Source organism: Numida meleagris, chromosome Z (assembly GCF_002078875.1).
Source record: "Numida meleagris isolate 19003 breed g44 Domestic line chromosome Z, NumMel1.0, whole genome shotgun sequence".
Taxonomy (NCBI): Eukaryota; Metazoa; Chordata; class Aves; order Galliformes; family Numididae; genus Numida; species Numida meleagris.
This window is the reverse complement of record NC_034438.1, coordinates 41,721,494-41,826,120: the sequence shown is the minus strand read 5'-3', so window position 1 is coordinate 41,826,120 and position 104,627 is coordinate 41,721,494. Positions and strand designations below refer to the sequence as shown.

General features: G+C 40.6%; 1 long non-coding RNA gene across 1 annotated transcript; it reads left to right on the top strand.

Moving 5' to 3' along the window:
- LOC110390103 lies at positions 15,612-75,582 on the top strand. Its single transcript, XR_002433545.1, has 3 exons — positions 15,612-15,671; positions 18,582-18,688; positions 75,102-75,582. It is a non-coding gene; the product is annotated as an uncharacterized LOC110390103 (long non-coding RNA).

Here is a 104,627-nt window from a genome sequence, read left to right as displayed (position 1 = left end):
GGCTTCTCTGCCGCTTTAGCCGCCGGACCGCCCGGGGGCTGGCTCTTGTTGCCGGCGATTTTTTTTTTCTTTCCTTCCTCTTTTCTCGTTTTTTTTCTTTTGGGCCTGTCCCCCCTTGTCACGGACGCAGACCCTTAGACAATACCGTGACAAATATAATCAATAACAACCAATCCATCAAATGAGGCAGAGTTCCGTAGCAATTATGTGTGTTTTGGAAGCAAAATAGTTTTGGAGGAATTTCTTGCCTCAGATGTAATTGGAAAAGATGGAAAAATACATCTCAGTTCAGGATTCACAGATTAATCAGAACACAGAACCTCATATTTTCACTTGATCATTCATGTAAGAATGAAGTTGTAGCCTCCAACGTAAGAAAAGATCAATAACTCACACAATATTCTTGACAAAATAGATTATTTTGATGTAGACATTATGTGGACCCAGGTTGCAGCACACTGCTCTGGGTATGTTCATGTATGAGTTGCTGTAGGAACAGAAGCATATCTGTTTTCCCTGGAGCACACTACAGACCATAAAAGAGACAGTGGCTTCCCTTATAGACTCTGGATAAAATGACATGAGAACAGAAGTAGAAACCATGGTTCTGATAGACACATCATTCAACTCAGGGCTCATTTAGTTACCATACTTCTCAGCAGAGCCTCCTCCTGTGCACGTATGTCTTAAAAGCCCCATTGGACCTTCTGTAAATAAAAGAGTATGGTACTCTCCACTTCCAGTTCTTTCTAATTCAGACATTTGCCTTTCTTGATCATTGTAAAGAACTGCTCATGGAGAGTGCAGCTAATGGCTGCAGTAACAGAAATAATTTATCTTGTTCAACATTTATGAAAAGAGCTGACTAGCCCTGCCCCGATAAAACAGGTATCTACTTTCATCCTTTATGTAGGATGAGGACGGGAAAAGGATGGAGCTGAACAATCTTTCAATTTTATTATTTATCTTATTTTATTTTTCCAGGATGAGACAGTGGTTTTTGCTTGCCTCCAGACCTAAAACTCCATAAAAACCTTTTAGCCTGCAGGAGGAGGCATGCTGGTAATAGACCCCTGCTGTCTGTTCACAGGGCTGTTGGGACAGAGCTCCTCTCTTTGCAGTTCCTTTATCAGAAAAGTTCTTTCAGTTTTTAAATCAGAGTACTGAGGAGTCAGGAGGAACTGTCACAGTGAACAGATCAGTTCAGGGCTCAGCATCTTCAACACATCACACACCTCCTGTCTCCTTTTAGCTAGACTACATTTTTTACATTGTGTTTTCTTCTACAATCTCTGCAGTCCATACTGAGAGACAAGAGTTTTACTTCCAGATGAGCTACAGTATGTTATGTTATATCCTTCTCTCCCAGCAGGAGAGAACTTCACTTGCAGAGGAAACTGCATATCAAGGCTGCTGAAGTTGCCTTTGATTAGTACCTTTGCCTTTCATTGGTGAGTCATTCTGTTCTTTCCTCCTGTGAAAGCTAATCTTAGTTGTTGTTTGGTGGCAAATACTTTACAACTGCAGAGTTATTCACTAGCAATGAACTCAATGCATTTCTATTTACAGCAATCTTCCCACGTTCTGTTGTCTTGTGATAGATCTGATCTTCACAGAATCACAGGGGATGTCACTGTACCCTTCTGTGCTGAAAAAGGCTTGAGAAAAAAACTGCAGTACAAGAAGCGGAGAAGTGGGAAAGGGCAATGGAAAAGTCCTCCATAGAAATGCTCAGAGGTATGTATTTGTTTCTGAGGAGATGGAAAGAAAGCCTAAGCACCAAGAAGCTGTAGAACTATCCTCTAGTAATCCAAGCTCAAGAAGTCCTATGTCCGTGGTTAACACCTCTTAACACACAGCATAATATCCCCCTGATGAAGAAGGGGAATCTATGTAAGAAAGGCAATCATTTGAAAGAAATGCTGTTGTAGTCAGTAATTAAATTGTATGACTGCATAAATACAGATAACTCTATATCACAAAAGTTTTGCATCCTGTTGGGAAAATTAGCAGTGAGTGAGGAGCGCTTCTGCCCCTGCAATGGGAAATGAAGCTGATTTCAATACGTGGAATGGAAAATAAGATAGGGTCATAAAACACAATTGGCTGCTGACGTTCTCAATTACAGTAGGATATATCAACTTCATTTAAAGTTTTGTTCAAATCCTTGTTTGTGTCTGGGCTTTGTTAGATGCTACTTTGTTCTATGTTTGAGTTATTTATATATTCTTCCAGCTTCCGTGAAGGAACACAGCAATACTATCTGAAGAACTAATAGCAGGAGAAGAACTTCCCAGTGTAAATTACCACATGGCATCAGCCTCCAGGCTAACAAAGGTTAGTAAGTGCTAGTTTGAGGAATATGACTCTCCTCCTGCCTATGGGACTATCATGAGCTCTAGCTGGTTTGAATTTCAAGAAACTGTACTCCAGCTGTTAACTCCAGATGAAATTGTGCAACATGAAGAGGGTGGCAGTTTCCCTAAATGCTAGGACTTCCTGTTCCCACCTGTTGTTTCCAAGTCAACTGTATGGTTGCACCATCAAATTTGTTACTCAGTTCAGGGTAACAGTCTATTAAGGAAGTTATTTGGCATATTCTGTCACTGTTAGCTATTGACACAAGATGCAATCCTGCAGTTGCTTTACCTTTTTATAGACAAATGGTAGCTATGCAGAAAGGCAACAGCAGTAATTACTTGGAAACATGTTAGGAAATAATGGAACATTTATAGCAGCTTATACTCAGCTTGGTGAGCAAGAAAGAAGCAGGAGAACTGTCCCCATGGATTACCTTGTTCTGCAATGACTATCATAATATATATATTCTTAGAGGGAATGTTTTAATGGTTGGCACATGGATAAATATTGCCTACTGTGGCTTCTTTTTTTTTTTTTCTCTCTTCACCTTTCCATCCAGTATCATTTACTCCTCATCAGAACTACTTTGCTCTGATGAGTTCCAGACATATTTCAGGTGCATAATGGAAATCAGGTGGGAGGTGGAAACCTAAAACCTTTTGAATATCAGGCCTAATAGTTACATGTATATCCTCAATAGTTACATGAATATATATATCCTCAATTCTAGGTCTTTCCCGAAAACAGAATCAAGAGAAAATAAAGTTTGAAATGCAGATTTTTTCCTTTTTTCTTTCCCCTTCCCTTTCCCCTTCCCCTTCCCCTTCCCCTTCCCCTTCCCCTTCCCCTCCTCCCCCCCCCTTTTTTTTTAATGTTACAGTCGTTTATGCAGCAGTGCACACATACAGTACCTGTAGCTTCTGGATGGCCAGACGCGAATCCTAATTCTATAGCTGCCAGTTCTATAGCTGCCCAGCACATAATGAGTCAAGACAAAGCACTGATGCTCTCAAAAGCAAATTGTTAACAAGACTCTATTAGTGTCCAGATGCAGAAAGAACAGATGACATCATGTTTGCAATAGTTTTATGCTATCAGGCAGAATTTGGAAGGAAACTACAACTTCTGTCATCCAAAACAATTTGCAGTATGTTTTGCCAGGACAGATTGTTCCGATTTTGTTTGTTGACTGAAGGATTAAAAAACACAACCAATGTGAAGCTGGTTTTCATTAGGCTTACTTTGGAAGGTACAGAACAAGCTATTACTTTATGCATCTTCATCAAAGTACTTTCACACTCCCCACTAGCCTATGCTCCCTTTCCCAGGACATTTCACTTCCGCTGCATTCTGCCCTTCACAAACTCCTTTTCTTTTCTGGCATTTTGTCTCTTTAATAGATGTTGCAAGTCATGCTGGTTTGCAATGGCTATGTGATGTATGCAAGAGAGGAAAAGTAGGATCAGAGCCCTGTGCTTATGTTTGCTTGTAGCCGAGGGAAAGATCTGAACTCAAATTTGCAGGGAGGAAAAGATCTTATATTTTTCATTGGTACAATTTCCAATATGTTTCAGCAATTGTCATGGCCTAAAGCCCACAGCTTAAAAGCTGGTATTGAATCTGTACTTCCTTTGATAAGAAAAAATCCCCACTGTGCTTGTACAGGTCTGAAAGAATGTAAAGCATAACACTGAATTCAGTTCTTTTATGTAGGCAGGCAAAAATAAACTGCTCACTAACTGTTTCCTAAGATCTTCTGACATTTTGAGGCACGCCTTTTATGAAATACCATTCCATGTTTCTGAAAAACTCTGCATGGGTTGTTGTTTGGTAGCTCAGGGCACAGATGAAGGTGGATCAGGACTTCCTTTTTGCACATTCTTACACATGTGATCTTCAGGTCGGATGTTAGGAAACATTTATTTTTTGAAAGAGTGGTGGGATATTTGGAATAGGCTGCCCACGGAGATGGTGGAGTCACCATCCCTGGGTGTTCAAGAAATGTGTAGATGTGGCACTTGGGGACATGGTTAGTGGACATGGGGAGGATGGTTTGATGGTTGGGCTAGATGATCTTAGAGGTCTTTTCCAGCCATTATCATTCTAAGATTCTATGATTCTGTCATTCTAGAGTTAAACCTGGCTGGCAGAGCTGCAATGCTTGTTAAAAAAGACTCCATACCATGTGCGAAGAATTTGCCCATGTGTTTCCTTGACATTTGCAAACAGGCACTCTTGAGTCTCCCTGGAGGGAAGGAATAGGAGGGACTGCCTCCAACAGAAATGGCTGCCTTGTGCGTCCAGATGAACGCGTGGTAGGAGGCAGTTGCTACCCCGGCATTCTCCAGAAGCAACACACAGCAACGTAACTAACACTCCTTTTCTTAAAGGTCCTGACACCGAAAAAAAGAGAAAACCTTTCATGAGTCCAAACATGACAGTTAATTTACATCTAACCATCTCAACATGTCTCAGAAAGTGTTTCCTTTCTTAGCAAATGATCACAGTCGTGCAAGGCAATATGGATCCCACTGTCAGCTTACCAGGATAAAAAAGGCTAGGTAGATAGCAAAACACATGGACAAGTTGAGCAAGACAAGTCGCACAAATCCTTGAATGAAGATTTATCTTGGAAATTCAGAGCAGTTATGTTCTTCTGTGGACCCTTGTACAGGATTGTGTAAGGGTGCATATTAATCATACTACACTGTTCTCAAAGTATAAGAAACTCATCAAAAATAAATTAAGTCAAAAACATTTCCTATAGTACTGTTGATACAAAAGTTAGAAAACTGTGGTTGGACTAGCATGAAGTGGAAACTTCTGTGTGATTATTTTGTACTGTAATTTCAGGCTGAATATTTTCAAAATCTAAAGAAAGACTTGGAGTATGACAAGAACAATGCTCACAACAGAAGGATTGAATTCAGACAGGACTTAAGCTTATATGCTGAAAATAAATGGATACAATAGTCTGCTTACTGTCATTGTAGAATGATTATTTGGTAGATGAATGCAATTTGATAGTTATTATACTATATTACAAGTTGCTTTGTGCTTACCTGGGCTCTTCCTAAAAATACTGTATGCTATTTACAAATATCTATATACATACAAATACTACATTTTTCTGCATTGCTTCAATGTGTTGCGTTGTACTACATGAACTATTAATCTGAATGTAACAGGTAACCAAGCAGAAGTCAGAGCAACTGAATGGGAAGGATAAGTAAGGACAAAAGGAGGCTGATCTTTACCAAGTACTGAATTTTAGGTGTATAATTGCTAAGCTTGACAAAAAGAGCATTTCATTAATAAGCCTTGCATAAAGCAGGAAAACTTCAATATAAGCTTAGATTTATTTCTTATTGTCTGAATTCATAAAATCCTTTCTGTAGTTAGATCCTGGGATTTTGTGTGGAACACAGTTTACTGGAGATGGAAGATACGCTCATATGAAAGCCATATTCTGACCTCCATGGGTTACAAAGTGAGATGGATGCTCTAGAGTAGGGGTCTGCAACAATCCTCACCCCTTGCTCTGAAGTATTGCTCTTGAGTACATCTGAATACCTATTTCTGACTGTGCTGTATTTTCCACTCACTCTGCCTCCTTCTGTCTGTTCCCAGTAAGTAGTTCTTGCTGCTTCCTTCCAGTATGATGGATGGTTCCTTGGTCTCTATCAGTGTTGTGGATGCAGTCTGTTGGTTAGAGGGAAGAAAATGATGTTCAATCATTGTTCATCAACTCTCAACATGTCTCTTTTGGGTCCAAAGACTTAAGAATTTTTTTGAAAGCATGCTGACTACAAAGATAGCAGGCAGCTTTTGTTTCTCTTCATGTTTGGGCCCTGCTCCTGTAAATGGAGGTTATCCGATCCCCTGTGATTCAGTTTGTCTATTATTATAAGGTATTGGCTGTGCAATTTTACCTGTGCATAGCCACTCCATTGAAGATGGTAGGAAAATCAGTTTCTATCATAGAAGATGCTTTGAATTCCATTAGTATTTATTGACATTCATTCCTTCATGTCTCTTCACAAGTCCTTGCTTTTGAGTGTGAATATTGAATTAATTGTGCCAAACTTGTTCCTAAAATTAAAGAGACTGAGACCAAGCTAATTTAGATTTAAACTATTGATTTCTTCTGAGTTATCGATTAATCCTTTTTCAAAAGGATAATTGAGTAAGAATGAGTTTTACAGCCAATCACTTCTTCTGTTTTCTATGCTATGCACTTGACATTGACTGTCTATGTTCCAATAAAATGAAGAAAATGCTTTGATTCTGGCATTTCAGTTGCCACACTAGGATACTGTATCTGAGCTGGCATTTAGGAATACTTATTTATTTGTATCATTTGACAAGATTACTAGTCTCTAAATTGTCTACTGGGAAGCACCGGTTACAGTTTTTCAAAAAATTGTTAGCTGAGACATTTTACATAGGTTCGAATAATATCCACTGAGATCTTTATAGCATATTTTGATAGTAAAAAGTGAAATATTTGAGAGAAAATGCAGTTTACCTATGCAAGTAAGATAACTTTGCATGAAAAATGAGGCTGGTAGAATTTCTTAACACTAAAAAATAAGTATTTTTAATCTGTAAGTGAATATGGTGCAGTTGCTTTTGTGAGGAAGAATATTTTCCCTCAGTAGAAATGATGGTGAATTTCCTACATAATTTTCTTCAAAAATGTAATAGTGCATTAGGGCTCATTTAGAGCTTTGTTTTTCCTTATTATCACCAAACTTAGTTTTAAAGATATTTTAATTTCTTTCTCCTGAAAACAATATCCTGTACAATAATCAAAGTCATCAGCTTATTTTAAGATACATACATAATTAATGCAGGGAGAGACATTTTTCATACTCTTCCAGATGATTAAAAGCCAAGCTGTTCTCTGTGCAAGCTAACAGAGAGAAGCATGTCAGCAGCTGTGACAGGCACCACTGGTGCAGCAGCACATTTTGGCACTTCCACATGCTGTTGCATGCAGCAGAACCCATGCTCCAGACACTTTCTACCTTCTCTTCCAAGAATCCTTCCTGTACTCAGCCACCCTTCTGTAGCCTGCAGATCTACCAGAGGGTACAGAGTAATGGTGGCTGTTGAAACCACCATACTGTGAACAGTATTTATGACCAAAAACAAGTCAGAAAAAATACTTTCTTATCATTTTGCTTGATTTCAATTTATAATAAGAATTTCAGTCTCATCATCCAAGGTATCAGAAGTATTATCTCCAGGGTGCTGTTACTTATACAGAGCAAAAAAAGACCAAAAAATTTTAGGTGAGCAGGTTATGATTTACACAGAGGGCGGTGAGGCACTGGCACAGTTTGCCCAGAGAAAGTTGTGTATGCCCCTTCCCTGGAGGCGTTCAAGGCCAGGCTGGATGGGGCCCCAGGAAGCCTGGTCTGATGGGTGGCAACCCTGCCTAAGGTGGGGGTTTGGAACTGGATGGAAAAAGAAAAATGTTGTTTTGCAGTCAACCTGCTCAACTTTGCATGCTGATACCAAAAGAGAAGAGGATCTTGTTTTTCCTTCCATGCTTCAGAAACAGCCTGCAGTTCCTTCCCACTTGTTTCTACAAATGCAAGGGTATTAGGTGTCTGACTGGATAAATTACTTCTGCCTACCCACCCAAACTCATTTCACAACCTTCTCAGTCTTTCCCTTCCATTCAAAAAAGCATTAATGGCTCGGTAATGAGCATTTTCATTGATGTACACAATTAAATAAAAGGTATTGTGCTACAAATTAATTCTGTTATGTGGTGCCAGCTCGATAGAGGATCCAGGAAGTAATCCCATATGAATTGAAGTTTGGGAACCCTGCCTCTAAAATCTTGTCTGATTCCCATTGCTGTAACTTCAATTTGCTAGCAGCTTGCATTCTGGGCGTCGTAAGGACTTATTTCAAAGTCACACCTCATTAAGATGTGGGAATAGAAGACTATAGTCACTTTATTAATATTTCCAGAGGTTGCTGACTTCTGAAAACTAACAAAGAAGAACAACCTCATCTTAAAAACTCAAAGGGAGTGAAACCTCAGGCCTCCCTGCCTGTCCTCTGGAAGACAGAAAACCCAAAATTACAGGCTGCTTCAAACCCAGAGCTCAATCTAGCACAACTGTTTGTCTGTGCACGTACTGGGGAGCTGTGACCTGAACCATGGCAGGAGCAATGCAGAGGCATCTGAGTGGGTGCCCATGACCCTAGCCAACAGACTCACTCCTCAATCTTGGTGCAAGTGCTTGGCCATGTGGATGTCCTTGCTTGGATCTCTTTCCTGCAGAGGTTGCTGCATACTAGCATGGGTCACCACGGGCAGCCATATGAACCATACTGTGCTTTCTGGTTGAGCCTGGAAGATGTTTGACCAAGAAGCTGACAACAGGAGGTGAACTGCTGTTGAGCACCAGGTGGCACCACCAACAGTGCTGGTTCTCCTGTCCTATTGACAGCAGGCCATATGGAAATATGTCACTTTTCTGGCTAGGAGACACAGAAACTAGAGAAGAAACCAGGCTGCCAGAGGCTTGCATCAGACAGCATCCCAAGAGCTGCAGCAACCCTCTGACCACTCAGTGTGGCCTGTCCGGAGGTGTGGAAGTCTTGAAATTGCTTGCTATGAGGGCGGAACAAAAACAATGGCAGCAGTAACTGTGGCCTTGCCTTATCACCACTCGACATCACATTCTTGCCCAGATTTAACATGTCCACTTTCCGAGTGGCCACTTACCTCAGACACAGATCTGCCTGTCTCTTAGGTATGTTATTTGGCCTGACTGCTTTTTAAAATTACACATGGAATTGCATGCTTCTGGATGTTCCCCTTATGTTTCCGAGTCATATTCTGCAAGAGGTCTTCATCTGCATCTAATCATAACCACAAGCTCTACTCAAGTTAAAATCATTTGTTTACTTGATACATGCGAGATCTAAAGAGTTCACTGGATTAGAGATTTCTCTCTTAAAGATTTACCACTCTCATACTTCCCTCCAGGATTATATTAATTGCTAAAAATCTAAGAGGAAAAAAAAATGTTCTGTGTCCTTTGCCTTAAGGAGATAGTATCACAATAGCTATTCTTTGTACAGTCTCCTCAATACAAATGCAGATCTGCTCTGGCAAAAAAACCCTACTGGACAGAAAGATAGAAAGATAGAGATGAAAGCCATATATATAATTTTCTTTCATCACAAGCACTTGTCTTTTATCTGGTACAAATTACTTTTTCTACTGAACATGTAGTTTGAGTGTGAACTCATATCCATACAGATTAAACAAGACAACTTTACCTTCTACATGTACTGTCACTGTTCTATTTTTACATTTTGTATATAATTCCTCATCAAGTACCAATGTTTTTACAGGGCTTCCTGCTGTGTTGATCATCATCCCTCCTGATGATTTGGGTCATTGGCTATGATAATGGGAAAAAGATTAGACAAAACCTCATGGGAGCAAAATCATCTCAAGAGCTATTTCTGGACTAATAAGCAAGCCGTATAATGGGCCCAAATGTTTGTTAAAAAAAAGGACACATAGTTTATCATCCTTAACTACATAAACTGTATCTCAGACTAAGATTTTGGCCTCAGACTTCTTACCTTTACTTCTAATCTTTTACTCTGATCTATAAAGAGTGATTCTAATACCACAATTATCTATTTCTCCACTTTTTGTATTTCCTGCTCTGTATGCTGTACTTCTGAAGCTGAGCACATGATATATGTCATCAACATTTCCAGGACCTTGCTATTTTCAGTTTAAAAAACTGGTTCCCTGAATCCCACACTGTTAATGTAAAGCAGTCAATCAAGAGACTCTCTAAGAAGCAAGTTGGAGTTTTAGAAAGTAGGCATTCTTTAATAACAGTGCTGGATACATGGGCGATACTCTCCTCCTGTCATGCATACCTTGCACAAGAAGGTCTTCAGTTTATACACTCAGAGATCTTCCCGGAGGTACATACATATTCCATACAAAGAGTCGTGGAACCTTCCTTATCTATTCAAATACAAAGTCTGACAGAATCTCCCTTATCTATCCAGTACAAAGTCTAGCAGAACCTCCCTTATCTATTCAAAACTAAGACACAGATCCTTCCGATTATCTAAACAAACAACAAGGTTGACCATTAAGGGACTTAACAAGCTGTAACTTGTATCAACACAAATCCCAGCTGATTTCTAGAAAGTAGGAAATAGGTAGAGCCTTGACTGCTTTGACTAGAGCACTTGTGGTGCCTTCAGGGTCACATCCTCTTCCTACTTTGGCCGCTGCCAAATGCAGTAACATCACAAAATCAAATGTAGATCATTCTGAAAGTAATACCTCCTCATTATTTCCATGGAAACTACAACAAAGAGAACAATAACACTATTTGTGAGAGCAAATTCTTAGCTATAAAACACTGTTTTTCAACAGAGTCATCACCATTAGCCGATTCATGTGGATAAGCTGATGGAGACTCTCTTCATTTCGTGGTATGACAGCTGTGCATATCTATCTGGAGCATGGTTTGTCTTTCATGTCACTGTCACTACTGTGAAATGCACCACCCACTGCCTCACTGTGCACACATCCACTGTTCAGTCTTCAAAAATGTTCAGCAAATGTCAATAAATGTCAATGGGTGCAAGTTTCAATGGTTTACAGGCAGGTTTGGCCTGGTTCCATGACTAATGGGGCGGGGGAGACCCACGACCCATGCCCCAGGAAAGGGAAAGGGGAAAAGAAGAAAGGGTAGGGAGATGGGCTTAAAAACAAAACAGTGGCAACAACCTGAGGAGGAAAGTTAATTTACTAAATAAGATATAGGAATGCAAGGTAACACAACATAATACAGTATAATTGGAATTGAGGCTAATAAATAAAAAAAAATGAGAGAGTGTCCAAAACCTGAACTCTAATGCTGAAGGTGATACAGCTAGGGAGCACACACGCTGTCAGGACAAGCAGGAAAGGAAAAAAGGGGACATCTCATGACCTGCAAACAGTTCTGTCTTTCCCTCTGAATGGAAAACAGAAATGCAAAGTCCTCTGGGACATGTACTTGTTCTTCTCTTCTGAGAACCAGGTACCCGGAACTATCAACAATCCATGGAACTGGAGCATCAACTCTTTAACTCCCAGTGCTCTACATAATGTTATGATGTGGAATACCGATAACAAAAATACATAAAACTATGACAGCAATGTTTTTCCCCATCGAGGACTTCACTTCCGCCCCTTTGCTTCATATGCAATTCCATGTTAGATTCTATTCTGTCAGACTGCCCCTCTGCTGCCATCTGTCACATGGCAACAAAACATAATGGAATATTGGTGGGAAGGTTCAACCTCTGCTGCCATACCACCAACATCTGCCTCTGTTGTCGTGGGTCAGCATAATAAAATAAGAGGGATTACTTTCAGAGCAGCCCTCACAGACTCATAGAATGGCTTGGATTGAAAGGCACCTTAAAGATCATCTGCCACAGGCAGGGTTGCCAGCCACCAGACAAAGAACTGGATCAGGTTGCCCAGGGCCCCATCCATGGTCTTGAAAACCAGTCAATAGACAGACCCTCAGCATGGTAGCCTGACTATCCTGGGTAACCAAGGACTGCAACACACTAAGCCTCGAAGCCCTGAAAGGCTGACCAGGAGCTATGCTCACACTGGTCCCACTAGAAAGTGCAGGTTGATGTGTAGTTCTTCATTTCATGCACATGATGTGTCTCAGAACAGAAGATGTGTTTATCAGAAGAGCTTAGGTTAAACAGAGAAAGCTGGGGAGCAACTAGTAAAAGAGCAGTACTTCAAACACTCATCAACTTCAAACATTCATCAACCTAGCAAAGAGAGAAAACAGATCATCAGAAGACCAAAATTAGGGAATACCTTGTTTTTACCACATGCATCCTTCTTAAGTCACTGATGCAGGTTTGCTGTTATATTCTTTACCAACACTGAACATGATCTTGAGGTCTCTTAGGATCTTACTGGGTCCATGTAGCATAATCCTTGCAATGGGACTTTAGAACTTGCTGCACTGTGGTGAATGATAGCTCTTTTAAATACAATGGAATATACCAGGTGCTATGGTATGTTATTGAAATCTTCCCAGAAGTTTCTACTATGTTGGTCAGAGTGACATAACACAAACTGTTATTTATACTTTTAAGCCTTTCTTTCAACAGTTGCTTAATAATCTCCTACCTTCAGTATAGGAATTTGTTTTGCAGGTGATGGCTATGTAGGAGAACAGCTATTTTACTCTGAAAGGAAAATCTGAGAACCTGCTGTTTTCTGACAGCTTGGTCAAAAATGTAAAGGAAGCAGGGAGAACGGTACCACTGAAGGAAGCACACTGACAATGGTGAAAAGCCATTTCTGTTAGTTCGTGGGAGGAGACCTTTTCCTTTTTTCAAATATGTGCTTATGCTTGAGATCAAAACAACTGATGTACATTCTTGAATTACATTGGCACATGCTATATCCTTCATTCAGTATCAAGAGCACCAAAAAAAATTCTTGCAATGGTTCAGATTGGCTGGGATCTTCTATTTGATCAGTAATACAGATTAAAACCATGGAAGGACAGTCAGATGCTAAATAGTTCCTTAAGAAAAAAAGCACACCAATGTTGAGAATGTTAAGAAAAATATTGCTAGACGCTCCTCCCAGCACAGCTTTCAGAGAAAAACATACATGATGGGTTGTGAATTCATGAATGTTTCCTTGTTTTTATGAATTCTGCTGATTCAGGAAAATACATTTAAAAAGTCAGTCCAGCGTAGTCACATATTTCACAATGAGCTGGTGGGGAAGAAGACTAGCATGGATGAACAGGGAGCTTTTCCTGAGGCTCTGGGAAAAAAAAAGAATCTTTCTCCCATGGAAGGAGGGACAGGAAACTCGAGGAGAGTACAAAGAAATTATTAGGATGTGCAGGGAGAAAATTAGAAAGGCAAAAGCCCATCTTGAATTCAATTTGTCTGCTGGACTAAAAGAGAACAAAAAACATCTTTACAAATGTATTAAGAGTAAGAGGAGGGCTAAGGAGAATCTTCATCCTTTACTGGATGCAGCAGGGAACGTGACAACTGAGGACGAGGAAAAGGCTGAGGTTCCCAATGCCTTCTTTACGTCCACCTTTAAAAGTCAGACCAGTTATCCTTGGGGTACCCTACCCCCTGATCTGGAAGTCTTGGATGGGGAGCAGAATAAATCCCCCGTGATTCAGTTGGAAGCAGTTAGAGACCTACTACTCCACCTGGACTGCCACAAGTCCACAGGGCCAGATGGGATCCACCCGAGGGTGCTAAGGGATCTGGCAGAGGTGATAGTCAAGCTGTTTTCCATCATCGATCAGGATTCCTGGTCAGCTGGAGAGGTCCCAGAGGACTGGAAGCTTGCCAGTGTGACTTCCATCTACAAGAAGGGTCATAAAGAGGATCCAGGGAACTACAGGCCTGTCAGCCTAACTTCGGTGCCAGGGAAGGTTATGGAGCAGATCATCTCGAGGGAGATCATACGGCATGTGTGGGATCAGGTCCAGCCAGCATGGGTTCATGAAAGGCAGGTCCTGCTTAACCAATCTGATCTCCTTCTGTGATCTAGTGACCGGCCTATTGGATGAGGGAAAGGCTGTTGATGTGGTCTACCTAGACTTCAGCAAAGCCTTCGACACTGCCTCCCAGAGTATTCTGGAGAAGCTGGTGTCCTGAGGCTTGGACAGATACACTCTTTGCTGGGTAAACTGGCAACTGGCTGGAGGGCCAGGCCTGAGAATGGTGGTGAATGGAGTCACTTCCAACTGGTGACCGGTATCGGGGCCTGTTCTATTCAATATCATTACTGATGACCTGGATGAGGGCATTGAGTTCACCCTCGATAAATTTGCAGGTGACACCAAGTTGGCAGGAAGTGTTGATCTGCCTGGAGATAGGAGGGCCCTACAGAGGGATCTGGACAGGCTGGATCTCTGGGCTGAAGCCAGTGGGATGAGGTTCAACAAGACCAAGTGCCAGGTCCTGCACTTTGGCCACAACAACTCCAGGCAACGCTACAAGCTTGGGGCAGAGTGGCTGGAAGACTGTGGAGGGGAAACAGATCTGGGGGTATTGGTCGATGCTTGGCTGAACACGAGCCAGCAGTGTGCCCAAGTGGCCAAGAAGGCCAATGGCATCCTGGCTTGTAACAGAAACAGCGTTGCCAGCAGGAGCAGGGAAGTGATCATTCTTCTGTACTCAGCCCTGATGAGGCCACACCTTGAGTGCCGTATTCTGTTTTGGGCCCTTCACTATGAGAAATACATTGAGGCCCTGAAGCGTGTTCAGAGAAGGGCAACAAAGCTGGTGAGGGGTCTGGAGCACAGGTCTTACGAGGAGCGGCTGAGGGAGCTGGGGTGGTTCAGTCTGCAGAAGAGGAAGCCCATGGGAGGCCTTACTGCTGTCTACAATTACCTGACGGGAGGTTGTGGTGAAGTGGGAGTTGGCCTCTTCTCCCATGTAACTAGCGATAGGACTAGAGGGAATGGCCTCAAGTTGCACCACAGGAGATTCAGGTTGGATGTTAGGAAAAACTTCTCCGAGAGAGTGGTCAGGTGCTGGAATGGACTGCCCATGCAGGTGGTGGAGTCACCGATCCTTGAGGTGTTCAAGAAACATTCAGATGTTGTACCAAGGGACATGGCTTAGTGGGAAATATTGGTGACAGGTGTATGGTTGGACTGGATAATCTTAGAAGTCTTTTCCAACCTTGGTGATTCTATGATTCTATGATTCCTAACCCAATGGAGGGTTTAAGAGTTTGGTCATAGGATTGTAAGACATTTTTAAAGTTGAATATCTGAGGACTATTTGTAAGCATCTGCTAAAAGGTGAGGAAACAACATCCATTGTTAAGAGAGTTAGAATTCATTAGGTGGGAACGCACATCCCTTTCTGAAAGCTTATATATGTCTACAGTATTTTGGTCTAACACATCAAAATTTGCAGGATTGCCTTGAGATTTTTCAACGGAGAAAGTTATCAGCTTTTCCTCTTTAAAGACTGTTATGGTTTTGTGATTTTTGTTGTCGGTATTCCACATCATTACATCATGTAAGGTACAGGCAGTTGAAGAGTTAATTCCCTGGCTACTGCAAACTGCCTTTTTTGGTGTGGCCCTCTGAGGGGGAGGGGAGGAGGTGCACGCCCCAGGGGTCTTTGCGTTGGAGGTGAGGCGGTGAAGCCGCCTGGGAGACGTGGGGTCTGTTCCTTCCTGCCCGGCAGAGAAAGCACGTGGTCCTCCTGCAGTTTACTGCGTAAGATTTTCAGCCTGTAAACTTTCTATTATAATTCTACTAGCCTCATTTTGATATATTTAGTAAAATTAGTTGTTCCTCCTCAGATTGGTGCCGCTGTTTTTGTGTTAGATTCGCCTACGAGTCCCCTGCTTTTCCCCTCTTGCCTTTGTTTTCCCCAGGGTGCGGTCCGCGGCTTCTCTGCCGCTTTAGCCGCCGGACCGCCCGGGGCCGGCCCCTACCCGCCAGCAATTTTTTTTTCTTCCTCCTTGCTCGTTTTTTTTTAATTTCGGGCCTGTCCCCCTAGTCACGGACGCATACCCTTAGATGATACTGTGACAAAGACAAATAGATCCTACCCTGGGGAAATATTTTGAAAAGCTCTTTTTAGCCAATTTTATGACATTCTGTCTGACTATAAAGATTACTTGGAAGGACTAGTAGGTGTTTCATTCTCTTAGGCTTAATTTTTAGATTACACTTTCAAAAAAATAAGGAACATAAAGATTTTTTAAAAAAGAACTATATATTTTATTCAGTATATGTACACTACATCCACTGCATATGCAGTATTCACAGAGCAAAGGACATGAGTCCAACAGGTTACCCTGTGTTAGTACAGAGAACAAGGCAGGGGCATGAGATCCAGAGCAAAGTTCTGGCCTACACCAGCTAGACCTCTCCAAAGCAGTAACCTGGGATACCTTGAAATGACCAGAGGACGTAAGCTGTTCTCAGTGGGCCATGCAAACAAAGATAAACTACTCCAGAGGATAAGAAGATTTAGCTATAAGGATTGGAGCCAAGCTTTGCCTGTTGTCTGCAAGGCCAGAGAGCTGTACCTGGCTATAGTGTAGAAGTAAACAAGGCTTGGTTTGACAAAGTAAAACACAACTCAGCTACCATGTTGTAAGCTGCTCTCCCTCCCAGTGTTTTGCCTCTTCTAATGCTCCTGGCCAGCTCCAATTAAAACCTTCTGCCACTCCTCTAACAGGATCCCTGCAGCAGCCTTTATTCACAGCCTGTTCCACAGCTGACAAGAACTATTCTATGTGTTACAGGGTGGTTTGTTTTTAATATTCCAGGCTGGCTAGCCAACAGCCTTGGGTAAACTTACTGCAAACTTCCTGAAACATAATATAAAGGCATTTTTGTTTATCGTATTCACTTCACATGACAGAGCACAGAGAAGTTTAAAAGAAGAGCTGTATGTGCTGACGATCAGAGTTACAACTGAACGGGAACAGCCTTTCAGACTAGCAACTGACATTTTTCCCCTTATAGAATCACTGTTTTTAACTGTTATTTTTTGGAGAGGACAGAGCTCCTTTTTCAGTTTGAAAAATACGGTTTAAAATGCTTGTCAGCTCAGAAAAATAATGAAATGCACACAAGAATGCTATAGAAATAGAAACACTGCAACTCCTATCTTGCCTTTCATTATCTAGACTTAAAGCAAGTTAGCAGCAGTCCTGCATATGTATTTGTTGCTTTACATGCAAAATTTCTGAAGTTTTTGTCATTTAATGTGTGCAACATTTGTAAGAGTACCTCCAGCCATGACAAATTGGATATACAACTCTAAATCTGCAAATTGGAGACAACACTATCTGCCACAAATTAAAATGTCCTCCTCAGATTCTCTGCACTCTTGAATAAAAATTAACACTAGTAATAACTTGCCTCTGAAGCCTCCTGTATGGGTTAGTCAAATAATATTTGTATAACATTTGCAAAGTGTAGCATGCTATTATATGGGCCAAAGCTTCTAACTGTTGTTTCATTGTATACTGAGGACTCCTTAAGTGGCCAAAAAACAGTGTGGGAGTGAAAAAGAACAAATGAAATGTCATGACAACATACTATTGCCATTAGTAATGGTGGCTGATGCTATGTGAATAGTTTTTAAACCTCAAGATTACTGGAAGGGTCCATTTCTATTACATTGGTCTTTTCATTGGGCCTGCACCCCTCAATAAGTGCCTATTTTTAGTAACCATTGTTGTTTTCTCTGGCTTCATGTTGTAGACTTTCTGTATGTGCTTCATTGTATTGTGTGCTAATTATGCTGCTACAGTTATAAAGTGGGTTGTATAAAATGCTTTAGCCAAACTGTAGAACATACCATATAGCTTTTTCACCAACAAATTGCAATTCCTCCTCACAAGGCTTTAAGGAATCTTTAATGTAACTTGAATATCAAAGGTCAAAATCTTGCTTAATGAATTGTGACAAAAAAAAATGGCAATTCTGGCAAGTAAAATTCAGGTTATGGAATTAGTTATCTGCCTCCAGACATAGCTACACAAACATGAGAGTTCTTAGTTTCAAAGTATGGATTTGTTGATAGATCTCTCAGACTACAGTCTTCCCCTGGGCAGAGGTCAGCCGTGCCTTAGTGCATTTGATTTGTCTGAGTAAGAATAATGAGACTTCTGTTTTCTAGGTTGTCCTCTTTAACATGAGTTGGCCATTAATAAGTATTACTATATACAGGATCTCCCATAGTGATCAGAGTGATCACTGAGTTGAGTCATTGCCTCTCTAGCTGGCAGGGTCATATGGTACAAAGGTCATTATTAAAGTATATGATAAGATATGATAAAATATGTGACATTACATATACACATTTTTTCTTATTAAGGTCTCATATCTTTATGATAAAGTGATGAGTACTTTTTTATTTTGCTGTTTCCTTTCTGATAAGTTTTTGTTCATATCGAACCAGAAAAATCTGTTTTCAGATTTCACGATGTTTTCTAGATGGACTTAAGTGAAACTAGAAATTCCAGTTACTGTTTGATCTAGATATATAGCATAGATATCTACATGTCACAGCTACTTTCCATGAATACTTGCATATTTTGCTCCTAATGATCTCTGTAAGTAGATTTCTTGATGTGTGGATTACTGGAAATTTATACTTTCCAGCACTGGCAGAGAAAAAACTGCATCCTTGTTCAGTGCCTTCTGGAACAACCTTGAGAAACGAATCCTGGGTAAATGTCACCTAGCATTACTGAAATTATTTCACTAAGGTATGTGTTTATTGATGATTTATGTTGACAAATGAAATTTCTCTAGCATTTTTCAATTGCACGTGGGCAGTGTGGCTTTGAGGGCTTTGTAATGCAGCTGTCTACATATCTAGTGTAAGGCAAAGATGATTTTCTTCATGGGGAATATTACACAGAAATATTCTGTGAAAGCTATTTTGAAGAGTACAAGACAACGTCAGAGTACTGGTGTTGAGAAATCTAGATCTGTTCCTTAAGTACTGTTTTCCCTTCAAAACTGAACAAACTTCTCAGTTAAATGGTCTTTTTTAAATTGTATTTTAAAGTAATTTGTGGAAATACAAGGAGATCTTCCTCATTAACTTAAAAGGTGTTGCAGGCTGATATGTGCCTCTGTTGTCTACGACAACATAATAAGGCTAAGGCTTCCCTTCCGTCCGCACCTCAGCGTGCGGGGCATACGGGACGCACACACAGTGTGTAACACCGAAATGCCAATTTAATGCTGCGCAACAAGGCTATTTATACCCGTACACGTGACCGCCCCGGATACTCGTGACCCTAGACCCCTCCCCGGGTGCACGCAGGCACTGCCCATTTCATCCCACAAGCCTCCAGTTCAGTCTTCTGTTGAACTGTTTCTTCTCTTCTGTATTAAAGCACCCTGACAGGTACCACATGCTTCTACAGAAAATATACACAAGGCTCTCCCAAAATAAAATATACAGGCAGTCTGGGTTTTAGTCATGTTACAGGACTGAGAAAGATCCTACAATAAACATACTTCTACCAGTAAGATAAACAATCCTACTTGTTGGATTCAGTTAGCATCCATGAAATCAACAGTGCATTGTGCAGATATCTGATGTTTTCAGTATCAGTTTCCAAGAAGGAAATTATGGTTTCAGTTTCCTTGGTTCTTCCCAACTGTTAGCATTTCATTTTTAGGAGGAACTATATGTGAAGGGAGGTGAATACTGCTGTGCTGAGAGTTGTTACAGTGGTATGGGAACTGTTTGGGATTCATTAAGTATCCATTCAGCTGTACTCAGTTTACACTAGATGTGAACATGAGATTATGTCCTCTGGTAGAAAAACTGGCTTAGATTTTTGCGTACCTTGACAGTGAATTCTATGTTTTGAATATTACCTCAGTATGCATACCTACATTGTATTCTAGCTTCTGTTGTCACTTCAAAGAATAATATGTAATCACTGGCTGCTGATTTTTTTGCAGTTAGCTCACTTTGCACCAAATGAGGAAACACGTGTTGACCTCAGACATTTCTAACCAAGAATCACAATTCTACTGCATCAGACACAATTTATACCTAAGCCATCCCACTACCATGAGCTAAATTTTTGTTATGCTTTTAGCTTCTTGTCAAACAGATATGACTATTTGGACTGTCTACTGAGCTTCAGAGGAATCTATTAGGAAAAAGGAACAATAATATTCAGTACCATCTACATTTGATTATACAGATTTCTGAACCAGATAATGTTCTATATTCACTACTAAAACAAATAATTAGGTATGCATTGTAAAATGTAGTTATTAATTTGCAGATAAGAGTAGGAAGAACAGTTAAAAACACTAAGCAAGGGAAGTAGGAAGAAAGAGAATATAACTCAAGCTAATATTTTCCATAGAAACTGGAAGGTTCGGAAAGTCAGCTTTGGTAAAGATATGAAAAAGAGGTTCTTATGGTTAAAAGCCAGAACAGCTTTTTTGTTTGCTTATTTTTGGGTCAATGAATAATATGAATAAAGAAGATTATTCTTACAAGTATACAGATGGGAATGTAAAACAACCAATATTTTCAACATCTAACACAAAAATTGAATTAATTTAAGGGAAATAAGATGTTAGTTTAATATCTAATACTCTAATGACAGAAATTTGCAGATGCACAGATTCACAGGATGTGAGGGATTGGAAGGGGCCTCGAAAGATCACCTAGTCCAATCCCCCTGCTGGAGCAGGAACACATGAATTAGGTCACACAGGAATGCATCCAGATGGGTTTTGAATGTCCCCAGAGAAAGAGACCCCACAACCTCTCTGGGCAGCCTGTTCCAGTGTTCTGTTACCCTCACTGTGAATAAGATTTTCCTTGTATTTATGTGGAACCTCCTATGTTCCAGCTTGCACCCGTTGCCCCTTGTCCTACCACTGGATGTCACTGAGAAGAGCCTGGCTCCCTCCTCCTGACACACATCCCTACATATTCATAAACATTAATGAAGTCACCCCTCAGTGTCCTCTTCTCCAAGCTAAGGAGACCCAGCTTCCTCAGCCTTTCCTCATATGGGAGATGCTCCACGCCCTTAATCATCTTTGTGGCTCTGTGCTGGACTCTCTCAAGCAGTTCCCTGTCCTGCTTGAACTGAGGGGCCCAGAACTGGACACAGTACTCTAGATGCGGTCTCACCAAGGCAGAGTAGAGGGGGAGGAGAACCTCTCTCGACCTACTAAGCACACCCCTTCTAATACACCCCAGGATGCCACTGGTCTCCTTGGCCACAAGGGCACAGTGCTGGCTCATGGTCATCCTGCTGTCCACCAGGCCCCCTGTGTCCCTTTCCCCTATGCTGCTCTCCAACAGGTCAGTTCCCAACCTGTACTGGTAGCTGGGGTTGTTCTTGCCCAGACACAAGACTCTATACTCCCCCAGTTTCTCCCCACCCAACTCTCCAGCCTGTCTAGGTTTCACTGGATGGCAGCACAGCTTTCTGGCGTTGTCAACCACTCCTCCTCGTTTTGTGTCATCAGCAAACTTGTTGACAGTGCAGTCTATTCCCTCATCCAAGTCGCTGATGAATATATTGAATAGTTACCTGTGAAAATTATCTGTGAAAACCTTCAATCCAGCCTATTAAGAACTTTAGACTTGTAACACAGTCTCCCACTGAGAGGGCTGCTGCAAAAAACGAATCCCCTATTTTTTTTTGTCTGTATACAACAACTCCGTAGAAGACATAGCTGAAACAGTGTCTCAGTACTTTTCTGCCTTGGATTTTCAGGAAATGAACTATTATGTCTATCTTTTCCCTTCATTAAGCATCTAGAACAGGTAAGGAAGAAATTACTCAAAAATCACAGATTATGTTTAAAGAATTTTAAGCTATTTACTTGAAGGCATGAGTTTCAAATAATGATAAAACAGGCTGGAAGCGCAATGCAAAGTATTGTTTTCTCTGAATTTCGAACATGGAGATGAATTTCAGATTTGCATTTCACATGAAATTTTCTGCCTCAGCCTGAGTTTGCCCATTCTTGGTTTGTGTTGCTTGATTCCTGCCCAGTGATGGGCTGCACTGCCACCCACTGGCTCCTTCACTCCTCATATAGACAGTGTAGAGAAAGAACAAAATAATTTTCGTGTGTATCATAAAACGTTTATTTTAAATAGGCCTATCTGAAGTACCTTTTCAGCAAGTGAGGCATCATTTCAAAATGGTATATGTATTTTCCAAAATGGAGTATTCCATCTAAACAAATCCTTGCTCAAGGAGTGGGACAGCATACTCAGTGTACCTGTATCACATCTGTCCTGGATACTCATGGGCTGCTGAACTTTTCACACATTTGGACTCAAATTTAAGAGTCATGTGTATCTTCCACTGACATAATAAGGGAGCTAGAATGACTAGAGTGTCTGAAAGTTAAGACTGTTATTTAGGTGTTTAACTCTGGATTGACTTTGTAGACATCTAGAGTGAGGCTGTGTATGTTAAAATAAAAAAGGAAGATGAAGTGAGGCCTCAGATTCTTCTTACTTGCCTGTCTAAGTTAATATCAACCGAGAAAAGTAATTTCCACAGACTGGAAATGTTTCTCTCGCCTTTGCAGTCTCTGTGTTAATGTCTTATTGCCGTGTTTTGCATGTTCTAGGTGAAGTTCTGCACTTCCAACTCTACAGAAGTTATTTTAAAATAAATAATTAAATTTGAATTCTACTACAGAAATAGAACAATTATGCACTTAAAATGTCTTGGAAAGTTTCTGTAATTTTATGTAAAAACATATTTTTTCTAGGGATCCTTTTCCACATCGTCAAAAGCAATCAACAGATTCACAGTATTTATTTCAAGCTGAGAAAGAACCTGATTATCACTGATTTTGTTTTAAGGCACAAATATTTTACTTCATGATTCCATGCTCACGTGAAAGCATTGCTTTTCTATGATGGATATATAATGTTCTGCTATGAACAATAGCACCACACATCCAAATAATTCATGAAAAACAGAAAAATAACTCATCCTCCCTTACCATTTAAGCAGGAGTGCTCATTCATGAATTCATGTTCTGATCATTATAAGAACAATGCTTATAAACTGCATGAAAAGTTATTGCTGTTCTTGTTTTGTTAGCTGACCTGTTTTTTGAAGAGACTCTTCTAAGGCCTTTAAGCCTTTGACACAACATCCTCATGGAGAAACTGGCTGCCCGTGGTTTGGATGGGCATACGCTCTGCTGGATGAAACACTGGCTGGATGGCTGGGCCCAAAGCGTTGTGGTCAGTGGAGTTAAATCCAGCTGGCAGCTAGTCACAGGTGGTGACATTATTGCTCTCTTCAAATACCTGAAAGATTATTTCGGTGAGAGTGAGGTTGGTCTCTTCTCACTGATGACAGGCAACAGGACAAGGGGAAATGGCCTCAAGTTGCACCACAGGAGATTTAGGTTAGACATCAGAAAAAACTTCTTTACAGAAAGTGTTGTTATGCACTGGAACAGGCTTCCCAGGGAGGAGGTTGAGTCACCATCCCTGAATGTGTTTAAAAACCATCTGGATGTGGTGCTCAGGGACATGATTTAGCAGTGGGTTGTTAGAATTAGGGTAGTGTTGTCAGGTTGAGGTTGGTCTCGATGATCTTGAAGGTCTTTTACAACCTGAGCAATTCTATGATTCTACTATTTCTAAGGCATATCGCCCTACGTGTGTATCATACACTTTTCTGCTTTCATTAATGAAGTGTAATGAGTCTGAGCATTCAGTCACCAGTGAATTGACAGTCTGATGCATCCCAATTTTTAGATCGCATAGTAATTACAGTTTCCATAGCTACCAAACTGACCCTTATTTTGTGTGGTTTAAATTCTCCCGGGCTACCAGGTAATTCTGTAGTTCCCTTTTAGAATAATGAAGAACATTTTTCTTTCAATGATGGCCATATTAGTATTTCTTCCATTCATTGTATTCCTCAAAAACAATTACATTAAATCAGTTTCCACAAAGGAGGTGGAAAGAGAGGAAAACACAATAACACTATGAACAGATTATTTATTAAGATGCAAAAAGGAAGTTGAAAAAAAATCAAGTCATGTTCTCAGCTAACATTGGCAGGGATGAGATCCCAGATGTAGCTTCAGTTGCCACCAGATGAGAGACCCACATGACTGGGGTATCTTTTCACGTTATCATAGAATCATAGAATCACAGAATCTTTAGAGTTAGAAGGGACCTTTAAAGGCCATCTAGTACAACTCCCCTGCAATGAACAGGGGCATCCACAGCTTGATCGGGTTGCCCAGGGCTTGATTCAGCCTCACCTTGAAAGTCTCCAGGGAGAGGGCATCAACCACATCTCTGGGCAACTGGTGCCGGTATCACCCACACTGTAAAAGGCATTTTCATTATCACCTGAAGTACCCAGCCAAATGTCAGAACATACAACTGGGAACTGCTGTATCACAGGAGAGGAAGAGGAGAACTACACTGCTTTTTGTTATGCAGCGTTGCTGAGTTAGAGTGCAGAGCAATTCAGATATTAAATTATCTTTGTATTTGTGTTATTACTGAGTATGGAGACCTTTGCAGCTAATGTCTACCAAAGCACAATACATAATAGGGCACAACAGGATTTAAGTATGATGTCAAAGGCAGATTTCTGCTAATAAATTTGAGGTAATGGTAAGACATTCAAATACTGAAAAGCTTAGAATTTTTATCACATCAAACCCAGAGCAAGGTAGAAAATATTCTATCATGACCTTATTGGAAGAATCTGCAGTGATTTTTTTGTGGTGCTTATCTTTGCTGACATCTACTACCAAGCAGCATCCTTATCTGCTCATTTGCATTCAGCTCATTGCCTTTCTTTGCTAGAATTAGAAGTTATGCAAATCAAGGTAGAGAAGATACTAAATTTCAGTAGATCTTAATTAAGTCACCTCGTGTCTACTTCGTGGAAATTTTGCCATCAGTGCAGAAGGAACAAAAGCAGACTTGCAGTTTTGGTGCTGATCATCTGCACTGAACTGCTAGTACTGAGTAACCTTACTCAGTAATAATATGATGATCTTTTTGAATAAAATATTAATCAGAATAAGATATTTTATTATGTTTCATTTTACACTCCTAATTTACTGTATACTGTCCTATGTAATATTTTTGTTTGAGACAATATTCTAGTTGCATCAGTAATGGGAGAAGCCTCACCTCGCAAGGGGTTCCTTATTCTTGTTTTGCTCCTGCCAGATCAGGAACTGGGGATGGATGCCCCTTCTGTGGGAAGTTACCCACAAAAATGTTTTCTTCAAGTCTGTAGTAGAAGTGTCTGTCCTTCTGGCTATTGTCAACAGTGACGTATGTCAGATAATAATCATAGACATGCTTACAACAGAAGTTAAAAATTCATAGTTTTAATTCAGCACAAGGAACAATTAAGGGACTTTACACAGCGACAGGGACAAAACTGAAACAATAGGACCACCATCCATGTCAACACGCAGAAGAGATTTTTTCTTACAAATACGCATTAGAGGATCATTTGGCAGTCTGCGTATGCATGGCAAAAAAAAAGAGGTGAAAAAGCCAGAAGACAGATGAAAAACAGTCTGTTCCAAGAAGAGTAAAAGAGTGTGTTCTCCAGGGAAAAAAAAATCTTGTGGCTATAGTGAAATGAACCACCTAATGATATTTGCTTCTTCCGTGTTTGAAGGAATCAGGACTTTTTCTGTAGATTTTTTGTAAATAAGCAGAGGTAAATGAAAGAAAACCCAAATGTTCACCATTACCTGATCTCCAAAGTTTCTCTGGAGAGGAGAAAAGGAATTAATTTTTAGCATTTCTGTGCTCTCCAGACTGAAACCGCTCATACTTTCTGTCATCTGCATGTGGACAGTCAAATTAGCTTTATATTTTATATTACCAGCACATTATGGAAGGAGCCATCAAACATATTTTATAACAGCACCATGCTTGCCCATATCACCCTGTCAGTAATTACAGTTCTGGGTTATTTTTTGTGGATTGTCAGGTGAAAATGAAAGTAATTAGTGGTATTATGGTAGCTGAGATAACATATTTTGAATGAAGCTCTAGAGTGCAGTAGTTTAATTGGTATTTGTTAAAAATAACTGTTAAAGTTATATGTTGATCTGTTAGCACAATGTTTAATTTATTTTTCTCCTCAGCAAGGTTGCCTGGAAAATGGGAAAACAGTTTGAGAAATCCCCTTGTGAATGTGCAGTATCACTTGGGAGTTCAAGATGGCTGCCTTATGACTGCTAGTTTTCTTCAAAGATTTAGAATTAATTAGAGGTAGGACTTCAACATATAGCAGTCTGTCTCTTGTGCAATTATAGTATACACTAATATCTTTCCTGGTGCAAGGAACATCCACTTTGGAGGCAGTCTCCTGAGCAGTATGCAAACTTAGGACGGAGGGCTGACTAGCTGCATGGTGAGAAAAGAAAACAGTAATTTTTAAACCTCAGCCATAAAACTACAGCATGAAGTGCAAGAACAGCATGGAAGTATCTGTACTCACTATGTCTCTCCCTGGCACAAATAGAAGTCTCCTGGCCAGAGTAGCTCATTCAGGTGATGCTATTGAAGAGATATCCACTGAGATATGCTGTCAGCTCATTTACCATTAGATGGTATGCACAGCTGAGAAGGGCAAAGAGGCAATGAAAGACAGCTAGAAAAAAGACTGGGTTGACTGGTCAAAGGGAGAAATGCAAGATTTTTCAGAAATATATTTCAGTTAATATATTTCAGTTCCATGTTGTGAGTTTCTAGTCTTCCTGTTTTCTCTGCTGGTGAAAAATGACCTTTTGGGAACTCTTACAATATATGAGCATCAGCTCATGAGCAAACAGGTTTTTAAGATGAACAAATAGGTTGCAGGATTTATTTTTTCTTTTCTTATTGGATTATACAGAAGATTAAAAACGCAATACACTCTTAATCATCTGAAAAGCTATCTTCACCTTGGTTATTCCCTTGAAGTTCCTGAGACATGTCTGAGTTCAAAAGGACTGCTGAGTAGGCTCCAGCATTAAAGAAATGATCTCTGCCAGATGCATCTTGCAACAGATTTTTGCAGAATGGTGTGTGACACTGCTCCTTGGCCTCTCGAGTTCTACTCATTTATTTTTCACATTTATCAGCGTCTTGTCTTTGTACAGACTAGATAAGCACAAAAACTGCTGAACTATGAGTAACCTAGAAGAGCAATAAGCAGAGATGGCTGGAAAAGGCATCAGTGGAATCCGTTGCACTGTTGTGCAGTCAGGACTTCAGGAAAATGAAGGTAGAACAAGAAAGAGGAGGAGGAGATGATGTCTTATGGAAGAGCAGGATGAATAGTTTATACTATTATTATACTAGTTTATACTACAATAATTAATGTAATGGGCTTCACAATTCTCATTCTTCACCAATTATCTGTAAATAGGCTCATGATTTTATCATCATTTTTTCTGTAGGAAAAAAAACAACAACAAACAAGTTGATTTCTGCCTGTAATGTTGCTTGTTATCAGTGGGAACCGAGTGAGTGTTCACTATGAAGACTCATGGGTTTCACCGGTTGCTTTTGGCTGCATAGATACATCTCTTCTCTACCACCTGACCTGAAGAATGACATTCTTCCAAGCTTTGTCCTCAGATAACTAAATTTACTCTTGCATCCCTGTTGACTCATTGGTAGGAAACAATATTCTGCAGTTATATGCTCAAATCAAATCAGTGTGGCTCGGGTTCTGTACTGGAAATACAAGCAAATCCCCAGAGGATCGGATATTCCACACACATCAATTTTCTTTTCTGTAAGGTTACTTATACATGGAAGAAACAATAATAAAATGCCTGTATCAGTTCCTGTTCTTTGTTAGATTTGAATATGAGAAGTATAGTTCACCTGTAGCCAAATGAGGTTTTACTTTGTAAATTTAATAGCAAAATTGGACACAAAGCAGGAAGGCCAAAAGATGATGTCAAGCAACCTTTTCTGTTTGAATGTAGTGCCCTTCAGCTAGAACTAAAATGCGGATAATATAAAATGCAATTCTGAGAACCTCACAGGAATGCTGTTCAAGAGCAAATATAAATTACAATGAATGTATGCATCCATGGAGATTAACTCAAAGAGAATACAGGGATGGTTGCCTTTGGTATGGATGAAAGCTGCAGCACTCACTGTGTTATATACAGAGCAAGTAAACCACATTACAAGCAAAAGCTTCTATGAGCAAGACATGAAGAATGATGGCAATAACAAGCAAAAAATTGTTCTCAGGAGAGTTCTGAAAGAGCCACTCCACAGGTGAACACTCACTGTGGAGGAGGGGTATTTCCAGTGCAGCTTGTTTCTATGGCATCAGTTCCGCATGCATAAAGCATTGATTTGACCACAGTATAGATGTAGGCCTTGGATTTCAGGGACCTTTCAGCATAGTCTCTGACTGTACACACTGCTGTAGCACTGTTTTCAAAAGCAGGTCCTTTATGGAGTAAGGTCAGCAGCTCCAAAGAAGACACAAGCATCTAGATCTTGATGAATGTGGCCTCTCCACTCCTGATACAGATTTTCACGTTAATAAGTTTCTGTGCACATAAGGGACAGCTCAAGCATAGGCAGGACAAGAAATGATCATTAAGAAGTGGTTATCAAGTCAACAAAATACATTAATTAGAATGCTTTTGTTGGGCAAAATAACCTTAACTGTATCTAATTACCAATTTATCAAATCAAGGACCACTTAGTCTTTTTTATCATCATAGAATATCCCAACTTGGAAGAGACTCGTGAAAATAAAGTTCAAACTCCTGCCTCAACACAGGACCACCCAAAATCCAAACTCAGTGTCTGAGAGCTGTGTCCGAAGGATCCTTGAACTGTGGCAGCTTGGGTCATGCCCACTGCCCTGGGCAGCCTGTTCCATGCCCACTGCCCACTGGTGAAGAAGCTGCCCCTCACCCCCACCTGCCCCTCCCCTGACACAGCTCCATGCCACTCCCTCGGGCCCTGTCACTGTCACTGGAGAGCAGAGCTCAGTGCTGCCCCGCTGCTCCCTGAGAGGAGCTGCAGCCGCCATGAGGCCTCCCCTCAGCCTGCCCTCCTCTGGGCTGTACAGACCCAGGGACCTCAGACGCTCCTCACACACCTTGCCCTCAGACCCTTCACCATCTTGATAGCCCCTCTGTAATAATTTCAGCATCCTCTTGCATTGTGGTGCCTGTATTCAGTCATTTTTAAGCAAATATTCTTGTACCTAAAAAGGAGGAAAAAACAAATCATTTTTAAAAGCTTAGTAGTTGTAAACGGTGTTAAAGATATAAATGGAAGTGCAAGGGCTTTTTGAAAACCCATATGTTTATAACTGATCGTGGTTTAGTAAGAGATTGGGCTGGATGACCTTGGGTCCCTTCAAATCTGAACTACCCAATGATCCTGTGAACATGTGCTTGAGATGAATATGGATACTCTAGATACATTGCTTGAGGAAACATCTGTAAAACCTAATTTAGGAGAAATTCATTGTTTGCTTCTTTTTCTTGCATAGCTACATTTTTATTTATCTTTTTTCTAATATCAGGCAACCACAGTTATGTCATTTGGTAAGCTAAATCACCTGCCAAACTTTGCTTTATGGCCAGATTGTTGTTTTCACACAGAAGATAAAAGCTGTACCCCATCTGACCCACACCCTCTAACCCCTTCAAAACAAACAAACAAACAAAAAACCTGCACAAAGCCACAGCAATATAGAATTGCTCTACATAGAATTTGTTTTTTTAATAACAGGCTTGACTTGGCCTCTTGCTGCTCTCTGAATGGCATAAATGGCTCTCTGCTCCCTGCTGTTCTTTGAATGATGGCTGTGCCCCACACCTCATGCCCCTCTCTGAATGGTTTGCACACTTATGTTACATGCCATTCTCAGAAAAATGGCCACACCTGTGGCCCACACCACTGTCTATTCGATGACCATACATGTGCCCCATGAGCTGAAGAATGGTAGCTGTGTCTGTGCCTCCCATAGCTGAGTGAACAATGGCCATGTGTGTGCCGAATGTTCTCTGAGTGATGGTCATGTCTATGCGCCTTGTTGCTCTCTGACTGGCTGGCATCCCTGGTTTCTCTAGACATTCAGCATGCTTGGACCTCTTGGCATTTATTGGAAGACCTGCCTCAATGGACTTCTCATCATTCTCTAGACAATGGCCATGATTTGGTCTCTTGCCATTCTCTGGGCACTGGACACAAATTTGTTACTTGCTGTTCTCTGAACAGTGAACATGACTGGTCCCTATACCATTTTCAGAACATTTGTCATGGCTGTTCAGATTGATATTCTCTGGAGGATCCACCTCCATGGACTTCTCCTTGTCATTCTCCAGGTAATGGACATGATTTGGTTCTGTGCTGTTCTTTGAAGGGTGGGCAGACCTGGTCTTTACAACCTTCTTGGGAAGCTGGTCATGCAAGTGGTCCTTGGTATTCTCTACAGGATCCACCTGCATGAGCTCTTCCTCATCACTCTGTAGAGAATGGGAATCACTTAGGATATGTCCTACTGGAGAGGATCTATGCAGAGAAGGACCTGGATATTCTGGTGGACAACAGGTTGATCATGAGCCAGCAGTGTGACCCTGTGGCCAAAAAGGCCAATGGTATCCTGAGGTGCATTGAAAAGACTGGGGCTGCCAGGTTGAGGGAGGTGATCATGCTCCTCTACTCTAACCTGGTGAGGCCACTGTGCCCGATTCTGGGCTCTCCAGTACAAAAAAGACAGGGATCTCCTGGAAGGGGTCCAGTGGAGGGCCACACAGATGACAAAGGACCTGGAGCATCTCCCTTTTGAGGAAAGGCTGAGTAAACTGAGTCAGCCTGGGGAAAAGAAGACTAAGGGGGAATCTGATAAACGTTTATAAATATCTAAATGGAGGTTGGAGGCAAATGAATGAGGCCAGGCTCCTCTTTGTGGTGTGTAGTGATAGGACAAGGAGCAATGGCCTAAAACTTGAACATAGGAAGTTCCGTACAAACATGTGGAAGAACTTCTTTAAGGTAAGGGTGACAGAACACTGGAACAGGTTGCCCAGAGAGGTTGTGGAGTCTCCTTCTATGGAGATATTCAACATCTGTCTGGATGCCTACCTGTATGACCTCCTGTAGGGTACCTGCTTTAGCAGGCGGGTTGGGCTAGACGATCTCTTGAGGTCTCCTTCTACCCCTGCCATTCTGTGATTCTGTGATTCTGTGACTTGGTCCCATGCCGTTCCCTTGATAGTGGGATGTCTCTGTGCCCTGTCAGTCTCTGGACAATGAGCTCACTTCGACACCACATATATACCTTACCAGCAGACATGCTTGGGTCTTTTATTATTCAGTGGAGGATCCACCTCTGTGGGCTCCTCACTGTGCTATAGCTCACAGGCATGATTTGGCCCTGTGCCCCTCTTGGGACAGTGAGCGATCCTCAGCTCCATGATGCTCTCTGGCTGATGCCCATACCTGGGCCTCCTACTGCTGTCTTCTGTATCTTTGCGCATGAGATGCCTGCCATTGGTTGCATGAGAGCTGGACATAGATCTAATGTGATTTTGGCTCTTGCTGCACCTGTTCCATTTTCTTTCCATGAGAGGTGATGTCCTCTGAGCTCCTGGAACCTTCTCTTACCCCACACCCAGGTGGGTAGACGTCCACCTTCCTGCTTTGGCTCCTCTCTCATTCACACGAGTGGCATCAGAAGGCGTAAGTTAGGCCAAGTGGTGAGCCAGCTGCAGGTGGTCCTTCTTTTTTAGGGCCCAGAGAAAAACATTGGGCAGTGGTGACCACTGTGATAGCCGTGTGAGAGCAGCTGATGTGTGTGGCCTTGTATTGCAAAACTGAACACAGGGCTCGAAATCAGACTGCAACAGTGAAGAGCAGAGTGGGACAATCTCTTCCCATGATTGGTTAGCAGTGCTGAGCCTGCTGCCCCCTGGGGTATGAGGCTGGCCCTTTTGGCTGCCAGGGCACACTGCTGACTCAGATTCAACTTGCCATCAGCCAGAGCCCTCAGACTGTGGGATCGGACCTAGATGATATTTAAGATCTCTTCAAACCCAAGCAATTCTATGATTATACGATCCCTTTTGTTTGGGCTGCTCTCCAGCCTTTCATCCCTCAGTCTGTACATACATCCAGGGTTGGTCCATCCTAGGTGAAGAATCTGGCACTTTCTCTTACTAAACTTTATGTGATTGGTGATTGCCCAGCCTCTTGTCCATCAAGACCTCTCTGCAAGGCCTCTCCGCTCCTGAGGGACTCAACAGTTCCCCCTAATTTACTATAAGCTGCAAATTTAATATGCATTCAAGTCCCGCATCCAGATAATTTATAAAGACATTGAAGAGAATTGGCTGTAAAATGGAGCTCTGGGGAGCCCCAGTGGTGACTAGCTAACAGCGGAAAGTACCTTTAACAGCCCTTTAAGCCTGAACTATCAACCAACTTTTCATCCGTCATATCATTTACTTGCCTGAGTGTATGCTGGACATTTTGTCCAGATGGAGACTGAGAATCAGTATTAAAAGCTTTGCTGAAACAAAATGCAATAGAAATTCTAGCACTTCAATGAGGATTGGGTAGAGGATGAACTACGGCTAGAACCCCGCATAATACGTCCAAATCATCTGAGCCCCACCTCACTCCTAATCACTTAGTGCCTCTTCAGACCTCTCCATGATTTGCTGCATTGGTAAAGGATGGAGTGAGGGCATGCAGTGCTTTTGTTTTCTGGCATCTCCATTAACCTCATCGAAGGGCTTTACTTGGAAATCAGACTGCTAACATAATCCATTCTCTTACTTCAAGACAGACAGGCAAAGAGGTGACAAAGTAAAATGGAGTGTTTCTTCTGCAGTGCCTCATCTTTGTCATCAACAAGAAGATGGCCACCCATGAAAGGGGCCATTCAGAGGGGCACTCTAACTGTTCAAGCAGGTGGCTTTATTCAGAGGGATCTTTAATTAGTAGTTGTAAAGAAATTGTGGTGTGGAAACAGATGTAAAATACATTCAAGATTATGATACTGAAAGCTAGAGAAGAACAATAGAGCAAGATGAAGGAAGAAGGAGATGAGTACTACTTTACAGGTGAGTTTTCAAGACAACTTGACTGAGCCTTTCACTGAAACTGGTTTTTGTTGCAGCCAGCTTAAGCTTTCTGGCCCAGACATTACAAGTCATACACTAACAGTAAATTGTTCTCTGTGCTGCTTTGTGTTTGCAAGTATTAAGTAGCAAAACAGTTATTTTTCTAATAGTTAAGAACTGATGAACTTTTATAGCAAAGTTACAATCAAAATTCATCATTTGTTAAAATTGTAACTCAGATGATCATCTTGTTGTGAATTTTCACTGGGCTGGTATTTGCTTTGCTACATGGCTTCTGCATACATGTCATAGCGACTATAATGAATCTAAAATATCCTGGAAAGGAATATCTGACGTGGAAAGAAGATGTGTTTCAGTGACATATTAGCCTTCCTCCCTTAGGTACCTAAGAACTATTGGCCACTGCATTTAGAGTAATCATACTTGATCAGGTTAATAAGCAATCATTTGCCTGTGTGACGAAGCCCCAGTAAAAAATCAGTTTACCTCAGGGGTGCAGAAGATATTTTCTTCCTCGCTGTGCTTCACTGACCTGGCCAAACTTAATGCAACATATTGCTCCAATGCAACAAAGCTGCAGAAACATGAACTAATTGATTTTGAGCTATGAGAAGACCCTGACATATAGCTTTTTCTTCTTGTTTTCACCCTTAGAAAAACAGAAGAGAGGGCAGGGAACAGTTAACCATAAAATAACCTGCAGGATCATGTAGACATAGAAGTTCGGAAAGGCGTACCTGTGCTCTACCCCTTGTCCCGTGTTGTTAAGAACATGAGAATAGCATGGGGCATACCAAAGGTGATGGCAGCATTTGTGGGGGACATGCTGTCCTTTTCAGTGGGGCTAGCAACCTGCTTTGAACACCTCACTGCTGTCATCAGACTGGCCATGAAAGCACTGTTTGCTTCCAAACCACTTGACAGTGACACCCTCTGCCTCTCTGCTCAGCCCCAGGAACTCTCTGAGAACCGTGGTGAAGTGGCAAGTAAATGTTGCTGGCGAAGAAGATGGGCTGAGAAGGGTGAGATGAAAATCAGATTAGATTCAGTGTCCTTAAATGTTAGTGACATTCTTGATCTCATGTTGTTGCTCTTTTATTATCTAATATGAACTACTTGTAAGCATGAAGAGCTGTTGGTAACTGTGACACAAACAAAGACATTAACTGCTTTTGCGCAATAATGCAAGAAAAGTCCACGTTCTACTCCAGTGTAGAGCATGCTCCCTTCAGGTTTTCCCTTTACACAGTGCTGAGAGATAAACGTCAGCCTTATATTTGCATTTGGGAACATAGTAAATAGGTGTGGGGGGGAGCAGTGTAACCAACTTGGCTAATGAGAGGTGTCTAATACTTCCATAAATATCCTTGATCAAAGCAGAGCACATTGTCTGATGAAAAAGACAGACCTCATCTTTCAGACAGATCGTGTCAGGAGAGATCATTATGGGGTGCTAGGATTTGTTAAACTTTATTTTTGTGTCAGCAGAGAAGAGACAAGCTGGAATGAAAGAAGTGACCTCTTTCCTCTGGACTGAAACCAGAATCAAACATGGTGTTGGTCTTGTTTTTTGTTTATTTGTTTTTATTTTTTATTTGCTTCTTTGGGTTTTAACTTATGGGCAGAAACTAATATGCCAAATGTGATCAAATTATATGATGGCATTCCCTTGCTGTTATTTTTTGCCTGGGATCTTGGGACCTAGAAGGTAATCATCAAATGCTAATGATAGAATCAGTGGTATACTCTGCACGTGACAAGCAGACAGATAATTGAGGCACAGAAGAATCCTTATTTTGGACCTCATCTATCAAGTCAAAAAACGTTATGACCTGTAACTGATCACAACACAAGTGATAAGGTCTATTGGCAAATGCACAGCCTTAAAATTCTTGTTGCTATCCCCTTTTTGAGGGGAAACGCCCTGTGGGGTTCACAGAAGCTGCAGCATGCCAGCACACAACCATGCACTTATTTCCTCGGGCCTCATTACCCTAAGGTGCTGAAGCAAGAGACAGGGAAGTAGGAAAATCTTATATTACATGGAGCTCCAACAGATGGAATTACTGGATGACATCCTGTCCTGGTTTCAGCAACAAAACTCAAAATTGAGTCTAGCCACCTGGTCTGGGTGTGGGCGGATAGCCAGTCTGCAGGGAAAGTTCTGCGGCTGCTCCTTTCCTGCAGTTTCATCTCGAGGTCTCATCCCTGATTTCTTACCTGAACAGGGAGGATGGTTCTTCTAGAGCTATTTTTTTTCTTCATTTTTTTTCTTTCTTTTTTTCTTTTTTTTCCAATCTAGGGAATCCAAGTATTTAAATTTTCTAATCTCCTCCAGAGCTTTGAACTGCCTCTCCTTCCTCTCAGGGGTTCTGCTTCTACCAGTATGAAATGACAAGTGTAAAAGTGTAAATTTAAAACTTCATTTGGAAAGTCAAATTCCCATTTTGGTGCAGTGTAAAGGATCTGTTCTGAGTTCATCACATATAACCTCATGATGCTAAAGGAAATTATGTGTGTGAAACACATAGGGAGCGTGCCACATGTGAACTGAGCAAGCAAAATTATAGTCTCAGTTACATTACTGTAAAGGTAAGGTAGTTCATTACTTCTAGTGGTGTTAGGTATATACTACTGATACACTCAGCCTAATTTAATAATATAAATTATATTATTACATAAATTATATAAATGTAAAATAATATTATATCTTTACATCTCTGTCTTAAATATGGTGGGTCTGAAAGTTGGAACTACCTTCCCGGTTTACAGAGCGATCACTCTTAATCCACACAGTGGTGCTGTTGGTATATTCTGGACATGATGCAGCCAAATACAGATGTTTCTTTAATTTGTTTAAATTAGCTAAACTTTTGCCCAGGTGTCTTTCTAACTAAGGACAGAATTTAAACAAAATACATTTCTTTTTCAGGCACTCAATTTCTCCAAACAATAAGACTTCTGTTTTCATCACAATTTCATATTTCTGGATTAGTTCTCTGGGTTTTCAGCTGTGCTAATTCTGGTGTTGTCGTTATTGCTTGTAAGTGAATGCTGGTGTTCCTCAGCTGGGTGCTGAACTAGAGAGAGAGGTGGGAGTGACCTCAGGGTTTCAGATGGCATCTGAGGACTGCAAAATAGAAGGGCTTCTTTTAATGTGAGGCTTTGTTAGATGGCACTTTTTTTCCTTCATGTTCCAGGGGCAGATGAATATCATAAGGAGGCCTATTTTGGGACAGTGATCTCCCACCCACTCCAACCTGTGTGTATTCTGCATGCAAAGGAGCCTAGTGCAGAACCTAGGGCAGCATCTCTTGCTCACCAAGGGATGTGTGGTTGTTACTGATGGCCTCTACTTTGTGGCTGAGCACAGACACCAGAGGGGATATCGGTCAAACTTCTCTGTTTTGTGCCACCATGTGTTCTTGTCCATATTATGCCATGACAGTTCAGCCCTAAGAAGAGTGTAGTTTTATTCCCATGTCCATAAGCTCCTGATCTTCTGAGATGATTGCCAATGGCTCCCATCTATAGCATTCTATACCAGCCTAAATAATTTTATTTTTTTCCTTTAGAATTTACTACTGTCTAGGTTATTGCAGAGAATTAAGCTACCTTTATCTGAATCATTTCACTAGCTACCATTTACAAGGGTGAAGTTATTGACAGCTTCTGAGATAAATCAGCCTCAGCAGGTCTTTCTACCCTTTCCTGAATGCTCTTTTCTGACAACTTGACTTCTTGGCTGTCATTACAAAAGTAAAGAAGTTACTGCTACTTCACAGAAGATCTTCTTCTTGTTTTTTTCTTGAGCCTTGGTGGGGAACGTAGCTTCAATGTCTTTTAAATAACAGGAAATTTTTTTTCTAACTTATAAAATTTCTGTCTGTTTGGTTTTGAGATCTGAATTCATGTGGCGAGTCTGATGGAAACCATTCTGGCCTGATATCTAACCAGCGGCCTCCTATCTATTTTAAAATAATCACTAAATATTTGTTCAAATATACTCTGAAGGATGCATTGAGTATTTTATCACAAAAACTGATAGTGGTTCTGTGATGGAGAAAAAATGTGCTTAAAATGGCTTTAAAATTTTTACTGGATGAGATGAAAAACCTAAATCTGCTGAGAATGGAGATAGTTTATCCTTGCTTGAGAATTAAAGAGCAAATTCTTCATGGAGAATTTATGTCACTTTACAACAGAAATGTCTTTTATCATCTTTTTGTGAAAGACTATTATGTATTAAAACTAAACAGAGTATATTGCAAAACACTGATTGAAACAAAGCATGTTGCCAGTGGAACACTTGGTTAGTGTGTGAGCCTGGTGGTCTCTTACCTATGCATTCAGCATAGACAAAACTTAATTTTGTAAAGACTGATTCTGTCATTCTTTCTTTGCTTTAATGCGATTTAATGTATACTCTGCTGTCCAATTTTGGACTGTTTAACTACATATTTTATAAGACGTGTCACAAATTTCATTAAAATACACATTACACAAAACTTTTCAATGGTAAATTGTAACAAAGCTTTATTTTTAACAGTTGTTTCTTCAAATACATAATACTTCCAAGGTGCTTGTCACTGTTCTCTGTGAGATGCTGTTTTCTGATGCCAAGAAGTTCTGTTTTCAGGAGAGAAACTTTCCACACTCTGTATCTGCCTCAGGCTGATGTATATCTTAAGTTTAAGCTCAAATAGTTCTGCCATTTCTGGGAATAAACATGAGAGAATTAACAGATTTTTTTCTTTTTTCTGCTGAGAAGATCTATGTCCTATGTAGAAATGTTTTTGACGTGGCAGGAAGATTGCTCTTTTTTCCAGAGTTGGTACATTTTCTAGCCTACACAAACGTACCTCTATCTGTCCAGATTTGTGCTCAGCTAAGGCTTATTTCAGAACATGGAGCTAAATTTAGTCTGGAGATCTCACTGGCAGTGACTGTGCTACATGTTTTCTCACTTCTTTGCACTTGCCTTGTACGTAAGTACCAGGACCTGTATGCCAGGATGGTAGAGCATCCTTTCTTCCAGGATGAATGTGTTTCAGTACATGTTAACTGTGTATGTTGTTGGCCTCTTCCAGTTTAGATACTAGAAAAGGAGGTAGATTAGTGCAAGAAAGCCTTTGACAATATTGGAGAAAGGGAGAGCATCGGTGCAATGCAGCATAATAAGGCTTGTTAAAGGACCATTTCATCAGGTAGAAAAATTATTCCCTGACAGAACTTGAGTTGATAAGAACATTATTGTTTGAATGTATGTAAGTTTAGAAAATGGCTAGTGCAATAAAGTGTGAGTCTGTTTCAGTTCAAGTGACAGCAGGATTTGACACTGGGTGAGTCCTGGAAGGTTGCGGCTCTATTCTTTGCAGAGTCAACACCAACGTGTCCCCTGCATAGGCCAAGTACACTCCAACTATTTTTACTTTCTTTCTTTCCTTTCAAAATGGAATTTGGCGTGGCCATGTCTCTGGTCCTCTGAAGCTCTGACTCGTGCTGGTGTGAGGCCCAAAGACTGCAGGTGTGGGGTGCTTTACGGAACTCTGCAGGGTTGAGCAGTGGCAACAGTTCTCTGCAAGCAGCTTCTGTGTTTCTTGATGTTGTGATCACTTCTTGAAAAGGCAGAATATCTATGAGTGCATTCCCGATTGACTGTTAACGAAGACATATAGAAAGGGAAATATTTTCTGGCTTTTAAAAGGTTCTCACTTTTCTTTCCTAAATGCTAGCCAGAACTGAGAATATCTCTGGGAACATTGATCTATTCAGCAGTTAAGATTTGTTGTTAGTTAATGGCTTAATTTGTATGCCCATCAGTATTCTTTTTATCACTGAAGTACGCAGTTCCAGAATCACAGCATCACAGAAAGGCTCATGGTTTATCACCTCCCTTCTAGAGAAAAGAGCCCCCTTACTCTTCCTATTTGTGTTTCTTTTTCATCTCTCTTAGGTTCCTCTGAGAAGGTAATAATGCAGAATCTTAGGTGACGTTTGTTTGAAAACGGAGTCCTTTTGGAAACATTCCTTTTTCTTGCATAGGATGAGACAGATACTAGGGGAATGGCTGGAGATTAATCCATTTTGCTTAGTTGTTTATCAGAAATTATTAATTCTTTTTTGGATGACATTTTGTAAGTATTAATATTTTTTTGGAAATTTGGTGAGCTTCCTTGAGGAGAAAGGAGAATACTCAGTACATTTTGCTTTGGCATTTGCAAGAGAATATGACTAGTAATACATCAGACTAGAGTCACCCATCTATTTTTATTCATAGATTCATACTGCATTTCTGTGTGGTAGCCTGGACCTTTTGTACTCTAGATTCATATGGTATTGTTGTAAAGGGAGGCAATGCCACTGCACTTCCCTTTTTCAGCTGTCGTTTGGGACAGAGTAAGTAACTGTGGGGGTACATTAAGGAAACATTGATACATTGTGATTCAGATCCTGATTTACTGAAGCCAGAGATCTTTTATTTTAGTTTAGGTAGGAATGTTTCTGAAAATATATGAAAAGGAATTGAGGCAGGATTTCTTTTCTGAAGAATGCATGAAGATGCGGTTGTCTTAGGAGGGGGTAAGCTTCCTGAGAAACTACAGTATTTTAGGACTGTGCTTGTGTTGGCCAGCTGGGGCAAGGAAACAGCTTGATGCCAAAAAGGGAAAAAGGAAGGAGTATTCAAGAGGGCTCAGCTGAAGGATGTGGTATGGCAGAAGGATAAAGAACGTCATATAGCAGAGATGCAATCAAGAACAGAGCTTTTTATGTGACAAATTAATACAATCTTACGCTCACTGGGATCCCACCTTTTCCTTTCTAGTTTCCAGGACGGTGTGTGGGCTCTTTCAATGCTCATAGTTCATTAATGACCCTGAAGGGGCTAACATTAATGCCTGTTTGTGCTTATTTCCTGTCACTGTTTACTCTCCCAGATGGTACAAATACAATGTGCCCAACATGTTAGGCATTTATCAGTAATACACTTTTCCAGACAAATGCCATTCATGTTAAATTTGGCATCTATTTCATAGCCTTAAGCATTGTCCTTTAACACAAAAGCAAACTGAAGACAAACTTAGAAAGAAAGAAATGGCCTGTTTGTTTGTTGTTTGCCTCACGGTTGTCTTTGTTTGTTTTGTTTTGTTTTGTTTTGTTTTTGTACCAAAGGAATGGAAGTGAGGAAAAGAATCTAAAATTGAAATAAGTACCTTGAACTGAGACAAGTGGATCCAGTGTGGCAGGATAGGAGGTACTCGAGATCTTGAACCTATTATTTCATGAACAGAAGATGTGCATCTGTTCTGATGACTGAAAGCCACAGGTTTTGGAAGTCTTTGCAGCAGAGAAGAATGTTGCTTGCGGTTCTTGAAATAAGTTTTGCTTTTGCCTTGGGAAGATATTTAAAGAAGTAACCAGAAGGTTAATAGAAAATGTTCCTGTGGTATGAGAAGTCAGGCAGTACTGGCAAAAATGGTTTTTTTTGCTTCAACTTCCAGCTCCCCTGGAACATGTTTTTTTTCTAGGACTGTAATGTACCATGCCCAACCCCAGTTCTAGGGAAATACTTTATATTGAAAGTCATAAGAAAAAAACACCATATTAATGCCAGCTATTTTGGCTTTGTCAGAGATAAAAAATTACTGGCACACACATTTGTGAATTTCAATCACAAGAAGCAAAAGTCTAAAATATGAATAGGAGAATACCTCTGCAAACTCACAGACCAGTTGTTCACTGAAATCATTACCCTATAAATTACTACATTCTGCATAGGAAAGGTCAAACAAAGTGCTCATGCCAACAGTAGGACTACAGATGAATTCTTCCCAGTCTGATGATGTTATTTAGTTGCTGAATCCCTGACAGCTGTGCATTGATGACAGAGATAATGGTAAAGCATTTATCTTCTGATTCCACACAGGCAAGTATCAAAAAACGATTATTTTACTTTTTTTTACTTTTATTTTAAGACCTCACAGAGTTGTGAATGTAGTCAGATACTACTGAAGTCCTTAACATGGCACATGTATCTCTGCTGCACGTTTGCATGTGCATAAACATTAAGTCCATTCAGAATGTGGAGAGGTTTTTAGTCTAATTGATAAGACCTTTAAGACCTTTTGAGATGCTGATTATGAATACTGCTTCTTCACTCTCAGAAGCTTGTAAATCTGTGTGAATATGATTTTATTTATCCTCTCAGGATGACAGATAATTCACCAATAATTCCATTAAACCTGGACAGGGGATTCTTGAAAGAAAAAAAAAATTATTTGGGAAGGGAGATAGATAAAAGGTAAAGCAAAAGCTCCATCTGGAGAAAAGCTATTGAATAGTGGGCAACTGAAGGATCATTGGAAGGCCATATTTCAAATAGGTAATAGGTCCATTGTATATTCAGATCACTACACTAATAACCCTAGAGTGCAGGGGAGGATCACTCATGGAGCGCAACCAAGCAACTGTTGCCTTTGCTCTTTTGGTGATTTTGATTTGTCATCTCTTTGAACTAAAATTTAGGCTTTCGTGGAAGTAAGATATGGCTAAATCATGTCACAGAATAAATGTACTTTTGGTTAAAGATTTTTCTACAATTCTTACAGACTTTTACGATTCCAAAACCTTTATCAGTTTGCATGAAGAACAATGTCCTTATTTTGGTTATATACAGGGCCAAACTCACTCATTGTAACACTTGAGTGGTCATGTGCAATCTGGCCTCACAGAAACCAGGCAGTTAAAGAACTGCTTAAGGAGATGAAAGGAGAATGACATAGAGTGACAGAAAGACTCAGGGTGTAGTTCAAATGTCTCTAGCTTCAGTGGTGACAATTATGTTCTGAGACTTCTTTTGTCCCCTGCAGTTTGATGGCCTCTCATTGAAGTTGGTACAATAAAGAGATTATTTCTAAATTCAGATAATTTTTGTGATCCATTTTACAGTGTGCTGCTACAGTGACCTTTGAATACCATTGCCCAACAAAATGAGTAGCAAAGTGCAGGGATGAGATAGAAATACACATAGGATGTGCCTTGGATTTGGGGAATGCCAAGCAGCTGACTCAAGAGTTGACTTTTTGAATCCAGACAGCCAGTAAAGACTGGTTTATTTCAGAAATTATATTCTGTTTCACTCTAATTTCTTACTGATTAGGGGAGTTTAATTTACAGTATCAGAAGAGGTAACTGTTTCTGGATCTGTGGTGAGGAGTGAGACAGGTTTCTGAGGTCCAGGATCAGATTTGAAGGAGTCACAGTTTCTCCCTCTCTGTGAGGAAGCTAAGCTTTCCAGCATTGCCTGAGGAGGCTGTGTAGAACAGAGAACCCTTCTTCAGCAAAAATGTTTGACAACTGTTAGAACGCTTCTAAACCTCTGGAAGCATTGTTCAGCACGGGACTTAAAAACTGGAATCCTCCAGCAATCACTGGACCTCAGATTTGCTCAGCATCTGAAGAATATTTTTTTCCAGTACCCCTGCAAAATCAAGCTGAGTGCTGTGGAGTCAGTTGTGTTTTTCCATTTCCTTCATCACTGTCAGTCATAAGAATGAAGTAATTGGGAATTAGATGACAATTTAAGTGCTGATAAAAATTGAGACAGAATGGAATGTGTCTGATTCATTTCACAGCTGCAAAGAGATGGCAATTATGACGGGATTAAGCTTGTGTGTTCGTATGGGTGTATGTATGTTTATTCACAACACATCAGGGCTAAGATGCTACTTGTAAACTTCAGGCAGAAGTAAATGTCAGAGTTAGTTTTCTCTTTTCTGCTTAGATTAGCATTTAGAAGTGTTTGTACAAATCACCTTAACAGGTCTGCTTAATCTGTCCTCTATCTCAAACAAATCTCTTACCTTGTTTTGACAAAGTAAAGCAAATCTCATAAGAGCACAAAGCCTGAGCAGCAAAAAGATGAGAGCAGGTCTGTTACTCATTCACTTGAAGAGTATCTGTAGAAAACTATGGAAGCAGTGTGGGATTCCAAATCTTCCCCTCAAAGCTGACTAAGGAGAAATGCTTGTGTCATTAGTGATCTCTCAGACATGCCATTGCCTTTGTCAGCTCGAGGCAGTCTGCATGACAGTCAGTATTAGGAAGAGAACTAAGAGCACTATCTATAATCTTGAGCAGATGGAACATCCTAAAAGATTCTTTACTTCCAGTCCAGGCAGTATTTAGAATTGTTCATGAGCTCAGTGCAAGGAACGTTTGTCAGTATGGAATTAGGATTTTCCAGATGTCAAACCCCATTTGCACAAGTCTGAATCTTTTTTTATTTTTAATCTGTGCTACTCCCTTTTCACTCTGTATGAAACATTTTTTCATCAGCAGTGAAGGAGATCACTTTTAATATGATGTTATTTTTAGTTTTAATTATGTCTTTTTACTTTTGTTTATGTGGATAATATGTTCAGCATGATCCTGTGCCACAGATTATCATCAAACCAGACTTCCCTCTGAAGAGTCTTTGGCTTGGCTGTAAAAGTACAAAGAGGACTCACTGAAGACAAGGCTAGAAAGGAAACAGAAGTTCCAAAATTTTCAGTATAGGGAGACATAAAGTTTCTGGAGTAGGTTTGTCTTATTACTGATGAAATTAAACAAGAACTGCAGTTCTGTCTGACTCTGAAAGAACTTGTATTATTGTTCTAGAGCAAGAGGCTCTCCAGAGCCAGACTGTCAACTACAGGCCCTTTTGTGATCACATACACTGTTGTTATCAAATTGCATTGCCCCAGTAACAGCACAGACAGACTCAAAGTTGTGTCAATTATACAAAATTCAGACATGTCTGGGAACATTCCCAGCTACAGAATGCTGTGGTAATAAAGTGTTAAGGGCCCTCCTTGCCAGAGATTTGGCCCCTTCTGACCGGCATTCTGCCCAGTGTGTTCCAAGGCATAATTTGGCAGCTTGAAAGCTGCAGGGACCATTTCCAACAGACTATTCGTATGCATTTGATTATCACAGATGTGGATTGTTTCACTCCTGTTCAGTGTCTGTGAATGCCACGGGGCATGATTTTTGGTTAAATTATCACAGTCAGGGTCAGCACATCAGTGCCAGTGCACTCTACTAGCAGTGCTGACTTCGGTGTCTGAAAGATGAGGATCTATAAAGAGGAAGAGATGAAATTCCCACTCATACCTAAAGAGGTTATTAGCTCTTGATGACTGTTATTTATAATTATGGCAGACAACTTTGTTTACCATGAGTCTAAAAAAGTCCCTGATGCTCCTTTTTCACTTGTTCAAATGCATAAACCAGAGGAAGACTGCAAAGGAAGAAAAGAACTGATTTTGCCTGAGCTGGCAGCATTTTCCTCTAGGCCTTGCTGCTCACAGAGCATTTTCAGGTACAAACAGTCCATATGGATGCAAGTTCCATTCTGAAACTTGGCTGTATATTCAGGTCCTCAGACATGGTCTTTAAGCATCTATTTTAAAAAATCTTGTCTTTACTAGGTATGGTTTATTTAAAGTAAAAATTCTTCTCTAAGATGTTTCTCAGAGCTCTGAGACAGCTGTCCTTTTTCTGCTCTCCCACTGGAATTTATTTGTGAATACAGCCTCGAGAAAGTTGGCAATAGGGCTGTTCATGTAAATGAGCTGAAGTCTAATAGATTCCTTACAAAGTCTTGCTAGGCATAGAAAGGTGGTTATCTTCATAGGCATGTTGATATACTGAAAGTCTTACAGTAGAGAAAACTGCCTTCATTATCCATCTTTTTCTTCCCTAAAATCTTCAAGACTTCATGCTAATCTCCTTCACCTCTTGTCAGTGAAGATGGCACATTTCAAGATCTTTCTGCCCTTGTTGGTGAAATCTCTGGTGGGTTTTTTTTTTTTGTTTTTTGTTTTTTTTTAACTGATTTCTGGGCTGGACAGAGAGATAGGCACAGACTTAATGCATGCATCTCTCTTTCAGCTTTCTCTGTAAAATCTCTGTGCACGGAGGTAACAAAAGTGCCCCCCTCACAGTGTTTTCTCTCAAAAAACTTCTCACTTACATAGGATTCTCCACCAGCAGTAGGAATGAATCTGAAGTATTTTAGGGATGACTGAGGCTGGAAAAAACATCAATAAAAAAAGCCTTGTAAAGGAAATCACCACCTAATCTGCATAACAGATACTGTCTCTTTATACCAGTTACAGTTTTCTCAGTGTCAAAACTTCATGAAGATTTCAGATTAAAAACAAAAAACCAACAAACAAACAACAACAACAACAAAACAAAACAAAAAAAACCAGAGCATTTTCATGAAGGCAATTTCACTGTTTCAAAAAACACATTAAATAATGATTCTTTTTATAATAAATGTGTGCAAAAGGCTGTCTGGCAAAAAGGCCAAATAGCGAAAAGAATTTTTTTTTTGTATGTAGAATGAAGGTAGTAAAGGCTGATTTACTTAGCAGGAATGTTGATGGCATATGACATTGGTGTGCCTTTCACTGTTCTTGTGGGTAATTCTCCTGGTATTTTGTAAATAAAGTTTTGTTGCTGGCATGTCATTTTTTTTACTTTCTTCCTTGAAAAATAATCTAAGACATAAGGAAACTGTAATATGAATTATTTTTCAGTTTTGCACAATGGAATTGAATGATTTTTATTATGTTATTAGTCTACTTTCTTTTCTATTAAAAGTCAATGTTAAACAGCTGTTTGACTTGCGTGAGTGGTGCTCCTACTTTTCTACAAGATACTTAACCTGTACTTTTCTGTACCCTAGGAAACAAATGCATTTCATGAAATCTGTAGGAACAGACCTATACTGTTTTGATGTAAGATGATTTATGACAGTTATAGGTTTGCTTTTGTCTATAGTGGGAAGGGGCTTTTATTATGGTGTCTGTTGTCATGGCTTGTTTTTAGATTTTCAGGGATGCTGTACTCATTATTTTTTCATGGTGGATCCAGTACTATTTTGAAGCATTTCTTCATGCAGTCCTTTGGATGTTTTGTCTTCTCTGTAATTTCATTTCTCATTCCATCCTGATTCCCTACTTCACTGTTTTTTTGGCTGTGTTATGACTTGAACAGTTTTTTTTCTCTCCTTTTTTAGCTTTCTCTGACTTTCTTCAGAATTCCAACTTCTCATTTGGTATGTTTTAATAGTTCTCTGTTACATTCCCTCTGTGTGCTGCTTTCTGCTTTTGTTGGTTTTGTTTGCATGTGAAAACTTCAGAAAATATTAAAGCTGTTAGCCTTCTTTTGTTCATTTTGCAGATATTTGGTAGTGACTCTAAAAGTTATTTTGGAGTAATTTGTGCCCTGTACGTTCAGCCATTTTTAATGTTTCTCATTTCCCTTTTGATGGAGCATCTTTCACTATTATACTACTCTATATACACTGGCCATTTATATTTGTTCACTATTTTTGTTTGAAGTTCAGTGACTTATCCTGCAAGACATGCTTAGAAGCATTTAATCTCTTATCACAAAAGATATCTGTAATTATTTCATATTTGTAATTGGAAATGTCAGTACTTATTTTTTGTACGTTGCAGCAGACTGTAAGCTAACAACAGATAAATGTCTCAAGCTTCATAGGACAAAGTCTTCTCTTGTGTTTCTTCTGGACTGATAATCCATCATGGGTAATATTTAGTTTCCCATCTGTAAAGATATAAGTGGCTCCACTGTCTGAAATGCAGACTTGGGAGTACTATGTTTCTGATGAAAGAGGTTTTGGACCCAATTTGACCTGTTTGGACCATTTAATGGTGATGGGGGCATGTTAATTGCAAAAATACATACAGTAAGTTCTGTGAGTAGTCTTTTCCTTTCCACATGACCTACTTATCTACAAATAAGAAGATTAAATAAATTATAGGGAAGTGAATCTCCAAGATCTGTAGGATTAGAAGGAGACCGGCCATTGACTTCAAAGTGAACAGAGTGCTTTTGAAAATCTTGCCTTTGACATTTTTTTTGCAAAGTTTATGTAGCTGGACAACAGTCAACATGTTACAAGTCTCTTACAATAGACATTCACCCAAGTTCTGCCTTTGTGAGGGGAGTTTCATAGATTTCAATTTGTTTTAGCAGCAAAGAAATTAGGTTCCATTCTGTGAACTAAGGGCAACAGGATTTGCAAAAGCTTATGAAATATATGTCATTTTCCAGAAGATGCTTTAGAAAGCTACATGGAAAAGCATGATAAATTATTAAGAAAAATGATGGCACAGATATTTCTGCTTGTTGTGTCTTAATTCAGAAACTCAAAATATTTGAGACACTACAGCTCCAGTGACTAGTGTTTGTGTAAATCTTTGTACTGTTTCATGGCTGACGACTCTGCTTGGCTTGTGTTTTTGCTTAATTTTTAACCTTTGCACATCACTGGCAAAGAGATTGATTATTCTGCATTTATCATTCTCTGACAGTGAAATTCATTTGAAAATGACACAGTAAATGCTTGATCCTTACAGAAGAACACCCAAGAGACTGCTGGAGCCATGTAGATGCATCAACTCCTGTGTTGTAGAGCTGCATCTTGACATGGACTCCAAACCTGCTGCATACAAGATGACTGTCCTGGCTCCACAAAGAAGGCCCTTCCTCATTCTTGCTCTGGACCTTTTTACTCCATGCATGTTGTGCATCTTTAGAGCTTTCTCTAGGAGACTGGTGTTCAGCAGCAGCAGTCTTTCTCATGACCTTTGCAGCACAGGAGACAGCCATAAAGCTGCATGAAGGTAGTGCTGTCAAAGAGGCCTACAGAAAAGATGAGGAGGGACTTTTTATCAGTGAGTGTAGTGATAAGACAATGTAATGGTTTTAAACTAAAAGAGGGTAAGTTTAGATTAGATGTAAGGAAGAAAAGACTCACCATTAAGCTGATGAGACACTGGAAGAGGTTGCCTGGAGAAGCTGTGGATGATTCCTCCCTGGAAATGTTCAAGCTCAGCTTGGATGGGTCTTTGGGCAACCTGATCTTGTGGGAAATGTTCCTGCCCATGGTAGGGTACTGGAACTAGACAGCCATTAAGGTCCACTCCTACCCAAACAATTTTGTGATTTTTTTTAGCAAGGCATTAAAAATGCAGAGCTGTGATGATTCTGATCAAGGCTGAGGAGAAGCTGCAGGAGGTTGCTGTGGTTTAGTGCAGTATCCAGGATGGTTGAGTTTGCACTCAGTCCCCTTCAGACTGCCACAGGCTGGAAAAAAGCAAGGTAGCTTATAGCTGTCTTTGTCCAAGGTCTCTCTGCCTCAAGCTTTGGCTCAGAAAAGTTCACCCTGCCAGCAGCAGCAGGAGCAAGTGATCTGCAGATCTGCTTCCTTCCCTGGAGAACGCTGACAGGGAGAACTTTCTGCCTGTTTTCTCTGTCCCAAAGAAACTGTCTATATGATAGTGAAATACTACTTTCTGGACTAGAAGGAGAGACCCCCATGATGACAAGAAAAATCTTCCTCTTTACTCCTGTGAGGCTTGAGAAGCACCTACCACTTGGACCACGCACTAGAAGGAGGGATTTGCATTCAGTCCACTTGGTCTGGTCTGGTCAGCTTTCTATATGTGAGATTTGGGTGTTGGTGAAGGACTCTGCTTCCGACACCACAGCCCCATGTGTGCAAGGGTCTAGAAACCTCTTGTATTTTTTGCAGCAAAGCTTCTGGAGAGACCTGAGGAAGGGAGAGCTTTGCTGAACAAATGGGAAGCTTCAGATTTTGGGAGAAAGATGAGAAACTCTGCCCTCACAGTTGCAGTATTTCTTCTGTTTGGCTCTGTTACCTGAGGGACATGCCCAATACTTCTTTCTCCCCCTGCAGTATTTGCAGGTTACACCATTATTCTCCAGAAGGCTAGAGTCAATAGACTTTATTATCATGTGATGTTTACATATTCTTCTTATCACCTTGCACAATACTTCACTTCCTTATCTTTGATGTGCTTAGTACATGAAAGTATCTGAACTCCCTTTTGCTTCCCCCTCATGCCTTCCCTTGTAGCTGCACTGTAATTTCTGCATTTTCTTTCCATGAGTAACTCTTTTTATTTGATTGTTTCTCTTTCAGTCACTACAGGTTTCATTTGCCTGGAAAATAGTTTCTTAAATCTCAGTTTTCTCTACATATAATGTGGGTCTTGGCTTATGCATAAATCATTCTGAAAGTAATGTCTCCTATTTATTTCCATAGAAACTTCAACAGATACGAAGAGCACAATAACACTATTTCATATAGTAAATTCTCAGGTGCAAAACACTATTTTTCAACACATTCACCACCATTAGCTGTTAATTTTCACCAGCAATGAATAAGAGCCTGCGTGCTGTGCTTATAAACATCTGCACCTGAGATGTTTATGCATGATGTATATGCAGCAGAGATGACCCACTGTTGCTGTTGCCACTGCTGAAGGTCACTACCCACCCCTCACTGTGCTCACATCCACAGTTTGGTCTCCATATTCAGCAAACATCAATGAATGTCAATGAGTGCAACTTTTTCCACATGGAAGAATTCAGTGACACACCTTTGCTTCTTAAACACTTCCATGTCAGATGCCATTTTGTCAGACTGCCCCTCTGCTGCCATCTGCCACATGGCAAAAACATGTAATATTGGTAGGAAGATTCAGCCTCTACTGCCATACCACCAGCATTCGCCTCTGACATTGTGGGCCAACAACATAATAAAACAGGAAGTTTTCAGAGCAGTCCTCGTATATCTATATTCAGTTTAAGGCCTTGTTGAAGAGTTGCAACTAACTCTTTTTTACATCTGGACTAGCTATTCATAGGGCTATATGACAGGGAAATTGGAGGTGAACAAAGGGTTGTAGTCCCCTATCTGTTCTTTCTGACAGCTTCTGTCTGTTTCTAACCACATATTCCTACTTAACCAATTTTAAATGTCTCTTTCAAGGGATAAATATATAACACAAACTAATGACTTTTTTGTTTTTTTTTTTTCAGAAAGGGGGTTTTTTTGTGTGTGTGTTGCGGGTGTCAGTGTGTTTGTTTTTGTGATTTTTTTTTAATTATTAATTTTTCCCGATAAGGAGCTCAACTTTTCCTTTTTTTCTTTACTTTTTTTTTTTTTTTTTTTGCATTCTCCAAAACAAGACTTCTACTGTTGCACTTAAACAATTTAAACATTTTTGTAGGTGGCTTCATGTCCCATTGTCTTTGTTATCTCTTGGCCAAGGCAATCACTGTTAGTTTTTTTACTCCTTCCTTACATGTCAGTCCTTTTATGGCAGGTCCTTGTTGTGATCTTTTATGACTTCCTTGTAACTTGTGAATTATTTCTAGTATATGGAAGGACTGTTGTACTGGAGATACAAACCATCTTTTCACCTTGTGTAAGTAGTATAATTAGACAAGAAGTCCAGAGTCAATTTGAAGGTTCTGCAGATAGGGCTGAATGTTTTCAATATCTGAAAATTAGGTGCCAGAGTCTATGTTCATCATATGTCAAAATTTCCACAAATTCATTTGGATTCTTATGTCAATAAAGAAGGCTCAATTTGCCTTTATGTTGAGTTTTGCATATATTGAAGGGCCAGAAAAGACTGTTCTGATTCTTCTCAAAATCCCTCCATTATTAAATCCCAAGGACTGCAGTTATTGATTGAAGTGTTGAATTGGAAACCACATTCACTTGATTAGCCATCATGAGCTAAAATCTTAGCAGCTGTCAGATCTCAATTGTCAGATGGTCTCTGCCTTATTTTCATTCTAGATGGATAAGGCTATGTCTGGCTGTCTTGCATTTAACATTGTCTTCTCCATGTTCCTTCCCAATTGATCCAAATTCAACAGCAGCCTGATCTCTGTCTTTATTTTATGTCAGACCCTATTTTGTTTCAATGCCATTTTTTACTGGTAGTCTTCTTTTCATTTTTTCTGTTTTTTTTTGCACAAACTATTAACATAGTTTGAAAAATACTAGATGAGGATAATTCCTCACTTTTAATTACTCTCGCACTTTACTACATGCTTCCTAATTGGACTGTTCCTTGGTAAGTGTTAATATAACTTTGAAATCAGCTTTGATGCCAGCAATGTAGTAGGTTCCCTGTTGCTGCCAGGCACTGGTGCCTTCCTTTTTTTCATGTCTGGATACTGGTAATCACCAACCTGGTGAAAAGTAGGCATCACTGCTCCACCCACTCTCCCAGCACTCGCTTACATTTGTCTGACCGCCCAAACCATCCACTTGTTAGTTCTCTCTTGCAGCAAGTTTTTGGGTTTTTTTGGTCAGATCTCAATAGATGAGCATGAAAACTTCATCCAAACCTTTTGTACAGTTTTACAATGTAAACTTTCCACTTCTGATTTTATTGTTTTTAAAAAAGTCTTGTTCTGTGTAGCTATGCAACCTCCTCTTGATTTTTATTTATTTATTTATTTATTTGTGTGTGTATATATGAAATAAGTAACATTTCCTTGTGATCTGCCAGAAATTAGTCTCTGGCTTTTTCTCAACGATAAGATGGAACTATATGCATATTTTGGCTTTTGTATTTTATTAGCAACATCTGAATTTTTGTCTGGGTCTGCAATGCCTCTGCTACGAGTATTTCTTTAATTCCTAGCACTCCTAAAAAGCTCCATTTTTATGCTCTTTTTTCATGTTAAGGAATTTTCTATAACCTGGCTTCTAGTTTAGTTTCCTACCTATGAACTTCCCTCTTATTTCCAGTAGAATTATTGCACTGTATTTTAAACATAGGAAGGAATAATGTCTTTTAGGTAAAAATTATTTAATGCTCTTTTTTCTTAACCTTCTAACCAGAAGGTTATTTTATCTTCAACCTCCTCTGTTCACTAGCAACAATTCTGACAAAGTGTGTTTAGGTAGAGTGAGATTATTAGTCTCTGGCATCACATCTTCATTTTTCCTTCCCTCTCATCCTCTCTTTCTTTGTTCTCTTCTTCCCTTCTTTGTTTCCCTCTTTCCTTCCCTAGCTAGATCCCAGTGTTGTGCTGTTCCTGGTACAACTGGACCTCAGATAACAAATAGAACACTAAGTGGGATCGATCCTGTTTTTCTGCTTTTCTTTTTGTTTCACTTCCTTATTTGAGGTTTATCATTTCCTCTAACTTGTTTTCAGCATGACCATCAGCAAGGATACAGATGCAGCTGGAGGCAAGAGTTATGACACAGGGATTATGCTTTAGGGGCTGCAATGTACTGATAAAATTCATCAGGTGAAATGCACAGGGATTTGTAGTCTGAATAAATTTTGAAAGAAGGTCTGTTTGGTTACAGTTGAGTTAGGAAGGTGGTGATTCTCCACTCCCCCACAGGCAGAGATTTCAACAATTAAAGAAAAAAGGGGGAAATACTTGTAAGCAATACTAAAACTTAAAAGCGGGTAAGGAAGGTAGACTTAGCAGTCAGGCTTTCATTCTGATGCTTCAGATATGTGGCTTGAAAACAGCAGAACTCTTGTGACCTGCATCGAATGCAAGATGCACATGATCCTACACTGAGCTCTGGCATCAGAGGTCTTGGCTTTTGGAGGTTCATAGCAATGTCCCATAAAATCTGCTGGATAAATGACACTGTGGTGAGCCATGACTAGGACATGCAGGAGAAAGTGCATCAGTCCTACTCTACACAAGAAGATCTCAGGGTAGTATTTAGATTCTTTGGAATCATGATGGCATAAGGCCCACATCACCATGACAGTGACAGTAGCTCTCCAACTGCAAATCCCTCCTCACTGAGGATTTCAGTTAGAGGATCTTCAAACAAATATTTTAGCAGCATTGTACAAATACAAAACAGCTCTTTTGCCATCTGCAAAGACATTGTCTGGTTTTATTTTTGGTACCTGTGGTTAGGTAGTGTAGGAAATTTTTTACTACTTACATGAATCCTAATACATGGAAATATTTTCATTGCTATATTCATTTGGAAACTGTAACAGTGGCCAGGAAAACCACAAGAATTCTGTAAACTAAAGTAGTGTTCCTATGATTGTTTCTAACATGCCTAAAGTGTTTTGGATCCCTTTTACTAAAGGACTTCATGGGGTTTTCTCATTTGCTTGTTTGTATGTGTTTTTAATAGGAGACTGTGAGGTGTATTTTGTATAACCAATGCCAATAGCAAACTTCTCTGTTTGACAGAAAAGTTCTTGTTCTTTCAAAAGTGTGATTTTTAAAAGATTTGATTCAGTTCAGTGCTTAATTTGAACAGTTGGTCTTTTCTTATTTTTGTCTTCTGAAGTTTTCTTATGTAAGTAAGTGACAATAAATCACAACATCTGCTGATTGCAAAGAGAAGTTCTTTGCTGTATTTACACACCTAATCCCAGACTTCCTTTTGCAAAGAGGACTTGACTGTTCTCTTGGCTGATACCTGCAAGATATCCTAAAGAGAAACAGGTGTTATTACACTAGAGAGTGAGAAATCTCAGTTTGACGGCAGATAATGGTACAGCGATACAGGCAGGAGAACTGCACAACAAGCTTCTAGGTAACACAGTAGTCAGTGCATTCTTCATTGATGATGTAATACTGCTGAAGTTGAAAACCCATAATTACGTTTTCTTGTGAGAGAAGTCCTGTGCATGCATACAGCTGTGGAATGAAACTGTGTTTCTGGTCTCCCGCAGTAACTGGCATCAAATGATGGTGTGCAAACAAGGAACACAGCTGTGCTTATGAGATGAATTGTATGGTTGTTTCAAGTGAAAATCACAGGTGGCTGTGAAGAAACCAGGAAGAAAATGGAAAAACAAGCAGGCACACAAATATCAAAACAGATTTAAGTGCTCTCAAGCCTGGTTTGTTGTGTTTGTGGTTATTTGACACTGATGTAAAAGACCATACACAGTCAGACCAGAAAGAAATACGGACTTGGGCAATTTCCTTGGGCAAGTCAGTTCATTTTCAGAAGTCAGTCATTGGATCCTCTGAAGGCTTCATACATTATGTATGAATCAATGCACAGTGGTTTCCAAATGTTGTAGATGACACTTGAGGGGCAGAGTTAACATGCATTTCTATTGGGAAATAGAAAATACAGCTATTTAAATCAGCCATAAACTATGTTGTGGCTGGCTTCAGTTTTGTGGGAGTATAATTCTTGGCATTTTGCTCTTCATTTCAGTTCTTAAGACAGCTCCCCATCAAGTGAAGATTTAATCTATTCCTCCGTAGTCAGTAGAAGAATCACAGATCTCACCAGATTAGGATGTCAACTAAACACTTGCTGAGGAGATAATTTGACCCATCCCTGTTTGAAACAAACGTGATTTAATCCATTTTTCAAAAGTGGCTTTTATTTGCACATGCAAAAGATTGTAATTTTGAGCCCTTCTTACCAGTTATAGGCCAAAGGTGTAAAAAAAACCTGAGTCACTGATTCTGATTTTACCTCTCCATTTATAAGAGAAAGACTGAGGATATACTAGCATATGGAGACTGATTATTTGCCCTAGTTTTAGCTCTACAGGCTACCAAAAAGTAAAATAAAACTCCTGCTTTGAGGCATGTAAAATAAAACTTTTCTAGTGCTATGTACACAGAGTAAAGAAATGTTTCAGGAGAAAGGCAACACTTTAGTATTTGACATCTGTAAATGAACAGTGTTGTAATTTTGACTATGAAAGACTAAGATTTTCATTCAGATGTGATGATTGTTATTCTTTGAGTGTTTTACTAACCCTACACCAAGTATGATGCTCCATGATAGTCAGCCAATGAGTCAGGTTTTAAGTGAGGTGAAAGAAAGGCATTGTAAATACCTGAGTTTTTAAGCAAGCTGCATGTACTACATGCATATTACATACAATAATAGCTATTTCTGGGGTCGAAAGTGAGCGTCTTGTGCTGTGATTGGAAAACGCAGAGTGTTGGAGGACGTAAAGACAAAACTAGTACCTCTTAGCATTTCTGCTTATGTCACAGGCTGAGAGGAGGGCTGATTGGGTGGACTGCCCAACCAAAAGGAGAGTTTCCTCTGTTCCTGGAAATTTCTCTGCCCTACATCCACAATACCTGTATTCTGGGCATGTGGGGCTATAAGGATGAGATTCCAGCCTCCAGAGGAAATTACCAAGGACTAGGCAGACCTGTAGCTGGTTTGCATCCATAGACTATGTCAGCATCCACAGGCTGTCACTTTGGGATTGGAAGTATGTAGACTAACCAGAGATCTCAGAAGGTGCAGAAACACATTCTTGCGAGTCCACATTGCTATTAGGTACAAAACTGAGTTTGGAGTATCTAAACAAGCTGCTTTCACCCCTGTAGCTCTCTGAGGTGCTGAGAATTAACTGCCTGGAGTTCAGCATTCTCAGGATAGCTTTACTGAAAAGAGCATGCCTAGTACTAGACCAGGGTCACTAGGCTCTCTCAGGCACCCTGCTCACTTGTGAGAAGGGAGGCACAGACATCTCCACTAGATGTGAAGGAAGGATTTGGGACATCAACTTGGAATGCAGTGCTGTTGTTCAGAAGAAGGCTAATCTCTTCCTTGTTTGAAGCCAGCCAACTTGCTCTATTCAAATAAAATGTTACTGTATTTTTTAATGAAAAAATCTTTGCTGACCAAAGAGGTTTCCCTATATTCTTCTAGCTCCAGTAACCCTGCAGAGTGCAAAGTCCTGGAGCTTTTAATAATAATATGGAGCTGCAGCTTTGCTTTGCAAATGAACGGGATTGTAAGAGTGTCTGCCGAAACTATTCATGCCAAAACAAACACGAGGAAAGATTTCTTTTCCGTGTACCAAAGTCTCACTTAAGCATTTGCCAGAGAACATATTTTACTTTTCCTGTCTTCTCTTCTGCCTGTGCCAGACAAATTAAGATGCTGCAGATAGGTAACTGTCAACCAGCAGTTTGGTATGGGGCAGCTACCTGACAAGCTGTGGGCTCCAGTCATTTATGCAGTTTTCTCTATACGTAGAGAAAACTCTTTAGTTTCAGCACTTTTAAAAGAGCTCAGGGCTGGGGTCTGCATTTTTCTGCAGTAAGCTCAAGAAGTTGGATTCCCCTTGGACTTGCAAACCTTGGCCACATTCATATTTTACATGAGCCACTCTGCACAGCTGATTCTTCTGGTGTTTATTTTTCTTGATTTGAAATAATTCTTATTTCCCTCTGAGGGAACCTTTCCTGTTAATGACCACTAGCTATAACATGCAGGCCATTATCCTCAGCTCTTCTCCCATGGTTCTGTGTCACCTCACCCATCACGCCTAGACATGAAGTCAGAGGTTGCCACGAAATGGGTAAAAAATCATTCTTTTAAAGAATTGAATTGTTTTGCTTAAAAAGTTTGTCCTGAGGTTAGCCGTTCAGGCCTCAGTGGCTCAAGTGGTCTTCTGTAGCAATGGAGACCCAAAATTTCACAGTGGTGAGGTCATAGCCTTGGGCATACTGACAACAAAAGTAAATACAACCATACTGAAAATGATTAGGAGGTACTCAGTGCAGGTCTGCCATTGTGTTTATTCTTATCTCTTTGGTATCTGTATATCAATGTGTGTAGTGAGAAATGTCTCTGCAGGTGAGATGAGAAACACGTACCCTGACATCTACCTCGGAGCTGCATATATTCCCCTTACAATGCTGCACTGTGAGGCTGGATCCTCGACCAGGAGGAATTTGAGGGGAGACTGTTCTTCCCCTCTGCCCCAAGACTGAAGCAGTTATAGAATTACAGATGCATGAGACATACTTTTCCCATAACGGAAGCAGGCTCAGGCAATTCTGGGGATTCACACGTTGTTAGAAATGGCAACAAGCAATACCCAGGATATCATGGGAAACTCAGACTTGGGAAATTTTCATTTCAGTGTTGCAGATCAAAGCATTTCAATTACTTTTGACTCAAGCTGACTTTTTTGGTGGTTTGGCTAGGCTAGCTGGCCATCTTAAGTTCTGATTTACCACCAGCCACAGTAAGTGTAAAATACCGCAAGAGTGCATCATATTTAACTATTTGATTTATCAGTCATTCCCAGAAAACGGTGTCATTCATGCAGCTGTCCTTCATATCTATAGGCCCTGTTCTGTATTTTCCCCAGATCCTTTACCTTTTCAGGAATAGGAAATTCCCTGAGTTACTTTTCAATCATAAATATTATAAAACTTCAGAATGCTTTACTGAGTTGTAAACTTGAAGTATCGTTTTCACTTGACTATAAAATTTGAAGCTAAATTTTATATTTGAGCTCCTCGGTAACTAACAAATGGCTTTCAGGAATATCTCCCAGTCTCTCTAGGAGATGAAGTTAAAATAAAATATTTTGCATCCAGATTCTTCTAGATACCAACCATCATCCTCTGTCCAAGTAACCGTTGCTTTTAAGATAACTGTCTCTTCTCCTAGATTAGACTCACCAATAATGATCTTGGTAAATTCTATATTTATGATTTGAAAATATGCACATGAATATTCTTCGACATAAGGGACTCCTGTGTCCTTTCAAGCTTTTGTTAAGAATTCAGAATTGCCATATGCTGCCTTAATGGAAAAGGACACTTCTGCTGCCTGCTAGAGTAAGAGAATTCCAATCAAGATCTGATGTTACTTAATCTGACTCTGAAGATGAATCCCCCTCATTCTCACTTCCGCTCTCTCTTTTCTCTTCATATGGTTTATTCACTGTTATTCCTTCTCCATTTTCTTATCATGGTGATAGATGAGTGCTTCTTGAGCACTGCTAACCTGCTGGTCTCTAGCACAGGTCCTTATTAGCTTTTAATATTATCTGTTTTCATCTAAATGTTGGCAGACAACCTGAGTCAAACTGAACAATGAAATGTGAGCTTTCTATGTCCCGAAGTCCTCTCACATCACGAGATGCTTTCTTTTATCTTAAGTTATGCTGCTCTCCCTGATGGCTCTGTGCTTGATTTATGAAAATCCACACAATTCAAAGGTGTTACTGAGGAAACACCCTGTCATAAACTAGGGACAATGCAAAGAACACTGGGAAGTTAAGCATGTAGTAACAGGTGAAATATGCTGAACGCTCAGCAGACAGTGACCAACTTCTGGTTCCACTGAAGTTTCTGTTACATTGACTAAAATCACAATTTGATACAAACAACCTTTCAGTTTTCAAGGGAAGTTCAGGCACTCTTAAGATGAAATGCAAGAAACAGGGAGATGAGAGGTACTACTAATAGTTATACAAGCTAGCAAGTTAAAGGAATTTTTTAATCTGTATTTTTGTTTGTAATTTTTATTTTAATAAGCATCTTCCTTCATACTGATGGAATGGCCTGGAGAAGCTGGAGACTATCTGTTATGTTTCCTGTGGACGAACAGTTGCAGAAGCATCTTTAAGAGAAAGAATATTCCTTCAGGATATGAGGAGGAATTGACAATACAAGTTACCTCTTTGATTACGTTTTTAATATGGCTTCTTCTTAAAAGAGAAATTTGAAGAACTTTATTATTGGAAATCTCATGACTGTGCGACGAGAGTACTAGAATATTGTCGAGGTACTTTGACATCTTATCATCCCAGTAAATGATCCAAGTGTTGAAATTCAGTGTGGAGTGATGGATTTTGCAAAACTCTGCCATGGGTATCAACTCTTCTGGCGAGCATAGCATTATCTGATGATGTGTCACTTGGAGGGGAATAGGAGACGAGAAAAGAGAATGTGGGCTTTGTACAAGCTATGGTATTTGAACTGAAGCTGCATTTCAGTAAAAGTTTGTAAGTTTACAAATATACAATTGAGACTCTTATTGATATCCAAATCTATTTTATTGCCTTATAATTTTATGGTAAAAAGCATTCCTGTTGGTTTTGGACTTTCAATATAATTATTGTAGTCACAGAGAGAACCAAATATTGTTTATCTATTTGTGAAACGAATTATGCCCATCTGCAGACTTATCTGTGTAATTTGCATTGGATTTGCAGTTTACAAGAACACACACATTGGTTTAAGGACTCCCTGCTCTCTAAGTTAGAAGATGAAGCAGCGAAATTGCCATGCATGTGTCTGTGATTTTAGTGCAAAAGTTGCAGCTCATTGTGTCTCCCAAACTCAGAAATAACTTGTCAGAACAGAGCTGTTCATTTGAATCTGCCCTCTGTGCCTCTAATGAACGAAACGTGGCTGTCAGAATTAAAGGGATAGAGTTACGGCAACAAACTTGGAGTACTGTTGAGTGTGATTCAGTAAGATTATGGAGTTCTTCTCATTTATCACTTGTGGTTCATTTTTCAACAACTACAGTAGTCAGTTTTTGGTTACAGTGATTGCCCACCCAGAGCAGAAGGCCTTTGAAGTATACCCTTTGATATTTTTAACTGGTTTCTGTGTGTTTGCATGCTGGACTTACATATATTTTCCTGACTGTAAAATATAGATCCACTTCATCAGCACAGCCACAGTTGCATCTGGACAACTCCATTACTTCTGTTCACATTTGCTTTTGCCTCAGCCTCATCCAACTGAAAAATCTACCCTTTGCTTCCAGTGATGCTGGTTGGAAACCTAGCCAGGTCTCTGCATAAGGCCCAGCAAAACTTGAAGCTGATCCTGATAAAATTCTGAGTTACCAATTCATACCTGATGAAAACAACAGTTCTGCCCTGATTAATATTTATGTGTGCTGATGGTGAAATTTGAGAAGATAAATGGAACTGGTTTGAGTTGAACATGAAAGGGGAGGTCTCATCTCCTGGACCTCCTGGACTTCTGCAGGGATTCCTTTGCCTTAGAAAAGCCAGTGCAGGGAGCTGAAACATCTGATAAAAGACATCTTCCTTGGGGATCTGGCTTGCTATGAAGGGCTACATAGGATGGATGCAATGGTTCTTATGAAAGAGTGAAAAGCGAAGGCATGAACATCTGTTTACATATATGTAGGAAATAGAGAAAGCATGGGTGTTTGCAGCCTTGTCATAAGCATTGCCATGTCCTAAGGCTCAGCTGATGCTCACTTGCACCTTTTCATTGACATCAACCATTAACGCCAATTGTGGTTCTGGATCAGATCCTTTTGCGTGGATTTTTCATGGTCCCACCACCAGTACACAACTTCTCCATAAAAGCTGACAGTGACACAAGCACATGTTGTACTGGGTAGACGGGCAGTCAGATTTTAGAGAGGTGAAGTTTCTCAGACACCATATAGGAGTTTTTGGTGTTTTGCCTTCTGCTCTTGTTTAGATTACACTTGCTGTCAATGAAAGTGCTGACAGTACTCCACGAGGGCTTGTTTCCAGTTGTGCCTGTGCTGATGGAAGAGTTCAAAGCAGGTCAGCTCAGTTTTATCTTGTCCTTCAACAGTGTTTGTAATGAGGCAGAGAGGAATGCTCTGGAAATCCAAGGAGTAGAGGTTTTTTTCTCTGTTCTTTGGTGCTTGGTTGGCAATGGTACAGGAAAATAAAAAACTGTATAAACAGAAAGCACTTTTAAGGTGGTTATACCACAATTTAATGCCATGTCCATCTGCTTATGCTACAGATTGGCAGGAGGCACCTATGTCATTAATCAGAAACTTGCAGGAGCAAGCATGGAGGTGAGCATTTGTAACATGCTTCATTTTCTATGAATACAAATGGTAAGCAAACAAAACAATCACCAACAGGATTAAAGACCCTCTGGTAGTAATATCTGGACTGTTTTGAAATGCCTGTGGAATCAGGCATATAAAAAACATGTAAAGGTTGTCTTCTCTTTAGGACTGCTTCTCCCTTTCAGAAATACTTTGCTGGGGACAGTCAACCAGTCCTACCCTAGTTTTATGTACTGTCTCTCTGACTGCTTTTTTTAATGTAGGTGCTAATTTTAATGTAGGTGCTAATGCCTACTTTATTTGTCGTTACATTTATTTTTTAACTAATTTCTAAGGAATCTGTACATTTCTATAGAGGAATGGATTAGATCTTACAGCAAAAGTATATGGTATTTGTTCTTCATGGGTTGTAGATATCATGTTCTGCTTCATGGATATGGGTGACATCACCATTTGCACATGTTCTTTGCCACTTTTTTGTGTACTTAATTATTCTTCCCCCCCTTTGTGAATTCACAGAGAAAAAAAATCTGTTTTGTGGTTTGTAGTGAAAAAGAAAAATGGTGTACAATTCCCACAATTCTGGTTTGCTATAGACTAGAAGTATTTTTTATGGATCCTGTAATGGATCTTATTTTACACTGTTTTTTTTTCTTTTCTATGTACAGATATAGTGTGAGTACCACTGAAACAAATTTCAAAGAAAACCAGCTCTGCTGTGGTTAATTTTCCTCTCCACCATCATCTCACTGTGACTTTGGATAAAAGCACTTGTTTGTTGATTTAAAGAAAACTGCTGCGGAATTCATTACATTGGCTCCCCATGAAATACAAAGTCATATTCCATGTCTCAGTGTTAATCTTTAGGATCCTCAAAGGATTTGGCACAGATGGCCAAGGTAGTTCCTCCCTCATGGGAGTGATGTCCTGAAACAGCTGCTTTCCACAGAAGCTATGAAAATGTCACTTTTGAGGCTGATGGTGGGAAAGGGAGGCATTTTGTCTTTTGAGTTGTCCTGACTCTAGGGTGGGAAGGTCAGGAAGGCTGGGACCTTGCAATACTCAGCACAAAATGTGCATCCCCAACATGGCTTACTGGACAAATGGGAAGGAGAAGTGTTGCCAGTAGGAGCAGGGAAGTCATTGTCCCTCAGTACTCAGCCCTGGTGAGGCCCCACCTCAAGTACTGTGTCCAGTTTTGGGCCCCTCACTGCAAGAAAGACATTGAGGGCCTGGAGCGTGTTCAGCACTTAAGCTGGTGAAGGGTCTGGAGTACAGGCCTTATGAGGAGCGGCTAAGGGAGCTGGGGTTGTTCAGTCTGGAGCGGAGGAGGCTCAGGGGGGACCTTATCACTCTCTATAACTACCTGAAGTGAGGTTGTAGTGAGCTGGGGATGTGAGCCTCTTCTCTCTTGTAACTAGTGACAGGACGAGGGGGAATGGCCTCAAGTTGCACCAGGGGAGATTTAGGCTGGACATTAGGAAATGTTACTTTTCTGAAAGAGTGGTTAGGCACTGGAATGGGCTGCCCAGGGAGGTGGTTGAGTCACCGTCCCTGGAGGTGTTCAAGAAACGTTTAGATATAGCGTTGAGAGACATGGTTTATTGGGGTTATTGTTGGTAGTTGTATGGTTGGACTAGGTGATCTTGTAGGTCTTTTCCAACCTAGCTAATTCTATGATTCTATGAGAAAGGGCCTAATGGACAAAGAAGCAGAATTGAGAGCAGGGAACAGAGTTCAAGAAAAAAGTGTAATTTACATTATTGTGGAAGATAATCTCATCTAGTCAGATTGAAATATGGATATCTAAATTTCATGTTATTTCTTTTTACTTGGGAAATCCCCAGGCTGGTGGAGTCCTCCAGTGTCCTTGTATCCTCTGTTCTTCCACTGACAGAAAATAGTTGCTTGCCACTATGTGAGTACACAGATATTTGTACTTTGTCCACTACTGAAGGGTTAAGCCCTTATTTGTGTGCCTCAGCTGAAAAAAAAAAAAAAGGATGGAGTAGCTTTTACTCATATGCATTTCATTACAGATCACAGAGTTGGAAAAATGTAAGAAAGGAAAAATTTTGGATAAAAATCAAACACACCTAAAAAGTTCTGCAACTTTAAGATCCTGAGGGAAAACAGGGGCATAAAATATTGTCGTGATAAGAGGCATTTATGGCAAGTCAGAAACAAATGCAGAAACCCAATCCATAAAATCTGAGATTCACCAAGTAAATGCATCTCCACTACAAGGGAGTATTTGAACACTTCAGGATGGGGACTCTGTTAGTTTTTGAACCAAAATGTGGATAGCTGACTTCTGACTTCCATGTGAGATGTTAAAGATAGCCATAATGCAAGTAATGAATGATATTAGTAACGCCTGAACATGATTTTGAAGCCCTCAGTCATAGGAGAAGCATGATTTCTGAAAAGGTTCACTGGCCATCTGTGGACAATCTACACACCTGGCTGTGTTCGAGGATCAAATCATAGAATCATAGAATGTCTTGGGTTGGAAGGGGCTTTAAAGAATCCAACCTCCCTGCCGCTGGCAGGATTGCCATCCACTAGATCATGCTGCCCAGGATCCCATCCTTTCTGGCCCTGAACACCTCCAGGGATTGAGCATCCACAGCTTCTCTGGGCAGCCTCTGACTTACTGCCCTCTGAGCACAGAATTTCTTCCTAACGTCTAACGTAAATCTCCCCTCTTCTTTTAATTTAAGAACATTCCCCCTTATCCTATCACTGCCGTATTAGCCTGAGTAGAAGTTCAGTCTCCCTCCTGCTTATGAGCTCCCCTCAAGTACTGGAAGGCTGAAATGAGGTTTCCCTGAAGTCTTCTCTTCTCTGAGCTGAACAAGCCCAGCTCGCTCAACCTTTGGTGCTTGAGGTGCTAAAGATGATCCAGTCCTTCAGTCATCTTCATGACCCTCCAATGAGCCCACTCCAACAGCTCTACGTCTTTCTTGTGCTGAGAGAATCAAGCCTGAACACAGCACTACAGATGGGGCCTCACAAGGGCAGAGCAGAGGGGGACAGTCCCCTCCCTCTCCCTGCTGACCACCCCTCTTTTGATACACACCAGGATACTGTTGGCCTTCTGGGCTACAACAGCACACTGCTGGCTCACATCCAGTTTTCGTCCATCAGGACCTCTAAGTCCTACTCCACAGGGCTACCGTCAATAGGTTCTTCTTCTAGTTTGTACTCATAACTGAGATTGCCCTGACACAAGTGCAACACCTTGCACTTGGCCTTGTTGAACCTCTTCTGTTTCACATAGGCCCACTTTTGAGACTATCTAGGTCCCTCTGGATGGTACCCTTTCCTTCTGTTGTATCAACTGCACCACTCAGCTTGGTGTCATCAGCAAGCTTGCTGAGGGTACACTTGATCCCACTGACTAGGTAATGTCTAAAGATGTTGAAGAGCACAAGTCCCAAGACAGACCCCTGGGGAGAATACTCATGACTGCCCTCCATCTGGACGTAGAGCCATTGACCACAACCCCCTAGTTGTGACTGTCCAACTAATTATTCATCCTTTCAAATCCATATTTTTCCAAATATTGTATTGTGAGACCATGTCCAAGGCCTTGAGGTGGGACCTTCCTTTGTCCACCAATGCTGTCATTCCTCTGTAGAGCACCAATGGGTTGGTCAGGGAAGCCACGCTGGCTGTCTTGGATCACCTCCTTGTCCCTCACATGCCTTAACGTATCTTCTGGGAGGATGTACTCCATGATCTTGCCAGACACAGATATGATGCTCATCAATCTATACTTCCTAGGGTTTTCTTTCCTTCTTCTCTTGGAAATGGGAGTGATGTTTCCCTTTTTTCCAGTCACAAGGGACTTCACTTGATGGCTGTGACTTTTCAGATATAATGGAGAGCGGCTTGGCAACCATATAAGCCAGCTCCTTCATGGCCCTGTGATGCGTGTCACGGGGCCTATAGACTGGTACACATTCAGTCTCGTGGGACAGTCTTGGACTTACTTTGCTATTACAGTGAGGGGGATTTTGCTTTCCTGATCCTCACCTGGAGTTTCACGAACATGAAAGGTGTGGGAAGCCTCACTGCCAGTGAAGACTGAAGCAAAGAACTTGTTGACTACTTCAGCCTTCTCTGAAGTCTGTTGAAGCCAGTTCTCAGATCTCATTTATCAGAGAGGGTACACTCACTCTCCTTTGCCTGTCTCTTCTGAACAGGGTACCTATAGAATCCGTTCTTGCTACTTTTCACATCCCTCACCAATTTCAGTTCTAATCTGTGCTTTGATTTTCCTGATCCCATCTCTGCATGTCTGGACAGCATCCTTAGATACTTCCCAGGACAGTCCTCCCTGCTTTCACTGCCTGTACTTTTCCTTCTTTTCCCTCAGTTTGACCAGTAGGCCTTTGTTTAGCCATGCCAGTTTTGTATCTTAAGCTGTGGGATGGAGAGCTCTTGTGCTTTCAGAAATGCGTACTTACAGAGCTACCAGCTCTGTTCTGTTCTGCTAAGAAGCTGTAACATATCCATTATAATGAAACCTTTGTGAGTGTCACAGGTGATCTGACTATTTCAATATATGCAGTATGAAGCAATGTCCTAAATTTGTCTGGAAAGTACCAAGGCAGATGCTGGCAGTTTGATGCATGCTTTCCTTTTCAAGCAAAGTTTTCAAGCAAGTTACTGAATGGAGTTTTCTCTTTAAATAGCCTAGGACCTATCTCTTAACCATCCACCCCTGCTTTCAGTGCTAGAGCATTGTGGTAGAGGCAGGAATGAATTAGAGACTCATTTAAAAATGCAGAAGAAGTTAGGTCAGGAGGACTTTCATATAAAGATGTCAACTTTTGCCCTTATTACCAGCTCTGGATTTGAAAGACTATAATTTATTGAAATTTAAAAATGAGTTCAAAGACCTGTTATTTCCTTAGCCTTTTGAGAGAACAGGAAGTTTTGACAGCAAGGTACACAAAATACAACTGGTAGATGTTTGAATAGTACCCTATTTGGAGAGGGTCAACAATGGCTTTATAAAAGGAAACTCAGCTACAAACCTCATAGCATTCTCTAAAAATGTTTAGAGGCAGGTGGATAAGTCTTCCTGTTGCCCTATTGTTGTTAGACTCCCAGAGGCTTTTGACAGGCTTTTTCATCAAATACTTTTAAGAAATGTAAGGTAGAGATCCTTACATGGATAAACAGTTGTAAAAAGCTAAGAAATTGGAACTATAATTAAATCACTAACTGTTGTAGCACAGTGAATTTAGCAGGGGGATTAAATGACAATCTGTGGTGGGACAGTATCTACTAAGGGAACAGAGACAAGAGAAAATTTGCTAGTGATGCTTAGTTGTTCAAACCAGCAAAGGGATGAAGGAGAGTTGTGAATAACTGTAGAAGGACCTTGCTGTCCTTCAAAGTAGTTAAAAAGTAAGTATTGCACACTGAGGAAAGAATTGTCTCAAATTCACCTTTTAAATGGTCATTTCTGATGCAATGCAGCTCAGAACTGAGATCCTGGGGAAGCAACATACCCATGAAAAAATCAGCTTAATACTCAGAAGATGTTGAGGAACACATAAAATATTAGCTTTTTCTGGGAAATAAAACAGAACAAAGAACAGTATTTTACCACTCACTTAGATCCATTAATCTTTCAATGGTTTGGACACATTCACCTTTTGAAGGGCGCACTGACAATATAAATGGGACAGAGAAGGGTGGCAAGAGTACAGAGCATCTTCCTAAGGGGCTGTCGCTGATGATGCTAAGGACACCTCATGGTCAGCAGAGCAGATATATTCCAGCATGGCCATGCACTGGGCCCTTCCCAGGCTCAGCCAAAGCAACAGACAGGATTCTGGCTATTTGGTTTAGACTTGTCCCCCAGGTCTGCTACATAAATTCTGGCTCTTAGCAAGTGTGAGGACAAGGCTGTATAAATAAACAGAGGTAAAATTTGTTGAAAGTATACACTCCACTGCATAGTGACAGAATCACGACTCCAGTAAACAGATCCAGTTTCTTTTTTTTTCAACATCTTCTTGAAAGTTAGTTTTCCACCTCACTTCTCAACCACAGTCTCCCTACAGCAAGCAAATAGCATGTAAAGCCTTGGATCAATGTGTGAACCAGATTTCACTCCAGGCTTCTTCTCTTCCTCACTAACCAGCAAGCTGCAGTTGCAGAAACAAAGTTTCTGTCTCCTTTTGTAGAACATAAAGGGAAAAGCTCAGTGCAATTGGCCATGTCTAATGGGCAGGAGAAACAGAAAAGGCAGAGCATTTGCAAGGTAAAAAAAAAATCCCGGATGAAGAGGGAATGCACTTCTCACTCCTCCTTTTTTCCAGCTTCCCGCTTCTCTCTTTTGTTTTTTAAATTAATTTTTGTCAGTAACATAGCCCCTGGAATGCTGCCATTTACCGCTTTAAAAATTTCTGTTGGAAAGAGGAAGCGAGGGAGGGAGGGAGAAAGCGAGCAGTAGAGGGAGTATGAAAACCTGAAGGAGTGAATTGCACATAACAAACACTTTTCTGCAAAAATAATCTGTAATTTATTTTTATGATGAGCCTGTTTTTATGTCAGGTCCTGTGGGAGAGAGAGACTCTTCAGTAAGGAATACTGGCTATTTCAGTGTAGCAACAAGACAGCTTGGCAGAACTTAACGTACTGGTATTTTGTGGAGTTTCCTTAATAGAAGGCTGTCAGTGTAACATGATCATTCCTTAAATCTTTAAGGCATGAAATGTTTATAGCTGAAAAGTTGCAACCATGGCAACATAGATACATTAAAATAAAGGAAAGATTCTTGTTTTGGTTTGAGTGGTTTCGCAGATGCTAAGGAAGGGGCACTGCATCCTTGCTGGGACCCAGGAAGATGCACACCTAGTCTGCGATTGCTTCCAGTGGTAATTTGGACCAGGCCCCTACCTTGCTTCATTCCTGTTCCTTGGATCAGCTGGGATGGGGACAGGCTTTCCCAGCTCGCCTCCTTTGCATCCCACAGAACCTGTCCTTTGCATCCAACAGCCTCACCAGCTGCTGCCTGTGCCCCCCACCCTGCTCTTTCGCCAGCCCTAAGCTTCCTCTCTTGAAAACAACTCCCTTACAATTAATACTGATAGACGTGGGCTTCCTCTTTATTGTTTCCTGTTGTAACTGGTTAATTTGGCTTTTCCCTAGTTGCTTTCATCTGAGCCTTGGGTTGACCTGGCCTTCTTCCAGGTACTTGGAGAGGAAATGCAGTTTACCTTCATGAGGCACCAAGTAACAAGATTTGTGCCCTATGGTCCATATTTGGGGAGGGAAGAGGAAGAGGGAGAAAAAAAGGGAGGCCAAATGTGCTTCTTCTGGAAGGGATATGGATATTTTTTGTCTAAATGTATTCCACCATACACATCCTGATATTCTCAAGCAGGATATCTTTAAATGGAAGCTGACAGCTCATCTATGCTTGGTACAGAGCTGTTTTTGAAGGGACAAATGTGTAAAAGAAAATAGGAAAAATGAGGGTGAAATATAAAAGAAACTGGTGTTTTCATTAATTCCCCTAAATGACCACATGGTTTTAAAATTTAAACACCCCTTTCAGTGTTGGAAAGCTGTAGCAATAACATTGTCCTGTTGCACAAGATCTATTAAAATGACACCAATGAGAAGCAGAAGTAAAGTGTACACTTCATGCTCTCCCACAGACAAGGGAAGGAGACCACCAGAAGTCGTGGCACTGCACAGCCTCCTGCTCAAAGCAGGCTCCACCACTCCCAGCCAGCTCAGTTATGCCGTCTGCTGAAGTCAAAGGGAACTTCCTTGAGGTGAGGGCTGAAATGTACTTTTGAACTGCTCAAGCCTTCCTTGGAGGTTTATCAAGGGACAGATATGGAAGACTACTTGCAAAGGGCAAAAACACATCAGGGCTCATCATTCTTGTGTCTCTGTTTTAGATGCTACAGAAAACATGGCAATTGGTGCTGATAGTGGTGACTAAAGTCTTCTGCAGTTCACGTGAACTTTCTGGGATATGCCTGACTGCTATCAGGCAGCGTGATGTGGGAGGAGCAGGCTGGCAGAGTGAGACTGACCTCGTGCTTCAGAGCTGCTGCTTAGGACAAGATGTACAGAGCATATAGGGACCTCCAAGGGCACATCTCCTGGGCCAGTTTCACCCCAAAAGAAGCAAGCTGGTGCCCAGAGGGGCTGCTCTTGACAGGCAAATCATGGGATGGAAAGAGGCAGCACTCTCCTGACTTGCCTAAAACACTAACCTAAGAGGCAGTAATGTCTTCAACTGAAAAGGCACTGAGCAAGGGGTCCAAGGGCAGAGGAGTCTTGTCCTGTGCCCATGCCTGTGCCACCCCATCCTGTGAGGCCCCCAGCTGCTCCGAGCTGCAGAGCCCATCCTTGTAGTGCTGCCAAGAGATATCTCACCCCCAGTAAAAAATGGCATTTGCTTCTCAACTGCCTGTTTTCATACGTGTGCAGCCTTCACCTTATCTCTGAGGCATTTTTTAAATTCCTAGCATTGTAGCATTCTCCTTTGCTCTCCCAGGCATTTCACATAACCATGTGCCTCCCTGCCATGTGCTGTTAAGCAACTCTTTACTGTATGTCTGAAGAAAAGTCTGGAACAACCTTAATTTTCTATTTAAAAAGCAGCTGCTGGTTTCAGCAATTGTCCTGAGGAATGCTTTATAGTTGATCTGTGTTGTGATGTGTAATGTTACCGAGGACAGGATAAGCCAGTTTTGACGTCTTTGGATAATACTGTATTGTGAGACATTTCCACCTTTTCTTCTGTGGCAGAAAGAAAGTACATGTCACTGGAGAAGGCAAGGCTTTCAATTAAGTTCACTAAGTATGTATTTAAATTTTAGGATAGTATCAGGTGTGCCTCATGAAATTGAATATTTAGGGTTTTTTGTTACATGGTTCAATTAAGGGATTAGGAAATATTGACATCATTAAAACAGGCAAGAAAACATTTATTAGTCTGTCAAAAAGTATTACAGACTCAGATAAATCCATTGTAGCTCTGACCCAGATACTGCTTTCTTGTAATTCAGAGTGATGGCAAGGACTGCGAAGCAATGGAAGAGTTACAGAGACAGCTAGCTTGCTAGAGTGAAAGCACAGGCTGGCATTTCTCCTTCAGAAAGAGATGGGACATGTACACACTGGGAATTATATTCTTCAGTTACCCTTACCGTACAGATGGGATGTATTACTAGACAACTTTGGAGATTCCTTCTGATGCTTTGATTTTGTGATTGCTCTAGTAAGGTCAACACAAACATGCCAAATCACATCTGCTGAAAGTAGGGACCTGAAGTATAAAAACTGATGATGGGTTAAAATGCTTATTCAAAAATGTTTGGTATAAAATAAAAATACTGATGAAAGAACTTTTGCTGCAAGAAGAGGTTTCTAGAGAAAAATCTCTAGAAAATAGGTATTTTTTTCTGTTCTTTTAAATGTAATATTGATGAATAAAATTGATTAACTACCTCTTGGTCTTAACAAATGCTCATCAGAACACTTACATCTTGTTATGAAGAATATCTTTTAAAGAAGGAAAGAGTATAATGATTGACTTAACTGATGGTACTTCCTTCTGCTTTATAATGTTATGCTGTTAAGAATCTGCTTTGTGTTGGATCTGTTGTGAGACGAGGCTTACGACAGAAGAAGTTTAGGTTGTATGGGGAGTAGATAGAGGCCTAGTAGCCTTTAAACAGCAAAACTGGAATATTGAGACTGCTATACAGGTTTATGTCCATCATCCGTCTTGGTTAGCATCCCACATCTGAGAGCTGTCAGTGCCAGATGCTTCAGATGAAAGTTTAAGAAACTTGCACACAAGGGATCATCTTGACTACTGATGGCTATAGTTTCCCTTAAGCTCTGGAGAGTATGTTTTAATACCTCTTCCGAGATGCTTGTCCTTAGATGTTTTCAAAGCTGACATAAGCATCCGGTCATTTCTGAAAGTTGCAATGCTTTGTATTTTAGGAGACGAGAAACAGCCTATGAGAACAGATTCTGTGGTTTAATTCTGCCCCCTGTGAACATTTTTTTCAGTACTGTTCTGATCATTGAATTTCTTAAAAAAGGGAAGATAAAGAGCAGAAACTCTTTACATAACATCTTCCTATAAGCCAGTGTTCCACGTATGTTTTACAATGCCCTTCTTTTTGTCACCAGAGTGAACAGAAAACTGAATCTCGCGACAAGAAGAGTGAAAAAATAGTCTTGGGGGAATATTGCTCACATTTTTACTGGATTGGTCTAGTCAAAGTACACAGGCCAATATTTAAATTTTCTTCTGGAATAGAGCTTAAATCAGTTGAAACTGAGTCACAAAAAGAAGCGAGTGGTGAGTCAGTAGCAGTCAATATACAAATTTGGCTCAGAACTCTTTTTTTTCCATTTGGGAAGTTGACAATACAATAAACTTCTCATTGATTGAAACATGATAACAACAGCAAGATTTTGTTTATGTGTTATTTTATGTGTCAAATATTCAGTAGAATTTCATTTTGGAGGGAAGAAGAGCTGCTGAAGGCCAGAATGTTTAGTGTTTCATTGAAAAGAATGTTAGAATTGGGTCTTTCAAACTTTTCATAATGAAATTGCAAAAACCTAAGTAAGGGAGCCAAAATCACTATGTGTATTTTTCATATACTCTGAGATTGCTTAACCTGCTTTACACAAATATACACAAGAGAAGGGGGAAGAGTGAAGAGAGAATGAGATATGTCTGAAAGATGTAATGTAATAGAAGTAATCTTGATATTCTGGTAGATTACTTCTAGAGCATAGAGACGTTTTAAACACAGATGTTTGAGAAGTTGCTATTGCCATGTACAGTCAAATTTTGCACTTAGTGCTTCCGTGACTTGAAAATGTTTTTTGTTGTCTGAGGAGGCAAAGGGCTGGGGAATTTTGTTTTTGGCAGGATACTTTTACATTTAGAAGAAGAACAAAGAAATTAAGGAAAGTAACAAAGCAAAAGCAGTCACTGAGAAGGAACTGAAAAACTAAAACCTTTAATGCCTCTATTTCTTATCTGCTGTGTTTCTTGAAATTATGTAAACTACTGTAAAGAGCTTTTCACAAGTTTTGGCAACCCAAGTCATTTAGTCTGAATATATGCAGATATTCTGGAAATGAAACTCTTAAAAATTTTTTTTAGTACTTTGGTGAGTGTTAAGTTTCACTTGAATGATATACTGTCCAGTAGCATTGACTGCACCAGGGTTCTCCTGGAGACACTCTGAAGCCATGCAGGAAGCACTGGTCTTATTTGATTTTATTTGACTTTTTATTTGATTTATTAGCTTCAATTTTAATTATTTGGTATTATACCGTCCTGGAACGTGGTTCTCAGAAGAGAAGAAGAACTACATTTCCCAGAAGACTTTCACCATTCTGTTTCTGTTTTCCTTTTAGTGGGAAAGACAAAACTGTTCACAAGTCAGCATTAGAGTAAGGCCTTCAGTTTTGGACACTCTCTCTCTCATTTTATTTGATTTATTAGCTTCAATTCCAATTATGTTGTATCGTATTGTGTTATTTTGCATTCCAATATCATACTTAGTAAATTAGCTCTCCTCCTCAGATTGTTGCCACTGTTTTGTTTTAGGCCCATCTCCCTGCTCTTTCCCCTTTTCCCCCTTCCCCTTTCCTGGGGTATGGGTCTGTGGTTCCCCCTGCCCTGTTAGTCATGGAAATGGGCTGTACTAGCCCATAAACCACTGACATTTACCTTTCATTCAAGGATGGATGTTTTCAAGGAATAATAGCATGTTTGTTGTCCATAATCTACTGATCCATCTGATATTCAGTAAGTGTATAGAAAATGTTCTGACTTCAGTGTTTGAAACCTACTTCTGTCCCACAAAGAAAGCAGATAAAAAGAGTGTTCACGTCATACCTCTTCCCTCGAGTTATTGTTATATTAAACAATCTTTGACTGCTGGGCGCATTCATATTAAAAAAGGGAACCGTTTACAATATGGTAAGTAATGGTTTCATTGGGATACAAAGAATAGCTTCATTGGGATACAAAGAATATTTTAAACTAAGCAAATAGTTAACTTCATTTTTGCACACTATGGAAAGGATATTTAAACTGTTTTGACATGTCCAGACATTTGTTTTAGAATCATAGTCTTTCCAGACATTACTCAATCCACCTAACATTGGAGAAGTAGGATTTGTCACCAGTTCCTGATCTAATGTGTTTTCATGCTGAATTCAGAAACTCTTAACTCTATTAGTGCTAAGTTGTTCGTACTAAAAGATGTTCTTTTTCCAGAGTCCAGTCTATGCCAGTATATTTTACTTGAGCAAGAATGTGCAACCTGATACAAGCGGGAGAGGTTGTGAGTGGAGCTATGGGAATCCCTCCATCAGTGTTAACTTAATGTAGCCACTTCTAACCACACTGCCAAGAGTACAGCCTCATTGTTTCAGATATTTACTGCTTTTTCATTGATAAGAAACAATTTTCCATGCTGATTTAAGGGAACTCATTAGACGTTATTAGTTAGTCATGATTGCATTCCCGTTATCCTGCAAAACTGACCAGCTGTGGTGTTTTCATAAACAATGTTTAGAGTGATTTAAGTCAAACCTCTTAAAGACAACTTCTGTTTTCCAGGAAGTCAGATCGTGTCTGCTTTCTCAGATGTGTTGTGGAATCACAGAGCCACAGCATGGCTGAAGCAAGCAGCAGCTCTGCAGGTTGTCTTCTCCAATCCCCTCTGCTTAAGCAGGGTCATCTGAAGCAGGCTACCTGGGGTCATATACAGATAGATATAGAGTATCTCCAAGATGGAGATGTTACAGTGTCTCTGGGCAGCCTGTGCCAGTACTTGGTCACCTACATGGTAAAGAAGGTTTTTCTTAATTTTAAGTTAAAATTCCATTGTTCTAGTTTCTGCTTGTTGCCTCTTGAACTCATCACTGGACACCACTGACCTCCATCTCCTTGATTCCTACCTTCAGGTGTCTATATGCATTGATAAATACCCCTGGACCATCACTTATCCAGACTTGTCCTGTTCCCTCTTCTCAGGATTCTGTGCTCTACTTGGTCCATCATATGTTTGCTGTAGGCAATGCTGCTCTCAGCCTTTGCATTCCAAACTAGTTCTTCTTTGTAGGTATCAAACTCAACAGAGCATCTCCATCAGTCACCTCTTCAATCACCTCTGTCAGAAAGTTGTCATCAACATGCTCCAGAAACCTCTTGAACTGCTTACACCCTACTGCATCACTCTTTTGCATGGTACTGATGGGACTGAAGTTCCCATGAGGACAATGGCCTGCAAGCCTTTCCCCAATTATTCAAAAGAGGCCTCACCTATCTGTTTCTCATCTGGAAGTCTGTAGCAGACACTCATTACAGTGTTGCCCCCTTTGATTTTCTCTTTAATCCCATCCTATAAACTCCCAGCTGGCTTGAGATATGTTCCCAGATCCCAAGGTATTAACTGCCAGTCCCACTCCTCATTGCTATGGCCAGTATGTCCTGAACTCCCAAACTGCCCAAATCTGTCCTCACCAGTAGGTCACTCATATGAGTCATCTGTCATGTGAGCTATCCAGCCATGAGAGCTTCACTTCCATGACTCCAACTCAACTGTAACCTTGCAAGACATACAAGGGCCCCGATTTCTCCTACTTGTCCACTATGGGATGCATGTTTGTACAGGTGCTTCAGAATGCCCCATCAATGTGGAAAACTGGAATTGCTTGCCCTAACGTGCAGCCGTCTTTGTATACTTGTAGGTAACATGACGTCACATTTTAATGGGGAAACTGTAGTCATAACATATGATATCAGGTTGAGGTAAGCTCTAGTTTTCCTTTTAGCATCCAACATGAAACTGCAAGGCTACTTTATTTTTGTCTGCACCCCTGTGGGCCTATTATGGTAGTTTCTCAACAAAAGTGAATGCAAAAAATCCATTACTTTATCAACAAAAAGTATGTCAGTCCCATTAAGATGGTTCTCTGGGATTGTTATTGGAATAGTCCTTCTGCTGTAAAATACTACTGCATGGGTAGATTTTACTTCATTTCTGCTACTTCAGGAAAATACTCTGTGAATGTATGGGCATATGCTGAAAGAGGTATTGAATTTCCCTCAAACAACTATATCAACACAAAAGTGATTTATGCACTACCTCCATTCAACGTGTGGGTTTTGGCTTTTTCAGATCTAGGACTTTACGAAGTCTGTTTCCTTCTGTTTCCAACACAGATTTCTTTATTTCTTCTTTTCATCCTCTGAATGAAGAGACTTCAGAATCTGAATCAGTGAAATAAACTTACATAATAACTAACATCCTTATCCTCTGCTCTCTCTGACACAGAATGGTGTATAGAGTATTTCATCCTTTCATGGCTTGAAAATGTCCCCTCCAGTTTACCCTCCTTAATCCTCCTTTACCACTGTAACTACTGCTGGCTAAGGCAGAGAAAAGATCCCTTCCCTCTCCAATTAAAAAAAACCATCTTTTTTAAAAAAAATTATTGTTTATTTTTCTTTCCAGGAAATCAAAATAATTGCATTGTTATAGTCTGAGCTATTTCAATGGGCCCTTGGCTGTGGCCACGATGAACCACTACTGTGCTGATGGTGAGGCAAGACCCATGTCCATTCCAGGACTAGGTGGAGTGTGCAACCAGCAGTGACAGCAAAATCCCCCAGAGGACACACTTCTAGTGATGATTGCTGCTGTAAGGGCAGTCTCTGCTTCTGGGCTACCTGCAGAAATGTCACTTGTTTTGTTGACATCATGGGACATCTGTTGTAGTAGGCGTGTCACGGATCTCGGTCTGTAATGCGGAAAGGCCCTTCCCCATATGCTTGCTATTGGTTCACCTAAATACTTGAACCTGTGTCGTGGACACAGGGGGCTGTGCTTCTTAGTTTTCATAACAAGAGGCACAACAACTCCGTGTATGGCCTTTCGGAAGTGACAGGTCAGAAGCAGGAGATTCAATATGATTGGCCAGGAGTACCGCGTGAGCTTCTGGAACAGTCTAGTAAAAAGATAAGAAATACTATATATTTCTTTAGCTTTTACCAATAAATGCCATTTTGCTGCTCATCATATTGATGCTGTGTGTGGTATTTGGCCAGGACCGGGTTTAGGTTCCTTTCGTGCAAGAACAATACTAAAAGGGTCGCTGGAGTTCGGTAACAGACATCTGCACTGTGAACTGGTGGCCACCTCACACCTCCTTTAATCTCAGTCTGTGTTCTGCCAGTCCTCATACCCACAGTGCTCCTTGCACAAATCCTGGGTTTGGTGGGACATGGTGGGGATAGAGGGCCACGTGGAGCAGAGACCATGTGTCTGGCAAAGCAATTGAAAGTATATGCGTGTTGGGATTGGTATCATTGTTTTAATTTGGCTTTTGTTACTGCCACTTCTTTGCATTCACTGCGTTCTTCCACAGTCAGCACTACAGCTGCTAGCCACTGTTTCCGTGAAATGCTTCTCATTAAGGTTGGCATCAGCAAATATGCTGTCTATAGCCCTTATGTAATGTTTCCAAAAATGTGTTAACCTGGACAAAGGGCTAATAATGGGTCAAAAATGCAGAAATGGTCTGAATGTCAGACTGAAAAACAAAAGGCTGTTGCAACCTGCTATTTCATTCAGCTCAGCAAAAGCTGCTCAAAGGTAAGGATGAAGCCTTTCCACAGGGTGCATTAGATCTTTGCTTTAAAATATTTGTTTAGCAGTGGATCAGCCTCCTGCCTGGCTCCCACTAACATCATGGTACAGAAGGCCTCCTCTGGTGTACCATGAGACAATGAGATGCACCATGTGCTGAGGGTCTGGTAAAGATGAGGAAGGTGCTGGCAAGGTATGCTGGGCAGCCATCAGTGCTGTACTATCACCTGCACTTGGCTCACATTTTGTTTTTTGAATGGGCAGATAGTGCCACCAGGCTGTGCCAGCAGACAGCCAGGATGAGCAGGGGAGGAGTGGAGATGTCCCTGCCCCTAGAGATGCCATACTGATGGTGTGTGGAGAACAAACTGGCACCTCACTCACCAGGTGGGCAAACTCCTTCCTGAACTCAGGAAGAAGGTGCTCTTGGGTCAGGGGCAGTAGAGTTCCCCAGAAGCAGCCTTCTCAGCAGTGTGAACAGACTCTGGGAGAAGTCATGTAACTTTTCCTGAAGAAAATACAGCAGCTTCTCTCCAAGGACGTGAAGGACAAAATAAAATTCATATGGGGGAATCCAGATCCTTCCTGAAATGAAAGAAACAGGCCTTGCCAACAGGAAGCTCCTCAGCTACAAACTGCAGGAAAGGCCCAGAGAATGCTTGTCCTGTTTTTCCAGGTCACTGCTGGCCCCTGCTCTTGGCCAGAGTTGGAGGCAGGATACTGGGACAGTTCAACACTCATCAAATCTGTCCTTGCATTCATATAATCCGAGTCTGAGTAAACTTATTCTCACAGAGGAGACACGTGTGGATGCTGTTATGCAAGCAGGTTATTGCTCACTATACTTACCTCTAGCTCCTGTCCTGGTGCACACATAACCCCACCCACCGTGCACATAGCCTCTGTAAGTCTGGGGGATGCTGGGCACAATGATGACTCTGTGCATCCACCAATTACACTGAACAGCTACAGGGACAACCACAGGGACAGAGGGGCCCCTTTTTCCAGTGCACTATCCTCCTCTTGCTGAGTTACATTCTGCGAAGTAACTGTTTCTTTCCATCAGGAAAACACAGATCCTAGAGGAAAACACAGCAGCTTTCATCTCATTACTATGAAGGGCAAGGCTTTCAAGCATACAAATCCAGTCCAGTCACTGCCATAAATCCAACAAAGCATTCCACGCTTCTCTCTCCTATCTCCCATCTACTCATGTTTATTCCTACTGGATGGCATGTTACCAGGGCTCACAAATGTATGGCAAGATGGGGACAGCTAAAGGAAACAAACTACAATGAGATTCAGCAAACAGAGACATCTTCTCACCCCCTCACCCATGCACCTTACTTGCACATCTTCTATTCCTTGAATGGCTTCAAAAAACAGCTTCCTATCTCCTCCTCCTTTGTCTTAGTAACTCCTGTGGATTCAAAAGGGCACATGCCAATGATCATCGGCACAGAACAACATAAGGAGGGTAAGACTCACAGAAAGACTAAATATTTTTCTTAGTGGAAAATGAGAGACGTAATCCACCTTCCTTTTATTTGTCCCATTTCTATTAGTGAAAATGTACTGCAGTATGCTTCACTATTCTTTTCCGCAGAAAATCCTCACGGATCTATGGAAGACTGTTGTGATCAACGCCTATTTCAGAATCACACTGGATAATCCATCAACCTATTCTACAAAGCGGTCATGCTCAAATGAGCTAACACCACCAGTGTGATAGAAGCTGGTGGAAGGAAATGCCTTTATCCTTCAGTTATAAATAGACAACTGAGACATAGATTCACTCGAGAAAGGGCTTTTACCCTGTTGTCCTGGGGTCCTGTGCCAGAAACTCCAACAAAGGACCACCCTTCTGTCTCACATACAAGCCACTGCCTTATCTTCTCTGGCCCAGGGTTGCCTCCCAGTCACCGGGCCATAAGTGTCTGGTGGTGTTGGTGCCTGTGGTGTGGACAGATTGGGGACCACACTATGAACTGTGGTTCCTCGAGGACAGACATAAAACCCAGGACCATGAGCAAATGTTGCCCCAGTGGCTTCACATCCACACGCACCTACAAGTTCACCACCTGCAATACTCATGGGTCGTATTTATGCATAATTTAAATACCCTCTGCTAGTCATCTCACTTTTACTCTGCCTGCAGTATATGCTCCCACCCAACCAAAATAAATTTCCGTTGGTAGCAGAAACCCACATGGTTATCACTGAGAGAGCAGTTAAGACACTCCGTTGCCTTTGTTAGAGTAAACCCTTCAGAGACATGAGTAAGTAAAAGACAGCTACATGGCAGATGTTTATATATATGCACACAAGCACATATACACACACTCTCCCTAATTTCTTGACACATGGAGAGCGGCAACACATGCAGCACATTTTGTATTGTACATCAACTTCAAACATAGCCCAAATCAGCCGTGGAAATGGCAGCAATTAAGGTAAGCTGAAACCAAACAAACTGCAGCAACCTAATAGTTTCAATGGCAGAAAAAAATCCCACATCACCCAGCTGGAGGAGCTGATAGGAAGACAAACCTCAAAGCAGCTTCTGGTTTCCTGGCTGTCATCAGCTAGCAGCTTGGATTCTTGATATAATGAATAATCAGTATATGAACTGATGGAAGTGACCTTAAAATATGCAGGGGAGTTTGAAATTTTCCAAGTGTACACTGGGCAGTGGAAACTGTGGTTTGAACTTATTTGCATGGTAAATGCTTTTACTACAGGGTGAAATTAAAGCAGGGTGAAAATACAGGCTGTAGTCACTACATGACTAAAGTAAGAATTTATATACCAAACCAGACAGAGAGCTCTCTAGATGACAACAGTAGTTTAAGAGGATGTACATTGTAAGTCAGCCCTATCCTGAGGTAGTGCAAAGAACGCCTGTATTTATACTGCAAACAGCAAAATGAGCTGGTAAGAAGCATGAGGGAAAGTATTCAGGTGGCAGCTGAGTAGAGTTATTGAAGCGGTCTTCTTACCATTCTCCCTGAGGGGATGTAATTGTTGTCTGATATGGCAGCATTGGGCAGGAATTGGCCACTTCCACATCGCCTGTGCTTCAACCTTCACTTTACCTCAGATCGCCTTTGCCTCACCTCCATCTCATCTCCACTTCCACCTCACCTCCCTCACCACGTCTCCATCACTGTCACTTCCATCTCCACCTCCACCTCCACCTCATCTCCCTCACCTCACCTCTTCCTGCTTCCTCATTCCTGTGGCTCAGGTGCTGTGTCAGTGGGCAGCTTTCACTGACTGCTCTCTGGACTGCAAAGGCTGTGAGCGGATAGCCTAGGAGGAGCCCATGGTGCCTTTGTTCAGGGCTGAAAGGAGGTAGTCACTTGGCTTTCCAGGCTCCCTCTGCATGTGCTGCAGGCATCCAGCCTTTGAGGGACCTGGCAGGACTGTGTTCACCTTGTGCCAAGATTTCTGTGAAGTTGTATTCCTGGGTTGCTTTGTCCTTTTTAGCTGGCCTGGTCACTGTCCAGAAGTCAGGCTTTAGAGGAATCAACTGAGCCTCTGGTTGTTACAACAAGGACAGTTAGCATCCAACAGAGACTTTTCTGTAATTGCAGAGGCATAAAGAGGCAAAATAAATGAAGTACTGGCTTGGAGAAAGGCTTTTTTTCATGCATCTCTGCTCTCCTTCCCAGAACTGCTGCTTTATAATAAAAAAAAATGATCTCTTGGCAAATTGGTAAAATGGACAGCTTTTTGCTGAGAGACCACTACTCACTTTCCCTTCTTCTGCCTCCTTAATTTAGTTTAAATTTAAAGGAAATAACTTGAGGTTTGGAAACACATATCTCTAGAGAGCAACTTGGCGCTATGGTGTGGCACAAAGCCAATAGCTATAGAGATCGTCTAATTTGAACTGAGGCAGGTTGAAAAAGAAGCCAGGGAAACTGAACCAGCCCTTTTCTATAGGCATTGCTATTGACCTGATTTTCTTCTGCTCTGTGCTCTGTGAGGCAGCGTGCATCTGCATCGAAAGGGTCTACACAACCATAGCCAGTGTTTTTAAGGTTCTCTTCATGCTGCCTGCAGGCTTACAGACACAGCTGCCCACAGTGTGCCCTGCTACTTGATGTCTGTTTGGATATCTCTTTGCCCTGCAATTTGGGCTGTTTTACTCCTCAAGAAAAAAGGGAACATGTGGTCTACATTTAGCATGAAGCTGGCAAGCACCTAAGCCTTCATGTCTTGAAGAAGATTGTGCGGTATGCAGTTCACACTTCTACTCGCTCCAAAGCGACATGTTCATGTTCCTGGCTGCACTTTACCATCACTTTACATGGGTAGAGAGGTCTCCTTTCTTGTGACTGGTGAGGAATAGTGAACTTAGTAGAGCTCTGCACTCATAAGACACAGTGTTTTGCAGAGACATATTTAAGCAGAACGGCATGGTTTCTTTTTTCCTTCCTACTCTCACCACAGATGCACTGCACCATCATCAAAATGTTTCCGATCCTTACCTAGCAGTAACATTAGAGCCTGTGATGTGGGACAGGGAAGGAGAGAGTGTGAGCCCCTTTCTCAATCCCTGGACCACAACAGAAGTCATTGCACCAGCAGAAAACCACACTGCTCCACTTCTCCACTTCCAGCCTGACCAGTCTTGGTTGGGTTAAAAATCCAGCCTGGACCTTTGACTCCTCAGACTCAGCCCTCTTCAAAAGTGGTAAATATCCACTTTGCCAGAAGTGGTGATGGATTTGATGAAGACCACAGACCCTTGGCAAATGGGCTGTATCCATGCTTGCCAATTGCACTGCTGAATTAGGCTGAAGTAAGCATGACTGTGGTCATGAAGGAACTGATTCACGGGAAGACTCTAAACTGACCAATCCACAGAGCCAGTATAACTGGTAATTTTAAAGGATGAAAAATACATTTGGAACAGGAAATGAGGAATATGCACAAGCAATATTCCCCTGGCTCGCCTTAATTGCTCTGTTATACCTCCATGCTATTGCTCTTGACTCCCAATTTACGGGATCTGGTTCTGTGAGAAATAAGGTGACGCATTCACCCAGGGAATTGCCTGTGGATAAGAGAACAGACATCTGCATTTTCCTCACTTTGCTAAGCCCATCCACTTAAGCATTCTGCATCGGACAGATTGGGAAAAAAAGTCATAATCCTGGTAGAAGCCTTCTAGCCACCCCCAAGATCTCTGTAAAGAGTAAACAAAGCAGAAGGATGTGAAATCCTGTATGTGTTTATGGTAGACAAATGTAAAAAGAACACCTTTCTTCTTGTCCTACCTTCTCAATCCAGAGGAACAGAGCTTCAGATGCTTTTCCAGGAGGATACTGTGCTGAAGAAGGCAGCGAGTGATGCTAGGGAAGCTGAGCACTAGTTATCTTAATAATGCACCAAGCCAGCCTGGAACATTTTACGAAAGTAGATGCAGTCTTTGGAAAAACTACAAAACAGACAAAAGCATAAGTGCTCATCTTCCAATCCAGTCAAAGGAGACAAGCCATTGCAAGCCCTTCTTAAAAAGTACTCTTTTTTTCTGTAAAATAAAATGCTGCAATACTGGTGAAGAGCTCCCATGAAAGCCAAAAGTTACCAGAATACTATTTTTGTAAAGGAAAGCCTGTTTCTCACTTTACTGAAATCTCATGTTTTCACAGAAACTGTCATTTTGGCAAGTCTTTTGTGAACAAAGTATTTTCCTTTTTTCACCATAAAATGTCAATATCAGCTACCCAGATGTTAGTTCACTTTTACTGTCTTGGTCCATTTTAAAAATTAATTTATTACCACAATTTAAAAGTTGAATCTGGTAATAAATAAACTAATTGATACATACAGCCACGTACAGCACCACCTTCCATGCTGAATTACTCATTAGCTCGTAAGTCTGTCAGAAAGACTTCAAATGTACAAGCAGGCATCTAAACTTTTTTTTTTTTTGAGTTCCAAAACACAGGATAAGGCATAAATTTTAAGCGGCCAGATTTGTCAATGCAGATTTATTTGATTATAAGTCAGGTGAAATGACCAACTCTAAAAGAAAAGTGTCTAGCAAACACTCTTGTGGATAAGCATGTGGTAGCCAGGATTTGTGTGATGGGGAGCATAACTGGCACAAAGACAAGGAGCCCACAGAGATGCCGTGAACAGCTACAAGTATAATGAATCTTAACAGGAATAACCATTGTCCTCAGATTCACCTGCACTTTGCTGCTTATTGCTTTTGATGCTCACAATTCTGGTAAAAATATTAATACAGCTATCAGGAAGGCAGACATGATAACATGTGATGTAGGTGACTGGCTGCACACATGAGCAACGAGCAGGGAGCAGACTGAATTAACATTTTCCAAATAGCTTGAAGCATGAACAGAGTTCTGCCAAACCATTTGATGCGTACTTGTGAGTGATACATTCAGGAAAAAACAGGACTGGTTTCTAAGTAATTTGCTATGGGAAAGAGAATCCTAAGCAACGTATTTATAATGTAATTTAGGGGCTTGATGATGCAGATAAGCATCTAGTGGGAGATTATTTATGTCTGTGTGTGTTTGAACTGATCTGAAAGGATGCCCAGTTTACAACTTCAGGTTGCTAAACACTTCTAAGCTTCTTAGTTTCAAAATCAGTACAAATCTGTAAAGGAGAACTTGACCCAGGAGAGCGCATAGCTCCTTGCTTCCAACTAGTCTGTACAGGTGTGGGCAACAGTTGGAACACATATTCTGCAGCAGATTGGTTAGTGACCCTGCAATTATAGAAACACCACAGTAAAGAATTCCAAACAGTTTGGCAGGGAATATGAATTGAAGGTGGACTCTGTATTCCTCTGACAGGGCTATAAATTAGGGGGGGAAAAAGGATGAGGCTTTGTATGTTCACATGAAAGGGAAAAAAAAAGGATGAAAATATGGGTTTTGGAGAAGAAAAACTGGGAAAGAAACAGATTCTCTTACATAGTCGTGTTCAAAATCTTCAGGTGTACAAGGGGATTGTCATTAGAAGAATAAACAGTGTTCACTAGGTGAAGCCTGAACATGCAATTGAAATAAAGCGGTCTTTTTTGAAGAAAATTCATCACAGCTTTTATTCTAGATGCTAGCATTAAAAAGTTTTTCACAAAAAGAAAGAAGACATCAGAAACATAGCTTCTACACAAAATCTGTGTGCATGTATAACAGGAGCTGTCTGCACACAGCAATGGTGCAACAAAACCTAATAGTGTGAGTACAGATTATTTCAGCATTACTTTGGCTAAAGCTCTGACAGGCAGTTAAGCTGGCCTGAACCATGCTATTCAACATCAAAATGAATGTCTATTAAATCTTTTACATCCTCCAGTTTTTCTGACTACTGGGTCATCATAAAGGAGCATGCTAGCAAAGGAAGATTAATTTCTTTTCTTTAGCTATGAACACTTTAACAGTAATTTCCTTCTAGAAGGCACCTTTTTAAGATACAATTCACATGAGGGCTTTAAAGTAGACCAGATATTCTTTTCTAACCTCCTTTTTTTGTTTTTGTTTGTTTGTTTTGTTCATGTTGTTATTTTTTTTATTAGAAGAGAACTTTTTGCTGCAGCAAAAATTGAGCTTTTCTACCACCATCTTCCCTCTGGAGTTTGTTCTCACACTGGTGAAGTCTGCCAACAGCCCCTGGGCTGAGTGAACCCACAACTTCCCCCCCTCGGTGCCAGTATCGTCCAATGTGATCAATACAGGGTCAGGCTGTGGGCTGGAGGTGCATTCACAGCGTGCCAACATCTGGAATTCATTCCCAGCCAGAGTGGACTGTGAATGCATCAGGCAGACAGGATCCTATAACATCTTTCCTGTCTCAGCCTTTGCTGCCTCAGATGGCTAGATAAGGAGAGCATGGCTATGAGTGAAAGTGTTTATGTGTTTGTGTGACCACAGGTATGTGCTTTTTTGCTGCTGATTTCTTTGCAGATGATGAGTGGGGATGTTGTGAGCATGAGGCAGAGAGAGAGCAGTATGAGCATTGGGCATAGGTTGTGATAACCACCAGCTCCGGGACTGTGGTGATCTCCTTTTCTCCTCCCTGTTGCAGCAATGCCTGTTTTCATCATGGCTTTCTGCTTGGGAAACAACTTTGACCTTGAGCATTTTTTACAAGAGAAGGAGCATCAGCTAACACCCACTAGCTAAGTGAAGGTATTTTCTAAATGTTTTTTCTTTTTCAGTTACTTTTTGAAAAAGAGCTATGCCTCTTGACTTGTCCCACCAAACAGTGTGAAATCATTACAGTAATTTAAAATCCATACGCCATTAGAAACCCTTGCCAAGGTTCATATAAATGCATATTTCCCTGTCTTTGCTGTCCCCCTGGACCAGAGCAGTGAACACGAGGAGTATCATTACTGCAGCAGCTGGAGTCCTGCTCTGTGTGCTGTGGAGCTGTGTGATGAGCCAATGATACTCCTCAAAACCAACACTAAAATATGTCTTTTCCAGTTCCTCCGGGAACTCAGAGGGCTTGGGATATGTCTTTTGGATGTCACCACTAAATAGTGACAGTCTGGAGAGCAACGGTGAAAAAAATATTTCCCAGAAGATTTTGTAGGCTGAAATTTGGTATGCATCAAGAAATCATAAAATAGTTTGGACTGGAAGGGAATTAAGATCATCTAACTCCCAACTCCCCTGCCATGGGCAGGATTGCTACCCACCAGATCAGGCTGCTCAGGGCCCCGTCCAACCTGCCCTTGAGTGTCTTCAGGGATGGGGCACCCACAGCTTCTCTGGGCAGACTGTGCCAGTGCCTCACCGCACTCTGAGCAAAGAATTTCTTCCTACTGTCAAATCTAAATTTATTATCTTTTAGTTTAAAAACATTATGTCTTGTCCTATCACTTCACTGCCTGGTGAAGAGTCCCTCCCTGTCTTTTCTGTTGGACCTCTTTAGATACTGGAAAGCCACTGTAAGGTCTCCCTGGAGTCTCCTCTAGACTGAACAACTCCAGGTCCCTCAGCCTTTCTTCACAGAAGAAGCATTCAAGACCTCTGATTATCCTCATGGCCCTCCTCTGGACCCAATCCAACAGCTCCAGTTCTTCACTGAGCTAGGGGTCCCAGGTCTGGATGCAGTACTCCAGATGGAGCCTCACAAGGGCGGAGCAGAGGGGGAAGGATCACCTCTCTTGACCTGCTAGTTACGTATTTTAGATACATTCATGACCTTGGTGACTGTTTGTCACTAAATACAGCAACCCTTCAGCACCAACAACTTCAACATTCTTGTACCCTCAAATACACTGAAGGAACCTCTGTCCCTGCTGCTTGTCTAATGGAATGATCATGGAGCTGTGCCTTTGATGGTGCGTACATGCAGCCCTGGAGCCAGATTCAGGGTTCATAACAGCATCTGCCCATAGCAAAAGAGCTGGGGTTACTAGTGGACTCATTCCAGTCTGGCCCAGGAAGGGCAGTGGGAAGGGCATCTGGGCAGCGGATCATCACAGAAACGCAACTCCAAAGACATGTGACCTCTCACTATGGATAAGAAAAGGAGCAAACCTGGATCTCCCTGTTGCTGGATTAACACTAGCAGACTTTCTCCCTCCTTCAAAATCTTCCAGGAAGCAATAGGATTGGAGCATCTCCAAAATGCATGCTGATTCGTTTATGCCACAGAGCACTGAAGAAAAGAATGAGAGGAACTAGTTGGTAGGAGCCTAGAAACTGGCCCTGTTTATTTTCATACTCCATTAGAATGTTCAGTTATTAAAAAATTATATACTAATTTCTCAGAAAAGGAATGTACGCATATTCTACTGACTACTCAAATTATTACAGATTACTTGACATGCAATAATGCAATTTTCTGTTGGTTAGTTAGCTGTTTGCTGACATTTCCACGATATATAGTTGGGGTTATAATAGCTTCATAAGATGGTGGTAATGATTTGAAATACAGAAGCTGAGATGTACATGGGTACTGTACTTACTAGCAGGCATGTGAGAATAAATTAGAATATCTTGTATGTCTCGGCTAAATAAAAGGCTAGGCTAAACTAACAAGCACTAGCTTATGCCATTTTTTTTTTCTTAGAATACAAACATAAAGGTAATCTTAGACTGAAACTGCTTTGTCAGCCATTAAACAGATCATTATTCCAAATTCATTATTTGCTATTCCTTCTCAACTTACACTATATATAAACAATAGAAAAATAACTTTCTTTCTCCCAAAAACACTCTGGCAAGAAACTCTCATAAACTTCCTTGAGTGTGTAAGAGTATTAACAGATAACCATTACTGAAAGAAATATTTTAAACATCATATAAATTTTATTAAGTCATTTCATTGGCAATAGAAATGGGAAAATGCTTTTTAATGATCTTTATCTAGTAACGCAGAAACTGAATGCATAAGTCAAAATAATATATCCCATTATGGTCTGTTGACACAACTTGTTAGTTTAGATATCTACTTCAGTCACTTTGCGTTTCAGGATTAAACTTTATGGCAGTTTTCGAACTTGGCTCCCATAATCCTTAGTTTACTAGTGCTAACAGCTTAGATAAACCTGTCTACTGATGTTCAAGGGTCAGATTTTTTTCTTTTCTGACAAAACAAACTGTGTCATATTGGTATTAGCCTACAAATCTGATTTATGGATGTGGTAGCATTACTTTCTAGATATTGACCAATAAAAAATACTGAGTTTCTATCTTAAATTATACGCAAAACTTACTTTTAAAAAATTTCTTTTGACAATGCAAAGAGCAATCATAATATAGGATTTAATACTGTTGACCACTTACTGAATTCTGAACTACACATTGCTAAATCTGTTCTAAAACTGATTCTTCAAGCTTTTATTTAAGATGGCCAGAAGGCAAGAATATTAGTACCAGCATTCAAAATTTCAGATCAGAATATGCTTTTAGTTGGAAGCATGTTTGTTTAGCGCCACCTGGAAATCAAGTCAGTACAAATATGCTAATATAACCTGCTGAATTCAAATGGTACATGTTGGATCCAGTGTGGAAACTGTGGCTGTGTACTTTGAAGCTACTCCTGGAAGGTTCCTATTTTTTTAAAGGAAATGTTCTAACACTCAGACATTCTGAATAAAAGAAGGATTATGGGACACTAACTGGGAAAGACAAACAAATTTCAGGATATTTCTTAGAATTTGGAATTTGCTAGAAAATCAGCATCAAAAATAGTTATACAGTGAGAAAGGATCATCAGAAAGTTCAGTGAAAATCTGTGTTCACATTATAGCAATAAAGGCATGTGGCACTTTTTCGTAGACATTTTTGAATTCTCAGTGTTTTGCAAGCTAGATGAGTACTTTAACTAGGGGTAGAAGAACATTAATTATGCCCATTTGACCTCTGTAGGAAGTATCCTTGAAAAATAGGACAAGATTATAACCTAACTAAAGAGCTTATTGCTATGTGAATGAACATGAAAAATGAAACACCTCAATTCAAGCTCTAAGTTTGTGACTTGGTTGCCCCAGGCATGAGGGGGACAGGCTCTAGAGTATCTCTCTTTGTCCATTCCAGGTGGACATTGGAAGACCTTATTCACCTGAAGTGATCTGAGCAAGTGGTGGCACCTGCTGTGACATGTCACTGGGTGCCACCACAAGAAGGGCCAGCAAGAGCTGCTCTTGGAAAATAGTCATAAGTGTTCATCTTTTCCTTTTGACTCCAGATCACAAAGTCTCTCTCCTACCTGCAAAGAAATGCTCAGGAAGATGACAAAAGGGTGTTGGACACCTGAATGCCTGAAGCAGATGGACACATTACATGAAACTATTGCACACATGGTGGAGGGAGAGAACTCAAGTGCCGATGAACCAGAGGAGGTTAGGGTCACGTGTGAAGAAATAAATGAGAAAGAAATCTGCTTGGCGTTGTCAGGGACAAAGGCACAACAAGGTCAGGGACAAGGCGCAGAGGTGACAGCAGCATAAGGTATATCCTCATGGCATTTTGGTGCAATTGATCCAGGCAAAAGGCTGTGGGGCCTACTTGTGTGTCTTAAAAGCACCACAACAACTGCATCACATTTGAAGTCACATGGTTCTCTGCTGCACCTTTTTGTCCAGTACAGACAAGCCCTTAAAATTCAGCAGCTGTCTCAACATATTTTCCCAAAACATGTTTCCCATCTGTTTTCCTGTCCTCATGTGCTTTGTCTAACACACACAGCAGCAGCTGATGAAAGAACAGTTAAGGATAGAAACAAAGGGATAGTCTGTTGTGCAAATCCAAGCAATTATTAAAGTTATGGTGGATCACGGTACTGAGATCCCTGTGTTTAAAGGAGAGTTGAGGGAGTGTTAATGCTGAATCTTTAGGCAAAAAAAAAAAAAAATCTTTTTTGACAAAGATGTTACCTCTAATACATTGAATATGTCAAGATTTTATGTCAGAATACTACTGACTGAGATACTTGGTTTATGGAAAGACATACTTTTGCGTTCATTATCCTTCTTTCAATTTTAGCAGCTACCACAGAATTGTATTAGGGAATTAAAATTGTGTTTTTAAGAGTTAGTATAAAACCAACACAGCTCTCTGATGTCCCTTCGAGCAGGTATAATTATGTTCTGTAGAAAGCGTCAAGCTTAAGGAAGTGTTGTGAATTCTGATATTTCTTCATCCTCATCCTGAAAATTTCTCTGAGTGTCTGAGTTACCTGAATTCTGCTTAAGCTTATTACCCTGTGAAGAGAAAGCCTTCATCAGTCAAGGATTCAAATTCTCCAAAAAGATTCAGATCTTTCACAGAAACAATGTGTGCATAGATATTATCAGCCAAGGCAAGGGAGGACTGATGTGGCAGGTGCCACAACCTGCTTTACTGAACTGCCCTGCACTGCCTGCACAATAGTGTACTGAGGTGTCAGGTGTAGGCTAAGCATATCAGGTCACTGTGCCATCAAGACTTTGAAGCCGCTGTCTAGTCCTAAGGATGGGCGAACATTTTAGCAATTTGTACAAGTGACTAAACTGTCTGTATTTCCCTAACTCTTAACGTGCCAGTCTCAGCAGCAAATCCCTCACTAACATTTCCAGCTCACAGTGTAAGTTGAATATGGCCTGTACACAGTCATAAAACTCCATCAAGTTAACAGCCCAGTCAAAAGTAAAAAAAAATCACTAGAGAATTGAGCACAAAGATGATGAGATGTCTTCTGGAAAAGAAAGAAGGCGGCAGCTTTTCTACCTGCACAATTTTGGGAACACGTGAAGACACTATGGCTGTCAAGTGTTAATGACAAAGGTGATGAGGGGAAATCGTGCATAGTGATTCCATGTAATTGTTATGAAAGTTATAAGTTATACAAAAATAGATGTCTGTGTTTTTAAAGATCTATTCCGATAGATCTTTAAAAGTCTGTTGCCCAAATCTGTTGTCAAACCCTCTCCGATTGCAGGAAGAAGGAAACAGCTCTGGTCAGCAGAGGAGCTCTCTACATCTTCCATGCTTGTTGTATGTATCCTCACAGAATCATCAAAGAATTATTTGAGTTTGAAAGGACCCTTAAAGGCCAACTAGTCCAAATCCCCTCCAATGAACAGGGGCACCTACAAGTAGATCAAATTGCTTAGAGCCTGATCCAGCCTCTCCTTGAATGTCTTGAAGGACAGGGCATCCACCACATCTCGTGACAACCTGTTCCAGTGCCTCACCACCCTTATTGTAAAAAACTTCTTCTTTATATCCACCCTAAATTTCCTTTTTTTAGTTTGAAACCATTTCCCCTTGTCCTATCAACTCAGACCCTGCTAAAGAGTCTGTCCCCTTCCTTTTTATAGCCCCCCATTAGATACTGAAAGGCCTCTCTTAGGTCTCCCCAAAGCCTTTTCTCTTCCAGGCTAAACAGCCCCAGCTCTCTCAGCCTGTCCTCCTATGGGAGGCATTCCATCCCTTGGATCATTTTTGTGACAATCCTTTGGATGCACCCCAATAGGTCCATGTCACTTCTGCACTGAGGATTCCACATCTGGATGCAGTACTCCAGGTAAAGCCTCGCCAGTGGAGAGTAGAGGGGCAGGATCACCTTCCTCAACCTGCTGGCCACGCTTCTTCTGATGCAGCCCAGGATATGGTTGGCTTTCTGGGCTGCAAGGGCACATTGCTAACTCGTGTCCAGCTTACCATCCACCAGTACCCCCAGGTCCTTATTGACAGGACTCATCATTTCAATGATTTCACTCCCCAGCTTGTATTGATAGTGATTGTTGCCTGACACCAGGTGCAATGTTGAACTTCATGAGTTTCTACTGAGCCCACTGCTCAAGCCTGTCTAGGTCCCTCTGGATGACATCCCATCCTCAGGGGTGTCGACTACACCATACAGCTTGGTGTAATCTGCAAACTTGCTGAGGGTGCACTCGATCCCACTGTTGGTGTCACTGATCAAGATTTTAAAGAGCATCAGTCCCAGTACTGACCACTGAGGGACACCACTCATCACTGATCTCCATCTGGACACTGAGCCATTGACCACCACTCTCTGGAAACAATCTAGCAAGCAGTTCCTTGTCCACTGAACAGCACACCTGTCAAATCCATATCTTTCCAATTTGGAGAGAAGGATGCTGTGGGAAATCAAGTTAAAGGCCTTACTGAAGTCCAGATAGATGACCAGAGGCTTTTCCCTTGTCCACTGAGGCAATTATGCCATCATAAAAGACCACTAAGTTAGTCAGTCAGGGCTTGCCCTTGGTGAAACCATGTGGGTTTTCTCATATCTCCTCCCTGTCTTCTATGTGCTGTAGTATAGTTTTCAGGAGTACCTGTTCCATGATCTTCCCCTCTACAAACGTGGCATATCCAGATGTTAGGATTGCCATTCTGAGTAGTTTCTGCAGATGGGAATTTCCCCTGATGAAATTAATCATAGTTCCTTTGATTATTGCTGATGTGAGCTCAGCTCCAGGCTGGCAGCTGGCTGTCCCTGCCACTTTCTGCACTAGACTTCCTGCTCTACCAGTTTTGTTTTTGCCAGCACTTCCCTGGGGGCAGCCCAGGTTTTACCTGCAGAAGGTCGGATTTTTGCTAACAGTGCAGGAGCCTGCCCTGCATTTGCACTGGAAATTTCCAGGCTGGAGATAGACCTCTGCAGGTCCCAAACAGCTGCAGCTCATAACTGCAGCAACAGTTATTGCTGGTCTGGCTTGAAGCTGGCAAGAACGAGGATATTAAAATCCCATAAAGATACCATCAAATTAGAAAATACTGTACAGTGTGCTTTTGTTTCTTTTAAGGATGAAGAAACCAGATGAGAGAGGACTTAAGCTCCCTCTGCGCATATATGCAGAGCGGAAAGAAATTACATTTAACTGACCCCTTGATTATAGGACTTGATATTTAGCTATATTTAATCATGTATGGAAAAGACAGTTGCACTTTTCAACAGCTGCTCTTGCTCTGAGCTTCAAGGGACTAATGAAAAGATTAGGCCTGGGCAGGGATTTACTCCCTTTCTCTCCCTTCCCCACATTTTTCATGACTTAATCAAGTTCCAGGGGGAAAATGAAACAAAACGCATTCTTTACTATGTTCAATTCTTTACTGTGGATTCAGTAATGTGGCTCCAACATAGCAAGAAGCAGATGGTTGAGAAAGCAGGCCTTGCAGGTGTGAGAACAATCCTCAGGGGCCCGGGTTTCCACCTCATCCTTACCCAGCTATAGGGAACACCACACAGCCTTTTGGTCTCTCGGCCTCAGCTTCCACAGTGGCACTTTTTGTTCTGTTTCAAAGAGTTTTAGACCACTTCCAGTGAGCCAGCTGATAACTGGCAAAGCTTTTAGCAGTCTCAGTGCACAGAGGCCATGAACAGGGCAGTTAATGCACTGACCTGCACAGCCCTTTCTGAGCAGAGTAAGAGTGCAATGTCAGCGTGCTGTGATCTGCCCAGATGTGCTAAAACTAAGATGGGAAGTTCTGAGTACGGTAAGTGAAGGGACTCACTGACTGATCTAAACATCTTGGGGAATGATGTCTGAGCAGCTACCACTTCTTAATATTCCTGATAATCTCACAACGATATCCCACTTCCAAATGTGCCTGACAGGTTGAGTAACATAAAAAGAAATTAGTAGTGTCTCTGATAAGGCTTGATCTTCTTTCACCAGAGGGAGTGACCTTAAATATGCATTAAATAGAACTGATTTTAACACTGATTAAAATTGAAAACTAATCTTATGGGAAAGGGTGGACTGTTCTAAAAAATGCTTCTACATCTTGCCCGTAAGTGAAGATACTAATTTTGTGTATCAAGATTAGAGGATGTTGTACAATACGACCCAATATTAACAACAACAACAGCAACAAAAAAACATTTTTGAAAAGAGATTATTGAAAATGTTAGACATTTAAATACCCAGTTTCGTAAAGGAAACCCAGTTTACACAAAAGTTAAATTGCCAGTGCAAGGAATTGTGTTGTTATGTGTATGTGCCATTCATGCTAATTTTAACAGCAATTGGGTGTGGTGAATATCTTTTTCAATTTTAAGTTCAGTAACAAGCAAAAGCAAGAAAGCAGCTCAAATTGCTTTCCCACAAAAATACAAAGATATAGTGTTTCCAGTAATAGGGCAACTGGCATGTCAGACATACTCCTTCTAGGTAAAGATATAGCATTTTTAGGGTCCAGCTCTCACCGGTCTCATAAATGTGGTGTATTGTAATCATTAAATCATCGAGCTATCAGTTAAGTTAGTTGAATGATGTTATACAATGATCAGTAGGAACACTTGTCTATGCAAGAGGATTATTCGGAAACACGTAATCTCACTTACCTGATAACAGCTAGGGCTGCTCACCATGTAAATGCACAGGCATGAGCCATTTTGCTCCTTCTAGCAGAAAACTCTCAGATTTAACTAGTGCTCATAATAATGGTTGTAAAACCAAAATGCAGTTCCCTACTTTATATGTAATTCATATGGAGTAAAATGACTCATAAGAAAGTATAATCAAGAATCCTCACAGTGACATTCCCATGAAAATATTTTTTGTGCACATCTACGTGTTCTTGTATATACGCTGGCATTTTTATCCCAGACTGAATAATTACTCCTGTGATTAAATTTTTGCTCATCCTTTTGAAAGGATGACTCAATCTTCATCCTTTCAAAAATTCATTTTCATTTATACTTTCATAAGACCTTCATAGCTGTAAATAATATTCAGGGAGATTAAGAATAAAAGATCATTTAATGATCTTATAAAAAACTGAGAAAATGATATTGGTTAAAGAAATATCTTTTGACAGCAACATATAATTCAGCTCTGGTACTGATTATCACAGGAAGTTCTTGAGGCCAAAAACATGCCAAGACCATTTAAAAAGATTGTATATCAGTATGGATGAAAACTACTCAAAATGTTCATAGATGGTAATTATAAAAATATTGGAAGAGTGTTTGACCTCACATTTCCCAGCTTAAAACAAGCTCTTGTAAGAGCAGAAGGTGGGGCCTACATGAAGAAGGCGCAGTTTAAGCCAACCATGTTTTGTTACTTTCCATACCATCTCCTAGGAAGTGTCTGTTCTTTGAAAGGCTTCACCTCACTGCCCCTAAAATATTGTTTTTCCCATTGCTATTCACTCAATCACAAAATTTTCTTTCCTGAAGGAGAGACCTTTCCAAATCAATAAGGGATACTGTTATCAGTTTCATCAAATACTCCACCACTGTGCATTGTGAAGTACAAATTTGTATAACACACTGTATACCCTATTAAGTTTCTGTTCACACAAGTTCTACATGAATCAATTACAAAAGTAAATGTTCAGTGATGAGCAAAAAGGTGTTTTGCTTTTTCTAACGGACAACATTTTTAAAAATCCATGGAGTTTTGAATGAACTGGAATAGATATAAATACACCACGCTTAGTGCCGGATTGAAATATTCATTGCAATCCAGGTAATCTGGGGAGGTAGAGAAAAACATTAATTACAGTTCAGATCTGCAGTTTAGATACTTGATTAGATACCTAAACTTATGTTCTTTGTGGGACTTCTGGAACGAATGCTGTCATGTGCACTCAGATGTTAGGGGCCTGACTAGACATCTGGCAAGTTTTGGGGTGCCAAGTTTTGCTGGGAGAGTTCTTGCCCGCTGCCCTCTTCCTGCACTACATGCCAGCTTAATTAAACATTCTCCTGGTTGATTCGCAGAAGAACTGAAAAACTGCCCTTGCTTCTCTAGTCCTGTTCCTGGAGTTGTATGCTCAGAGGATTTCAGTGGAATACAAGAACTGCTCTTCTTTCCTGTTTGCTAGCACTGAGACTGCTTGTAGAAGATACTCAACAGCTTTGCAGACGCATTCACTCAAAATTCATACATGTATAAGGCATGAGATAAGGCAAAGCTTTCCACAAATTTCATTAGAGCACCATTATGACATGCTTATGGAAATACTTTGAGAAACAAAGACAGATAGAGCTATTTGGTGAAAGGCTTTTTTTTTTTTTTTTGTCGTCAATAGCTGTATTCCTTGATTCCTTGTCATGTTTATTTTATAGACTTTTCCTATCCTCTGCATCATACAGAATTTTTCTTACAAGTCAAAGAACAGTGGATTTACTTTTACTGGGAATATACAAAAAAGGTGAAATAGTATCTACAACTCAAGTGGAATTAAAAAAAAAATCCAAAGAATCCAGTTAAGCTTTAATTGCCTTTTTTAAAACTTATTTTATTTTTTAACCTACTCTTTCACACTCCTGCTAGCCCTTTAGGTTCAGGTCAGTCTTCAGTGAACAGAAATTCTCAGTGTTAGCAACTCTGACTTTATTGGAGTTCTTACTTTCATATATTCATGAACAAGCCATATTCTTGGCTTAAAAATGCACTATCATCTCACTTCTCCCTACACAGCTAAACCAGAACACAGAGGAACAAAATACAAGCAGGGTGTTCCTGCAGCATTTTATGGTTTCTGACTCTTGTTCTGTTCCTGGAACGCTATAGTTGTTCTAGCCTCATGCTACTCACATGATAGTCCAAAGCGCAGCCAAAGCATGTTACTCATAGGTAAGTTCTGTATGCTCAGGACTGTGAACATAGTACACGGAAAAAGTGGATGCACCACTGTTTGAGGTGGCATCTCCCTGGCATTTCTTGTTTTCTAGAAACAATTGCCTGGTGTTCTGCTACTGTGTAGGGAAGTGGTGCTACAGGACAAACCCTTCCTGCAGGCAAGTGCCTTGGGTGCTCACAGAAAGCATCAAAACCCACTGCTACTGATGCCTCTTTCATGTGTGAGGCTGCAACCTTGGACCAGGACTCTTACCCAGTGGAGGATGGACAGTCCCACCTGGATCCAACTGAGCAGAGCACTGCTAGCTGTTCTCACTGATAAGCAAGGCTGTTGATTCCTTTAATGTCTGCTGCTTCCCATCTCAGTTATCAACATGTGTCTTGGAGATCTTGCTCCCGTGAGAAAGGTTGCAAAGCTGCGAGGTCATGTTGGTGCCGTGTGCTAGGCTCACTAGAAAAAATATGATGTCATTATAAAACAAGACATGACACTAAAATATGAGACCGAAAGCCTGTCATTTGCAAGGCTATAATATGCACTAATGTGTTGAAAGAGAGAGTAACTTAGATGTTATGGTGATAATGTGTACATTCCGTATTCCTCTGAGCTGCTAAGAGACTACAACTCTTTATTTTGACAAGGGATAATATACATCTTTGAGAGTGACTATGAAAGAAAATTTAGCTTGAAATGTCAGTTAGTCCATCATGCAACACAGTGCTGCCAACATCTGCTGAGGTGTTATATTTTCTTGTGTAAAAAACAAAACTCAGATGTAGCAGCAATCTTTGCAAAGGTCACATCACTTTAGCAGAAAAACAGCACCTAAAGTAGAATATTGTCTGTTTATTTAAAACAGAATTGGGAACCAACAATGGTTGTTTCATGGTCTTCAGTGTATCCAGATCGATTTGTGTGTTTTTTTAACTGCTATAAATAAAAATTCAGCTTGCCACACACAGAGCACTTCATCTGAATCTCATCAAATGAGTACATTATTTACATTTCATCCCATCTTAAAATGTGGCTTTCTTTTTTGCTGTTCCAATTGCTGCAGGAATGCCACACCAGTGCAAGGATGAGTTCCCAGCATTGTGGTCCAGATCTTCTCCTGATTACTGTGGCATCAAAGGGGAATATCTTGCTTCTTATTGCAAGTAGGATTTGGACTTTCCGTTTTCAAAACAAAACCTGGAGTCTATATGTATAATATCAGGATGTCTGTTTGTTTCAGTTAACCAAATTTCCTCATGTGCCTTCTGTTCTCCTATCTCCCTTTCCCCTTACTGCATGGACAGAGACTAAAAAGTCATGTAATCAATCTTCTGATAGCTATTTCAATTACGCACAAACAAATTAAGTAATCCTTCTCCCCTTTTATGACTGGAATATTGTGCTATCTGTGGCTTCTTCCAGGAGTGTGGAGAGAGATATTATGACCATTTTTAGCTACGCCCAGTAGCTTTTATTCATTTTCACAGATACACAAAATGCAAAAGACTGTTTGTTTCCATCTCTCTTTATTTTTTTTTCCAAAAGTGTAAACTAAACAACTCCTTTTACAACTCTTGCTGGTTAGCAGCCAATGTAAATGCTTATGCAAGGAGAACAACCCCATTTCCTGCCGTTAAAGCTTTTTTGTTTATCCTAGGGCTACTCACTGCCACTGCCTGCCCCTGACAGACTATTAACCCCTGTTCCTAGCAGGCATACCAGATGTGGGTTTCTTAAGCAAATTATTGGTTATTTCACCACATGTCGTTTTTGCAGTTAAGTGTTTCCAGCCTCTCAGAACATTCCACAGAAATAACATCACATTTTCCTCGAACCTGTTAATTAGCATAATTATTTATCATCTTGCAAACCACAGCTTGAGTTTGTTAAGCAGCAGACAGATATGCACTGGACAGTGGCCCAAGAGACTTGAAAGAGTGATGAGAAAACGGAGGCTGTGGAAGCTGGTTGAGAGGCTGTGGGAAGGCATACCATTCACATTTCCCTCTACCACCTTCTCTGAAGACCCCTCAGCTGGTAAGACACATCCACTTTTTATGTTTCAAGGAAAGTAGGTTTCAGAGTTACTTCTCTGCCAAGATCTACCAAGCAGTAACACAGAGATCTGGCTCCAGGTGCTCACCCCCCAAAAGAGCAGAAATTAAAAATATGCATTCTCTGCCATCTTTAGCATATTGTCCATTCCTCCCTTTGCATTGGTTTGTTTGTTGTGCACACACCTAATCTTATTGGCCAAAAGGAAGGCCAACATTTATAAAGACTGTAGGATGCAATTTCTTCAGCCAGCACCTGAGCCAGATGAGAGGGTTTTTAACCACCTTGGCACATGCAGTATTCATTCTCAGGTCAAAAAACATGTTTTGCAGAATGCATTGCAGCAGTAGGCCTAAGTTACCAATCAGATACCAATTGGGGGTGAATTACAAATTAGGATGATACGTTTGAAATGCTTAGGTAACCACATTTTTTCAACAGACAAATGTAGAGGATGTCTCTCGCCCTTTTGCTCCATGTGATTCTGGTACTAGAAGTGTCTGCATAGGTTCTTCAATAGAGAACCATCCAGCTTTTGAAAGATTCAGCATAATTTTCTACCTGAATGTGTCTTTGCTGCTCTTACAGCAGCAACAAGTACTGTGCTTCTGCCAGTAGCTGTACAGTGCTTTATGCATACCTTTTGATTAAGAGGATTCCATGTAAAAATTAATAGCAGTGACATGGAACAATGGTGGATATGTTTTCAAGTGGTTGCATTTATGCTTAAGAAATTGAATTATTTTTTTTTTTTTCTCAGTTAGACTTCAGAAAAGCAAAAATGGGACAAATGAACTAGAATTTCCTGGGACAGGAGTCCAAGAAGTCTGGCTTTGCTGAAAAATGTTCAGGACATCCAAGAATATTCTCAAGACCTTTGGTTCACTTGCAAGTCAATGGTCATTGTGAGAAGAATGTAAGAACTAGAGATCTTTATGGGGCAGAGATTTCCTAAGCAGCTTGTATGCCTTGAAGTGCCAAGAGTGCTACAACAGATTGGTGGATTTCCAGGATTCTCAAAACTACTGTAAGATAAATGTCACAGCACACTGTGGGCCAGTTGTCCACACAACACATATTTCTCATTAGCTACCTGTTAGACTTTAAAACATAATGCATTAACATGCTCTGCTTAATCATTGAGCAATAATTCATTTGCTTCAAGGACAGAGGTGAATTAATGGTAGCTATTCATTGTCACATTCAAAAATCTGTTTTGCTACTTTACCTCAGATGACAGCTACGAATCTGGGAAAACTACTGGAGTTTTCAAGCCTTCATGAAATGTGAGGAGCTGTGTTTGCTAGTATCGTATCCACAGTTGGTTTTGCTTTAGCACTTTACTTCCTGCTACATTCTGCAGGCCAGATGGCAACAGACAGACACGAGTCTGAAAAAATGGGTGAAGAAACATATGGTCCTCTGAACTATATGCACAAGTCTCTCCAGATGCTCAGGTTGTTCCTTGATACAGCAAAATATAACTGTGAGATGACATTTTAAGAAGGTAGGATGAGAAGTTCTCTACTGCTCATTCAAATCACACCATGAATGGAAATGATAGACAGTCTCTATGAAATGTGTTCAGGTATTAGCACATGATCTCTAGACGCTGAGCCAACTCATGGAGCAAACATAGGTATGCACATCTTCAATTGTAGCGAGAGATCCTGTTAAAAGAAAGAAGTGAAATTAAAAAACCTGATTAATTATACAATCCACCAGCCTTTAGTAACTGCGTTGCTCAGGTACTCAATTGATCCTATTTTTAAAAGGAATTTCAGGGGTTTTAATACTGGTTATAACATTTTATTTGATCCTACTTTTTAAAGAAATTTCTTTTTTTTTTTAAGCTGGTTATAAATTTTGATGACTTCAACAAGAAGGAGCTAACTATCAACAACTAGGAGAGATCATAAATAAAATGTTCACTGAAGCCAGTTTCAAATTGTACAGATATTAAAGTCTTCTGTCACTGAGATTCATTTACTCCTCTGACGTTTAATCTAAAAACTGTTTCCCCTTAACATGACAAAAGTATGATTTTTCTTAAATACTTTAGCTGCTACCATTTGGTGTTCACTCACATTTTGTTAACTGCCATGGAGAGGTAAGGGTCTTGGTGAGAATACATTTATTTAGGGACAGATTGAAAACAGTTCAACTTTTTTGCCACTTTTAGAATGACACACATGGGCCACATTTTCTCACAGGAAGGAAGAAATATTGATTTAAGCTGAAAAAAAAAAAAAGAAATGTATATTTCTTTGAATCAACAGCTAAACACAATAAACTTTAAAGAAAAACCATACTGATTTCAAATGAAACTAGTTGTGACTGAAAATGAATTTTCACTAAATCATGACAGCTTTGGGGTCTGCTAGGCTCTCTTGCCAAGATTCCCCAAATCAAGTAATGCATGTTTACTATGTTCTGCAATTGCATCTGCAGTTAATCACATGTACCAGCGGATATCTGGAGCACAGATGTTATGTAAGAGGGTGAAAATACCACATTGGTTCAGGGTCTTTTCTTTCACATTACTCCCTTGATGATTCCCATTTCCCCCCCTTCCCTGAAATGTAATTTGAAGAGAAAAGAGCTGGCAAGTTTTCCACATTTCTTCCCAGGAATCTGTGGCACTCACCTGTGGCTGCACTAAGTAGGTTTCTTAATGCTCAGAAGAGTTTTGAATGTGTATTGGAACATAGTCTTTTAGCTATTTTCTTCCAGCTTCAGTTAGGCCACTCCTCCTGTGTAAGTCATTTTTTTCTTGTTAATTTTGACTGCATGATTCGTGAACATGAGGTACTATTGTGGCAAGATCAAGATGACTGTTTTGCTACACCAGAGAGACTAATACATATTCTATTTAGTGACACTGGTGATAACAGCTCATCCGAATCAGGATTTCCCTCCACCCTGCCTTTTGTCATTCTATTCCCTCATTTACTCATGGGCTAGATAGGGAAGGATGGTGTGGTCAATACCAATATATTTTCCTATAGATTTGCAGCAGGAATTGTCTTACCAGAAGCTGCTGGCATCCAGACGGGACACGTTAGATGAAATTTTCAGGCTTCAATTTCATTCATGAAACCAACAACTTCCAAAGTTAGAAATGAGTCTGAGCTCTCTTGGCATGGTCTCAGTGGTGTTATTGTCCCTTTGGATTTCTACTTATGGTTTTCCAATGCAAAAATACTTACACACCCTTCGCTTGTTAGCAATAACATTATTTTACACTTCTTCATGATCCAGTCTTCCCGAGCATTTAGTTCCAGACAGCGTGATACCCTAGTGTGATAAACACAGTCAAGTTGTCAGATGATAGTGGGCAAATCACACTTCTAAAATCCCTCTTTTTGAAGAGGCATGAAGCTGTGCTCTGTTGACTTGCCTCAGTGAAACAAATCCCAAGTGAGAAGGCTCATTGCCCAGGCGCATGGGTTCTCAGCTTCACATCCCCACACCCTGCTCCCCTGAGCCTCTCATGTTGCTCAGGTTTTGCCTGAAGCCAGGAGGCCAGCAAGAAGCTGAGACAGTAGAGGCTGCTTCTCCCACTTGTACCCTCCTGGCAGCCCATGGTCCCTGCCCCCAAGCACCCCACAGGGTATGGCCATCAGCTCATCCCTTCTGGCCACCCCCTGAAAGGCCCTGCCCAGGAGCATGCTGCTCTGGACAGATCCTCTGGGACATATAAACCACAACCCAGAGTGGGGCTCACACAGTTTTACAGCTACGACCTGTAAACTGAAATCACCAGGACCAATAGCAGAACATTTTAGCAGATCTTCTTTCCATAATAACATTTTGCAAGCTACAGAATCATAGAATCATCACAGTTGGAAAAGATCTCCAAGATCACGTTATTACATTTTGTATTTTAATTATACAAAAAAGAGTTTAGACTGTTTTTCTTTTCACTTTTTTTTCCCAAATAAAGATCCGTAGCCTTGTTTTTCCTCCTCACCACACATATAAAACTCTCCAGCCTTATGCTCTTTAATGTATATAATTAAAACATTAATTATATTTGTTATTCAAGATTAGTCAAATCTAGCATTTAACTAGCATTCAGTGCTATGGTTCAGCCAGAGGTGCCCATTATCTTCAACTTTCTTTCTTCTTTTTTTTTTTTTTTGAAAAAAATTGTATGTCTGAAACCTCTTCCCTAAAGCCTTTCAAATATGGAATTGAAAGAAATTGATGGCAAATCCTCCCACTTGGATGCCTGTTCAAGATTTTTTTTGTTTTGCTTTGCATTTTGTTTTTTGTTTGGGGTGGGTGTGGGACAGAGAGTTAGACTTTAGGAAGCCAGAAACCAAAGCAAATTTTGGGCAGTAACTCGACAGACTCGCAGGTGCATCTTCCCCTGCAGCACAAGCGAGGAGTGGGGTATGCTGGCTCTGGTTTCTGAGAGCCCTTGCTTCCAGCGTCCTTTTGGATTTCCTCCTGTAGCGCCTGCCAGGGGTGCGGGCGTGCTGGCAAGGTGGCCTCCAAATGTCAGCTGGTGGGAATGCTCATGGCTGGGGTCATCATCTGCCTGCGTGCCCACAGGAGGCCCTGCTGTAACACTGCACAGCACCTCCTAGCATGCCCAGAACCACAGTGATTATGTTGAGTGAAATTGCATCAGTGATCTAGCCCTGTTTTAAAAGTCAGATGGGCAAGGGCTTTTTTCAGGACTAACACACAGTAGTGTGTTTACTATATTGTGATCACTCTGCATTTGCAAGTTCTGCACTCTTCAGCAGTCATCAGGGTGTCTACATAACAGTGTGAAAACTTTCCTTCTGTGATTAGTATGGAAAACTCATCAGCACAGGCGTGTGCCGAAGTAACCATGTCAGTCAGCGCATGGTGAGGTGTGACATCTGTAAGTGTAAGCTCCAGCTGGCAGCACATCACTGGTCAAAGCCCTTACGAATAGACATGCTTATGCCAGCAATTCGGCAGAGCTGCTTCTTTATTCAAAATATGTCTTCGCATCTTCTTTAAAAGCATGGTAATGGCCTCAGTGTTGAGCATGTGGTAGTATACTTCTGTCCACACTGGTAATAACTCCTAACGTCATTTTCCATAAAATTTCTTCTAACGTTTGATGTAGACCTGTGCATGCAGCTGCAGTAGAGTGCCCAGAGGCACATAAAAATTGGGCATTTCTATTTACAAGGTCACCAGTATTTATTGTATTTTTTTGTATTATGTTATTCTGTATTATCTTTTCTGGTCAGAAACAGGAGCTCATACGGTGTTAGAATAAATTCCCACAGTGGGAATAATGGATTATCTATAATATTTCACAGCTCTGTGCCAAGAGATCCAGAAGCAACTGGATATGGGCACGGAATATTGCCAGGAAGCATTACAGTAAAAGCTCTGGTCCAAAGATTCGCTGATATCAGCCCATAAACCCTTGGTAAACCACAGACCCACAGTGCACAGTGCCTTAGTAAGTAATATTATCCTTATAGTATTTCAATTCAAAACTGAATTATGTAGAGACCTCCACTGAGCAAGCATCAGGATCATTTTGATCTTCTTCATCAGAAGCATTCCAAAAAGTGCTTCATTTTGAATCCCTGTTCAGAAGAACTGAGCCACTCAGAAGTGCCATGGTGAAATTTCACCTTATCTTGTTCCTAGAGACAAGAAAACAATCATCATGTATTATAGGTAAAGATCTCAAAATCATGTGTTTATGAGACATGTGAAGAAATCATAGAACACTGTTATTAGTGATGAATCATTTTTAAATGTTGGGAGTTTCCACACCTTTGTCTAACATACTTTAGTCTTTAGCTTTACAAAGTCTAGCACTTTAGTCAGCAGCATTTATGCAAAGATTGTATGCTTATCCAGGAATTTAAATGAAATTTAATCTGTGTTTAACTAGACTTCATATCCTTCTTCATAGCATTTTAGAACTTCTGCTGCTAGTCAAATTCAGACAGTACTGAAAAAAAGGAAATAAAACATCGGTTCGCTGTAGACAGCCTCAGTGGCATCACTTTGATTTTAGGTTGGATCAGGGCTGATTCTTAGATCTTTTTGTATCAGATCACTTACTCTGCAGAGGGCTAATCACAAATGTGACTCTATTTCATAAAAAAATGCAAGACGAAAATCAGTTCTTCATGCAAAGCGATATTTAGTGGCATTTCTATCCAGAATCCGAAGGAAGACATGAGTTGTTGGCCAAGTCTAGAGACGTAACTTCTGCCAGGAAAAAAAAAGAAAGAAAGATGCTTTTAAGTTCAGTCACAGGTCTAAATTCATCTGCAGTTAAGTTAATATTCAAAAAATAATGATGTACCAGGGGAAGCCAGAAAAAAAATCAGAACAGACTTTAGGGTGTGTTTAAAAGGCTATGTTGATTTTAAGAAGCTGCATAATTAACTAACCTTGCTATCTTTCTTATAGCACAGTAATACTTACTAGGATGAGTATGTATTTCATGTTTAATTAATTCCATTTTATTATAAGCGTAAAACTGGCCAAATTCTGCTTCTGTTTTTGCTGTGGTAAATTCAAGGTGAACCCTGTAAACTCAGTAGAATGGCCTATAAAATCAGCCAAATCAGTTAAGATTAGCCTACTGGTAATTTAGAGCAGAAGCTGAGCACAATTGGCTTCAATCTATGTAAAGTGATAGTGTGAAAAATGAGAAACCAGCCTTGCCAAATCAATGGAGTGACTTAGAAAATAATGGCACTGAATTGTGTTCTCTGAGCAAGTTACTTAGTGAAAAAGAAATGCTCTGCAGTCTTGCAGCAAGATAGATCTAGCAGTTCTGCCTTGAATTCTGGCAATAATCTCAACATTCAATAAGGTTTCTGAGGTAGAAAGCAAGAATATTTCATGAGGTTATTTTTCTTTCTGTATGATTTGTACAGCCTCTGGGTTGCTTATATACTTAAAAAAAAACTTTCAAGTATTCTCAGGAAGTGATATCATACAAACATGCCGGTAAAATTAGCCTGAGGCTTTTACTCCGTTTATATACAACAAAAGAAATCTTTGTCACTAATTACTTACAAACTTATTATTGGTCCCTTGTAACTGCACAGCCAATGATTACAGCAGAAAAACAATAATTTTATGTAGTTATGACTAAATACCAGCACAACCCTCATATTATCAATAATCACTGCAATAAGGCTGGCTTATTGTTTAACATTAAAAGGCCCCAGTATATACTTGATGCTTATGCTAACTGGAGTTATGTTTCAGTATAATGTCATTTCTGGGAATAGTGAGATAATCAAAAATTACTGGCTCT